Here is a 141,380-nt window from a genome sequence, read left to right on the forward strand (position 1 = left end):
TTGGCTTGGAGTTGTAGTTGTTGGGGCACCCTGGGCACTTCTTGGGCAGTAAGACCTTTCTGTGGTGGCAGCTTTTGTCTGGCAGGAATCTTCATTTGATTCAATTTTTAAAAAGGTCGGACCGGCCATTGCATCGCAAGGCTGAAAATAGGGAACAGCAGCTCTTTCTCCTGGAAAAAAAATCTAGAAAACGTGGTTCGGAGGTGCAGTTCGTGGGGGAGCCTGGGCACTGCTTGGGTAGGAAGAGTTTTCTGTGGTTGCACATTTTGTCTCGCAGGAATCTTCATTTAGATTCAATTTTCCAGGAGGTGGGACCGGCCAGTGAAGCGAAGGGCTGAAAAAAGGGAACAGCAGCTCTTTCCACCAGGAAAAAAAGTCTGGATCCTTTCGCTTCTGCTACAGTTGTTGGGGCAGCTTGGGCACTTCTTGGGCAGCAAGAGTTTTCTGTGCTTGAACCTTTTGTCTTGCAGGAATCTTCATTTCCTGTAAATTTTTCAGAAGGTGGGACAGGCCATTGCAGTGCAGGGCTGAAAAAAGGCAAAAGCAGCTCTTTCCACCAGAAAAAACAGTCTGCAAGCTTTGTCTTTGAGGTGCAGTTGGTGGGGCAGCCTGGGCACTTCTCGGGCAGCAAGACCTTTCTGTGGTGGCACCTTTTCTTTGGCAGGAATCTTCACTTGCATTCAATTTTTAAGGAGGTGGGACCGACTATTCCAGCGCAGGGCTGAAAAAAGGGAACAGCAGTTCTTTCCGTAAGGAAAAAAAGTCTGGAAACTTTGGCTTTGAGGTGCAGTTGTTGGGGCACCCTGGACACTTCTTGGGCAGCAAGACCTTTCCGTGGTGGCACCTTTTGTCTGGCAGCAATCTTATTTGGATTCGATTTTTCAGGAGATGGGACAGGTCATTGCAGAGCAGCGCTGGAAAAAGGGAACAGCAGCTCTTTCCACCAGGAAAAAAAGCCTGGAAGCTTTGGCTTTGAGGTGCAGTTGGTGTAGCAGCCTGGGTATTTCTTGGGCAGGAAGAGCTTTCCGTGGTGGCACCTTTTTTCTGGCAGCAATCTTATTTCGATTTAATTTTTTAAAAGGTGGGTCCGGCCATTGCAGCGCAGGGCTGAAAAAAGGAACAGCAGCTCTTTCCACCCGGAAAAACAGTCTGGAAGCTTTGGCTTCAGGTGCAGTTCTGGGGCAGCCTGGGCACTTCTTGGGCAGTAAAAATCATTCTGTGGTGGCATTTTTAGTCTGGAAGGAATCTTCATTTGGAGTAAATTTTTCAGAAGGTGGGACAGGTCATTGCAGCGCAGGGCAGAAAAAAGGGAACAGCAGGCCTCTCCTAAGGAAAAAAAGTCTGGAAGCTTTAGCTTTGACGTGCAGTTCTTGGGGCAGCCTGGGTATTTTTTGGCCAGCAAAGATCTTTCTGTAGTCGCACCTTTTGTCTGGCAGGAATCTTTATTTGGATTCTAATTTTCAGGAGGTGGGATAGGCCATTGCACCAGAGGGCTGAAAAAAGGGAACAGCAGCCCTTTCCCTAAGGAAAAAAACTCTGGAAGCTTAGGATTTGAGGTGCAGTTGTTGGGGCAGCCTGGGCACTTCTTGGGCATCAAAGAGCTTTCCGTGGTGGCACCTTTTGTCTGGCAGCAATCTTCTTTTGGATTTGATTTTTCAGGAGGTCGGACCGGCCATTGCAGTGAAACAGGAGGCTAGGCCCAAAAGAGTTAACTAAGAAATTTGGGCCTGCTAACAAGCTGCCAACATCCAAAACGATCTGTGCTCATTCTGTTCTACTTACTGGACCAAAGCTTAAGAGCATAGTACAAGAACACGTAATAGACCTAGAAGCAATAAATTAGAGATACAGCAGGATCAGGTAGACATTTGAATAGAAGAAATAGGCTGGGAGCCAGGGCCTTTGCCAAGCTTCAGTGAGCGGGTCAAGAACAATGGAAAAGAAGAAGGGTCAAGCTGAGGAAGATGAGTTAGAGACCCCTGCCCTATGGATGAAGATAGGAATGACCCCTCGAAATGGGGTACCAAGAGAAGCACCGCCCCAAGCTCCGCCGATACTCCGCCTATTTTTTAATATGTATTGATAGATGTTGTAATCGTTTGAATATGCATTTAATCGCATCTGAAAATTCTATAAAAGTGCTGATTTTCTGAGGAGCCGGTGAGCAAGTTTGTCCAGCGCGAGCTGGCTTGCTCCCAACGTTGAATAAACAAATACCTTGCTGCTTAAAGATAAAAAGGTCTCTGAGCAGTTTCTTGGACCGATTTTTTGGATTCATTTGGCGACCGCGGCAGCACACCTTCTCCACCCGGCTGCGGAATCCCCCGGAGGACGGGACCCCCTTGGGCGCCCTCGGGTAAGTCTTTTTACCTGAAGGGGCTCCCTTCTTCGGTGGCTTCTTGCGGGGGCTGGACAAGAACACTGCCTATTGATGAAAGGTATTTGTATCTGGTTTCTGGTTTTGTTTATTCTGGTTCTGGGTACCCGTGAGTCGAGGCGGGACGCCGTCTCGCAGGGAACACGGGAGAGGACGCTCTCCCAGGGGAATATCCCCTCTAGTCTGGTCTGGTCTGGTTTTGTTTGTATTCGGCCAAGTATTGTTATTGTGTACCTGATATATCTTGCTTACCATGAAACATCCAGGAGCACATAGTTAAAGGTATTATCATGCTAAGAGTTGCTATATGAGAGGTAGTGCTGAAGAGTTAACTATAAGCACATCACTTTGGATAAGACCTAGAATTAAGATTTGTCAGTTTTGCAACTGTTAGTTATATGTATGAGCCTTGCGTAACAGATGTAAGGTTTGCCTCCCCGACAGACAAGGCTGGGTCAGAACCAGTGTGCACATTGCAGAAAAGAGGGACACTGGAAGCAAGAATGCCCTGAATTAACAGGTGGAAATACAGGCACAGGAGAGGTTGTTGTTGCTTACAGAGTATTGAGTGAAGGGGGGGGCCGGCAGGCCAGTGCTAGGGGACCTGCTGGTAAAAATTAAGCTAGGGGAAGAAAAAGAAGAATTAGATTTTCTAATTGATACCAGGGCTACATTTTCTGTTTTGAATTAATACCTAAAAGTGATAAATATGTTTAAGTCGTGGGTGCCACTGGCCAATCAGAAAAGCTTTCTTTTGAAACCCCTAAAGTTCAAAATTGGAAAACAAATGGGAGTGCATCAGTTTTTGTATTTACCAAATTTATCCAAACTCATATTGGGCAGAGACCTTCTAGAAAATCTGGGAGCTGTAATAGAATTCAAACAAGGTAAATTTGAACTTAAGGTAAAGGAAGAACAATTAATAGCAGCTCTGAGTTTAGCAATGAGCTATGTGGAGCCAAGCCAGGGTAATTCAAATGTCAATCAAATTTTAGATCAGGTATACCCAGGAGTTTGGGCTACTGAAACACCAGGAAAGTCAAAAGAGCAGCTCCCACTGAAATAGAATTACAGACAGGAGCAAAACCAGTAGTTAGGAAGCAATATGCACTGAAGCTGCAAGATAGAAGAGGGATTGAGCCAATAATAGACAACTTTTTGAAATTAAGGTTTTGTAGAGTGTGAATCAGATTGCAACACCCCAATTTTACCAGTCAAAAGACAAATGGAACACATAGGTTGGCTCAGGATTTAAGAGCAGTAAATAAAATAGCTAAAACATACATGCAGCTGTTGCAAACCTAAATACCTTATTAACAATATTAAAAGAAAGTGTAATTTGGTTCACAGTATTAGACTTAAGAGATGCCTTTTTCTGCCTTCCCTTAACACAGGAAAGTCAAAAGATATTTGCCTTCAAGTGGGAAAATCCCACCACAGGAAGGAAAACTCAGCTCATTTGGACAGTGTTACCTTAAGGGTTCAAAAATATTCCCACAATTTTGGGAATTAATTAGCTAAAGAATTAGAACAATCGCAGTCACCACTGGGAAAGGTCACACTGGTAATGATTGTATTAAGGGAAAAAGGGCATGTTAGCAAGGAAAAGGCAAGTATGGATGTTAAATCTTGGATGGTAAATTATTTCTTCGTAGACTGGTAGAAAAAGCTCTGTGCATTATGGAAGATATGGTGTTCCTTATCACCTCCTATCGGTCCTCATTAATTTCTGGGAAAATGCAAAAGTCAAGGTTAGTTCCAGTTGGCTGAGGTGGAGCCTTCAACATTTCCTTCCTACTTATTGCATGTTAATCTTGAAATTTATTCTTTCACAGTGGGAGACAGACAAGTATGTTAGTGTGTTACCTGTGATTTTTTTTTTTCAAGTCTCTGTATGTTTATTTATCATTTTCCACCTAGGGGAAAAAAAAAAAAGGGGAGGGATTCTGAACTGTTGCAGTCCCAGATTTTTAGGTAGTGCTGTAGGATTGTCTAGAGCAGCTTGGGTCAGAAATAAAAGATACCACAGTTGCTTTTCCCCCTGCTCTTCTCTGTACTCATAGTGTCCTTTATTCCACCCCTGCCACAGCCTCTACAAAAAGCATTGTGGCAGGTCTAAAACCCAGTTTGGTTGTTGGAATATATTACTGAGTTCTGAGCTCAATGAAGATCAGAGATGTGCATAGGGAGAGCACCAGTGCAATACATTATGGGCAGCGTTTTTATTTTCCATTTATTTCCATTACTTCTTTCAAGTAACACTGTTGTGAGGTGAGTGGGTTAAGTGCTCCTTTTTAAATTTTTCTTTAGAGCTACAGTTTTGCTGACTCTGCAAATGGGGCATTTCTAATGCTATTGCAGTCCTCTTATAGTGACGGGAATTGTATTTCTGTCCTGTGAAGTACCACATCTCTGGCTCTATTTGTTATCTTTCACCTTCATGAAAGTGCATTTGAATAACAGAATCTGCAAATACAGTTTAGGAAGAAGAGAAGAAAATATGAATATGAACAGCTCTGAAACAGCCCTTGTAAAATAAATAGGCACTACTAGTCCTACTGTAAAGAAACCAGGAGCCTGATATTATGTGATGTTGAGCACCCTGTACATTGGTGGCAGTCAGCTCCTCTGAATTTTAAGTCCAGAACCACGACCTCATAGAGATTAATGACTCTAACATCATTAGTGGAAACCCCTCAGCAACGACGCCCACAATTAGAGACACCAACCACAGAACTGCACGCGAAAGAGGAACCAAACAGGGAGCAGCTTGTGAAACCCCAACCAATGAACTACTGACATGACTCAGGGGGGTGGTGTCAACCGAGGGTGTAATTGTTACTGTTTCCGTTCCCCATTTTGCTGACTGTGGTGGAGCAAGGGTTTCCCCCGGTTGCCCGGCTAGCCGCTTTTGCTTGTTGGCCTAAATAAACCTTTTTTTCCTTGCAATCAAAATTATAGCCTCGTTTTTATTGATAACAATTGGTGCCGTGACTCGGATGGAGACCCCTGAGTGACAGAAACACTCTTTGGGGGGGGTGCCCCCGTCCCATTTTTCGACGGCCCTGGGAGATTCTGTCATTCAGCCTCTCCATACCGACTAGTTTGTTAAGGCAAACAAGTAAAAGGAAGTAGGTTTCTGCAGATCTCCGTAATTTTCGCATGCGGATCCAGACAACACCTAGCTCAAGGGCAGCTAGGAACTGATGGTGAGCTCTGTTTGAGAGCAGCAGTCGATTACAGGCGAGGCGACTGTGGGTTGTCTGGTTGGGGAAGGGCCGCTCCAGTGCTCTGAGCAGCACTGCCAGAACGAGCGAAGACTCATCCACGGAGAGGTGAGTATAGCGTACCCCTTGGCGGTTGGGAGGGGGTTCTGGAGTGTGCCTGTTTGAGACGTCCTCTGAGGACGAAGCGATTGTGGACCTCTCAGTAGTGCGGTTTCTGTAGCCCGCGAGGGAGCAGACCACGACCAGAGGGAAGCGTTTGTGATTTGAGTGATTGCGTGTGTGAGAGAAGGCACTCCAGAAGATGGGATCGGGGAAGAGCAAGGCTTCCCCGCCCATGGGTGGCTGTACGGTAGAGCAGCCTAGTAGGACCTCTGATGAGGAGCAGCTCCTGAAGTCTGGTGGCTCCCGGGGAGGGAAAGGACTAGGGAGTAAAATCTATTTGGCGAAGAAGTGCCCTCGGGAGAACAGACAGTCTGTACTAGGCAGCTGCAGCTCCCAGAGTGAAAGGAACCGTGTTAGGGATTTACTTACTGAGAAGGGAAGTGATATTGAGAGTAAAACTAAAACAGACTCTCTGGAGGGGAGAAGATTTGAGAGAAGCGGCTTTGAGGCTAGGTCGCTGGGCATTCCATCAAATAGCCCACTAGGAATAGTGTTGAGGAATTGGAATAATAATCCACATGCTCTCGGGAAGTCGAAAAGCAAGATGATCTATTATTGCATTGAAGTGTGGGGAGGTAGGCAGATAGGAAATGGTATATACTGGCCTATTTATGGCACTTTAGAAGGTTGGATTTGTGAGATCTTGAATTACCATGTTAATGATAAAAGACCTTATTGTCTAGAGGAAAGCCAATATGCTGTTATCTGGCTGGGAGCTAGTACACCTACTCGGTTGTTTCCTCTAAAAGAAAAAGGGAAGCAAGTGGACCCTAATAAGAATTCTGAATTGTGGAGTTCACCTCCACCTTATATTCCTCCATATAGTGAGGATAGTAAAGTGATACCTAGTGCTCCAACAGTGTTAGAGTCCGCCATTTTACCTGAGTCAGGGTGGGAACCCACCATTTTGTGTCCAACAGGGCGGGAATCCGCCATTTTATCTGAACAAAGGCGGGAATCCGCCATTTTGTCTGCACAAGGGTGGAAGCCCTCCATTTTGTTGTCCACCTCTACACCCCTATCAGCCGATAGGGCTAGTGAGTCATTTTTAACCACTGACTTGACAAGGACTCACACAAAAACTGAACACCCCCCTCTACAGTCACAGTTATATCCCCTGCGTGAGACAGCGTTAACGGGGAGGCAGGGAGGTATAGGATTTGTATCGGTGCCCCTTAGCTCCGGAGATGTCTGAGCTTTTAAAAAGGAAATGGGGAATCTTTTAGAGGACCCCATAGGGGTTTCCGAAAGGTTTGATCAATTCTTAGGGCCTAACACCTATACTTGGGATGAGATGCAAGCTATATTAGGCATTTTATTTACAGTGGAAGAAAGGGGAATGATTAGGGCAGCTGGCATGAGAAATTGGGATAGAAGGCATCAGCAAGGTCCAGCTGCTGAGACTAAGTGGCCCCTTGAAAAGCCTAATTGGAATAATCAGAGACCCGAAGATAGGGCCCTAATGGATGATCTAAGGAGTATGATCGTTCAGGGAATACGGGAGTCTGTCCCTAGAGGACAAAATATAGATAGAGCATTTAAGGAATATCAAAAGAAGGATGAGTCACCCACAGATTGGTTGGAGAGATTGAGGAAGAGTTTCCAGTTGTATTCAGGGATGGATCCTGAGGATGATGTTATGGGACAAGCAGTACTCAAGCTTAGGTTTGTCCAAGGATCCTGGGAAGATATTAGGAAAAAGTTAGAAAAGAATAGAGACTGGCAAACAAAAGGCTTGGATTTGTTGTTGAGAGAAGCTCAGGAGGTGTATGTTAGGAGAGATGAGGTAAGAGAAGAAGAAAAGCAAAAGGAAAAGGAAGACATGCAGAAGAAACAGACAAGGGTTTTGGTAGCAGCCATCAGAGGAGAGCAAAATAGTAACAGGGAAAAGGAGAGAAAAGAGTCCTTTAGGCTTAATGACAAGGCACAACCAAGTAGAAGTAGGAGGGTAAATTTCAGAGAAGTTGAGTGTCATTATTGTGGCCAGAAGGGACATATTCAGAGAAATTGCAGAAAGAAGCAGAAAGATGAGCAGATCTTTTTAGAAGATTAGAGCGGTCAGGGGCTCTATCTGCTGGGGACCCCGAAGAACACAGAGCCCTTGATAAAATTGAAAGTGGGTCCTCAGCAACAAGTTATAGAGTTCCTTGTGGACTCGGGAGCAGAAAGATCAACTGTACAACAACTACCTCAAGGATGCGTAATATCATCCGACGAAGTCCAAGTGATTGGAGCAAAAGGGGAGCCTTTTAAGGTACCTATGATTAAAGATGTTGAAATAGAAGCTTCTAATAAGTTTGTCTTGGGAACCTTTTTGTTAGTCCCAGAGGCAGAATATAATTTATTAGGAAGAGATTTGATGGTTGAGTTAGGAGTTAACTTAGAGGTCTCAGAGCAACAGTTGAAAGTAAAAATTTATGCCCTTACGGCAGAAGATGAAACCAAAATTAGCCCAGAGGTGTGGTATACTCCTGACACTGTAGGGAAACTAGATATTGAACCATTTGAAATATCTATAAAAGATCCAGATAAACCAATCAGAGTAAAACAGTATCCAATTCCTAATGAAGGGAAAGTGGGCCTTAAGCCTATCATAGAAAGACTGTTGGCAAAAGGACTATTAGAACCTTGTATGTCCCCTCATAACACGCCCATTTTGCCGGTGAAAAAGCCTGATGGGACTTATCGGTTGGTGCAAGACCTAAGGGAAGTGAATAAACAAACAGTGGCAAGATTTCCTGTAGTTGCTAATCCATACACTTTATTAAGTCAAGTATCCCCAGAGTACCAATGGTATAGCGTAATAGATTTGAAAGATGCCTTTTGGACGTGCCCTCTTAAGGAGAAGAGTAGAAATTATTTTGCATTCGAATGGGAGGACCCTGATACACATAGGAAACAGCAGTTGAGAGGGACAGTCTTGCCCCAGGGGTTTACAGAGTCACCAAATTTGTTCGGGCAAGCTCTGGAACAGTTGCTAGAGTCCTTCGATCCGAGAGAGGGTACAGTGTTAGTGCAATATGTTGATGATCTGCTGATAGCGGGGAAAGATGCTGAATCTGTAAGAGATGAAAGCATTAGGCTCCTGAATTTTTTGGGTGATAAGGGCCTAAAGGTGTCTAAATCCAAGTTGCAGTTTACTGAAGAGAGAGTAAAGTACCTGGGACATTGGTTAAGTAAAGGATGTAAAGGGTTAGACCCTGAAAGAGTAGAAGGAATACTGTCCCTATCTGCACCTAAGAGCAAAAGGCAAATCAGACAGATACTAGGACTTTTGGGATACTGTAGGCAATGGATAGAGAACTATAGCAACAAAGTAAAGTTTCTATATGAAAAACTGGCCAAGGAGAAATTAGTAAAGTGGAATGATGAGGATGAGAGTAAGTTAGAAGCATTAAAAGAGGATTTGATAAATTCTCTGGTGCTTAGTCTTCCAGACACTAGGAAGCCCTTTTATCTGTTTGTAAACGTGGAAAATGGATCAGCTTATGGTGTATTAACTCAGAAATGGGCGGAACATAAGAAACCTGTAGGATACTATTCAAAAATCCTGGATCCAGTCAGTAGAGGTTGGCCCACTTGTTTACAAGCTATAGTGGCTACTGCGCTTTTGGTGGAAGAAGCTGTAAAAATTACTTTTGGTGGGGATTTAAAGGTATATACTCCTCACGACATCAGAGGAGTACTGAAACAAAGGGCAGAGAAATGGTTGACTGATAGCAGGTTGTTGAAATATGAGAGTATTTTGTTGAATACTCCTAAGTTGGAACTGGAAGTAACTCATTTACGGAATCCAGCTCAGTTTCTGTATGGTGAACCTCAAGGAAATATAGTACATGATTGCATCCAAGTCATAAGTCTCCAGACAAAAATTAGAGAAGATCTAGAAGAAGAGGAATTAGATACAGGTGAAAAACTTTATATTGATGGTTCGTCTAGAGTAGTAGATGGAAAAAGGAGATCAGGTTATGCTATAGTGGATGGAGTTACCTTTCAAGTCAGGGAATCTGGATCTTTGTGTAGTACTTGGTCAGCTCAAGTATGTGAACTTTATGCTTTGCTAAGATCTCTTCAGCTGTTAGAAGGGAAGGTAGGAACTATATTCACAGATTCAAAATATGCTTTTGGAGTAGTACACACTTTTGGAAAGATATGGGAAGAAAGAGGGCTAGCAAATGCAAAAGGAAAAGGGCTAGTTCATGAGAATCTGATTCGAGAGGTGTTGAGAGCTCTAAGAGGCCCAAAACAGATTGCCGTAGTGCATGTAAAAGGTCATCAGAAGGGATTGAAAGTAACAGCCAGAGGAAACAATCTAGCTGACGCTGAGGCAAAGAAAGCAGCTCTGTTAGTGGTGAGTGAACAAGAGCTAGGAAGTGAACAGATCCCTAAGTCTTTTAGCAATCGAGAAAAGGAAAAATTGTTGCAAGTAGGTGCAAGAGAAGAACAGGGAAAGTGGTTGTTGTCAGATGGGAGAGAAGTAATTCCCAAAGGCCTTGCCTGTAAAATTATGGGTAGACTGCATGAACAGACTCATTGGAGTACCCAGGCCTTGGTAGATCATTTTGAGAATAGATATGGATGTGTCGGAGTGTATGATATAGCTAAGAAAGCCTTGGAAGGATGTCTGACTTGTAAAAAGGTGAAGAGAGGGTATTTGAGAGATAAAGTCAAAGGAGGAAGAGAATTAGCTAAAAGGCCGTTGGAGAGCATTCAAGTTGATTTTACCGAATTGCCAAGAGTGGGAAGGTATCAGTATTTGTTGGTGTTAGTGGATCATCTGACACACTTTGTGGAAGCTTTTCCCACTGCTCGGTGTACAGCTAAAGTGGTATCTAAAATCCTATTAGAAGAGATTGTACCTAGGTATGGTGTTGTCACTACAATAGATTCAGACAGGGGAACTCACTTTACTTCAAAGGTAATTAAAGAAGTAACAGAGCTGCTAGGCATCAAGTGGGAATATCATGCCCCTTGGCACCCTTAGAGTTCGGGAAGAGTAGAACGAATGAATGGGGAAATTAAGAAACATTTAACTAAATTGATGTTAGAGACTAAAATGAATTGGGTAAAGTGTCTTCCTTTGACATTACTATACATCAGAACCCAACCTCGGACAGATACAGGTATTTCACCATTTGAGATGCTATATGGTATGCCTTATGAATTTGGGACCCCAGTAGATCACCCTAAAGTTGAGGACATACGTTTAAGAGAGTATATTATTGAATTAATGAGGAGAAGACAAGAGTTAAGAAAGAAAGGATTGGTAACTCAAAGACCTCCTTTGGACTTAGCTATCCATAAAATTCAACCTGGTGATCAGGTGTTAATTAAAACCTGGAGAGAAACATCACTAACTCCACAGTGGGAGGGGCCATTTGTCGTTCTTCTCACTACAGATACCTCAGTAAGGACAGCTGAGCGAGGGTGGACTCATGCCTCACGAGTGAAAGGACCGATAAAGAATTTGGAGTGGAGGGTGACTTCGAATCCTGGGAACTTACAGATGAAAATAAAGAGAGTGCGGCCCACAGATGAACTTTGAAGAAGAAGGTGTAAGGCCCAGCCTGTATTCTTTTTTTCAGATACCACAAGGACAGACTCTAAGGAGAGCGTATTATGTTCCATGGAATTTAGAAGGAATACCTGAACAAACTGGAGGTTCAGGACTATATAGAATAGTTGGAACTCAAACGGTTTTGCCTTTTTGCTGCGAGGTGGAAACAGACATACCAGGCGGACGCGATCCACATGGAATATCCTGCATAAAACATCCCGGGTCTACTCATTACAGCTGGGTAGGATGTAAGTGTAAGAAGTGCGGCAAACAGTGGCGCTGTGTTTCACTAAGAGGGCAACCTTATTGTATGAGGTGTAGAACAAGTTCTACTGAATCTATAAGCGAACAATTAGCTAAAGCTGAAATAATAAAGGCATTTTGTGGTTGGGAGTGGTTAGTCCCAGAAACTTGGGAAGTGTATGAACATAATTGGAATAGAGTATTAATAGAACTGTGCCGTACTAGATTCTCATGGAAATTGGAAAAAACAAGTCGAAAGAGATATATTGACTTATTGGGGTTACTTGACAAAATTCAAAAACTCGAAATAGAAGAGTCCCAGCCTGAATCAGTGAAAGGCGATAGAGCAATTTAATCAGTATTCCCTGAAGAATACCTCTGCTGCCAAGAAGAGCTAGAACCTCGTTGTTCCCTGCACAGGAACAGACGAAGGAAGGCAGAGAGGTAAGAGTGTGGGAAATAAGAATCACTGATAATACAGGGATGGGACTCAAAAACAACAAAATGGAGCGAAAATTGGCAATAATCATTGGAGTAATAGTTTTTATGAGCTTTCTGGGATATGCCCACCAACCATTTGAATGGACCATAATCAGGTCAAGAGATTCTAAGGTTGTAAGGAAAATGATAACTGCTATAAGTCCTAGGTTCAGTGTAACCGTTTGTGATCTACTAATGGCCAATATACCCCAGGAATGTGGACAGGGAGGAAGGAAGCCCTCAGTGACAGTTAACAAAGGAGTTACATATTGGTGCCCGACCTCTAACCCAGGGAAGTCTTTTTGTAATTACCCAGGACATTATCATTGCGGGTATTGGGGCTGTGAAACAATAGCTACTGCTTGGAGGCCGGAGAAACCAGATAGGTACTTACGGGTGCAGTGGGGACCCCCACATTGTACACCACCTGCTCTTGGAGGACTTGTCCTCCCCAATGAACCATCTAATTGTGAATATTTACAGGTCCAGATTCTCAACCATGAAGATAAGGGATGGTTGACTTGTTGTACAATTGGAAATAAAAATCCAAACATTTGCTCTGATTAATGTCTTAACTTATATTTGGCTAAAGAGTTGTTTTCCTGTTACCTTCTTTAAAAAATAGAATCCATAATTAGAAAGGTGCTCTCCTAAAGTGTTGTAACCTTTTAAGTCCACTTGTTGCCACACAACAATAGCATGCCAATATCACATCCAAAGATACAGAATCTTATAGAGATACACACAAATGTATACCTATACATATCTATGTATGTATATCTATCTACCTATACATATCTATACATATCTATACAAATACACACAAGAAAGTTTGGGGTTCCTGATGAGAGTTCTACACGGGTAATGAACAGAGGACTGGTGTGATGTGTCATACAACTGGGGGGACCAAGAACGTATGTTCTGAGCTTTGATTTACTGTCCTGGTTTGTACCTGCCTGCCTTCCCTTGGGGGGAACACAGGCCTCTATTTTGCACGGTCTGTTTTCTTTTACTTTGCAGTGTAGACTAGGGGCAGAAGAGTTTTTGGAGCCAAACAGCTCGATGCAGATTCAGGTCCTTTAGGGGTGCCTAAAACTCAGGAGCTGGACTCCACGGTGCCGGTGGGACCCTCCCAACTCAGCACCTTCCATGATTCCATCAAGTCAACCGTCAGCCCAGCAACCCCCAAAGCACCAAACCGTGTCAGCCATGGCCAGATGCAGGCGCCTCTGAAACACCTGCCGGGCTGCTGGCTCCGCCTGGGCAACCCATTGCAGTGCCCGAGCCCCCCCGAAAAACACAGCGAGAAACCTTTCTCCAGGAGCTGACCTGAAGCTCCCCTGCCTCAGCCTCGGGCCACGTGCCCCGCTCCTCCCAGCGCAGGCTCCTTTCCAGCAGCCCCCTCGGCAGAAGGCGGCTCAGGGCTCCCCTCTGCCCCCCCGGCCGGCTCCGCTCCGGCCCCGCTCCCGCCACGGCCCCGCTCGGCTCTGCACGGGGAAGGAACGCGCCCAGCCCCGGCCCGACACCCCGCGGGGGCCGCGCACCGGGGATCCCTCCCCGGGGCTCACTCATTGGGGGTCCCTCCCCGGGGCTCACTCACCGGGGCTCACTTGCCGAGGGTCCCTCCCCGGGGGTCACTTGCCAGGGGTTGTTCACCGCGGGTCGCTCACCGGGGTCCCTCCCCAGGGCTCACTTACCGGGGCTTCTTCACCGCGGGTCGCTCACCGGCTGTCATTTACTGGGGGCCGCTCACCAGCGGCCACTCGCCGGGGGCCGCACACGGGGGGTCTCTCCCTCGGGACCGCGCACCGGGGGCCGCTCGCCGGGGGTCTCCCCCGGGGGCCGCTGCCCGGGGGTCGCTCAGCGGCAGCGCTCCCGCTCCCGGCCCCGCCCGCTCCCACCCTCACCCAAACCCCACCAACCGCCCTTCTCGGCCCCGCCCCCGCCCCGCCCAATCCCCGCATCGCCCCGCCCACTCCGCCGCCTCCCATTGGCTGCGCACCTTCGGCCCTGGAGCGAGGAGCGCGCGGGGAGCGTTGCCTGGAAACCGGCCAGGGAATCCCGGGAATCCTCGAGGCGCCGGCGCTGCCCCCCCACTCCTGGAGCAGCGGCCCTGCCCGCGCGGGGAGCGGCCACTCAGCGCCCGGCTGCGGCCGCCGCAACGGCCAGGGAAGCAGGCGCAAGGAAGGTGCGCTTCGGCCCCCGGCCAGCGAGGAGTCCTAAAAAGAACAAAAGTGTTCAAAGAGAGGGAACTCATCGCACCATCACAGAACATGCTCAGTTGGAAGGGACCCACGAGGAGCGTCCAGTGCAAGCCTTTGCCCGGCACAGCACCGACCCCAAGAGTCACACCGTGCGCCTGAACTCTGCCAGCCCTGGTTTGCGACCACTGCCCTGGGGAGCCTGGTCCAGTGCCAACCACCCTCAGAGGGAAGAACCTTTCCCAAATATCCACCCTAAACCCACGTGAAAAAAACCTATTTGCAACCAAAAAAGAAAAGTTTCTATTTTCTTCCTTCCCCTTCTCCTTATTTAGTGTTTACACAACAGTACTGCAGTGCCCTACTGGCTCAAAACTGAACTACTTGAAGTCCTTGCCGTATTAGCTGGATTTTGTCCCTTAGGCAGAGGCTAATCTGTCTGCAGTCCACCAGGACTGCCAGAGCTTGGGGAAGGGATGGAGGCTATCACAGGAAGGAACAGAGATGCGGAGATATTCCCTGATATTCTACTCTAGAAGCGCCTCAAGAGACAGCCCTGGAGTTGGAAACACTTGCCTTCGTCACTGGACGATCTTGTCCAGCACCACAGAAAGGATCTTCTCCTCCGGCAAAGCCGCAGCTTCCCGGGAGCCGTGGATTGAGAACCGGTGTCTTGGGAACAGGAGCTGCTGGGCCACCTGCTCCTGGGAATCTTAGACTGCAATGGCCTGGGCTCCCACTCCTACCTGCAGCCTTTTGCTGCCATGTGCATCCTCGGCGAGGAGCGGGCTCTGCTCTTCCCCGCCCCTCCCCGGCAGCAGGGAGACCTGGCCAGAGGGGCTCCTGTGTGTGACTCCGGCAGGTCTCCCAAAGGCTCTGGGAGGGATGGAGTCTCTTGCCAGAAGTAACTGAGGTGCCGAGATACTCCGTCCCCTGCTCTTCACATACTGGATCGGGGAAGAGCCCTGGAGTCGGGAACACCTGCTTTTGCCATAGGAGACAACGCAGCACGTGTTCCCGCACAGGATCCTGATGTGGCACTGGGAGAGCATCAAGGGACGCAGGGATTGGGCACCTCATATTTGGGATAAAGTGTCGTTTGTCTTCAATTATGGGAGACGAGTGCAGGGTTCTGAAAAGAAACAAACAACAGCCTTTCTCCCAAAAAAGAAAGCCCGTATGCTATCCCTTTGAGGGGCAGTTGGTGGGACAGCCTGGGCACTTCTTGGGCAGCAAGAGCTTCTGTGGTGGCACCTTTTATCTGGTAACAATCTTCATTTGCATTCAATTTTTGGATCGACTTTGGCCATTGCAGTGCAGGCCAGCAAAAAAAAGGAAAAGCAGCCCTTTCCTCCAGGCAAGAAGATCGGGATCCTTTGGCTTCAGGTGCACTTGGTGGGGCAGCCTGGGCACTTCTTGGGCAGCAAGAGATTTCTGTGCTGGCAGCTTTTGTCTGGCACGAATCTTCATTTACTTTCAATTTTTCAAAAGGTAGGACAGGCCATTGAAACGCAGAGCTGAAAAAAGGGAACAGCAGCTCTTTCCACCAGGAAAAAAAGTCTGGAAGTTTTGGCTTTGCGGTGCAGTTGGTGGAGAAGCCTGGGCACTTCTTGGGCAGCAAAGAGCTTTCTGTGGTGGTACTTTTGTCTGGCAGCAATCTTATTTGGATTCAGGTTTTCAGGAAGGTGGGACAGGCAATGGCAGCGCAGGGCTGAAAAAAGGGAACAGCAGCTCTTTCCACCAGGAAAAAAAGTCTGGATGCTTCGGCTTGGAAGTACAGTTGGTGGGGCAGCCTGGACACTTCTTGGGCAACCAGCAGCTTTCTGTGCTGGCACCTTTTGTCTGGCAGGAATCTTCATTTGGATTCTATTTCTCAGGAGGTGGGACAGGCCATTGCAGAACAGAGATGAAAAAAGGGAACAACAGCCCTTTCCCTAAGGAAAAAAAGTCTGAATCCTTTGGCTTCACGTGCAGTTGTTGGGGCAGCCTGAGCACTTCTTGGGCAGCAAGACCTTTCTCTGGTGGCAACTTTTCTCTGGCAGGAATCTTCATTTGGAGTAAATTTTTAAAGACGTGGGACCGGCCATTGCATCGCAGGGCAGCAAAAAGGGAACAGCAGCTCTTTCCACCAGGAAAAACAGTCTGGAAGCTTTGGCTTGGAGGTGCAGTTGTTAGGGCAGCCTGGGAACTTCTCGGGCAGGAAGAGTTTTCTGTTGTTGGCACCTTTTGTCTGGCAGGAATCTTCATTTGGATTCAATTTTTCAGGAGGAGGGACCGGTCATTGCAGCACAGGGCTGAAAAAAGGGAAGAGCAGCTCTTTCCCTAAGGAAAACAAGTCTGGAAGCTTTGACTTGGAGGTGTAGTTGTTGGGGTAGCCTGGGCACTTCTTGGGCAGCAAGACCTTTCTGTGGTGGCACCTTTTGTCTGGCAGCAATCTTATTTGGATTCAATTTTTCAGGAGGCGGGACTGGCCATTGCAGCGCAGGGCTGAAAAAAGGGAACAGCAGCTCTTTCCACCAGGAAAAAAAGTCTGGAACCTTTAGCTTCAGGTAGAGTTGCTGGGGCAGCCTAAGCACTTGTTGGGCAGCAAGACCTTTCTGTGGTGGCACCTTTTGTCTGGCAGCAATCTTCATTTGGATTCTATTTCTCAAGAGGTGGGATCGACCATTGCAGCAGAGGGCTGAAAAAAGGGAACAGCAGCCCTTTCCCTAAGGAAAAAAAGTCTGGAAGCTTTGTCTTTGAAGTGCAGTTGGTGGGCCACCCTGGACACTTCTTGGGCAGCAGAGAGTTTTCTGTGGTGGTACCTTTTGTCTGGCAGCAATCTTCATTTGGATTCTATTTTTCAAAAGGTGGGTCCGGCTATTGCAGCGCAGGGCGGAAAAAAGGGAACAGCAGCTCTTTCCACAAGAAAACAGTCTGGAAGCTTTGGCTTGGAGGTGCAGTTGTTGGGGCAGCCTGGGCACTTCTTGGGCAGCAAGACCTTTCTGTGGTTGCACCTTTTCTCTGGCAGGAATCTTCATTTGCATTCAAATTTCAGGACGTGGGACCGACCATTGCAGCGCAGGGCAGCAAAAAGGGAACAGCAGCTCTTTCCACCAGGAAAATCAGTCTGGAACCTTTGGCTTCAGGTGTAGTTCTTGGGGCAGCCTAAGCACTTGTTGTGCACCAAGACCTTTCTGTGTTGGCACCTTTTGTCTGGCAGGAATCTTCATTTGGATTCTATTTCTGAGGAGGCGAGACCGGTCATTGCAGCAGAGGGCTGAAAAAAGGGAACAGCAGCCCTTTCCCTAAGGGAAAAAAGTCTGAAGCTTTGGCATCACGTGCAGTTGTTGGGGCAGCCCTGGTACTTCTTGAGCAGCAAAGACCTTTCCGTGGTGGCACCTTTTGTCTGACAGGAATCTTCATTTGGATTCTATTTTTCAGGAGGTGGGACTGGCCATTGCAGCGCAGGGCTGAAAAAAGGGAACAGCAGCCCTTTCCACCAGGAAAAATAGTCTGGATCCTTTGGCTTCACGTGCAGTTTTGGGGCAGCCTGAGCACTTCTTGGGCAGCAAAGAGCTTTCTGTGGTGGCACCTTTTGTCAGGCAGGAATCTTCCTTTGCATTGAATTTTCCACGAGGTGGGACTGGTCATTGCAGAGCAGGGTTGAAAAAAGGGAACAGCAGCTCTTTCCACCAGGAAAAAAGTCTGGAAGCTTTGGCTTTGAGGTGCAGTTGGTGGGGAAGCCTGGGCACTTCTTGGGCAGCAAAGACCTTTCTGTGGTGGTGCTTTTGTCTGGCAGCAATCTTCATTTGGATTCTATTTCTCAGGAGGTGGGATCGACCATTGCAGCAGAGGGCTGAAAAAAGGGAACAGCAGCTCTTTCCACCAGGAAAAACAGTTTGGAAGCTTTGGCTTGGAGGTGTAGATGTTGGGGCACCCTGGGCACTTCTTGGGCAGCAAAGAGCTTTCTGTGGTGGCATCTTTTGTCTGGCAGGAATCTTCCTTTGGATTGAATTTTCCAGGAGGTGGGACTGGTCATTGCAGAGCAGGGTTGAAAAAAGGGAACAGCAGGTCTTTTCTCTCAGGAAAAACAGTCTGGAAGCTTTGGCTTTGAGATGCAGTTGTTAGGGCAGCCTGGGAACTTCTCGGGCAGGAAGAGTTTTCTGTTGTTGGCACCTTTTGTCTGGCAGGAATCTTCATTTGGATTCAATTTTTCAGGAGGTGGGACTGGCCATTGCAGCGCAGGGCTGAAAAAAGGGAACAGCAGTTCTTTCCCTAAGGAAAAAAAGTCTGTAAGCTTTGACTTGGAGGTGTAGTTGTTGGGGTAGCCTGGGCACTTCTTGGGCAGCAAGACCTTTCTGTGGTGGCACCTTTTGTTTGGCACGAATCTTCATTTGCATTGAATTTTTCAGGAGGTGGGACGGACCATTGCAGCGCAGGGCTGAAAAAAGGGAAGAGCAGCTCTTTCCACCAGGAAAAAAGTCTGGAAGCTTTGGCTTTGAGGTGCAGTTGGTGGAGAAGCCTGGGCACTTCTTGGGCAGCAAAGACCTTTCTGTGGTGGTACTTTTGTCTGGCAGCAATCTTCATTTGGATTCTATTTCTCAGGAGGTGGGACTGGCCATTGCAGCGCAGGGCAGAAAAAAGGGAACAGCAGCTCTTTCCACCAGAAAAACAGTCTGGAACCTTTGGCTTCAGGTGCAGTTCTTAGGGCAGCGTGGGCACTTGTTGTGCACCAAGAGATTTCTGTGGTGTTACCTTTTGTCTGGCAGCAATCTTCATTTGGATTCTATTTTTCAAAAGGTGGGACCGACTATTGCAGCAGAGGGTAGAAAAAAGGGAACAGTAGCCATTTCCCTGAGGAAAAAAAGTCTGGAAGCTTTGGCTTCAGGTGCAGTCGTTGGGGCAGCCCTGGCATTTCTTGGGCAGCAAAGAGCTTTCTGTGGTGGCACCTTTTGTCTGGCAGGAATCTTCATTTGGATTCTATTTCTCAGGAGGTGGGACTGGCCATTGCAGCGCAGGGCTGAAAAAAGGGAACAGCAGCCCTTTCCACCAGGAAAAATAGTCTGGATCCTTTGGCTTCACGTGCAGTTTTGGGGCAGCCTGAGCACTTCTTGGGCAGCAAGACCTTTCTCTGGTGGCAACTTTTCTCTGGCAGGAATCTTCATTTGGAGTAAATTTTTAAAGACGTGGGACCGGCCATTGCATCGCAGGGCTGAAAAAAGGGAACAGCAGCTCTTTCCACCAGGAAAAACAGTCTGGAAGCTTTGGCTTGGAGGTGCAGTTGTTAGGGCAGCCTGGGAACTTCTCGGGCAGGAAGAGTTTTCTGTTGTTGGCACCTTTTGTCTGGCAGGAATCTTCATTTGGATTCAATTTTTCAGGAGGTGGGACCGGCCATTGCAGCAGAGGGCTGAAAAAAGGGAACAGCAGCTCTTTCCCTAAGGAAAACAAGTCTGGAAGCTTTGACTTGGAGGTGTAGTTGTTGGGGTAGCCTGGGCACTTCTTGGGCAGCAAGACCTTTCTGTGGTGGCACCTTTTGTCTGGCAGCAATCTTATTTGGATTCAATTTTTCAGGAGGTGGGACCGGCCATTGCAGCGCAGGGCTGAAAAAAGGGAACAGCAGCTCTTTCCACCAGGAAAAAAACTCTGGAACCTTTAGCTTCAGGTAGAGTTGTTGGGGCAGCCTAAGCACTTGTTGGGCAGCAAGACCTTCCTCTGGTGGCACCTTTTGTCTGGCAACAATCTTCATTTGGATTCTATTTTTCAAAAGGTGGGTCCGGCTATTGCAGCGCAGGGCGGAAAAAAGGGAACAGCAGCTCTTTCCACCAGGAAAACAGTCTGAAAGCTTTGACTTTGAGGTGCAGTTGTTGGGGCAGCCTGGGCACTTCTTGGGCAGCAAGACCTTTCTGTGGTTGCACCTTTTCTCTGGCAGGAATCTTCATTTGCATTCAAATTTCAGGACGTGGGACCGACCATTGCAGCGCAGGGCAGAAAAAAGGGAACAGCAGCTCTTTCCACCAGGAAAATCAGTCTGGAACCTTTGGCTTCAGGTGTAGTTCTTAGGGCAGCGTGGGCACTTGTTGTGCACCAAGAGATTTCTGTGGTGTTACCTTTTGTCTGGCAGCAATCTTCATTTGGATTCTGTTTTTCAAAAGGTGGGTCCACCTATTGCAGAGCAGGGCGGAAAAAAGGGAACAGCAGCTCTTTCCACCAGGAAAAAAAGTCTGGAAGCTTTGGCTTCAGGTGCAGTCGTTGGGGCAGCCCTGGCATTTCTTGGGCAGCAAAGACCTTTCCGTGGTGGCACCTTTTGTCTGGCAGGAATCTTCATTTGAATTCGATTACTCAGGAGGTGGGACCGGCCATTGCAGCAGAGGGCTGAAAAAAGGGAACAGCAGCTCTTTCCACCAGGAAAAACAGTCTGGAACCTTTGGCTTCAGGTGTAGTTCTTGGGGCAGTGTGGGCACTTGTTGTGCACCAAGACCTTTCTGTGGTGGCACCTTTTGTCTGGCAGGAATCTTCATTTGAATTCGATTACTCAGGAGGTGGGACCGGCCATTGCAGCAGAGGGTTGAAAAAAGGGAACAGCAGCTCTTTCCCTAAGGAAAAAAAGTCTGGAAGCTTTGACTTGGAGGTGTAGTTGTTGGGGTAGCCTGGGCACTTCTTGGGCAGCAAGACCTTTCTTTGAGGGCACCTTTTGTTTGGCACGAATCTTCATTTGCATTCATTTTTTCAGGAGGTGGGACCGGCCATTGCAGCGCAGCACTGAAAAAAGGGAATAGCAGCTCTTTCCACCAGGAAAAAAGTCTGGAAGCTTTGGCTTTGAGGTGCATTTGGTGGAGGAGCCTGGGCACTTCTTCGGCAGCAAAGACCTTTCTGTGGTGGTACTTTTGTCTGGCAGCAATCTTATTTGGATTCAATTTTTCAGGACGTGGAACTGGCCATTGCAGCGCAGGGCTGAAAAAAGGGAACAGCAGCTCTTTCCACCAGGAAAAAAAGTCTGGAACCTTTGGCTTCAGGTGTAGTTCTTGGGGCAGCCTAAGCACTTGTTGGGCAGCAAGACCTTTCTCTGGTGGCACCTTTTGTCTGGCAGCAATCTTCATTTGGATTCTATTTCTCAGGAGGTGGGATCGACCATTGCAGCAGAGGGCTGAAAAAATGGATCAGCAGCCCTTTCCCTAAGGAAAAAAAGTCTGGAAGCTTTGGTTTGGAGGTGCAGTTGGTGGGGCACACTGGGCACTTCTTGGGATGCAAAGAGCTTTCTGTGGTGGCACCTTTTGTCTGGCAGGAATCTTCATTTGGATTCTATTTTTCAAAAGGTGGGTCCGGCTATTGCAGCGCAGGGCGGAAAAAAGGGAACAGCAGCTCTTTCCACCAGAAAAACAGTCTGGAACCTTTGGCTTCAGGTGTAGTTTTTATGGCAGCGTGGGCACTTGTTGGGCACCAAGAGATTTCTGTGGTGTTAGCTTTTGTCTGGCAGCAATCTTCATTTGGATTCTATTCTTCAAAAGGTGGGACCGGCCATTGCAGCAGAGGACTGAAAAAAGGGAACAGCAGCCCTTTCCACCAGGAAAAAAAGTCTGGAAGCTTTGACTTGGAGGTGTAGTTGTTGGGGCAGCCCTGGCATTTCTTGGGCAGCAAAGACCTTTCTGTGGTGGCACCTTTTGTCTGGCAGGAATCTTCATTTGAATTCGATTACTCAGGAGGTGGGACCGGCCATTGCAGCAGAGGGCTGAAAAAAGGGAACAGCAGCTCTTTCCCTAAGGAAAAAAAGTCTGGAAGCTTTGACTTGAAGGTGTAGTTGTTGGGGTAGCCTGGGCACTTCTTGGGCAGCAAGAGCTTTCTTTTGGGGCACCTTTTGTTTGACACTAATCTTCATTTGCATTCATTTTTTCAGGAGGTGGGACCGGCCATTGCAGAGCAGCGCTGAAAAAAGGGAATAGCAGCTCTTTCCACCAGGAAAACAGTCTGGAAGCTTTGGCTTTGAGGTGCAGTTGGTGGAGAAGCCTGGGCACTTCTTGGGCAGCAAGACCTTTCTGTGGTGGTACTTTTGTCTGGCAGCAATCTTATTTGGATTCTTCTTTTCAGGAGGTGGAACTGGCCATTGCAGCGCAGGGCTGAAAAAAGGGAACAGCAGCTCTTTCCACCAGGAAAAAAAGTCTGGAACCTTTGGCTTCAGGTGTAGTTCTTGGGCAGCCTAAGCACTTGTTGGGCAGCAAGACCTTTCTGTGGTGGCAACTTTTGTCTGGCACGAATCTTCATTTGGATTCTATTTCTCAGGAGGTGGGATCGACCATTGCAGCAGAGGGCTGAAAAAAGGGAACTACAGCCCTTTCCCTAAGGAAAAAAAGTCTGGAAGCTTTGGCTTTGAGGTGCAATTGGTGGGGCACCCTGGACACTACTTGGGCAGCAAAGAGCTTTCTGTGGTGGCACCTTTTGTCTGGCAGCAATCTTCATTTGGATTGAATTTTCCAGGAGGTGGGACTGGTCATTTCAGAGCAGGGTTGAAAAAAGGGAACAGCAGGTCTTTTCTCTCAGGAAAAACAGTCTGGAAGCTTTGGCTTTGAGATGCAGTTGTTAGGGCAGCCTGGGAACTTCTCGGGCAGGAAGAGTTTTCTGTTGTTGGCACCTTTTGTCTGGCAGGAATCTTCATTTGGATTCAATTTTTCAGGAGGTGGGACCGGCCATTGAGGCACAGGGCATAAAAAAGGGAAGAGCAGCCCTTTCCCTAAGGAAAAAAAGTCTGAAGCTTTGGCATCACGTGCAGTTGTTGGGGCAGCCCTGGCACTTCTTGGGCAGCAAAGACCTTTCCGTGGTGGCACCTTTTGTCTGGCAGGAATCTTCATTTGGATTCTATTTTTCAGGAGGTGGGACCGGCCATTGCAGCGCAGGGCTGAAAAAAGGGAACAGCAGCCCTTTCCCTAAGGAAAAAAAGTCCGAAGCTTTGGCTTCACGTGCAGTTTTGGGGCAGCCTGAGCACTTCTTGGGCAGCAAGACCTTTCTCTGGTGGCAACTTTTCTCTGGCAGGAATCTTCATTTGGAGCAAATTTTTAAAGACGTGGGACCGGCCATTGCAGCGCAGGGCGGAAAAAAGGGAACAGCAGCTCTTTCCACCAGGAAAAACAGTCTGGAACCTTTGGCTTCAGGTGTAGTTCTTGGGGCAGCCTAAGCACTTGTTGGGCAGCAAGACCTTTCTGTGGTGGCACCTTTTGTCTGGCAGCAATCTTATCTGGATTCAATTTTTCAGGAGGTGGAACCGGCCATTGCAGCGTAGGGCTGAAAAAAGGGAACTACAGCCCTTTCCCTAAGGAAAAAAAGTCTGGAAGCTTTGGTTTTGAGGTGCAGTTGGTGGGGCACCCTGGACACTTCTTGGGCAGCAAAGAGCTTTCTGTGGTGGCACCTTTTGTTTGGCAGGAATCTTGATTTGGATTCTATTTTTCAAAAGGTGGGTCCGGCTATTGCAGCGCAGGGCGGAAAAGAGGGAACAGCAGCCCTTTCCCTAAGGAAAAAAAGTCTGGAACCTTTGGCTTCAGGTGTAGTTCTTGGGGCAGCCTAAGCACTTGTTGGGCAGCAAGACCTTTCTGTGGTGGCACCTTTTGTCTGGCAGCAATCTTCATTTGGATTCTATTTCTCAGGAGGTGGGATCGACCATTGCAGCAGAGGGCTGAAAAAAGGGAACAGCAGCCCTTTCCCTAAGGAAAAAAAGTCTGGAAGCTTTGGCTTTGAGGTGCAGTTGGTGGGGCACCCTGGACACTTCTTGGGCAGCAAAGAGCTTTCTGTGGTGGCACCTTTTGTCTGGCAGGAATCTTCATTTGGATTCTATTTTTCAAAAGGTGGGTCCGGCTATTGCAGCGCAGGGCGGAAAAAAGGGAACAGCAGCCCTTTCCACCAGGAAAACAGTCTGGAACCTTTGACTTTGAGGTGTAGTTCTTAGGGCAGCGTGGGCACTTGTTGTGCACCAAGAGATATCTGTGGTGTTACCTTTTGTCTGGCAGCAATCTTCATTTGGATTCTATTTTTCAAAAGGTGGGACCGGCCATTGCAGCAGAGGGTAGAAAAAAGGGAACAGCAGCCCTTTCCCTAAGGAAAAAAAGTCTGGAAGCTTTGGCTTCAGGTGCAGTCGTTGGGGCAGCCCTGGCATTTCTTGGGCAGCAAAGACCTTTCCGTGGTGGCACCTTTTGTCTGGCAGGAATCTTCATTTGGATTCTATTTTTCAGGAGGTGGGACAGGCCATTGCAGCGCAGGGCTGAAAAAAGGGAACAGCAGCCCTTTCCACCAGGAAAAATAGTCTGGATCCTTTGGCTTCACGTGCAGTTGTTGGGGCAGCCTGAGCACTTCTTGGGCAGCAAGACCTTTCTCTGGTGACAACTTTTCTCTGGCAGGAATCTTCATTTGGAGTAAATTTTTAAAGACGTGGGACCGGCCATTGCATCGCAGGGCTGAAAAAAGGGAACAGCAGCTCTTTCCACCAGGAAAAACAGTCTGGAAGCTTTGGCTTTGAGGTGCAGTTGTTGGGGCAGCCTGGGCACTTGTTGGGCAGCAAGACCTTTCTGTGGTTGCACCTTTTCTCTGGCAGGAATCTTCATTTGCATTCAAATTTCAGGACGTGGGACCGACCATTGCAGCGCAGGGCAGAAAAAAGGGAACAGCAGCTCTTTCCACCAGAAAAACAGTCTGGAACCTTTGGCTTCAGGTGTAGTTCTTAGGGCAGCGTGGGCACTTGTTGTGCACCAAGAGATTTCTGTGGTGTTACCTTTCGTCTGGCAGCAATCTTCATTTGGATTCTGTTTTTCAAAAGGTGGGTCCGGCTATTGCAGCGCAGGGCGGAAAAAAGGGAACAGCAGCTCTTTCCACCAGGAAAACAGTCTGGAAGCTTTGGCTTGGAGGTGCAGTTGTTGGGGCAGCCTGGGCACTTCTTGGGCAGCAAGACCTTTCTGTGGTTGCACCTTTTCTCTGGCAGGAATCTTCATTTGCATTCAAATTTCAGGACGTGGGACTGACCATTGCAGCGCAGGGCAGAAAAAAGGGAACAGCAGCTCTTTCCACCAGGAAAATCAGTCTGGAACCTTTGGCTTCAGGTGTAGTTCTTGGGGCAGCCTAAGCACTTGTTGGGCAGCAAGACCTTTCTGTGGTGGCACCTTTTGTCTGGCAGGAATCTTCATTTGAATTCTATTTCTCAGGAGGTGGGACCGGCCATTGCAGCAGAGGGCTGAAAAAAGGGAACAGCAGCCCTTTCCCTAAGGAAAAAAAGTCTGAAGCTTTGGCATCACGTGCAGTTGGTGGGGCAGCCCTGGCATTTCTTGGGCAGCAAAGACCTTTCCGTGGTGGCACCTTTTGTGTGGCAGGAATCTTCATTTGGATTCTATTTTTCAGGAGGTGGGACAGGCCATTGTAGCGCAGAGCTGAAAAAAGGGAACAGCAGCCCTTTCCACCAGGAAAAATAGTCTGGATCCTTTGGCTTCACGTGCAGTTTTGGGGCAGCCTGAGCACTTCTTGGGCAGCAAGACCTTTCTCTGGTGGCAATTTTCTCTGGCAGGAATGTTCATTTGGAGTAAATTTTTAAAGACGTGGGACCGGCCATTGCATCGCAGGGCTGAAAAAAGGGAACAGCAGCTCTTTCCACCAGGAAAAACAGTCTGGAAGCTTTGGCTTTGAGATGCAGTTGTTAGGGCAGCCTGGGAACTTCTCGGGCAGGAAGAGTTTTCTGTTGTTGGCACCTTTTGTCTGGCAGGAATCTTCATTTGGATTCAATTTTTCAGGAGGTGGGACCGGCCATTGCAGCAGAGGGCTGAAAAAAGGGAAGAACAGCTCTTTCCACCAGGAAAAAAAGTCTGGAAGCTTTGACTTGGAGGTGTAGTTGTTGGGGTAGCCTGGGCACTTCTTGGGCAGCAAGACCTTTCTGTGGTGGCGCCTTTTGTCTGGCAGCAATCTTATTTGGATTCAATTTTTCAGGAGGTGGGACTGGCCATTGCAGCGCAGGGCTGAAAAAAGGGAACAGCAGCTCTTTCCACCAGGAAAAAAAGTATGGAACCTTTAGCTTCAGGTAGAGTTGTTGGGGCAGCCTAAGCACTTGTTGGGCAGCAAGACTTTCCTCTGGTGGCACCTTTTCTCTGGCAGGAATCTTCATTTGGATTCTATTTTTCAAAAGGTGGGTCCGGCTATTGCAGCGCAGGGCGGAAAAAAGGGAACAGCAGCTCTTTCCACCAGGAAAACAGTCTGAAAGCTTTGACTTTGAGGTGCAGTTGTTGGGGCAGCCTGGGCACTTCTTGGGCAGCAAGACCTTTCTGTGGTTGCACCTTTTCTCTGGCAGGAATCTTCATTTGCATTCAAATTTCAGGACGTGGGACCGACCATTGCAGCGCAGGGCAGAAAAAAGGGAACAGCAGCTCTTTCCACCAGGAAAATCAGTCTGGAACCTTTGGCTTCAGGTGTAGTTCTTAGGGCAGCGTGGGCACTTGTTGTGCACCAAGAGATTTCTGTGGTGTTACCTTTTGTCTGGCAGCAATCTTCATTTGGATTCTGTTTTTCAAAAGGTGGGTCCACCTATTGCAGAGCAGGGCGGAAAAAAGGGAACAGCAGCTCTTTCCACCAGGAAAAAAAGTCTGGAAGCTTTGGCTTCAGGTGCAGTCGTTGGGGCAGCCCTGGCATTTCTTGGGCAGCAAAGACCTTTCCGTGGTGGCACCTTTTGTCTGGCAGGAATCTTCATTTGAATTCGATTACTCAGGAGGTGGGACCGACCATTGCAGCAGAGGGCTGAAAAAAGGGAACAGCAGCTCTTTCCCTAAGGAAAAAAAGTCTGGAAGCTTTGACTTGGAGGTGTAGTTGTTGGGGTAGCCTGGGCACTTCTTGGGCAGCAAGACCTTTCTTTGAGGGCACCTTTTGTTTGGCACGAATCTTCATTTGCATTCATTTTTTCAGGAGGTGGGACCGGCCATTGCAGCGCAGCACTGAAAAAAGGGAATAGCAGCTCTTTCCACCAGGAAAAAAGTCTGGAAGCTTTGGCTTTGAGGTGCATTTGGTGGAGGAGCCTGGGCACTTCTTGGGCAGCAAGACCTTTCTGTGGTGGCACCTTTTGTCTGGCAGCAATCTTATTTGGATTCAATTTTTCAGGAGGCGGGACTGGCCATTGCAGCGCAGGGCTGAAAAAAGGGAACAGCAGCTCTTTCCACCAGGAAAAAAAGTCTGGAACCTTTAGCTTCAGGTAGAGTTGCTGGGGCAGCCTAAGCACTTGTTGGGCAGCAAGACCTTTCTGTGGTGGCACCTTTTGTCTGGCAGCAATCTTCATTTGGATTCTATTTCTCAAGAGGTGGGATCGACCATTGCAGCAGAGGGCTGAAAAAAGGGAACAGCAGCCCTTTCCCTAAGGAAAAAAAGTCTGGAAGCTTTGTCTTTGAAGTGCAGTTGGTGGGCCACCCTGGACACTTCTTGGGCAGCAGAGAGTTTTCTGTGGTGGCACCTTTTGTCTGGCAGCAATCTTCATTTGGATTCTATTTTTCAAAAGGTGGGTCCGGCTATTGCAGCGCAGGGCGGAAAAAAGGGAACAGCAGCTCTTTCCACAAGAAAACAGTCTGGAAGCTTTGGCTTGGAGGTGCAGTTGTTGGGGCAGCCTGGGCACTTCTTGGGCAGCAAGACCTTTCTGTGGTTGCACCTTTTCTCTGGCAGGAATCTTCATTTGCATTCAAATTTCAGGACGTGGGACCGACCATTGCAGCGCAGGGCAGCAAAAAGGGAACAGCAGCTCTTTCCACCAGGAAAATCAGTCTGGAACCTTTGGCTTCAGGTGTAGTTCTTGGGGCAGCCTAAGCACTTGTTGTGCACCAAGACCTTTCTGTGTTGGCACCTTTTGTCTGGCAGGAATCTTCATTTGGATTCTATTTCTGAGGAGGCGAGACCGGTCATTGCAGCAGAGGGCTGAAAAAAGGGAACAGCAGCCCTTTCCCTAAGGGAAAAAAGTCTGAAGCTTTGGCATCACGTGCAGTTGTTGGGGCAGCCCTGGTACTTCTTGAGCAGCAAAGACCTTTCCGTGGTGGCACCTTTTGTCTGACAGGAATCTTCATTTGGATTCTATTTTTCAGGAGGTGGGACTGGCCATTGCAGCGCAGGGCTGAAAAAAGGGAACAGCAGCCCTTTCCACCAGGAAAAATAGTCTGGATCCTTTGGCTTCACGTGCAGTTTTGGGGCAGCCTGAGCACTTCTTGGGCAGCAAAGAGCTTTCTGTGGTGGCACCTTTTGTCAGGCAGGAATCTTCCTTTGCATTGAATTTTCCACGAGGTGGGACTGGTCATTGCAGAGCAGGGTTGAAAAAAGGGAACAGCAGCTCTTTCCACCAGGAAAAAAGTCTGGAAGCTTTGGCTTTGAGGTGCAGTTGGTGGGGAAGCCTGGGCACTTCTTGGGCAGCAAAGACCTTTCTGTGGTGGTGCTTTTGTCTGGCAGCAATCTTCATTTGGATTCTATTTCTCAGGAGGTGGGATCGACCATTGCAGCAGAGGGCTGAAAAAAGGGAACAGCAGCTCTTTCCACCAGGAAAAACAGTTTGGAAGCTTTGGCTTGGAGGTGTAGATGTTGGGGCACCCTGGGCACTTCTTGGGCAGCAAAGAGCTTTCTGTGGTGGCATCTTTTGTCTGGCAGGAATCTTCCTTTGGATTGAATTTTCCAGGAGGTGGGACTGGTCATTGCAGAGCAGGGTTGAAAAAAGGGAACAGCAGGTCTTTTCTCTCAGGAAAAACAGTCTGGAAGCTTTGGCTTTGAGATGCAGTTGTTAGGGCAGCCTGGGAACTTCTCGGGCAGGAAGAGTTTTCTGTTGTTGGCACCTTTTGTCTGGCAGGAATCTTCATTTGGATTCAATTTTTCAGGAGGTGGGACTGGCCATTGCAGCGCAGGGCTGAAAAAAGGGAACAGCAGTTCTTTCCCTAAGGAAAAAAAGTCTGTAAGCTTTGACTTGGAGGTGTAGTTGTTGGGGTAGCCTGGGCACTTCTTGGGCAGCAAGACCTTTCTGTGGTGGCACCTTTTGTTTGGCACGAATCTTCATTTGCATTGAATTTTTCAGGAGGTGGGACGGACCATTGCAGCGCAGGGCTGAAAAAAGGGAAGAGCAGCTCTTTCCACCAGGAAAAAAGTCTGGAAGCTTTGGCTTTGAGGTGCAGTTGGTGGAGAAGCCTGGGCACTTCTTGGGCAGCAAAGACCTTTCTGTGGTGGTACTTTTGTCTGGCAGCAATCTTCATTTGGATTCTATTTCTCAGGAGGTGGGACTGGCCATTGCAGCGCAGGGCAGAAAAAAGGGAACAGCAGCTCTTTCCACCAGAAAAACAGTCTGGAACCTTTGGCTTCAGGTGCAGTTCTTAGGGCAGCGTGGGCACTTGTTGTGCACCAAGAGATTTCTGTGGTGTTACCTTTTGTCTGGCAGCAATCTTCATTTGGATTCTATTTTTCAAAAGGTGGGACCGACTATTGCAGCAGAGGGTAGAAAAAAGGGAACAGTAGCCATTTCCCTGAGGAAAAAAAGTCTGGAAGCTTTGGCTTCAGGTGCAGTCGTTGGGGCAGCCCTGGCATTTCTTGGGCAGCAAAGAGCTTTCTGTGGTGGCACCTTTTGTCTGGCAGGAATCTTCATTTGGATTCTATTTCTCAGGAGGTGGGACTGGCCATTGCAGCGCAGGGCTGAAAAAAGGGAACAGCAGCCCTTTCCACCAGGAAAAATAGTCTGGATCCTTTGGCTTCACGTGCAGTTTTGGGGCAGCCTGAGCACTTCTTGGGCAGCAAGACCTTTCTCTGGTGGCAACTTTTCTCTGGCAGGAATCTTCATTTGGAGTAAATTTTTAAAGACGTGGGACCGGCCATTGCATCGCAGAGCTGAAAAAAGGGAACAGCAGCTCTTTCCACCAGGAAAAACAGTCTGGAAGCTTTGGCTTGGAGGTGCAGTTGTTAGGGCAGCCTGGGAACTTCTCGGGCAGGAAGAGTTTTCTGTTGTTGGCACCTTTTGTCTGGCAGGAATCTTCATTTGGATTCAATTTTTCAGGAGGTGGGACCGGCCATTGCAGCAGAGGGCTGAAAAAAGGGAACAGCAGCTCTTTCCACCAGGAAAACAAGTCTGGAAGCTTTGACTTGGAGGTGTAGTTGTTGGGGTAGCCTGGGCACTTCTTGGGCAGCAAGACCTTTCTGTGGTGGCACCTTTTGTCTGGCAGCAATCTTATTTGGATTCAATTTTTCAGGAGGTGGGATCGGCCATTGCAGCGCAGGGCTGAAAAAAGGGAACAGCAGCTCTTTCCACCAGGAAAAAAACTCTGGAACCTTTAGCTTCAGGTAGAGTTGTTGGGGCAGCCTAAGCACTTGTTGGGCAGCAAGACCTTCCTCTGGTGGCACCTTTTGTCTGGCAACAATCTTCATTTGGATTCTATTTTTCAAAAGGTGGGTCCGGCTATTGCAGCGCAGGGCGGAAAAAAGGGAACAGCAGCTCTTTCCACCAGGAAAACAGTCTGAAAGCTTTGACTTTGAGGTGCAGTTGTTGGGGCAGCCTGGGCACTTCTTGGGCAGCAAGACCTTTCTGTGGTTGCACCTTTTCTCTGGCAGGAATCTTCATTTGCATTCAAATTTCAGGACGTGGGACCGACCATTGCAGCGCAGGGCAGAAAAAAGGGAACAGCAGCTCTTTCCACCAGGAAAATCAGTCTGGAACCTTTGGCTTCAGGTGTAGTTCTTAGGGCAGCGTGGGCACTTGTTGTGCACCAAGAGATTTCTGTGGTGTTACCTTTTGTCTGGCAGCAATCTTCATTTGGATTCTGTTTTTCAAAAGGTGGGTCCACCTATTGCAGAGCAGGGCGGAAAAAAGGGAACAGCAGCTCTTTCCACCAGGAAAAAAAGTCTGGAAGCTTTGGCTTCAGGTGCAGTCGTTGGGGCAGCCCTGGCATTTCTTGGGCAGCAAAGACCTTTCCGTGGTGGCACCTTTTGTCTGGCAGGAATCTTCATTTGAATTCGATTACTCAGGAGGTGGGACCGGCCATTGCAGCAGAGGGCTGAAAAAAGGGAACAGCAGCTCTTTCCACCAGGAAAAACAGTCTGGAACCTTTGGCTTCAGGTGTAGTTCTTGGGGCAGTGTGGGCACTTGTTGTGCACCAAGACCTTTCTGTGGTGGCACCTTTTGTCTGGCAGGAATCTTCATTTGAATTCGATTACTCAGGAGGTGGGACCGGCCATTGCAGCAGAGGGTTGAAAAAAGGGAACAGCAGCTCTTTCCCTAAGGAAAAAAAGTCTGGAAGCTTTGACTTGGAGGTGTAGTTGTTGGGGTAGCCTGGGCACTTCTTGGGCAGCAAGACCTTTCTTTGAGGGCACCTTTTGTTTGGCACGAATCTTCATTTGCATTCATTTTTTCAGGAGGTGGGACCGGCCATTGCAGCGCAGCACTGAAAAAAGGGAATAGCAGCTCTTTCCACCAGGAAAAAAGTCTGGAAGCTTTGGCTTTGAGGTGCATTTGGTGGAGGAGCCTGGGCACTTCTTCGGCAGCAAAGACCTTTCTGTGGTGGTACTTTTGTCTGGCAGCAATCTTATTTGGATTCAATTTTTCAGGACGTGGAACTGGCCATTGCAGCGCAGGGCTGAAAAAAGGGAACAGCAGCTCTTTCCACCAGGAAAAAAAGTCTGGAACCTTTGGCTTCAGGTGTAGTTCTTGGGGCAGCCTAAGCACTTGTTGGGCAGCAAGACCTTTCTCTGGTGGCACCTTTTGTCTGGCAGCAATCTTCATTTGGATTCTATTTCTCAGGAGGTGGGATCGACCATTGCAGCAGAGGGCTGAAAAAATGGATCAGCAGCCCTTTCCCTAAGGAAAAAAAGTCTGGAAGCTTTGGTTTGGAGGTGCAGTTGGTGGGGCACACTGGGCACTTCTTGGGATGCAAAGAGCTTTCTGTGGTGGCACCTTTTGTCTGGCAGGAATCTTCATTTGGATTCTATTTTTCAAAAGGTGGGTCCGGCTATTGCAGCGCAGGGCGGAAAAAAGGGAACAGCAGCTCTTTCCACCAGAAAAACAGTCTGGAACCTTTGGCTTCAGGTGTAGTTTTTATGGCAGCGTGGGCACTTGTTGGGCACCAAGAGATTTCTGTGGTGTTAGCTTTTGTCTGGCAGCAATCTTCATTTGGATTCTATTCTTCAAAAGGTGGGACCGGCCATTGCAGCAGAGGACTGAAAAAAGGGAACAGCAGCCCTTTCCACCAGGAAAAAAAGTCTGGAAGCTTTGACTTGGAGGTGTAGTTGTTGGGGCAGCCCTGGCATTTCTTGGGCAGCAAAGACCTTTCTGTGGTGGCACCTTTTGTCTGGCAGGAATCTTCATTTGAATTCGATTACTCAGGAGGTGGGACCGGCCATTGCAGCAGAGGGCTGAAAAAAGGGAACAGCAGCTCTTTCCCTAAGGAAAAAAAGTCTGGAAGCTTTGACTTGAAGGTGTAGTTGTTGGGGTAGCCTGGGCACTTCTTGGGCAGCAAGAGCTTTCTTTTGGGGCACCTTTTGTTTGACACTAATCTTCATTTGCATTCATTTTTTCAGGAGGTGGGACCGGCCATTGCAGAGCAGCGCTGAAAAAAGGGAATAGCAGCTCTTTCCACCAGGAAAACAGTCTGGAAGCTTTGGCTTTGAGGTGCAGTTGGTGGAGAAGCCTGGGCACTTCTTGGGCAGCAAGACCTTTCTGTGGTGGTACTTTTGTCTGGCAGCAATCTTATTTGGATTCTTCTTTTCAGGAGGTGGAACTGGCCATTGCAGCGCAGGGCTGAAAAAAGGGAACAGCAGCTCTTTCCACCAGGAAAAAAAGTCTGGAACCTTTGGCTTCAGGTGTAGTTCTTGGGCAGCCTAAGCACTTGTTGGGCAGCAAGACCTTTCTGTGGTGGCAACTTTTGTCTGGCACGAATCTTCATTTGGATTCTATTTCTCAGGAGGTGGGATCGACCATTGCAGCAGAGGGCTGAAAAAAGGGAACTACAGCCCTTTCCCTAAGGAAAAAAAGTCTGGAAGCTTTGGCTTTGAGGTGCAATTGGTGGGGCACCCTGGACACTACTTGGGCAGCAAAGAGCTTTCTGTGGTGGCACCTTTTGTCTGGCAGCAATCTTCATTTGGATTGAATTTTCCAGGAGGTGGGACTGGTCATTTCAGAGCAGGGTTGAAAAAAGGGAACAGCAGGTCTTTTCTCTCAGGAAAAACAGTCTGGAAGCTTTGGCTTTGAGATGCAGTTGTTAGGGCAGCCTGGGAACTTCTCGGGCAGGAAGAGTTTTCTGTTGTTGGCACCTTTTGTCTGGCAGGAATCTTCATTTGGATTCAATTTTTCAGGAGGTGGGACCGGCCATTGAGGCACAGGGCATAAAAAAGGGAAGAGCAGCCCTTTCCCTAAGGAAAAAAAGTCTGAAGCTTTGGCATCACGTGCAGTTGTTGGGGCAGCCCTGGCACTTCTTGGGCAGCAAAGACCTTTCCGTGGTGGCACCTTTTGTCTGGCAGGAATCTTCATTTGGATTCTATTTTTCAGGAGGTGGGACCGGCCATTGCAGCGCAGGGCTGAAAAAAGGGAACAGCAGCCCTTTCCCTAAGGAAAAAAAGTCCGAAGCTTTGGCTTCACGTGCAGTTTTGGGGCAGCCTGAGCACTTCTTGGGCAGCAAGACCTTTCTCTGGTGGCAACTTTTCTCTGGCAGGAATCTTCATTTGGAGTAAATTTTTAAAGACGTAGGACCGGCCATTGCAGCGCAGGGCGGAAAAAAGGGAACAGCAGCTCTTTCCACCAGGAAAAACAGTCTGGAACCTTTGGCTTCAGGTGTAGTTCTTGGGGCAGCCTAAGCACTTGTTGGGCAGCAAGACCTTTCTGTGGTGGCACCTTTTGTCTGGCAGCAATCTTATCTGGATTCAATTTTTCAGGAGGTGGAACCGGCCATTGCAGCGTAGGGCTGAAAAAAGGGAACTACAGCCCTTTCCCTAAGGAAAAAAAGTCTGGAAGCTTTGGTTTTGAGGTGCAGTTGGTGGGGCACCCTGGACACTTCTTGGGCAGCAAAGAGCTTTCTGTGGTGGCACCTTTTGTTTGGCAGGAATCTTGATTTGGATTCTATTTTTCAAAAGGTGGGTCCGGCTATTGCAGCGCAGGGCGGAAAAGAGGGAACAGCAGCCCTTTCCCTAAGGAAAAAAAGTCTGGAACCTTTGGCTTCAGGTGTAGTTCTTGGGGCAGCCTAAGCACTTGTTGGGCAGCAAGACCTTTCTGTGGTGGCACCTTTTGTCTGGCAGCAATCTTCATTTGGATTCTATTTCTCAGGAGGTGGGATCGACCATTGCAGCAGAGGGCTGAAAAAAGGGAACAGCAGCCCTTTCCCTAAGGAAAAAAAGTCTGGAAGCTTTGGCTTTGAGGTGCAGTTGGTGGGGCACCCTGGACACTTCTTGGGCAGCAAAGAGCTTTCTGTGGTGGCACCTTTTGTCTGGCAGGAATCTTCATTTGGATTCTATTTTTCAAAAGGTGGGTCCGGCTATTGCAGCGCAGGGCGGAAAAAAGGGAACAGCAGCCCTTTCCACCAGGAAAACAGTCTGGAACCTTTGACTTTGAGGTGTAGTTCTTAGGGCAGCGTGGGCACTTGTTGTGCACCAAGAGATATCTGTGGTGTTACCTTTTGTCTGGCAGCAATCTTCATTTGGATTCTATTTTTCAAAAGGTGGGACCGGCCATTGCAGCAGAGGGTAGAAAAAAGGGAACAGCAGCCCTTTCCCTAAGGAAAAAAAGTCTGGAAGCTTTGGCTTCAGGTGCAGTCGTTGGGGCAGCCCTGGCATTTCTTGGGCAGCAAAGACCTTTCCGTGGTGGCACCTTTTGTCTGGCAGGAATCTTCATTTGGATTCTATTTTTCAGGAGGTGGGACAGGCCATTGCAGCGCAGGGCTGAAAAAAGGGAACAGCAGCCCTTTCCACCAGGAAAAATAGTCTGGATCCTTTGGCTTCACGTGCAGTTGTTGGGGCAGCCTGAGCACTTCTTGGGCAGCAAGACCTTTCTCTGGTGACAACTTTTCTCTGGCAGGAATCTTCATTTGGAGTAAATTTTTAAAGACGTGGGACCGGCCATTGCATCGCAGGGCTGAAAAAAGGGAACAGCAGCTCTTTCCACCAGGAAAAACAGTCTGGAAGCTTTGGCTTTGAGGTGCAGTTGTTGGGGCAGCCTGGGCACTTGTTGGGCAGCAAGACCTTTCTGTGGTTGCACCTTTTCTCTGGCAGGAATCTTCATTTGCATTCAAATTTCAGGACGTGGGACCGACCATTGCAGCGCAGGGCAGAAAAAAGGGAACAGCAGCTCTTTCCACCAGGAAAATCAGTCTGGAACCTTTGGCTTCAGGTGTAGTTCTTAGGGCAGCGTGGGCACTTGTTGTGCACCAAGAGATTTCTGTGGTGTTACCTTTCGTCTGGCAGCAATCTTCATTTGGATTCTGTTTTTCAAAAGGTGGGTCCGGCTATTGCAGCGCAGGGCGGAAAAAAGGGAACAGCAGCTCTTTCCACCAGGAAAACAGTCTGGAAGCTTTGGCTTGGAGGTGCAGTTGTTGGGGCAGCCTGGGCACTTCTTGGGCAGCAAGACCTTTCTGTGGTTGCACCTTTTCTCTGGCAGGAATCTTCATTTGCATTCAAATTTCAGGACGTGGGACTGACCATTGCAGCGCAGGGCAGAAAAAAGGGAACAGCAGCTCTTTCCACCAGGAAAATCAGTCTGGAACCTTTGGCTTCAGGTGTAGTTCTTGGGGCAGCCTAAGCACTTGTTGGGCAGCAAGACCTTTCTGTGGTGGCACCTTTTGTCTGGCAGGAATCTTCATTTGAATTCTATTTCTCAGGAGGTGGGACCGGCCATTGCAGCAGAGGGCTGAAAAAAGGGAACAGCAGCCCTTTCCCTAAGGAAAAAAAGTCTGAAGCTTTGGCATCACGTGCAGTTGGTGGGGCAGCCCTGGCATTTCTTGGGCAGCAAAGACCTTTCCGTGGTGGCACCTTTTGTGTGGCAGGAATCTTCATTTGGATTCTATTTTTCAGGAGGTGGGACAGGCCATTGTAGCGCAGAGCTGAAAAAAGGGAACAGCAGCCCTTTCCACCAGGAAAAATAGTCTGGATCCTTTGGCTTCACGTGCAGTTTTGGGGCAGCCTGAGCACTTCTTGGGCAGCAAGACCTTTCTCTGGTGGCAATTTTCTCTGGCAGGAATGTTCATTTGGAGTAAATTTTTAAAGACGTGGGACCGGCCATTGCATCGCAGGGCTGAAAAAAGGGAACAGCAGCTCTTTCCACCAGGAAAAACAGTCTGGAAGCTTTGGCTTTGAGATGCAGTTGTTAGGGCAGCCTGGGAACTTCTCGGGCAGGAAGAGTTTTCTGTTGTTGGCACCTTTTGTCTGGCAGGAATCTTCATTTGGATTCAATTTTTCAGGAGGTGGGACCGGCCATTGCAGCAGAGGGCTGAAAAAAGGGAAGAACAGCTCTTTCCACCAGGAAAAAAAGTCTGGAAGCTTTGACTTGGAGGTGTAGTTGTTGGGGTAGCCTGGGCACTTCTTGGGCAGCAAGACCTTTCTGTGGTGGCGCCTTTTGTCTGGCAGCAATCTTATTTGGATTCAATTTTTCAGGAGGTGGGACTGGCCATTGCAGCGCAGGGCTGAAAAAAGGGAACAGCAGCTCTTTCCACCAGGAAAAAAAGTATGGAACCTTTAGCTTCAGGTAGAGTTGTTGGGGCAGCCTAAGCACTTGTTGGGCAGCAAGACTTTCCTCTGGTGGCACCTTTTCTCTGGCAGGAATCTTCATTTGGATTCTATTTTTCAAAAGGTGGGTCCGGCTATTGCAGCGCAGGGCGGAAAAAAGGGAACAGCAGCTCTTTCCACCAGGAAAACAGTCTGAAAGCTTTGACTTTGAGGTGCAGTTGTTGGGGCAGCCTGGGCACTTCTTGGGCAGCAAGACCTTTCTGTGGTTGCACCTTTTCTCTGGCAGGAATCTTCATTTGCATTCAAATTTCAGGACGTGGGACCGACCATTGCAGCGCAGGGCAGAAAAAAGGGAACAGCAGCTCTTTCCACCAGGAAAATCAGTCTGGAACCTTTGGCTTCAGGTGTAGTTCTTAGGGCAGCGTGGGCACTTGTTGTGCACCAAGAGATTTCTGTGGTGTTACCTTTTGTCTGGCAGCAATCTTCATTTGGATTCTGTTTTTCAAAAGGTGGGTCCACCTATTGCAGAGCAGGGCGGAAAAAAGGGAACAGCAGCTCTTTCCACCAGGAAAAAAAGTCTGGAAGCTTTGGCTTCAGGTGCAGTCGTTGGGGCAGCCCTGGCATTTCTTGGGCAGCAAAGACCTTTCCGTGGTGGCACCTTTTGTCTGGCAGGAATCTTCATTTGAATTCGATTACTCAGGAGGTGGGACCGACCATTGCAGCAGAGGGCTGAAAAAAGGGAACAGCAGCTCTTTCCCTAAGGAAAAAAAGTCTGGAAGCTTTGACTTGGAGGTGTAGTTGTTGGGGTAGCCTGGGCACTTCTTGGGCAGCAAGACCTTTCTTTGAGGGCACCTTTTGTTTGGCACGAATCTTCATTTGCATTCATTTTTTCAGGAGGTGGGACCGGCCATTGCAGCGCAGCACTGAAAAAAGGGAATAGCAGCTCTTTCCACCAGGAAAAAAGTCTGGAAGCTTTGGCTTTGAGGTGCATTTGGTGGAGGAGCCTGGGCACTTCTTCGGCAGCAAAGACCTTTCTGTGGTGGTACTTTTGTCTGGCAGCAATCTTATTTGGATTCAATTTTTCAGGACGTGGAACTGGCCATTGCAGCGCAGGGCTGAAAAAAGGGAACAGCAGCTCTTTCCACCAGGAAAAAAAGTCTGGAACCTTTGGCTTCAGGTGTAGTTCTTGGGGCAGCCTAAGCACTTGTTGGGCAGCAAGACCTTTCTCTGGTGGCACCTTTTGTCTGGCAGCAATCTTCATTTGGATTCTATTTCTCAGGAGGTGGGATCGACCATTGCAGCAGAGGGCTGAAAAAATGGATCAGCAGCCCTTTCCCTAAGGAAAAAAAGTCTGGAAGCTTTGGTTTGGAGGTGCAGTTGGTGGGGCACACTGGGCACTTCTTGGGATGCAAAGAGCTTTCTGTGGTGGCACCTTTTGTCTGGCAGCAATCTTCATTTGGATTCTATTTTTCAAAAGGTGGGTCCGGCTATTGCAGCGCAGGGCGGAAAAAAGGGAACAGCAGCTCTTTCCACCAGAAAAACAGTCTGGAACCTTTGGCTTCAGGTGTAGTTTTTATGGCAGCGTGGGCACTTGTTGGGCACCAAGAGATTTCTGTGGTGTTAGCTTTTGTCTGGCAGCAATCTTCATTTGGATTCTATTCTTCAAAAGGTGGGACCGGCCATTGCAGCAGAGGACTGAAAAAAGGGAACAGCAGCCCTTTCCACCAGGAAAAAAAGTCTGGAAGCTTTGACTTGGAGGTGTAGTTGTTGGGGCAGCCCTGGCATTTCTTGGGCAGCAAAGACCTTTCTGTGGTGGCACCTTTTGTCTGGCAGGAATCTTCATTTGAATTCGATTACTCAGGAGGTGGGACCGGCCATTGCAGCAGAGGGCTGAAAAAAGGGAACAGCAGCCCTTTCCCTAAGGAAAAAAAGTCTAGAAGCTTTGGCTTTGAGGTGCAGTTGGTGGGGCACCCTGGACACTACTTGGGCAGCAAAGAGCTTTCTGTGGTGGCACCTTTTGTCTGGCAGCAATCTTCATTTGGATTGAATTTTCCAGGAGGTGGGACTGGTCATTTCAGAGCAGGGTTGAAAAAAGGGAACAGCAGGTCTTTTCTCTCAGGAAAAACAGTCTGGAAGCTTTGGCTTTGAGATGCAGTTGTTAGGGCAGCCTGGGAACTTCTCGGGCAGGAAGAGTTTTCTGTTGTTGGCACCTTTTGTCTGGCAGGAATCTTCATTTGGATTCAATTTTTCAGGAGGTGGGACCGGCCATTGAGGCACAGGGCATAAAAAAGGGAAGAGCAGCCCTTTCCCTAAGGAAAAAAAGTCTGAAGCTTTGGCATCACGTGCAGTTGTTGGGGCAGCCCTGGCACTTCTTGGGCAGCAAAGACCTTTCCGTGGTGGCACCTTTTGTCTGGTAGGAATCTTCATTTGGATTCTATTTTTCAGGAGGTGGGACCGGCCATTGCAGCGCAGGGCTGAAAAAAGGGAACAGCAGCCCTTTCCCTAAGGAAAAAAAGTCCGAAGCTTTGGCTTCACGTGCAGTTTTGGGGCAGCCTGAGCACTTCTTGGGCAGCAAGACCTTTCTCTGGTGGCAACTTTTCTCTGGCAGGAATCTTCATTTGGAGTAAATTTTTAAAGACGTAGGACCGGCCATTGCAGCGCAGGGCGGAAAAAAGGGAACAGCAGCTCTTTCCACCAGGAAAAACAGTCTGGAACCTTTGGCTTCAGGTGTAGTTCTTGGGGCAGCCTAAGCACTTGTTGGGCAGCAAGACCTTTCTGTGGTGGCACCTTTTGTCTGGCAGCAATCTTATCTGGATTCAATTTTTCAGGAGGTGGAACCGGCCATTGCACCGTAGGGCTGAAAAAAGGGAACTACAGCCCTTTCCCTAAGGAAAAAAAGTCTGGAAGCTTTGGTTTTGAGGTGCAGTTGGTGGGGCACCCTGGACACTTCTTGGGCAGCAAAGAGCTTTCTGTGGTGGCACCTTTTGTTTGGCAGGAATCTTGATTTGGATTCTATTTTTCAAAAGGTGGGTCCGGCTATTGAAGCGCAGGGCGGAAAAGAGGGAACAGCAGCCCTTTCCCTAAGGAAAAAAAGTCTGGAACCTTTGGCTTCAGGTGTAGTTCTTGGGGCAGCCTAAGCACTTGTTGGGCACCAAGAGATTTCTGTGGTGGCACCTTTTGTCTGGCAGCAATCTTCATTTGGATTCTATTTCTCAGGAGGTGGGATCGACCATTGCAGCAGAGGGCTGAAAAAAGGGAACAGCAGCCCTTTCCCTAAGGAAAAAAAGTCTGGAAGCTTTGGCTTTGAGGTGCAGTTGGTGGGGCACCCTGGACACTTCTTGGGCAGCAAAGAGCTTTCTGTGGTGGCACCTTTTGTCTGGCAGGAATCTTCATTTGGATTCTATTTTTCAAAAGGTGGGTCCGGCTATTGCAGCGCAGGGCGGAAAAAAGGGAACAGCAGCCCTTTCCACCAGGAAAACAGTCTGGAAGCTTTGGCTTTGAGGTGCAGTTGTTGGGGCAGCCTGGGCACTTCTTGGGCAGCAAGACCTTTCTGTGGTTGCACCTTTTCTCTGGCAGGAATCTTCAATTGCATTCAAATTTCAGGACGTGGGACCGACCATTGCAGCGCAGGGCAGAAAAAAGGGAACAGCAGCTCTTTCCACCAGGAAAATCAGTCTGGAACCTTTGGCTTCAGGTGTACTTCTTGGGGCAGCTGTGGCACTTGTTGTGCACCAAGACCTTTCTGTGGTGGTACCTTTTGTCTGGCAGGAATGTTCATTTGAATTCTATTTCTCAGGAGGTGGGACCGGCCATTGCAGCAGAGGGCTGAAAAAAGGGAACAGCAGCCCTTTCCCTAAGGAAAAAAAGTCTGAAGCTTTGGCATCACGGGCAGTTGTTGGGGCAGCCCTGGCACTTCTTGGGCAGCAAAGACCTTTCCGTGGTGGCACCTTTTTTCTGGCGGGAATCTTCATTTGGATTCTATTTTTCAGGAGGTGGGACTGGCCATTGCAGCGCAGAGATGAAAAAAGGGAACAGCAGCCCTTTCCACCAGGAAAAATAGTCTGGATCCTTTGGCTTCACGTGCAGTTTTGGGGCAGCCTGAGCACTTCTTGGGCAGCAAGACCTTTCTCTGGTGGCAACTTTTCTCTGGCAGGAATCTTCATTTGGAGTAAATTTTTAAAGACGTGGGACCGGCCATTGCAGCGCAGGGCTGAAAAAAGGGAACAGCAGCTCTTTCCACCAGGAAAAACAGTCTGGAAGCTTTGGCTTGGAGGTGCAGTTGTTGGGGCACCCTGGGCACTTCTTGGGCAGCAAAGAGCTTTCTGTGGTGGCACCTTTTGTCTGGCAGGAATCTTCATTTGCATTGAATTTTCCAGGAGGTGTGACTGGTCATTGCAGAGCAGGGTTGAAAAAAGGGAACAGCAGGTCTTTTCTCTCAGGTAAAACAGTCTGGAAGCTTTGGCTTTGAGATGCAGTTGTTAGGGCAGCCTGGGAACTTCTCGGGCAGGAAGAGTTTTCTGTTGTTGGCACCTTTTGTCTGGCAGGAATCTTCATTTGGATTCAATTTTTCAGGCGGTGGGACCGGCCATTGCAGCATAGGGCGGAAAAAAGGGAAGAGCAGCTCTTTCCCTAAGGAAAAAAAGTCTGGAAGCTTTGACTTGGAGGTGCAGTTGTTGGGGTAGCCTGGGCACTTGTTGGGCAGCAAGACCTTTCTGTGGTGGTACTTTTGTCTGGCAGCAATCTTATCTGGATTCAATTTTTCAGGAGGTGGAACCGGCCATTGCAGCGCAGGGCTGAAAAAAGGGAACTACAGCCCTTTCCCTAAGGAAAAAAAGTCTGGAAGCTTTGGCTTTGAGGTGCAGTTGGTGGGGCACCCTGGACACTTCTTGGGCAGCAAAGAGCTTTCTGTGGTGGCACCTTTTGTCTGGCAGGAATCTTGATTTCGATTCTATTTTTCAAAAGGTGGGTCCGGCTATTGCAGCGCAGGGCGGAAAAAAGGGAACAGCAGCCATTTCCACCAGGAAAAAAAGTCTGGAACCTTTGGCTTCAGGTGTAGTTCTTGGGGCAGCCTAAGCACTTGTTGGGCAGCAAGACCTTTCTCTGGTGGCACCTTTTGTCTGGCAGCAATCTTCATTTGGATTCTATTTCTCAGGAGGTGGGATCGACCATTGCAGCAGAGGGCTGAAAAAAGGGAACAGCAGCCCTTTCCCTAAGGAAAAAAAGTCTGGAAGCTTTGGCTTTGAGGTGCAGTTGGTGGGGCACCCTGGACACTTCTCGGGCAGCAAAGAGCTTTCTGTGGTGGCACCTTTTGTCTGGCAGGAATCTTCATTTGGATTCTATTTTTCAAAAGGTGGGTCCGGCTATTGCAGCGCAGGGCGGAAAAAAGGGAACAGCAGCCCTTTCCCTAAGGAAAACAGTCTGGAAGCTTTGGCTTTGAGGTGCAGTTGTTGGGGCAGCCTGGGCACTTCTTGGGCAGCAAGACCTTTCTGTGGTTGCACCTTTTCTCTGGCAGGAATCTTCATTTGCATTCAAATTTCAGGACGTGGGACCGACCATTGCAGCGCAGGGCAGAAAAAAGGGAACAGCAGCTCTTTCCACCAGGAAAAACAGTCTGGAACCTTTGGCTTCAGGTGTAGTTCTTGGGGCAGCGTGGGCACTTGTTGTGCACCAAGACCTTTCTGTGGTGGTACCTTTTGTCTAGCAGGAATGTTCATTTAAATTCTATTTCTCAGGAGGTGGGACCGGCCATTGCAGCAGAGGGCTGAAAAAAGGGAACAGCAGCCCTTTCCCTAAAAAAAAAAAAGTCTGAAGCTTTGGCATCACGTGCAGTTGTTGGGGCAGCCCTGGCACTTCTTGGGCAGCAAAGACCTTTCCGTGGTGGCACCTTTTTTCTGGCGGGAATCTTCATTTGGATTCTATTTTTCAGGAGGTGGGACAGGCCATTGCAGCGCAGAGATGAAAAAAGGGAACAGCAGCCCTTTCCACCAGGAAAAATAGTCTGGATCCTTTGGCTTCACGTGCAGTTTTGGGGTAGCCTGAGCACTTCTTGGGCAGCAAGACCTTTCTCTGGTGGCAACTTTTCTCTGGCAGGAATCTTCATTTGGAGTAAATTTTTAAAGACGTGGGACCGGCCATTGCATCGCAGGGCTGAAAAAAGGGAACAGCAGCTCTTTCCACCAGGAAAAACAGTCTGGAAGCTTTGGCTTGGAGGTGCAGTTGTTGGGGCACCCTGGGCACTTCTTGGGCAGCAAAGAGCTTTCTGTGGTGGCACCTTTTGTCTGGCAGGAATCTTCATTTGGATTGAATTTTCCAGGAGGTTGGACTGGTCATTGCAGAGCAGGGTTGAAAAAAGGGAACAGCAGGTCTTTTCTCTCAGGAAAAACAGTCTGGAAGCTTTGGCTTTGAGATGCAGTTGTTAGGGCAGCCTGGGAACTTCTCGGGCAGGAAGAGTTTTCTGTTGTTGGCACCTTTTGTCTGGCAGGAATCTTCATTTGGATTCAATTTTTCAGGAGGTGGGACCGGCCATTGCAGCACAGGGCGGAAAAAAGGGAAGAGCAGCTCTTTCCCTAAGGAAAAAAAGTCTGGAAGCTTTGACTTGGAGGTGCAGTTGTTGGGGTAGCCTGGGCACTTCTTGGGCAGCAAGACCTTTCTGTGGTGGTACTTTTGTCTGGCAGCAATCTTATCTGGATTCAATTTTTCAGGAGGTGGAACCGGCCATTGCAGCGTAGGGCTGAAAAAAGGGAACTACAGCCCTTTCCCTAAGGAAAAAAAGTCTGGAAGCTTTGGTTTTGAGGTGCAGTTGGTGGGGCACCCTGGACACTTCTTGGGCAGCAAAGAGCTTTCTGTGGTGGCACCTTTTTTTTGGCAGGAATCTTGATTTGGATTCTATTTTTCAAAAGGTGGGTCCGGCTATTGCAGCGCAGGGCGGAAAAGAGGGAACAGCAGCCCTTTCCCTAAGGAAAAAAAGTCTGGAACCTTTGGCTTCCGGTGTAGTTCTTGGGGCAGCCTAAGCACTTGTTGGGCAGCAAGACCTTTCTGTGGTGGCACCTTTTGTCTGGCAGCAATCTTCATTTGGATTCTATTTCTCAGGAGGTGGGATCGACCATTGCAGCAGAGGGCTGAAAAAAGGGAACAGCAGCCCTTTCCCAAAGGAAAAAAAGTCTGGAAGCTTTGGCTTTGAGGTGTAGTTGGTGGGGCACCCTGGACACTTCTCGGGCAGCAAAGAGCTTTCTGTGGTGGCACCTTTTGTCTGGCAGGAATCTTCATTTGGATTCTATTTTTCAAAAGGTGGGTCCGGCTATTGCAGCGCAGGGCGGAAAAAAGGGAACAGCAGCCCTTTCCACCAGGAAAACAGTCTGGAAGCTTTGGCTTTGTAGTGCAGTTGTTGGGGCAGCCTGGGCACTTCTTGGGCAGCAAGACCTTTCTGTGGTGGCACCTTTTCTCTGGCAGGAATCTTCATTTGCATTCAAATTTCAGGACGTGGGACCGACCATTGCAGCGCAGGGCAGAAAAAAGGGAACAGCAGCTCTTTCCACCAGGAAAATCAGTCTGGAACCTTTGGCTTCAGGTGTACTTCTTGGGGCAGCGTGGGCACTTGTTGTGCACCAAGACCTTTCTGTGGTGACACCTTTTGTCTGGCAGGAATGTTCATTTGAATTCTATTTCTCAGGAGGTGGGACCGGCCATTGCAGCAGAGGGCTGAAAAAAGGGAACAGCAGCCCTTTCCCTAAGGAAAAAAAGTCTGAAGCTTTGGCATCACGGGCAGTTGTTGGGGCAGCCCTGGCACTTCTTGGGCAGCAAAGACCTTTCCGTGGTGGCACCTTTTTTCTGGCGGGAATCTTCATTTGGATTCTATTTTTCAGGAGGTGGGACCGGCCATTGCAGCGCAGAGATGAAAAAAGGGAACAGCAGCCCTTTCCACCAGGAAAAATAGTCTGGATCCTTTGGCTTCACGTGCAGTTTTGGGGCAGCCTGAGCACTTCTTGGGCAGCAAGACCTTTCTCTGGTGGCAACTTTTCTCTGGCAGGAATCTTCATTTGGAGTAAATTTTTAAAGACGTGGGACCGGCCATTGCAGCGCAGGGCTGAAAAAAGGGAACAGCAGCTCTTTCCACCAGGAAAAACAGTCTGGAAGCTTTGGCTTGGAGGTGCAGTTGTTGGGGCACCCTGGGCACTTCTTGGGCAGCAAAGAGCTTTCTGTGGTGGCACCTTTTGTCTGGCAGGAATCTTCATTTGGATTGAATTTTCCAGGAGATGGGACTGGTCATTGCAGAGCAGGGTTGAAAAAAGGGAACAGCAGGTCTTTTCTCTCAGGAAAAACAGTCTGGAAGCTTTGGCTTTAAGATGCAGTTGTTAGGGCAGCCTGGGAACTTCTCGGGCAGGAAGAGTTTTCTGTGGTTGACACCTTTTGTCTGGCAGGAATCTTCATTTGGATTCAATTTTTCAGGAGGTGGGACCGGCCATTGCAGCACAGGGCGGAAAAAAGGGAAGAGCAGCTCTTTCCCTAAGGAAAAAAAGTCTGGAAGCTTTGACTTGGAGGTGTAGTTGTTGGGGTAGCCTGGGCACTTCTTGGGCAGCAAGACCTTTCTGTGGTGGTACTTTTGTCTGGCAGCAATCTTATCTGGATTCAATTTTTCAGGAGGTGGAACCGGCCATTGCAGCGCAGGGCTGAAAAAAGGGAACTACAGCCCTTTCCACCAGGAAAAAAAGTCTGGAAGCTTTGGCTTTGAGGTGCAGTTGGTGGGGCACCCTGGACACTTCTTGGGCAACAAAGAGCTTTCTGTGGTGGCACCTTTTCTCTGGCAGGAATCTTCATTTGGATTCTATTTTTCAAAAGGTGGGTCCGGCTATTGCAGCGCAGGGCGGAAAAAAGGGAACAGCAGCCATTTCCACCAGGAAAAAAAGTCTGGAACCTTTGGCTTCAGGTGTAGTTCTTGGGGCAGCCTAAGCACTTGTTAGGCAGCAAGACCTTTCTCTGGTGGCAACTTTTCTCTGGCAGGAATCTTCATTTGGAGTAAATTTTTAAAGACGTGGGACCGGCCATTGCAGCGCAGGGCTGAAAAAAGGGAACAGCAGCTCTTTCCACCAGGAAAATCAGTCTGTAACCTTTGGCTTCAGGTGTAGTTCTTGGGGCAGCGTGGGCACATGTTGTGCACCAAGACCTTTCTGTGTTGGCACCTTTTGTCTGGCAGGAATCTTCATTTGAATTCTGTTTCTCAGGAGGTGGGACCGGCCATTGCAGCAGAGGGCTGAAAAAAGGGAACAGCAGCCCTTTCCCTAAGGAAAAAAAGTCTGGAAGCTTTGGCTTTGAGGTGCAGTTGGTGGGGCACCCTGGACACTTCTCGGGCAGCAAAGAGCTTTCTGTGGTGGCACCTTTTGTCTGGCAGGAATCTTCATTTGGATTCTATTTTTCAAAAGGTGGGTCCGGTTATTGCAGCGCAGGGCGGAAAAAAGGGAACAGCAGCCCTTTCCACCAGGAAAACAGTCTGGAAGCTTTGGCTTTGAGGTGCAGTTGTTGGGGCAGCCTGGGCACTTCTTGGGCAGCAAGACCTTTCTGTGGTTGCACCTTTTCTCTGGCAGGAATCTTCATTTGCATTCAAATTTCAGGACGTGGGACCGACCATTGCAGCGCAGGGCAGAAAAAAGGGAACAACAGCTCTTTCCACCAGGAAAATCAGTCTGGAACCTTTGGCTTCAGGTGTAGTTCTTGGGGCAGCGTGGGCACTTGTTGTGCACCAAGACCTTTCTGTGGTGGCACCTTTTGTCTGGCAGGAATCTTCATTTGAATTCTGTTTCTCAGGAGGTGGGACCGGCCATTGCAGCAGAGGGCTGAAAAAAGGGAACAGCAGCCCTTTCCCTAAGGAAAAAAAGTCTGAAGCTTTGGCATCACGTGCAGTTGTTGGGGCAGCCCTGGCACTTCTTGGGCAGCAAAGACCTTTCCGTGGTGGCACCTTTTTTCTGGCAGCAATCTTCATTTGGATTCTATTTTTCAGGAGGTGGGACAGGCCATTGCAGCGCAGAGATGAAAAAAGGGAACAGCAGCCCTTTCCACCAGGAAAAATAGTCTGGATCCTTTGGCTTCACGTGCAGTTTTGGGGCAGCCTGAGCACTTCTTGGGCAGCCAGACCTTTCTCTGGTGGCAACTTTTCTCTGGCAGGAATCTTCATTTGGAGTAAATTTTTAAAGACGTGGGACCGGTCATTGCAGCGCAGGGCTGAAAAAAAGGGAACAGCAGTTCTTTCCACCAGGAAAATCAGTCTGTAACCTTTGGCTTCAGGTGTAGTTCTTGGGGCAGTGTGGGCACTTGTTGTGCACCAAGACCTTTCTGTGGTGTTACCTTTTGTCTGGCAGGAATGTTCATTTGAATTCTATTTCTCAGGAGGTGGGACCGCCCATTGCAGCACAGGGCTGAAAAAAGGGAAGAGCAGCTCTTTCCCTAAGGAAAAAAAGTCTGGAAGCTTTGACTTGGAGGTGTAGTTGTTGGGGTAGCCTGGGCACTTCTTGGGCAGCAAGAGCTTTCTTTGGGGGCACCTTTTGTTTGGCACGAATCTTCATTTGCATTCATTTTTTCAGGAGGTGGGACCGGCCATTGCAGCGAAGGGCTGAAAAAAGGGAACAGCAGCCCTTTCCACCAGGAAAAAAGTCTGGAAGCTTTGGCTTTGAGGTGCAGTTGGTGGAGAAGCCTGGGCACTTCTTTGGCAGCAAAGACCTTTCTGTGGTGGTACTTTTGTCTGGCAGCAATCTTATTTGGATTCAATTTTTCAGGAGGTGGAACTGGCCATTGCAGCGCATGGCTGAAAAAAGGGAACAGCAGCACTTTCCACCAGGAAAAAAAGTCTGGAACCTTTGGCTTCAGGTGTAGTTCTTGGGGCAGCGTGGGCACTTGTTGTGCAGCAAGACCTTTCTGTGGTGGTACCTTTTGTCTGGCAGGAATCTTCATTTGAATTCTATTTCTCAGGAGGTGGGACCGGCCATTGCAGCAGAGGGCTGAAAAAAGGGAACAGCAGCCCTTTCCCTAAGGAAAAAAAGTCTGAAGCTTTGGCATCACGTGCAGTTGTTGGGGCAGCCCTGGCACTTCTTGGGCAGCAAAGACCTTTCCGTGGTGGCACCTTTTTTCTGGCAGGAATCTTCATTTGGATTCTATTTTTCAGGAGGTGGGACAGGCCATTGCAGCGCAGGGCTGAAAAAAGGGAACAGCAGCCCTTTCCCTAAGGAAAAATAGTCTGGAAGCTTTGGCTTCACGTGCAGTTTTGGGGCAGCCTGAGCACTTCTTGGGCAGCCAGACCTTTCTCTGGTGGCAACTTTTCTCTGGCAGGAATCTTCATTTGGATTCTATTTTTCAAAAGGTGGGTCCGGCTATTGCAGCGCAGGGCGGAAAAAAGGGAACAGCAGCCCTTTCCACCAGGAAAACAGTCTGGAAGCTTTGGCTTTGAGGTGCAGTTGTTGGGGCAGCCTGGGCACTTCTTGGGCAGCAAGACCTTTCTGTGGTTGCACCTTTTCTCTGGCAGGAATCTTCATTTGCATTCAAATTTCAGGACGTGGGACCGACCATTGCAGCGCAGGGCAGAAAAAAGGGAACAGCAGCTCTTTCCACCAGGAAAATCAGTCTGGAACCTTTGGTTTCAGGTGTAGTTCTTGGGGCAGCGTAAGCACTTGTTGGGCAGCAAGACCTTTCTGTGGTGGCACCTTTTGTCTGGCAGCAATCTTCATTTGGATTCTATTTCTCAGGAGGTGGGATCGACCATTGCAGCAGAGGGCTGAAAAAATGGATCAGCAGCCCTTTCCCTAAGGAAAAAAAGTCTGGAAGCTTTGGCTTTGAAGTGCAGTTGGTGGGGCACCCTGGACACTTCTTGGGTAGCAAAGAGCTTTCTGTGGTGGCACCTTTTGTCTGGCAGGAATCTTCATTTGGATTCTATTTTTCAAAAGGTGGGTCCGGCTATTGCAGCGCAGGGCGGAAAAAAGGGAACAGCAGCTCTTTCCACCAGGAAAACAGTCTGGAAGCTTTGGCTTTGAGGTGCAGTTGGTGGGGCAGCCTGGGCACTTCTTGGGCAGCAAGACCTTTCTGTGGTTGCACCTTTTCTCTGGCAGGAATCTTCATTTGCATTCAAATTTCAGGACGTGGGACCGACCATTGCAGCGCAGGGCAGAAAAAAGGGAATAGCAGCTCTTTCCACCAGGAAAATCAGTCTGGAACCTTTGGCTTCAGGTGTACTTCTTGGGGCAGCGTGGGCACTTGTTGTGCACCAAGACCTTTCTGTGGTGGCACCTTTTGTCTGGCAGGAATGTTCATTTGAATTCTATTTCTCAGGAGGTGGGACCGGCCATTGCAGCAGAGGGCTGAAAAAAGGGAACAGCAGCCCTTTCCCTAAGGAAAAAAAGTCTGAAGCTTTGGCATCACGGGCAGTTGTTGGGGCAGCCCTGGCACTTCTTGGGCAGCAAAGACCTTTCCGTGGTGGCACCTTTTTTCTGGCAGCAATCTTCATTTGGATTCTATTTTTCAGGAGGTGGGACAGGCCATTGCAGCGCAGGGCTGAAAAAAGGGAACAGCAGCCCTTTCCACCAGGAAAAATAGTCTGGATCCTTTGGCTTCACGTGCAGTTTTGGGGCAGCCTGAGCACTTCTTGGGCAGCAAGACCTTTCTCTGGTGGCAACTTTTCTCTGGCAGGAATCTTCATTTGGAGTAAATTTTTAAAGACGTGGGACCGGACATTGCAGCGCAGGGCTGAAAAAAGGGAACAGCAGCTCTTTCCACCAGGAAAATCAGTCTGGAACCTTTGGCTTCAGGTGTAGTTCTTGGGGCAGCATGGGCACATGTTGTGCACCAAGACCTTTCTGTGTTGGCACCTTTTGTCTGGCAGCAATCTTCATTTGGATTCTATTTCTGAGGAGGTGGGATCGACCATTGCAGCAGAGGGATGAAAAAAGGGAACTACAGCCCTTTCCCTAAGGAAAAAAAGTCTGGAAGCTTTGGCTTTGAGGTGCAGTTGGTGGGGCAGCCTGGGCACTTCTTGGGCAGGAAGAGCTTGCCATGGTGGTACCTTTTGTCTGGCAGGACTCTTCATTTGGATTCAATTTTTTAAAAGGTAGGTCCGGCCATTGCAGCGCAGGGTTGAAAAAAGCGAACAGCAGCTCTTTCCCTAAGGAAAAAAAGTCTGGAAGCTTTGACTTGGAGGTGTAGTTGTTGGGGCACCCTGGGCACTTCTTGGGCAGTAAGACCTTTCTGTGGTGGCACCTTTTGTCTGGCAGGAATCTTCATTTGATTCAATTTTTAAAAAGGTCGGACCGGCCAGTGCATCGCAGGGCTGAAAATAGGGAACAGCAGCTCTTTCTCCTGGAAAAAAAATCTAAAAAACGTGGTTCAAAGGTGCAGTTCGTGGGGAGCCTGGGCACTTCTTGGGTAGGAAGAGTTTTCTGTGGTTGCACATTTTGTCTCGCAGGAATCTTAATTTGGATTCTATTTCCAGGAGGTGGGACCGGCCAGTTAAGCGAAGGGCTGAAAAAAGGGAACAGCAGCTCTTTCCACCAGGAAAAAAAGTCTGGATCCTTTCGCTTCTGCTACAGTTGTTGGGGCAGCTTGGGCACTTCTTGGGCAGCAAGAGTTTTCTGTGGTTGAACCTCTTGTCTAGCAGGAATCTTCATTTCCTGTAAATTTTTCAGAAGGTGGGACAGGCCATTGCAGTGCAGGGCTGAAAAATGGCAAAAGCAGCTCTTTCCACCAGAAAAAACAGTCTGCAAGCTTTGTCTTTGAGGTGCAGTTGGTGGGGCAGCCTGGGCACTTCTCGGGCAGGAAGAGTTTTCCGTGGTGGCACCTTTTGTCTGGCAGGAATCTTATTTGGATTCAATTTTTCAGGAGATGGGACAGGTCATTGCAGAGCAGCGCTGGAAAAAGGGAACAGCAGCTCTTTCCACCAGGAAAAAAAGCCTGGAAGCTTTGGCTTTGAGGTGCAGTTGGTGTAGCAGCCTGGGTCTTTCTTGGGCAGGAAGAGCTTTCCGTGGTGGCACCTTTTTTCTGGCAGCAATCTTATTTGGATTCAATTTCTTAAAAGGTGGGTCCGGACATTGTAGCGCAGGGCTGAAAAAAGGAACAGCAGCTCTTTCCACCAGGAAAAACAGTCTGGAAGCTTTGGCTTCAGGTGCAGTTGGTGGGGAACCTGGGCACTTCTTGGGCAGTAAAGATCATTCTGTGGTGGCATTTTTTGTCTGGAAGGAATCTTCATTTGGAGTAAATTTTTCAGAAGGTGGGACAGGTCATTGCAGCGCAGGGCAGAAAAAAGGGAACAGCAGGCCTCTCCTAAGGAAAAAAAGTCTGGAAGCTTTAGCTTTGAGGTGCAGTTCTTGGGGCAGCCTGGGTATTTTTTGGCCAGCAAAGATGTTTCTGTAGTCGCACCTTTTGTCTGGCAGGAATCTTTATTTGGATTCTAATTTTCAGGAGGTGGGATAGGCCATTGCACCAGAGGGCTGAAAAAAGGGAACAGCAGCCCTTTCCCTAAGGAAAAAAACTCTGGAAGCTTAGGATTTGAGGTGCAGTTGTTGGGACAGCCTGGGCACTTCTTGGGCATCAAAGAGCTTTCCGTGGTGGCACCTTTTGTCTGGCAGCAATCTTCTTTTGGATTTGATTTTTCAGGAGGTCGGACCGGCCATTGCAGTGAAACAGGAGGCTAGGCCCAAAAGAGTTAACTAAGAAATTTGGGCCTGCTAACAAGCTGCCAACATCCAAAACGATCTGTGCTCATTCTGTTCTACTTACTGGACCAAAGCTTAAGAGCATAGTACAAGAACATGTAATAGACCTAGAAGCAATAAATTAGAGATACAGTAGGATCAGGTAGACATTTGAATAGAAGAAATAGGCTGGGAGCCAGGGCCTTTGCCAAGCTTCAGTGAGCGGGTCAAGAACAATGGAAAAGAAGAAGGGTCAAGCTGAGGAAGATGAGTTAGAGACCCCTGCCCTATGGATGAAGATAGGAACGACCCCTCGAAATGTGGTACCAAGAGAAGCACCGCCCCAAGCTCCGCCTATACTGCGCCTATTTTTTAATATGTATTGATAGATGTTGTAATCGTTTGAATATGCATTTAATCGCATCTGAAAATTCTATAAAAGTGCTGATTTTCTGAGGAGCCGGTGAGCAAGTTTGTCCAGCGCGAGCTGGCTTGCTCCCAACGTTGAATAAACAAATACCTTGCTGCTTAAAGATAAAAAGGTCTCTGAGCAGTTTCTTGGACCGATTTTTCGGATTCATTTGGCGACCGCGGCAGCACACCTTCTCCACCCGGCTGCGGAATCCCCCGGAGGACGGGACCCCCTTGGGCGCCATCGGGTAAGTCTTTTTACCTGAAGGGGCTCCCTTCTTCGGTGGCTTCTTGCGGGGGCTGGACAAGAACACTGCCTATTGATGAAAGGTATTTGTATCTGGTTTCTGGTTTTGTTTATTCTGGTTCTGGGTACCCGTGAGTCGAGGCGGGACGCCGTCTCGCAGGGAACACGGGAGAGGACGCTCTCCCAGGGGAATATCCCCTCTAGTCTGGTCTGGTCTGGTTTTGTTTGTATTCGGCCAAGTATTGTTATTGTGTACCTGATATATCTTGCTTACCTTGAAACATCCAGGAGCACATAGTTAAAGGTATTATCATGCTAAGAGTTGCTATATGAGAGGTAGTGCTGAAGAGTTAACTATAAGCACATCACTTTGGATAAGACCTAGAATTAAGATTTGTCAGTTTTGCAACTGTTAGTTATATGTATGAGCCTTGTGTAACAGATGTAAGGTTTGCCTCCCCGACAGACAAGGCTGGGTCAGAACCAGTGTGCACATTGCAGAAAAGAGGGACACTGGAAGCAAGAATGCCCTGAATTAACAGGTGGAAATACAGGCACAGGAGAGGTTGTTGTTGCTTACAGAGTATTGAGTGAAGGGGGGGGCCGGCAGGCCAGTGCTAGGGGACCTGCTGGTAAAAATTAAGCTAGGGGAAGAAAAAGAAGAATTAGATTTTCTAATTGATACCAGGGCTACATTTTCTGTTTTGAATTAATACCTAAAAGTGATAAATATGTTTAAGTCGTGGGTGCCACTGGCCAATCAGAAAAGCTTTCTTTTGAAACCACTAAAGTTCAAAATTGGAAAACAAATGGGAGTGCATCAGTTTTTGTATTTAACAAATTTATCCAAACTCGTATTGGGCAGAGACCTTCTAGAAAATCTGGAAGCTGTAATAGAATTCAAACAAGGTAAATTTGAACTTAAGGTAAAGGAAGAACAATTAATAGCAGCTCTGAGTTTAGCAATGAGCTATGTGGAGCCAAGCCAGGGTAATTCAAATGTCAATCAAATTTTAGATCAGGTATACCCAGGAGTTTGGGCTACTGAAACACCAGGAAAGTCAAAAGAGCAGCTCCCACTGAAATAGAATTACAGACAGGAGCAAAACCAGTAGTTAGGAAGCAATATGCACTGAAGCTGGAAGATAGAAGAGGGATTGAGCCAATAATAGACAACTTTTTGAAATTAAGGTTTTGTAGAGTGTGAATCAGATTGCAACACCCCAATTTTACCAGTCAAAAGACAAATGGAACACATAGGTTGGCTCAGGATTTAAGAGCAGTAAATAAAATAGCTAAAACATACATGCAGCTGTTGCAAACCTAAATACCTTATTAACATATTAAAAGAAAGTGTAATTTGGTTCACAGTATTAGACTTAAGAGATGCCTTTTTCTGCCTTCCCTTAACACAGGAAAGTCAAAAGATATTTGCCTTCAAGTGGGAAAATCCCACCACAGGAAGGAAAACTCAGCTCATTTGGACAGTGTTACCTTAAGGGTTCAAAAATATTCCCACAATTTTGGGAATTAATTAGCTAAAGAATTAGAACAATCGCAGTCACCACCGGGAAAGGGTGTACTTTTATAATATGTGAATGATCTATTGATTGTTACTGAAAAACAAGAAGAATGTGTTCAATGGACAGTAAACCTCTTCAACTTTATGGACTTAAATGAGTATCGAGTCTCTCAACAGAAAGCACTTCCAGTGCAGAAACAAGTGGTGTACCTGGATTACAAAGTATCTGAAGGACAATGATCACTGGGGACAACAAGAAAGGAAACTGTCTGCCAGACACCGAAACCACAGATGGTGAGAAACCTTCAAGCCTTTCTAGGAACGACAGGTTGGTGTTGTTTATAGATATATCAGTATGGGCTAATTGCAAAGCCTTTATATGACCTGCTGAAAATGACTAAGAGCAACCTCATCTGGACCCCCGAAGCAAGTGGAGCCTTCAAACAACTGAGATGAGAACTCATAAGGACCCCGGCGTTGGGATTGCCTGACGTAACGAAGCCCTTTTGTTTGTTCTCGCATGAACGACAAGGAATGGCTCTGGGGGTCCTGGCTCAGCAACAAGGGCCATACAAAAGAACAGTAGCCTACTTCTCCAAGCAGTTGGATGAAGTAAGCAAATGATGACCCACCTGCCTAAGGGCAGGAGCAACAATGATCATAGATCTAGAAGAAACCAGGAAATGTACAATGGGACAGAAAATTACTGTGTTAGTGTCCCACACAGTATCTATGGTACTGGAACAGAAAGGAAATCATTGACTGTCACCCTCCCAATTTCTGAAATATCGGGTAATCTTGGCTGAATCAGATGACATAACCATTCAGGTGACTAACACTGTTAACCCAGCTTCATTCCTAGAAGGAAGAATCTCGGCTGCACCTGTTGTGCAGGACTGCCTGGAAACCATTGAAGCAGTGCACTCCAGCTGCCTGGACCTTAAAGAAGAACCACCCCTGGATGCAGAAGACTGGTTTACCGATGGCAGCAGTTTCATAAGACAAGGTGTGAGGATGGCTGGGTATGCTGCGACCACCACTACTGAGGTAATCAAATCAAATCCTTTGCCCGCAGGAACCTCAGTCCAGAAAGCAGAACTGATGGCTCTCATTCGAGCTTTAGGATTGGCAGAAGGAAAATAAATCAACACCTGGACTGACTCCAAATATGCCTTTGGCATAGTTCACACTCATGGGGCAATTTGGAAAAAAGAGGACTTTTAACTCTTCAAGGAAAAGTTGTGGAATATACTGAAGAAACTCTGTGATTATTAGAAGCTGTACAACTCCCCTCTCAGGTGGCAATTATGCACTGCCAAGGACACCTGAAAGGTAACACTGTCCTGGAAATAAGAAACAGAAAAGCTGATGCAGAAGCTGAATTAGCTGCTGCAAGAAGTAAAGAACTATCAGTAGCAGCTTTAGCGCTAGAAGAACTAGACACAGATCAACAGGTAGAATATCAAGAAACAGATTATAAGTGGATACATGAAAATGAAGGTAAGGTGTTAGACAATGGGTGAGGTTAACTAAAAACAGAGTCAGTTAATACTATTAGAAAAATTAGTGTGGCAATTTGTAAAAGTAAAACATGATAAAGCTATTGGGGCTTAGATTCACTCTATTAGCATTTAAGGACTAGAGTAGCAGGACCAAATTTATTTATCACAATAGAGCAAGTCACATCCCAATGTGAACTTTGTTTTTAATACTGGAACAAAATACACCCAAGGGCAATAAGTAAAGGGCATTTCCCAGGTGAAATTTGGCAAATTAATTTCTCTGAGCTCCCAAGAAAAGGGGGGGGGGGTCCTGTTATCTCTTAGTTTTGACTGACACATTTTCTGGATGGCCTGAAGCTTTCCCATGTAGAAAAAAATGAATCAAAAGGAGTGGTTAAAGTCTTGTTGAACGAGATTATACCATGGTTTGGAATGCCTAAGAGCATCTCTTCAGATAGAGGTTCACACTTTTGTACATGAATTGTACAAGCAATAAGTAAAGCACTAAAAATCAATTGGCAACTGCATATGCCCTACAGACTCCAAGTAAATGGGCAAGTAGAAAAGATGAATCTAAAATATGTCAAGAAACAAATTTTCATTGGTATCAAGCTTTACCTATTGCTTTAATCAGGCTAAGGGTCAAGCCAAGATCAAAAGGGGAAACTGAGTCCATTTGAAATTCTATTGGGCAGACCCTACATGATGCAAACTGTGAATAGTGAAGCTGTAGATCAAATCAGTAATCAATATGTGTACGATCATGTTAGGGCTGTAGGAAAACAATTGCAGAAAAATGCTACAGTGGTGTTAGAACACCAACCCAAGCAGCCTGACTGTAAGTTACATCCATTCAACCCTGGTGATCGGGTATATGTTAAGAATCTTTCAGGAGATCCACTATGGGAGAAGTGGGATGGACCCCAGCAGGTGCTGATGACCACCTCCACACGATCTGAGTGAAAGAGAAACCCACGTGGATCCACTGCTCTCGAGTCAAGAGAGTTCCAGAGGAAGCATGGACCTCGGGAGAGGAATCATCTACTATCAAGTCTCCTCAATGCTGATCTTTGGACTGATAAGTACATTGGTGTTAAATCAAACTCTTGCCCAAAATTATTATGGTCTCAGGCCTATAATGGGAATTCTAGTCTACGATTTGCTATAAATACAGATATTCTGAATTCATCTGAACTGAACCAATACAATGCATCTGTTATAGTCCTCCAAGGAACAAGGGTACTGAATAATTGGTAAAGTCCTGGTCCCCCATACAATGCAAGTGTTTTAATAGGCACAGATTAGATGGTCACCCAGAACTGACGTTACTGTGAAATGTAATTAGTGGCTGATCAGTGTTGGCACACCTTCACTCTAGATAAATCAGTTTCTGTGATGTGTCAGTGGACATTCAGGGAAGGAAATATAACCAGGAGATTTCCAACCAGCAAATCTCCTACCACCCCATTGACTAAGACCACCACCAGTTTTACAACTCCTTCTTTAGCCTGTGAGAGTGTCCACAATTTAACTTATGCTGGACACTCAAATGATTAGACACTCAAATGAGCAGAAGCTGTTGTTAGATCCCACATATTCACTGAAGAGGGTTCGAATAAACCTTCAAGTAAACATATCAAACATACAAAAAGATTGTCAGCCCTGTATTTAACAAAGCCTTAAAGGCTGGCATGCATAGATGATGGCCAGATCCCCTCGTACCAGAATTCAAAGAGATGTAACCGGATGGTTTAGTGCAGGATTAGGTGTATTAAACACCATAGATCAAGAAGTATTAGTGAATAAACTAAGTGCTGTCACATCTGATCTAGGAAAATTCAAAGTCCCTTGAAGATCATCTTTGCTCACTTTGGCAGAAACACAATCATTGGCAGTTAAATTGTTAACATTAGTAGCTAAACCACACTGCAAAAGATTTCACCAAAATTATTGACTATGCTGGTGTCATCCATAAAAGGTTTGCACTTGCAATACAATGTCTCCAAACTCAACAGTGGGTGCAATCTGTAGCTGCAGGAATATTAAGAGAAGGAACTTCAGGAATATTACCACAGGAGGTAAGAGAAATAATAGCTAGAAAGAGTTCTACTACACAATTTGAGAAAAATTACCAAGCGTGGTGGCAGTTAGGGAACTTCACTTACAACCCTCAACATGAACAAATTGAAGTTTATGTACTCACTATCAGTGCAGCTAAAGAAAAGACCATCTTTCCTATCCTGACATTAGGAGGTATACACCAAAACGTAATTGTCAGACCCATAGACCATAATGTTTGGGCAAGTTATGATCACACCAAGAAAAAGTGGCAGCCAGTCAGTACTGAGACATGTATTCCTAAAGGACAATTAGGATATATCTGTGAAAATGCTGTAGTAGGAAATGAAGATTTATGCTTAGATGCTGACGATAGTGTGTGTACCTTTGAAATGCTTCCCCATACTAAAACCCATTCACAAGTCTATTATGTAGGAAATGGTTGTGCATGTGTTAGAATCTTTTGTTTTAATTTTACCATAGATATTTGTCAGGAAGTAGTGAGTGGTACTAATTTTTGTTTTACTAAAATAATAGGCTGTGACTTTGATTATATCATTCTAGTGACTACTAGACAACTGATTGAAGCTGATTATAAAATGTATCATGATGTGCCGAAATTGCAGATAGGAATGAACATTAATCTTTTAAAGCAATGCTTAAACATCCTGATATAGAAAAACTGGTCCAAGAAGTAAACAGAACGACTAAACGAATGCTCTGGTAAATGGAACACGACACTGAGAGTATAAAAACTATTTTAACCAAAGTGGAAAAAGTGAGAGAACACCACTAGTGGGACATCTTTACCGGATACTCCCCCACGGCATCACAAGTGTTCCACTATTTGATACATGCAATACTGGTTTTAGGAGCTAGCATGATTACACTGCTGATCCTAACTGTTTAGCTACGGTACAAATCAAGCATCATGGTTAGAGGGATGCAGATAATGTGGGCTGTGATGAATCCATCAAAATCCATTAGAACTTGACAAAAGAATTTGTAAATTCTAAACAAAAAGGGGGGAATGAAACAGGAGGCTAGGTCCAAAAGAGTTAATTAAGGAATTTGGGCCTGCTAACAAGCTACCAACATACAAAATGATCTGTGCTCATTCTGTTCTACTTACTGGACCAAAGCTTAAGAGCATAGTACAAGAACATGTAATAGACCTAGAAGCAATAAATTAGAGATACAGCAGGATCAGGTAGACATTTGAATAGAAGAAATAGGCTGGGAGCCAGGGCCTTTGCCAAGCTTCAGTGAGCGGGTCAAGAACAATGGAAAAGAAGAAGGGTCAAGCTGAGGAAGATGAGTTAGAGACCCCTGCCCTATGGATGAAGATAGGAACGACCCCTCCAAATGGGGTACCAAGAGAAGCACCGCCCCAAGCTCCGCCTATACTGCGCCTATTTTTTAATATGTATTGATAGATGTTGTAATCGTTTGAATATGCATTTAATCGCATCTGAAAATTCTATAAAAGTGCTGATTTTCTGAGGAGCCGGTGAGCAAGTTTGTCCAGCGCGAGCTGGCTTGTTCCCAACGTTGAATAAACAAATACCTTGCTGCTTAAAGATAAAAAGGTCTCTGAGCACTTTCTTGGACCGATTTTTCAGATTCAGCATCACAGGGCTGAAAAAAGGGAAGAGCAGCTCTTTCCACCAGGTAAAAAAGTCTGGATCCTTTGGCTTCAGGTGCACTTGGTGGGGCAGCCTGGGCACTTCTTGGGCAGCAAGACCTTTCTGCGGTGGCACCTTTGGTCTGGTAGGAATCTTCATTTGGATTCAATTTTTCAGGAGGTGGGACCGACCATTGCAGTGCAGGGCTAAAAAAGGGAACAGCAGCTCTTTCCGTAAGGAAAAAAAGTCTAGAAGCTTTGGCTTTGAGGTGTAGTTGTTGGGGAAGACTGGGCACTTCTTGGGTATCAAAGGGCTCTCTTAGGTGGTACCTTTTGTCTGGCAGGAATCTTCATTTGGATTCAATTTTCCAGGAGGTGGGACCGGCCATTGTAGAGCAGGGTTGAAAAAAGGGAACAGCAGCTCTTTCCACCAGGAAAAAAGTCTGGATCCTTTGCCTTCAGGTGCAGTTGTTAGGGTAGTCTGGGTACCTCTTGGGCAGCAAAGATCTTTCTGTTGTTGCACCTTTTCTCTGGCAGCAATCTTCATTTCAATTCAATTTTTTAAAAGATGGGATTGGCCATTCCAACACAGGGGTGAAAAAGGGGAACAGCAGGCCTTTCCCTAGGAAAAAAAGTCTGGAACCTTTGGCTTTGAGGTGTAGTTGGTGGGGCAACCTGGGCACTTCTTTGACAGCAAAGATCTTTCTGTGGTGCCACCTTTTGTCTGGAAGCAATCTTCATTTGGATTCTAATTTTCAGGAGGCAGGACAGGCCATTGCAACAGAGGGCTGAAAAAAAGGGAACAGCAGCTCTTTCCACCAGGAAAAAAAGTCTGGAAGCTTTGGCTTTGAGGGGCAGTTGGTGTAGCAGCCTGGGTATTTCTTGGGCAGGAAGAGTTTTCCATGGTGGCACCTTTTGTCTGGCAGCAATCTTATTTGGATTCTATTTTCCAGGAGGTGGGATTGGCCATTGTAGAGCAGGGTTGAAAAAAGGGAACAGCAGCTCTTTCCCTAAGGAAAAAAGGTCTGGAAGATTGGCTTGGAGGTGCAGGTAGTGGGGCAGTCTGCGCACTTCTTGGGCAGCAAAGAGTTTTCTGTGGTAGCACCTTTTGTCTGGCAGGTATCTTCATTTGGATTCAATTTTCCAGGAGGTGGGACCGGTCATTGTAGCAGAGAGCTGAAAAAAGGGAACAGCAGCTCTTTCCACCAGGAAAAATCTCTGGATCCTTTTGCTTCTGCTACAGTTGGTGGCACAGCCTGGGCAGTTCTTGGGCAGGAAGACCTTTCTGTGGTGCCACCTTTTGTCTGGTAAGAATCTTCATTTGGAGGAAATTTTTCAGAATGTGGGACAGGTCATTGCAGAGCAGGGCAGAAAAAAGGGAACAGCAGTTCTTTCCCTAATGAAAAAAAAGTCTGGAAGGTTTGGCTTTGCGGTGCAGTTGTTGGGGCAGCCTGGGCACTTCTTGGGCAGCAAAGAGCTTTCTGTGGTGGCACCTTTTGTCTGGCAGGAATCTTCATTTGGATTCAATTTTTCAGGACGTGGGACCGACCATTGCAGCGCAGGGCTGAAAAAAAGGAACAGCAGCTCTTTCCACCAGGAAAAAAAGTCTGGAAGCTTTGGCTTCAGGTGTAGTTGTTGGGGCAGCCTGGGAACTTCTTGGGCAGCAAGACCTTTCTGTCGCAGCACCTTTTGTCTGGCAGCAATCTTCATTTGCTTTCAATTTTCCAGAAGGTGGGACCGGCCACTGCAGCCCAGGGCTGAAAAAAGGGAACAGCAGCCCTTTCCCTAAGGAAAAAAAGTCTGGAAGCTTAAGCTTTGAGGTGTAGTTGGTGGGGTAGCCTGGGCACTTCTGTGGCAGCAGGGGCTTTCTGTGGTGGCACCTTTTGTCTGGCAGGAATCTTCAGTTGGATTCAATTTTGGGAGTTAGTTTGGTCATTGTAGCGCAGGGCTGAAAAATGGATGAGCAGCTCTTTTCCACAGGAAAGTAAGTTTGGATCCTTTGGCTTCAGGTGCAGTTGGTGGGGCAGCCTGGGCACTTCTTGGAAAGCAAAAACTTTCTGTGGTGGCACCTCTTTTCTAGGAGGTGTTTGCTCCCTTTTAGCAAGTCCCTTATGGCATCAATCACAGAGCACTGGGACTGCTCACAGGGCATGATGAAGTAAGACACCGGTAGTCCGGAAAGAGGGGCTAGGAAAATAAATTCCTGTATCTAATTGCCTTCCTTAATTACAGAAATCCATACTCTTGTGACATGATCTCTACTGACCCTGCTAAGGATGTACTTTTGCCCTGACCCCTTGCTCCAGATGTGCCAGGTACACCAAAGGAAACAAGAGAGAATCTCAGCGAAGCCAAAAATCAGCTCTTATGGCAGTTGACACTCTATGGGGTTTAGCACTGGAGTTCAATCTCTCTGGGATGTCTGGTCCAGAACAGTGTATTTACTGAATGGTGCTGTTGCTGAACTTCCCTGGGCATGTTGCAATTGGCTACTGAGGCTGAAAGGTTTCCTCAAAGGATTTTTATCTTTTGAAACTACAGGTTGAATTTGAGGGATAAACTCCAGTATTCTGAAAGTGGAAAGTTGATCAAACAGAAAAGACTGTTTCTTCTACAACAGATTTGAAATAGTGCACTTGTAAAAATCACAAAGCTTGAAGCCTACTCAGCAGAGCTGATTCCTCATCTGCACTGTGCCAGGGGTGACAGCGGGTCTGTCAGCACCTTGGCACATACTGACGAAGCAATAGATGTTGACCAGATCAAAGTATACCCCTGAGATGGACTGAAAAGAGAGGACTGAAAACGGAGGCCCTGATCCTGACAACATACTGATGCATCCTGAAGAAGCTGTCCCGTGGGAACAGAGAACACTGTCTCATGAGAACAGGAGCACTGTCTCATGAGAACAAGGACCTGTTTTGAACGAGGGGAGTTGCGAAAAACATCAACATGAGAGAAAAATAAGAGCAGGTGCTCGGGAAAGAACTGGGCTGTTTGGAGAAAAAGCAAAGTTGTTGTGAGAAAGTAGAGTTTAGAAAATGCACCTATTAGCTGTAAGAATTCTGGTGTGAAAGTTTGAACTGTCCTATCCGTGTGCATTACGTGTGTTCAAAAACTGTACTTAAGGGGCTGCGCAGCAGCCCCGGGCGGCTGTCCCTGCTTTTTCCTCGGAATAAACTTTGCTGGAACCTTTTTTCGTGTCGCTTTGGCCGTTTCGACATTACCAGCGACATCTGGTGACCCCGACGTGATTGCAACGTTGAAGATGGATTTATCTCCAATTGTGGAGCTGCCGTGACTTCCCTCCTAGAGGGGGAAAGAGCAGAGGATTTTCTCTCCTAGAGGGAGATTGGACCTGTGGGGCGAGGCACAGGGGGAACGGAGCCCGCTGAAGCTTGAGAGCGGGGCTGGTTCCCGCCAAACGCTCCGGACCTGAACTTTTTGACCCTCATTAGGTAAGCTAACGGGGGTGCCACCGGGGACTATATTTTAACAATGGGACAGCACATAACGAAGGAGGAAAGTGTAGTTCTATCTACATGGAAATCCCTCCTTAACCGAAAGAATGTCAAGGTTGCTGAATTTAATTTACGACGTGTGCTGTTATAGTACTGAAAATAAGGCTTTGAAGCTACTACGTTAAGTTGCATTTCATGTGTTTGCCTAACACTTGCTCCGTGAGACTTTGAAAGATTTAGAAGAGTATGGGAGGCAACGATCTATGCAATAATTCATATAAGAACTAAAACTCTGAAACGCAGTTGCCCAGAAAGATAAGCAGGTTGCTGATGTAACAAATTGTCCTTGAACTACACCTCCAAGCAAAAAATGCAGAAAAATTTAATAATTCACTCCCGGAGACAGAAAAGAAGTCAGGACCCCCCCCCTCCATTGCCACTGCTGCAGAAAAAGCAGTTTTTCCACCAGATAACTCCACCGAGAAAACAACTAAGAAAAGAAATCCAAGGCAAGATTTATAAGCGAATGGAGAGGGACAGAGATAAATTAGAACAATGGGGGCTGGGCAGAAAACAAGACAGCAAAGCCCATCCCTGTAGAAGCCTTCGAACTCAAAAGTCAGCATCTACCTCCTTTTCTTGCTTCTTCGCAGCCTGAGTTACCTATTTTTTGTTCATGTACTAATTGGTTGTTTCAGTCTCACAATGTGTGTAAAATAAAACACAGAAAAATACGCAACAAATCAAGTTTGGTGTCATGGAAGCCTGAAGACAACGATCCCTACTGGGGGGTGGAAAGAAAAGGGGGGACAAAAAACTGCCTTCTGATATTTCTGTTAATTCTTGTGTTAACTGTAGTGTCTGTGGAATGTGTTTTTGTGAGCTCACAATATTAGTGTTACTGTGCATGTGTATGTGAAGAAACAAAGTTCTTTGCCAGGAGAAAAAGGAAAAAGAAAAGTAAAAAGCCTTCCCTTGAAAAGATTCAGCCCTGCCAGGGAAAGAAACAGAGTGTATTTCACATGATAGAGATGGTCGGTTGCTTGCTAACTAAGCAGAAACTTTATTCACTCCCTCAGAGCTGGGAGGACAATCAAAATATCCCGCTTTGTAGAAATTGCAACTTTGTAACCTTCTGATTGGAGAAAGAAATTGTCTTACAATTTCATAACATAGTCTCACTAACTGTTTTCTGAAGTTGTTCATTAAAATAACCAAAATTGTTTCAGAATGCATACATAATGTAAGGGAGAAATAGAGTTTTTAAAGTAACTGCTGACAATTGCCTGGGATAAGAAAATTCCAGTGTGTGGGGGGGAGTGATTCTCCGGCAGAGCTCTAAGCACAGCTGTGCTACCTTCCCTCTCCCCCCCCTGCTCAAACAGCTCTGTAAACATTCTTTTGTTACTTCTGTATTTTACAGATAGGTTTTTTGAGATTGTTGAGGAAGCTTTAAGGTAGACTTTTTTTGGGTGGAATACCTAGCTCAAAAATATCTTATTTGACAGGGGCAGTTTTTGCCAGAGAAAAAAGGGAAAAATAAGTAAACTGTTTCTAGCTGGAAGTTTCCACCTTTGTGGAAAGAGAGAGAAAATCTAAAGATATAATACAGGAAACTGCCTAACAACAGGCAGTGTTTCAAGTTTAAACTGCATCTGTCCTAGTCCCTGTGCTAAGCAGCAGAGGTGTGTCCCTGTTATCAGGTGACAAGCTTAAACCAGAACTGTTGCTGCTTTGCAAGGTGTGCATTCTGGATCCCCTGGTATACTCTTATGAGCAAAACCCTAGTTTAAAGCAGTCCAAGGGAGTTTTACTGTGGCTTTATGTAAATTGCTAAAGTTGAAAGCTACTTTAAGAGTGTTAATTTCTTAAATACATGGATGTAAGTTAAACTGTTACACCTATTTTGTTTAAATAAGATGTTTAAAGTTTTCACGCATATCCCAGAAAAATATATAAATATCAGCAAAAATTCAGAATTGGCTGCTTATAAATCCTAGTTGATCATATCGTTTCAGAGGCTGGATGAGACTGCTTAAGTTTTAAAAGGACATGACTGTTCTCCAGTTTCATTTTTTTATATTCAGAGAGGCAGGAATCTGCCCTAGGAATTTGTGAATCCTGTTCAAATCACAAGCCATGTGTGGCTTGATAATAGAAAAGTAAAAGATACAAAACTATATTTAACCCAATTATGCAACCAAGACCCTTATAAAAATCAGTAATCCCATCCTCTGAAAGATTTCCATATGCTGGGATTTTGAACAGCCAATTGTTTCTTCATAATGAAAGCTGCTCTTTGCTTTTACTGAAGTTACAGTGACCTTCCTGAAATTCAGTGTGTTTTACTTTACAATAGGAGAGAATTGTTCTGCAGTACAACATGATAAAATGATACTCAAAATGAGAGAAACAAAGTAAAAGGAAATACAGAAGTTAGAGACCTAAAAAGATGAGCTAAAACTAAATAGGATTGTTCTAACCAATGTTCTTTGAGAAGCAGGATTGAAGAATGCTCCAGGAAAAAATTCATAAAACCAAGCCATAGAACCTATCTCCTACAGAGAGACTCATACTGCAAAGAATCATCACTAGGCCTTCAGCTTCAAAGAAAAACTGCAAAATTACCCATGATACCCACTTAAAACTGACTGAACTATTAATAACAAATTTGTGAGTTTTTTATTAAAGGTGAAGAACAACTAAAAGAAGCAGATGAACAAGAGCTGAGAGTTAATTACATCCCAGACATCGGAGACAACTTGGACTGACTTCTCACAGAAGACCCTGAATTTCAAGCTGTATTAGCAGACTGTAATAGTGATTTATCTATTCATTTTTCTAGGTACCGACTATAGACAGAAATCATGTGTTGCTGTCTATCACACATTACTCATGTAACTCAGACATTGGTTTAATTCTCCACAATTTAGGAAGTTTTGAAAAACTGTAAGGACAAGTCATGTTGTAATTTGCTGGTTTTCCAGAGCTAAAACAATTATGCAGAGATTCCTAACTCACTTATAGGACAAATTGTTGTCAAGAAAACATTTTACACATCAAATGAACATTTTAAAATATAAAAAGGGGGGAAAGAGACCATGCCGGTGCATAAACAGATGCTAAATCGGAGTAGATCCCATTTAAATTTGTTAGGCCTTATATTCCTTGTATGTATTCCTTTTCAGGCCAGGTACACTTGTTGGACGTGACTGCCAAAGATGACAAACTGAGAAGTACACAGCCAATAACTACTTAAAATGTAAAGTGTGTAATTAAAATGTAAAAGTATAATAGAAATTCCAGCCATGCGTGAGTGAAGTGTGACTGAGGTGGCCACCAAGGAATGACTGGAAAACGATTGTACGAGAGAGAGAAACTGTGTAGATATATATGTGTGTAGACTTAAAAATACTTTACAGGAGTGTCAAGATTTTAAAGGAATGTGTTACATGAATCTGTTGGACCACAGTGAGTCCTTATTCTAGATGGTAGATGAACTCTCTTTTTTCTTGGTGAAGTGTTGTTATCCATCCTCGTTGGGAAATGCTGCATTTCTTCTTAGCTTTGAATCAGGGGTTGTCGATACCGATGCCTTGCTTGATCAGTCTGTTGCAAAGGGCCCTGCAACAGACTGTTAAGGCCATCTTTGTCGCACAAATATAAAAAAGGGGGAATTGTCAGGGGTGACAGCGGGTCTGTCAGCACCTTGGCACATACTGACGAAGCAATAGATGTTGACCAGATCAAAGTATACCCCTGAGATGGACTGAAAAGAGAGGACTGAAAACGGAGGCCCTGATCCTGACAACATACTGATGCATCCTGAAGAAGCTGTCCCGTGGGAACAGAGAACACTGTCTCATGAGAACAGGAGCACTGTCTCATGAGAACAAGGACCTGTTTTGAACGAGGGGAGTTGCGAAAAACATCAACATGAGAGAAAAATAAGAGCAGGTGCTCGGGACTGTTCTGGGAAAGAACTGGGCTGTTTTGAGAAAAAGCAAAGTTGTTGTGAGAAAGTAGAGTTTAGAAAATGCACCTATTAGCTGTAAGAATTCTGGTGTGAAAGTTTGAACTGTCCTATCCATGTGCATTACGTGTGTTCAAAAACTGTACTTAAGGGGCTGCGCAGCAGCCCCGGGCGGCTGTCCCTGCTTTTTCCTTGGAATAAACTTTGATGGAACCTTTCTTCGTGTCGCTTTGGCCGTTCCGACATTATCAGCGACAGCACTGATCATCAGCAACTGGCCTCTCTCCTATTTCAGGGTCTCATCCGTGTACACTGGATTAAGGCCTCCTAACTTCTTAAGAAAAGTAGTGTTATAAGCTCACTTTTCTGGCAAGGTTTCCTTAGCAGATGGGTTGAAAAGCAAAACTTTGGTGCCATGACCAATGAATGCAGAGCGTTGCTAGAGAGCCCAAGGTTATTTGTGGTGCTAGTTTTGCTCCACTCTCTAATAACTTCTGTCCAGATCAGTGCTGGCAACAAGAATTCCAGGTTAACGCTTGTTTCATTTTTCAGGTTTTGCATTTCAAGAATGGAGAGTTGTTATTGGAAACTCTGCCATGGCTGTCAGTAACAGCCTCGGAAAACAGTTTTTCTTATTTCTGAGGGAGAAGTTTCCAACCCAGCTTTGGAGTATGCAAATAGTTGAATGACTTGTTGTACAATTGGAAATAAAAATCCAAACATTTGCTCTGATTAATGTCTTCACTTATATTTGGCTAAAGAGTTGTTTTCCTGTTACCTTCTTTAAAAAATAGAACCCATAATTCGAAAGGTGCTCTCCTAAAGTGTTGTAACCTTTTAAGTCCACTTGTTGCCACACAACAATAGCATGCCAATATCACATCCAAAGATACAGAATCTTATAGAGATACACACAAATGTATACCTATACATATCTATGTATGTATATCTATCTACCTATACATATCTATACATATCTATACAAATACACACAAGAAAGTTTGGGGTTCCTGATGAGAGTTCTACACGGGTAATGAACAGAGGACTGGTTTGATGTGTCATACAACTGGGGGGACCAAGAACGTATGTTCTGAGCTTTGATTTACTGTCCTGGTTTGTACCTGCCTGCCTTCCCTTGGGGGGAACACAGGCCTCTATTTTGCACGGTCTGTTTTCTTTTACTTTGCAGTGTAGACTAGGGGCAGAAGAGTTTTTGGAGCCAAACAGCTCGATGCAGATTCAGGTCCTTTAGTGGTGCCTAAAACTCAGGAGCTGGACTCCACGGTGCCGGTGGGACCCTCCCAACTCAGCACCTTCCATGATTCCATCAAGTCAACCGTCAGCCCAGCACTACCCCAGCAACCCCCAAAGCACCAAACCGTGTCAGCCATGGCCAGATGCAGGCGCCTCTGAAACACCTGCCGGGCTGCTGGCTCCGCCTGGGCAACCCATTGCAGTGCCCGAGCCCCCCCGAAAAACACAGCGAGAAACCTTTCTCCAGGAGCTGACCCGAAGCTCCCCTGCCTCAGCCTCGGGCCACGTGCCCCGCTCCTCCCAGCGCAGGCTCCTTTCCAGCAGCCCCCTCGGCAGAAGGCGGCTCAGGGCTCCCCTCTGCCCCCCCGGCCGGCTCCGCTCCGGCCCCGCTCCCGCCACGGCCCCGCTCGGCTCTGCACGGGGAAGGAACGCGCCCAGCCCCGGCCCGACACCCCGCGGGGGCCGCGCACCGGGGATCCCTCCCCGGGGCTCACTCATTGGGGGTCCCTCCCCGGGGCTCACTCACCGGGGCTCACTTGCCGAGGGTCCCTCCCCGGGGGTCACTTGCCAGGGGTTGTTCACCGCGGGTCGCTCACCGGGGTCCCTCCCCAGGGCTCACTTACCGGGGCTTCTTCACCGCGGGTCGCTCACCGGCTGTCATTTACTGGGGGCCGCTCACCAGCGGCCACTCGCCGGGGGCCGCACACGGGGGGTCTCTCCCTCGGGACCGCGCACCGGGGGCCACTCGCCGGGGGTCTCCCCCGGGGGCCGCTGCCCGGGGGTCGCTCAGCGGCAGCGCTCCCGCTCCCGGCCCCGCCCGCTCCCACCCTCACCCAAACCCCACCAACCGCCCTTCTCGGCCCCGCCCCCGCCCCGCCCAATCCCCACATCGCCCCGCCCACTCCACCGCCTCCCATTGGTTGCGCACCTTCGGCCCTGGAGCGAGGAGCGCGCGGGGAGCGTTGCCTGGAAACCGGCCAGGGAATCCCGGGAATCCTCGAGGCGCCGGCGCTGCCCCCCCACTCCTGGAGCAGCGGCCCTGCCCGCGCGGGGAGCGGCCACTCAGCGCCCGGCTGCGGCCGCCGCAACGGCCAGGGAAGCAGGCGCAAGGAAGGTGCGCTTCGGCCCCCGGCCAGCGAGGAGTCCTAAAAAGAACAAAAGTGTTCAAAGAGAGGGAACTCATCGCACCATCACAGAACATGCTCAGTTGGAAGGGACCCACGAGGAGCGTCCAGTGCAAACCTTTGCCCGGCACAGGACCGACCCCAAGAGTCACACCGTGTGCCTGAACTCTGCCAGCCTTGCTTTGCGACCACTGCCCTGGGGAGCCTGGTCCAGTGCCAACCACCCTCGCAGGGAAGAACCTTTCGCAAATATCCACCCTAAACCCCCGTGAAAAAAACCTGTTTGCAACCAAAAAAAAAAACTTTCTATTTTCTTCCTTCCCCTTCTCCTTATTTAGTGTTTACACAACAGTACTGCAGTGCCCTACTGGCTCAAAACTGAACTACTTGAAGTCCTTGCCGTATAGGCTGGATTTTGTCCCTTAGGCAGAGGCTAATCTGTCTGCAGTCCACCAGGACTGCCAGAGCTTGGGGAAGGGATGGAGGCTATCGCAGGAAGGAACAGAGATGCGGAGATATTCCCTGATATTCTACTCTAGAAGCGGCTCAAGAGACAGCCCTGGAGTTGGAAACACTTGCCTTCGTCACTGGACGATCTTGTCCAGCACCACAGAAAGGATCTTCTCCTCCGGCAAAGCCGCAGCTTCCCGGGAGCCGTGGATTGAGAACCGGTGTCTTGGGAACAGGAGCTGCTGGGCCACCTGCTCCTGGGAATCTTAGACTGCAATGGCCTGGGCTCCCACTCCTACCTGCAGCCTTTTGCTGCCATGTGCATCCTCGGCGAGGAGCGGGCTCTGCTCTTCCCCGCCCCTCCCCGGCAGCAGGGAGACCTGGCCAGAGGGGCTCCTGTGTGTGACTCCGGCAGGTCTCCCAAAGGCTCTGGGAGGGATGGAGTCTCTTGCCAGAAGTAACTGAGGTGCCGAGATACTCCGTCCCCTGCTCTTCACATACTGGATCGGGGAAGAGCCCTGGAGTGGGGAACACCTGCTTTTGCCATAGGAGACAACGCAGCACGTGCTCCCGCACAGGATCCTGATGTGGCACTGGGAGAGCATCAAGGGACGCAGGGATTGGGCATCTCATCTTTGGGATAAAGTGTCGTTTGTCTTCAATTATGGGAGACGAGTGCAGGGTTCCGAAAAGAAACAAACAACAGCCTTTCTCCCAAAAAAGAAAGCCCGTATGCTATCACTTTGAGGGGCAGTTGGTGGGACACCCAGGGCACTTCTTGGGCAGCAAGAGTTTCCGTGGTGGCACCTTTTATCTGGCAACAATCTTCATTTGCATTCAATTTTTGGATCAACTTTGGCCATTGCAGAGCAGGCCAGAAAAAAAAAAGGAAAAACAGCCCTTTCCTCCAGGCAAGAAGATCTGGATCCTTTGGCTTCAGGTGCAGTTGGTGGGGCAGCCTGGGCACTTCTTGGGCAGCAAGAGATTTCTGTGCTGGCAGCTTTTGTCTGTCACGAATCTTCATTTACTTTCAATTTTTAAAAAGGTAGGACAGGCCATTGAAACGCAGAGCTGAAAAAAGGGAACAGCAGCTCTTTCCACAAGGAAAAAAAGTCTGGAAGTTTTGGCTTTGAGGTGCAGTTGGTGGAGAAGCCTGGGCACTTCTTGGGCAGCAAAGACCTTTCTGTGGTGGTACTTTTGTCTGGCAGCAATCTTATTTGGATTCAGTTTTTCAGGAGGTGGGACCGGCAATGGCAGTGCAGGGCTGAAAAAAGGGAACAGCAGCTCTTTCCACCAGGAAAAAAAGTCTGGAAGTTTTGACTTCAGGTGCAGTTGTTGGGGCACCTGAAGCACTTGATGTGCACCAAGACATTTCTGTGGTGTCAACTTTTGTCTGGCAGGAATCATCATTTGAATACTATTTCTCAGGAGGTGGGACCAGCAATTGCAGCGCAGGGCTGAAAAAAGGGAACAGCAGCCCTTTCCACCAGGAAAAACAGTCTGAAAGCTTTGGCTTTGAAGTGCAGATGTAGGGGCACCCTGGGCAGTCCTTGAACAGCAAGTCCTTTCTGTGGTGGTACCTTTCTCAGGCAGGAATCTTCATTTCCATTCACTTCTCCAGAAGTTGAGACCGACAATTGCAGCGCAGGGTTGAAAAAGGGGATCAGCATCTCTTTCCGTAAGGAAAAAAAGTCTGGAAGTTTTCCTTTGAGGTGCAGTTGTTGGGGCAGCCTGGGCACTCCTTGGGCACCAAGAGCTTTCTTTGGTGGCACCTTTTGTCTGGCAGGAATCTTCATTTGCATTCAAATTTCAGGAGGTAGATCCGACCATGGAAGCGCAGGGCTGAAAAAAGGGAACAGCAGCTCTTTCCACCAGCAAAAACAGTCTGGAAGCTTTGGCTTCATTTGGATTCAATTTTTCAGGACGTGGGACCGGCCATTGCAGCACAGGGTTGAAAAAAGGGAAGAGCAGCTCTTTCCCTAAGGAAAAAAAGTCTGGAAGCTTTGACTTGGAGGTGTAGTATTTGGGGCAACCTGGGCACTTCTTGGGCAGCAAGACCTTTCTTTGGTGGCACCTTTTGTTTAGCACAAATCTTCATTTCAATTCTATTTCTCAGGAGGTGGGACCGACCATTGCAGCGCAGGGCAGAAAAAAGGGAACAGCAGCCCTTTCCCTAAGGAAAAAAAGTCTGAAGCTTTGGCATCACGTGCAGTTCTTGGGGCAGCCCTGGCACTTCTTGGGCAGCAAGACCTTTCTGTGGTGGCAACTTTTGTCTGGCAGCAATCTTCATTTGGATTCTATTATTCAGGAGGTGGGACCGGCCATTGCAGTGCAGGGCTGAAAAAAGGGAACAGCAGCTCTTTCCACCAGGAAAAAAGTCTGGAAGCTTTGGCTTTGAGGTGCAGTTGGTGGAGAAGCCTGGGCACTTCTTGGGCAGCAAAGACCTTTCTGTGGTGGTACTTTTGTCTAGCAGCAATCTTCATTTGGATTCAATTCTTCAGGACGTTGGACCGGTCATGGCAGCGCAGGGCTGAAAAAAGGGAACAGCAGCTCTTTCCACCAGCAAAAAAAGTCTGGAAGTTTTGGCTTGGAGGTGTAGTTGTTGGGGCAACCTGGGCACTTCTTCGGCAGCAACAGTTTTCTGTGGTGGCACCTTTTGTCTGGCAGGAATCTTCATTTGGATTCAATTTTTCAAAAGGTGGGACCGGCCATTGCATCAGAGGGCTAAAAAAGGGAAGAGCAGCTCTTTCCACCAGGAAAAACAGTCTGGAAGCTTTGGCTTTGAGGTGCAGTTGGTGGGGCACCCTGGGCACTTCTTGGGCAGCAAGAGTTTTCTGTGGTGGCACCTTTTGTCTGGCAGCAATCTTCATTTGGATTCAATTTTTCAGGACGTGGGACCAGGCATTGCAGCACAGGGTTGAAAAAAGGGAAGAGCAGCTCTTTCCCTAAGGAAAAAAAGTCTGGAAGCTTTGACTTGGAGGTGTAGTTGTTGGGGCAGCCTGGGCACTTCTTGGGCAGCAAGACCTTTCTTTGGTGGAACCTTTTGTTTAGCACAAATCTTCATTTGCATTCAATTTTTCAAAAGGTGGGACGGACCATTGCAGCAGAGGGCGGAAAAAAGGGAACAGCAGCCCTTTCCCTAAGGAAAAAAAGTCTGGATGCTTTGGTTTCAGGTGCAGTTGTTGGGGCAGCCCTGGCATTTCTTGGGCAGCAAGACCTTTCTTTGGGGGCACCTTTTGTTGGGCACGAATCTTCATTTGCATTCATTTTTTCAGGAGGTGGGTCCGGCCATTGCAGCGCAGCGCTGAAAAAAGGGAATAGCAGCTCTTTCCACCAGGAAAAAAGTCTGTAAGCTTGGGCTTTGAGGTGCAGTTGGTGGAGAAGCCTGGGCACTTCTTTGGCAACAAAGACCTTTCTGTGGTGGTACTTTTGTCTGGCAGCAATCTTATTTGGATTCAATTTTTCAGGAGGTGGAATTGGCCATTGCATCGCAGGGCTGAAAAAAGGGAACAGCAGCTCTTTCCACCAGGAAAAAAAGTCTGGAACCTCTGGCTTCACGTGCAGTTTTGGGGCAGCCTGAGCACTTCTTGGGCAGCAAGACCTTTCTCTGGTGGCAACTTTTCTCTGGCAGGAATCTTCATTTGGAGTAAATTTTTAAAGACGTGGGACCGGCCATTGCAGCGCAGGGCTGAAAAAAGGGAACAGCAGTTCTTTCCACCAGGAAAAACAGTTTGGAAGCTTTGGCTTGGAGGTGCAGTTGTTGGGGCACCCTGGGCACTTCTTGGGCAGCAAAGAGCTTCCTGTGGTGGCACCTTTTGTCTGGTAGGAATCTTCCTTTGGATTGAATTTTCCAGGAGGTGGGACTGGTCATTGCAGAGCAGGGTTGAAAAAAGGGAACAGCAGGTCTTTTCTCTCAGGAAAAACAGTCTGGAAGCTTTGGCTTTGAGATGTAGTTGTTAGGGCAGCCTGGGAACTTCTCGGGCAGGAAGAGTTTTCTGTGGTGGCACCTTTTGTCTGGCAGGAATCTTCATTTGGATTCAATTTTTCAGGAGGTGGGACCGGCCATTGCAGCACAGGGCTGAAAAAAGGGAAGAGCAGCTCTTTCCCTAAGGAAAAAAAGTCTGGAAGTTTTGACTTGGAGGTGTAGTTGTTGGGGTAGCCTGGACACTTCTTGGGCAGCAAGACCTTTCTGTGGTGGTACTTTTGTCTGGCCGCAATTTTATTTGGATTCAATTTTTCAGGAGGTGGAACCGGCCATTGCATCGCAGGGCTGAAAAATGGGAACAGCAGCTCTTTCCACCAGGAAAAAAAGTCTGGAACCTTTGGCTTCAGGTAGAGTTGTTGGGGCAGCCGAAGCACTTGTTGGGCAGCAAGACCTCTCTGTGGTGGCACCTTTTGTCTGGCAGCAATCTTCATTTGTATTCTATTTCTCAGGAGGTGGGATCGACCATTGCACCAGAGGGTAGAAAAAAGGGAACAGCAGCCCTTTCCCTAAGGAAAAAAAGTCTGGAAGCTTTGGCTTTGAGGTGCAGTTGGTGGGGCACCCTGGACACTTCTTGGGCAGCAAAGAGCTTTCTGTGGTGGCACCTTTTGTCTGGCAGGAATCTTCATTTGGATTCTATTTTTCAAAAGGTGGGTCTGGCTATTGCAGCGCAGGGCGGAAAAAAGGGAACAGCAGCTCTTTCCACCAGAAAAAAAGTCTGGAACCTTTGGCTTCAGATGTAGTTCTTAGGGTAGCATGGGCACTAATTGTGCACCAAGACCTTTCTGTGGTGGCACCTTTTGTCTGGCAGGAATCTTCATTTGGATTCTACTTTTCAGGAGGTGGGACTGGCCATTGCAGCGCAGGGCTGAAAAAAGGGAACAGCAGCCCTTTCCACCAGGAAAAATAGTCTGGATCCTTTGGCTTCACGTGCAGTTTTGGGGCAGCCTTAGCACTTCTTGGGCAGCAAGACCTTTCTCTGGTGGCAACTTTTCTCTGGCAGGAATCTTCATTTGGAGTAAATTTTTAAAGACGTGGGACTGGCCATTGCATCGCAGGGCTGAAAAAAGGGAACAGCAGCTTTTTCCACGAGGAAAAACAGTCTGGAAGCTTTGGCTTGGAGGTGCAGTTGCTAGGGCAGCCTGGGAACTTCTCGGGCAGGAAGAGTTTTCTGTTGTTGGCACCTTTTGTCTGGCAGGAATCTTCATTTGGATTCAATTTTTCAGGAGGTGGGACCGGCCATTGCAGCACAGGGCTGAAAAAAAGGGAAGAGCAGCTCTTTCCCTAAGGAAAAAAAGTCTGGAAGCTTTGACTTGGAGGTGTAGTTGTTGGGGTAGCCTGGGCACTTCTTGGGCAGCAAGACCTTTCTGTGGTGGCACCTTTTGTCTGGCAGTAATCTTATTTGGATTCAATTTTTCAGGAGGCGGAACCGACCATTGCAGCGCAGGGCTGAAAAAAGGGAACAGCAGCTCTTTCCACCAGGAAAAAAAGTCTGGAACCTTTAACTTCAGGTAGAGTTGTTGGGGCAGCCTAAGCACTTGTTGGGCAGCAAGACCTTTCTGTGGTGGCACCTTTTGTCTGGCAGCAATCTTCATTTGGATTCTATTTCTCAGGAGGTGGGATCGACCATTGCAGCAGACGGCTGAAAAAAGGGAACTACAACCCTTTCCCTCAGGAAAAAAAGTCTGGAACCTTTAGCTTCAGGTAGAGTTGTTTGGGCAGCCTAAGCACTTGTTGGGCAGCAAGACCTTTCTGTGGTGGCACGTTTTGTCTGGCAGCAATCTTCATTTGGATTCTATTTTTCAAAAGGTGGGTCCGGCTATTGCAGCGCAGGGCGGAAAAAAGGGAACAGCAGCTCTTTCCACCAGGAAAACAGTCTGGAAGCTTTGGCTGTGAGGTGCAGTTGTTGGGGCAGCCTGTGCACTTTTTGGGCAGCAAGACCTTTCTGTGGTGGCACCTTTTGTCTGGCAGGAATCTTCATTTGCATTCAAATTTCCGGACGTGGGACCGACCATTGCAGCGCAGGGCTGAAAAAAGGGAACAGCAGCTCTTTCCACCAGGAAAATCAGTCTGGAACCTTTGCCTTCAGGTGTAGTTCTTGGGGCAGCGTGGGCACTTCTTGTGCACCAAGACCTTTCTGTGGTGGCACCTTTTGTCTGGCAGGAATCTTCATCTGAATCCTATTTCTCAGGAGGTGGGACCGGCCATGGCAGCAGAGGGCTGAAAAAAGGGAACAGCAGCCCTTTCCCTAAGGAAAAAAAGTCTGAAGCTTTGGCATCACGTGCAGTTGTTGGGGCAGCCCTGGCACTTCTTGGGCAGAAAAGAGTTTTCCGTGGTGGCACCTTTTGTCTGGCAAGAATCTTCATTTGGATTCTATTTTTAAGGAGGTGGGACTGGCCATTGCAGCGCAGGGCTGAAAAAAGGGAACAGCAGCCCTTTCCACCAGGAAAAATAGTCTGGATCCTTTGGCTTCACGTGCAGTTGTTGGGGCAGCCTGAGCACTTCTTGGGCAGCAAGACCTTTCTCTGGTGGCAACTTTTCTCTGGCAGGAATCTTCATTTGGAGTAAATTTTTAAAGACGTGGGACCGGCCATTGCATCGCAGGGCTGAAAAAAGGGAACAGCAGCTCTTTCCACCAGGAAAAACAGTCTGGAAGCTTTGGCTTGGAGGTGCAGTTGTTGGGGCACCCTGGGCATTCTTGGGCAGCAAGACCTTTCTCTGGTGGCAACTTTTCTCTGGCAGGAATCTTCATTTGGATTGAATTTTCCAGGAGGTGGGACTGGTCATTGCAGAGCAGGGTTGAAAAAATGGAACAGCAGGTCTTTTCTCTCAGGAAAAAAAGTCTGGAAGCTTTGGTTTTGAGATGCAGTTGTTAGGGTAGCCTGGGAACTTCTCGGGCAGGAAGAGTTTTCTGTTGTTGGCACCTTTTGTCTGGCAGGAATCTTCATTTGGATTCAATTTTTCAGGAGGTGGGACCGGCCATTGCAGCGCAGGGCTGAAAAAAGGGAAGAGCAGCTCTTTCTACCAGGAAAAAAAGTCTGGAACCTTTAGCTTCAGGTAGAGTTGTTGGTGCAGCCTAAGCACTTGTTGGGCAGCAAGACCTTTCTGTGGTGGCACCTTTTGTCTGGCAGGAATCTTCATTTGGATTCTATTTTTTAAAAGGTGGGTCCGGCTATTGCAGCGCAGGGCGGAGAAAAGGGAACAGCAGCTCTTTCCACCAGGAATGAAAAGTCTGGAAGATTTGGCTTTGAGGTGCAGTTGTTGGGGCACCCTGGGCACTTCTTGGGCAGCAAAGAGCTTTCTGTGGTAGCACCTTTTGTCTGGCAGGAATCTTCCTTTGGACTGAATTTTCCAGGAGGTGGGACTGGTCATTGCAGAGCAGGGTTGAAAAAAGGGAACAGCAGGTCTTTTCTCTCAGGAAAAACAGTCTGGAAGCTTTGGCTTTGAGATGCAGTTGTTAGGGCAGCCTGGGAACTTCTCGGGCAGGAAGAGTTTTCTGTTGTTGGCACCTTTTGTCTGGCAGGAATCTTCATTTGGATTCAATTTTTCAGGAGGTGGGACCGGCCATTGCAGCAGAGGGATGAAAAAAGGGAAGAGCAGCTCTTTCCCTAAGGAAAAAAAGTCTGGAAGCTTTGACTTGGAGGTGTAGTTGTTGGGCAGCCTGGGCACTTCTTGGGCAGCAAGACCTTTCTGTGGTGGCACCTTTTGTTTGGCACGAATCTTCATTTCCATTGAATTTTTCAGGAGGTGGGACCGGTCTTTGCAGCGCATGGCGGAAAAAAGGGAACTACAGCCCTTTCCCTAAGGAAAAAAAGTCTGGAAGCTTTGGCTTTGAGGTGCAGTTGGTGGGGCACCCTGGACACTTCTTGGGCAGCAAAGAGCTTTCTGTGGTGGCACCTTTTGTCTGGCAGGAATCTTCATTTGCATTCAAATTTCAGGACGTGGGACCGACCATTGCAGCGCAGGGCAGCAAAAAGGGAACAGCAGCTCTTTCCACCAGGAAAATCAGTCTGGAACCTTTGCCTTCAGGTGTAGTTCTTGGGGCAGCCTAAGCACTTGTTGGGCAGCAAGACCTTTCTGTGTTTGTACCTTTTCTCTGGCAGGAATCTTCATTTGCATTCAAATTTCAGGACGTGGGACCGACCATTGCAACGCAGGGCAGAAAAGAGGGAACAGCAGCTCTTTCCACCAGGAAAAACAGTCTGGAAGCTTTGGCTTGGAGGTGCAGTTGTTGGGGCACCCTGGACACTTCTTGGGCAGCAAAGAGCTTTCTGTGGTGGCACCTTTTGCCTGGCAGCAATCTTCCTTTGGATTGAATTTTCCATGATGTGGGACTGTCCATTGCAGAGCAGGGTTGAAAAAAGGAAACAGCAGCCCTTTCCCTGAGGAAAAACAGTCTGGAAGCTTTGGCTTTGAGGTGCAGTTGTTGGGGCAGACTGGGAACTTCTCGGGCAGGAAGAGTTGTCTGTGGTGGCACCTTTTGTCTGGCAGCAATCTTCATTTGGATTAAATTTTCCAGGAGGTGGAACCGACCACTGCAGAAAAGGGGTGAAAAAAGGGAAGAGCAGCTCTTTCCACCAGGAATGAAAAGTCTGGAAGATTTGGATTTGAGGAGCAGTTGTTGGGGCAGCCTGGGCACTTCTTGGGCAGCAAGACCTTTCTGTGGTGGCACCTTTTGTCTGGCAGGAATCTTCATTTGGATTCTATTTCTCAGGAGGTGGGATCGACCATTGCAGCGCAGGGCTGAAAAATAGGAACAGGGGCTCTTTCCACCAGGAAAAAAAGTCTGGATCCTTTGCCTTCACGTGCACTTAATGGGGTAGCCTTGGCACTTCTTGGGCAGCAAGACCTTTCTCTGGTGGCACCTTCGGTCTGGCAGGAATCTTCATTTGGATTCTATTTCTCAGGAGGTGGGACCGGCCATTGCAGCGCAGGGTTGAAAATAGGGAACAGCAGCTCTTTCCCTAAGGAAAAAAAGTCTGGAAGCTTTGACTTGGAGGTGTAGTTGTTGGGGCACCCTGGGCACTTCTTGGGCAGCAAGACCTTTCTGTGGTGGCAACTTTTGTCTGGAAGCAATCTTCATTTGCATTAAAATTTCTGGAGGTGGGACAGGCCATTGCAGCGCAGGGCTGAAAAAAGAGAACAGCAGCTCTTTCCACCAGGAAAATCAGTCTGGAAGCTTTGGCTTTGAGGTGCAGTTGGTGGGGCAGTCTGGGCACTTGTTGTGCACCAAGACCTTTTCGTGGTGGCACCTTTTTCTGGCACAAATCTTCATTTGGAGTAAATTTTTCAGGAGGTAAGACAGACCATTTCAGCGCAGGGCTGAAAAAACGGAACAGCAGCTCTTTCCACCAGGAAAAAAAGTCTGGAAGCTTTGGCTTTGAGGTGCAGTTGGTGGGGCACCCTGGGCACTTCTTGGGCAGGAAGAGCTTGCCATGGTGGTACCTTTTGTCTGGCAGGACTCTTCATTTGGATTCAATTTTTTAAAAGGTAGGTCCGGTCATTGCAGCGCAGGGTTGAAAAAAGCGAACAGCAGGTCTTTCCCTAAGGAAAAAAGTCTGGAAGCTTTGGCTTGGAGGTGTAGTTGTTGGGGCACCCTGGGCACTTCTTGGGCAGTAAGACCTTTCTGTGGTGGCACCTTTTGTCTGGCAGGAATCTTCATTTGATTCAATTTTTAAAAAGGTCGGACCGGCCAGTGCATCGCAAAGCTGAAAATAGGGAACAGCAGCTCTTTCTCCTGGAAAAAAAACCTAGAAAACATGGTTCGGAGGTGCAGTTCGTGGGGGAGCCTGGGCACTTCTTGGGCAGCAAGACCTTTCTGTGGTGGTACTTTTGTCTGGCAGCAATCTTATTTGGATTCAATTTTTCAGGAGGCGGAACCGGCCAGTGAAGCGCAGGGCTGAAAAAAGGGAACAGCAGCTCTTTCCACCAGGAAAAAAGTCTGGATCCTTTCGCTTCTGCTACAGTTGTTGGGGCAGCTTGGGCACTTCTTGGGCAGCAAGAGTTTTCTGTGGTTGAACCTTTTGTCTAGCAGGAATCTTAATTTCCTGTAAATTTTTCAGAAGGTGGGACAGGCCATTGCAGTGCAGGGCTGAAAAAAGGCAAAAGCAGCTCTTTCCACCAGAAAAAACAGTCTGCAAGCTTTGTCTTTGAGGTGCAGTTGGTGGGGCAGCCTGGGCACTTCTTGGGCAGTATAGATCATTCTGTGGTGGCATTTTTTGTCTGGAAGGAATCTTCATTTGGAGTAAATTTTTCAGAAGGTGGGACAGGTCATTGCAGCGCAGGGCAGAAAAAAGGGAACAGCAGGCCTCTGCTAAGGAAAAAAAGTCTGGAAGCTTTAGCTTTTAGGTGCAGTTCTTGGGGCAGCCTGGGTATTTTTTGGCCAGCAAAGATCTTTCTGTAGTCGCACCTTTTGTCTGGCAGGAATCTTTATTTGGATTCTAATTTTCAGGAGGTGGGACAGGCCATTGCAGCAGAGGGCTGATAAAAGGGAACAGCAGCCCTTTCCCTAAGGAAAAAAACTCTGGAAGCTTAGGATTTGAGGTGCAGTTGTTGGGACAGCCTGGGCACTTCTTGGGCATCAAAGAGCTTTCCGTGGTGGCACCTTTTGTCTGGCAGCAATCTTCTTTTGGATTTGATTTTTCAGGAGGTCGGACCGGCCATTGCAGTGAAACAGGAGGCTAGGCCCAAAAGAGTTAACTAAGAAATTTGGGCCTGCTAACAAGCTGCCAACATCCAAAACGATCTGTGCTCATTCTGTTCTACTTACTGGACCAAAGCTTAAGAGCATAGTACAAGAACATGTAATAGACCTAGAAGCAATAAATTAGAGATACAGCAGGATCAGGTAGACATTTGAATAGAAGAAATAGGCTGGGAGCCAGGGCCTTTGCCAAGCTTCAGTGAGCGGGTCAAGAACAATGGAAAAGAAGAAGGGTCAAGCTGAGGAAGATGAGTTAGAGACCCCTGCCCTATGGATGAAGATAGGAACGACCCCTCCAAATGGGGTACCAAGAGAAGCACCGCCCCAAGCTCTGCCTATACTCCGCCTATTTTTTAATATGTATTGATAGATGTTGTAATCGTTTGAATATGCATTTAATCGCATCTGAAAATTCTATAAAAGTGCTGATTTTCTGAGGAGCCGGTGAGCAAGTTTGTCCAGCGCGAGCTGGCTTGCTCCCAACGTTGAATAAACAAATACCTTGCTGCTTAAAGATAAAAAGGTCTCTGAGCAGTTTCTTGGACCGATTTTTCGGATTCATTTGGCGACCGCGGCAGCACACCTTCTCCACCCGGCTGCGGAATCCCCCGGAGGACGGGACCCCCTTGGGCGCCATCGGGTAAGTCTTTTTACCTGAAGGGGCTCCCTTCTTCGGTGGCTTCTTGCGGGGGCTGGACAAGAATACTGCCTATTGATAAAAGGTATTTGTATCTGGTTTCTGGTTTTGTTTATTCTGGTTCTGGGTACCCGTGAGTCGAGGCGGGACGCCGTCTCGCAGGGAACACGGGAGAGGACGCTCTCCCAGGGGAATATCCCCTCTAGTCTGGTCTGGTCTGGTTTTGTTTGTATTCGGCCAAGTATTGTTATTGTGTACCTGATATATCTTGCTTACCTTGAAACATCCAGGAGCACATAGTTAAAGGTATTATCACGCTAAGAGTTGCTATATGAGAGGTAGTGCTGAAGAGTTAACTATAAGCACATCACTTTGGATAAGACCTAGAATTAAGATTTGTCAGTTTTGCAACTGTTAGTTATATGTATGAGCCTTTTGTAACAGATGTAAGGTTTGCCTCCCCGACAGACAAAGCTGGGTCAGAACCAGTGTGCACATTGCAGAAAAGAGGGACACTGGAAGCAAGAATGCCCTGAATTAACAGGTGGAAATACAGGCACGGGAGAGGTTGTTGTTGCTTACAGAGTATTGAGTGAAGGGGGGGGCCGGCAGGCCAGTCCTAGGGGACTTGCTGGTAAAAATTAAGCTAGGGGAAGAAAAAGAAGAATTAGATTTTCTAATTGATACCAGGGCTACATTTTCTGTTTTGAATTAATACCTAAAAGTGATAAATATGTTTAAGTCGTGGGTGCCACTGGCCAATCAGAAAAGCTTTCTTTTGAAACCACTAAAGTTCAAAATTGGAAAACAAATGGGAGTGCATCAGTTTTTGTATTTAACAAATTTATCCAAACTCATATTGGGCAGAGACCTTCTAGAAAATCTGGGAGCTGTAATAGAATTCAAACAAGGTAAATTTGAACTTAAGGTAAAGGAAGAACAATTAATAGCAGCTCTGAGTTTAGCAATGAGCTATGTGGAGCCAAGCCAGGGTAATTCAAATGTCAATCAAATTTTAGATCAGGTATACCCAGGAGTTTGGGCTACTGAAACACCAGGAAAGTCAAAAGAGCAGCTCCCACTGAAATAGAATTACAGACAGGAGCAAAACCAGTAGTTAGGAAGCAATATGCACTGAAGCTGCAAGATAGAAGAGGGATTGAGCCAATAATAGACAACTTTTTGAAATTAAGGTTTTGTAGAGTGTGAATCAGATTGCAACACCCCAATTTTACCAGTCAAAAGACAAATGGAACACATAGGTTGGCTCAGGATTTAAGAGCAGTAAATAAAATAGCTAAAACATACATGCAGCTGTTGCAAACCTAAATACCTTATTAACAATATTAAAAGAAAGTGTAATTTGGTTCACAGTATTAGACTTAAGAGATGCCTTTTTCTGCCTTCCCTTAACACAGGAAAGTCAAAAGATATTTGCCTTCAAGTGGGAAAATCCCACCACAGGAAGGAAAACTCAGCTCATTTGGACAGTGTTACCTTAAGGGTTCAAAAATATTCCCACAATTTTGGGAATTAATTAGCTAAAGAATTAGAACAATCGCAGTCACCACTGGGAAAGGTCACACTGGTAATGATTGTATTAAGGGAAAAAGGGCATGTTAGCAAGGAAAAGGCAAGTATGGATGTTAAATCTTGGATGGTAAATTATTTCTTCGTAGACTGGTAGAAAAAGCTCTGTGCATTATGGAAGATATGGTGTTCCTTATCACCTCCTATCGGTCCTCATTAATTTCTGGGAAAATGCAAAAGTCAAGGTTAGTTCCAGTTGGCTGAGGTGGAGCCTTCAACATTTCCTTCCTACTTATTGCATGTTAATCTTGAAATTTATTCTTTCACAGTGGGAGACAGACAAGTATGTTAGTGTGTTACCTGTGATTTTTTTTTTTTCAAGTCTCTGTATGTTTATTTATCATTTTCCACCTAGGGGAAAAAAAAAAAAGGGGAGGGATTCTGAACTGTTGCAGTCCCAGATTTTTAGGTAGTGCTGTAGGATTGTCTAGAGCAGCTTGGGTCAGAAATAAAAGATACCACAGTTGCTTTTCCCCCTGCTCTTCTCTGTACTCATAGTGTCCTTTATTCCACCCCTGCCACAGCCTCTACAAAAAGCATTGTGGCAGGTCTAAAACCCAGTTTGGTTGTTGGAATATATTACTGAGTTCTGAGCTCAATGAAGATCAGAGATGTGCATAGGGAGAGCACCAGTGCAATACATTATGGGCAGCGTTTTTATTTTCCATTTATTTCCATTACTTCTGTCAAGTAACACTGTTGTGAGGTGAGTGGGTTAAGTGCTCCTTTTTAAATTTTTCTTTAGAGCTACAGTTTTGCTGACTCTGCAAATGGGGCATTTCTAATGCTATTGCAGTCCTCTTATAGTGAGGGGAATTGTATTTCTGTCCTGTGAAGTACCACATGTCTGGCTCTATTTGTTATCTTTCACCTTCATGAAAGTGCATTTGAATAACAGAATCTGCAAATACAGTTTAGGAAGAAGAGAAGAAAATATGAATATGAACAGCTCTGAAACAGCCCTTGTAAAATAAATAGGCACTACTAGTCCTACTGTAAAGAAACCAGGAGCCTGATATTATGTGATGTTGAGCACCCTGTACATTGGTGGCAGTCAGCTCCTCTGAATTTTAAGTCCAGAACCACGACCTCATAGAGATTAATGACTCTAACATCATTAGTGGAAACCCCTCAGCAACGACGCCCACAATTAGAGACACCAACCACAGAACTGCACGCGAAAGAGGAACCAAACAGGGAGCAGCTTGTGAAACCCCAACCAATGAACTACTGACATGACTCAGGGGGGTGGTGTCAACCGAGGGTGTAATTGTTACTGTTTCCGTTCCCCATTTTGCTGACTGTGGTGGAGCAAGGGTTTCCCCCGGTTGCCCGGCTAGCCGCTTTTGCTTGTTAGCCTAAATAAACCTTTTTTTCCTTGCAATCAAAATTATAGCCTCGTTTTTATTGATAACAATTGGTGCCGTGACTCGGATGGAGACCCCTGAGTGACAGAAACACTCTTTGGGGGGGGTGCCCCCGTCCCATTTTTCGACGGCCCTGGGAGATTCTGTCATTCAGCCTCTCCATACCGACTAGTTTCCTAAGGCAAACAAGTAAAAGGAAGTAGGTTTCTGCAGATCTCCGTAATTTTCGCATGCGGATCCAGACAACACCTAGCTCAAGGGCAGCTAGGAACTGATGGTGAGCTCTGTTTGAGAGCAGCAGTCGATTACAGGCGAGGCGACTGTGGGTTGTCTGGTTGGGGAAGGGCCGCTCCAGTGCTCTGAGCAGCACTGCCAGAACGAGCAAAGACTCATCCACGGAGAGGGGAGTATAGCGTACCCCTTGGCGGTTGGGAGGGGGTTCTGGAGTGTGCCTGTTTGAGACGTCCTCTGAGGACGAAGCGATTGTGGACCTCTCAGTAGTGCGGTTTCTGTAGCCCGCGAGGGAGCAGACCACGACCAGAGGGAAGCGTTTGTGATTTGAGTGATTGCGTGTGTGAGAGAAGGCACTCCAGAAGATGGGATCGGGGAAGAGCAAGGCTTCCCCGCCCATGGGTGGCTGTACGGTAGAGCAGCCTAGTAGGACCTCTGATGAGGAGCAGCTCCTGAAGTCTGGTGGCTCCCGGGGAGGGAAAGGACTAGGGAGTAAAATCTATTTGGCGAAGAAGTGCCCTCGGGAGAACAGACAGTCTGTACTAGGCAGCTGCAGCTCCCAGAGTGAAAGGAACCGTGTTAGGCATTTACTTACTGAGAAGGGAAGTGATATTGAGAGTAAAACTAAAACAGACTCTCTGGAGGGGAGAAGATTTGAGAGAAGCGGCTTTGAGGCTAGGTCGCTGGGCATTCCATCAAATAGCCCACTAGGAATAGTGTTGAGGAATTGGAATAATAATCCACATGCTCTCGGGAAGTCGAAAAGCAAGATGATCTATTATTGCATTGAAGTGTGGGGAGGTAGGCAGACAGGAAATGGTATATACTGGCCTATTTATGGTACTTTAGAAGGTTGGATTTGTGAGATCTTGAATTACCATGTTAATGATAAAAGACCTTATTGTCTAGAGGAAAGCCAATATGCTGTTATCTGGCTGGGAGCTAGTACACCTACTCGGTTGTTTCCTCTAAAAGAAAAAGGGAAGCAAGTGGACCCTAATAAGAATTCTGAATTGTGGAGTTCACCTCCACCTTATATTCCTCCATATAGTGAGGATAGTAAAGTGATACCTAGTGCTCCAACAGTGTTAGAGTCCGCCATTTTACCTGAGTCAGGGCGGGAACCCACCATTTTGTGTCCAACAGGGCGGGAATCCGCCATTTTATCTGAACAAAGGCGGGAATCCGCCATTTTGTCTGCACAAGGGCGGAAGCCCTCCATTTTGTTGTCCACCTCTACACCCCTATCAGCCGATAGGGCTAGTGAGTCATTTTTAACCACTGACTTGACAAGGACTCACACAAAAACTGAACACCCCCCTCTACAGTCACAGTTATATCCCCTGCGTGAGACAGCGTTAACGGGGAGGCAGGGAGGTATAGGATTTGTATCGGTGCCCCTTAGCTCCGGAGATGTCCGAGCTTTTAAAAAGGAAATGGGGAATCTTTTAGAGGACCCCATAGGGGTTTCCGAAAGGTTTGATCAATTCTTAGGGCCTAACACCTATACTTGGGATGAGATGCAAGCTATATTAGGCATTTTATTTACAGTGGAAGAAAGGGGAATGATTAGGGCAGCTGGCATGAGAAATTGGGATAGAAGGCATCAGCAAGGTCCAGCTGCTGAGACTAAGTGGCCCCTTGAAAAGCCTAATTGGAATAATCAGAGACCCGAAGATAGGGCCCTAATGGATGATCTAAGGAGTATGATCGTTCAGGGAATACGGGAGTCTGTCCCTAGAGGACAAAATATAGATAGAGCATTTAAGGAATATCAAAAGAAGGATGAGTCACCCACAGATTGGTTGGAGAGATTGAGGAAGAGTTTCCAATTGTATTCAGGGATGGATCCTGAGGATGATGTTATGGGACAAGCAGTACTCAAGCTTAGGTTTGTCCAAGGATCCTGGGAAGATATTAGGAAAAAGTTAGAAAAGAATAGAGACTGGCAAACAAAAGGCTTGGATTTGTTGTTGAGAGAAGCTCAGGAGGTGTATGTTAGGAGAGATGAGGTAAGAGAAGAAGAAAAGCAAAAGGAAAAGGAAGACATGCAGAAGAAACAGACAAGGGTTTTGGTAGCAGCCATCAGAGGAGAGCAAAATAGTAACAGGGAAAAGGAGAGAAAAGAGTCCTTTAGGCTTAATGACAAGGCACAACCAAGTAGAAGTAGGAGGGTAAATTTCAGAGAAGTTGAGTGTCATTATTGTGGCCAGAAGGGACATATTCAGAGAAATTGCAGAAAGAAGCAGAAAGATGAGCAGATCTTTTTAGAAGATTAGAGCGGTCAGGGGCTCTATCTGCTGGGGACCCCGAAGAACACAGAGCCCTTGATAAAATTGAAAGTGGGTCCTCAGCAACAAGTTATAGAGTTCCTTGTGGACTCGGGAGCAGAAAGATCAACTGTACAACAACTACCTCAAGGATGCGTAATATCATCCGACGAAGTCCAAGTGATTGGAGCAAAAGGGGAGCCTTTTAAGGTACCTATGATTAAAGATGTTGAAATAGAAGCTTCTAATAAGTTTGTCTTGGGAACCTTTTTGTTAGTCCCAGAGGCAGAATATAATTTATTAGGAAGAGATTTGATGGTTGAGTTAGGAGTTAACTTAGAGGTCTCAGAGCAACAGTTGAAAGTAAAAATTTATGCCCTTACGGCAGAAGATGAAACCAAAATTAGCCCAGAGGTGTGGTATACTCCTGACACTGTAGGGAAACTAGATATTGAACCATTTGAAATATCTATAAAAGATCCAGATAAACCAATCAGAGTAAAACAGTATCCAATTCCTAATGAAGGGAAAGTGGGCCTTAAGCCTATCATAGAAAGACTGTTGGCAAAAGGACTATTAGAACCTTGTATGTCCCCTCATAACACGCCCATTTTGCCGGTGAAAAAGCCTGATGGGACTTATCGGTTGGTGCAAGACCTAAGGGAAGTGAATAAACAAACAGTGGCAAGATTTCCTGTAGTTGCTAATCCATACACTTTATTAAGTCAAGTATCCCCAGAGTACCAATGGTATAGCGTAATAGATTTGAAAGATGCCTTTTGGACGTGCCCTCTTAAGGAGAAGAGTAGAAATTATTTTGCATTCGAATGGGAGGACCCTGATACACATAGGAAACAGCAGTTGAGAGGGACAGTCTTGCCCCAGGGGTTTACAGAGTCGCCAAATTTGTTCGGGCAAGCTCTGGAACAGTTGCTAGAGTCCTTCGATCCGAGAGAGGGTACAGTGTTAGTGCAATATGTTGATGATCTGCTGATAGCGGGGAAAGATGCTGAATCTGTAAGAGATGAAAGCATTAGGCTCCTGAATTTTTTGGGTGATAAGGGCCTAAAGGTGTCTAAATCCAAGTTGCAGTTTACTGAAGAGAGAGTAAAGTACCTGGGACATTGGTTAAGTAAAGGATGTAAAGGGTTAGACCCTGAAAGAGTAGAAGGAATACTGTCCCTATCTGCACCTAAGAGCAAAAGGCAAATCAGACAGATACTAGGACTTTTGGGATACTGTAGGCAATGGATAGAGAACTATAGCAACAAAGTAAAGTTTCTATATGAAAAACTGGCCAAGGAGAAATTAGTAAAGTGGAATGATGAGGATGAGAGTAAGTTAGAAGCATTAAAAGAGGATTTGATAAATTCTCCGGTGCTTAGTCTTCCAGACACTAGGAAGCCCTTTTATCTGTTTGTAAACGTGGAAAATGGATCAGCTTATGGTGTATTAACTCAGAAATGGGCGGAACATAAGAAACCTGTAGGATACTATTCAAAAATCCTGGATCCAGTCAGTAGAGGTTGGCCCACTTGTTTACAAGCTATAGTGGCTACTGCGCTTTTGGTGGAAGAAGCTGTAAAAATTACTTTTGGTGGGGATTTAAAGGTATATACTCCTCACGACATCAGAGGAGTACTGAAACAAAGGGCAGAGAAATGGTTGACTGATAGCAGGTTGTTGAAATATGAGAGTATTTTGTTGAATACTCCTAAGTTGGAACTGGAAGTAACTCATTTACAGAATCCAGCTCAGTTTCTGTATGGTGAACCTCAAGGAAATATAGTACATGATTGCATCCAAGTCATAAGTCTCCAGACAAAAATTAGAGAAGATCTAGAAGAAGAGGAATTAGATACAGGTGAAAAACTTTATATTGATGGTTCGTCTGGAGTAGTAGATGGAAAAAGGAGATCAGGCTATGCTATAGTGGATGGAGTTACCTTTCAAGTCAGGGAATCTGGATCTTTGTGTAGTACTTGGTCAGCTCAAGTATGTGAACTTTATGCTTTGCTAAGATCTCTTCAGCTGTTAGAAGGGAAGGTAGGAACTATATTCACAGATTCAAAATATACTTTTGGAGTAGTACACACTTTTGGAAAGATATGGGAAGAAAGAGGGCTAGCAAATGCAAAAGGAAAAGGGCTAGTTCATGAGAATCTGATTCGAGAGGTGTTGAGAGCTCTAAGAGGCCCGAAACAGATTGCCGTAGTGCATGTAAAAGGTCATCAGAAGGGATTGAAAGTAACAGCCAGAGGAAACAATCTAGCTGACGCTGAGGCAAAGAAAGCAGCTCTGTTAGTGGTGAGTGAACAAGAGCTAGGAAGTGAACAGATCCCTAAGTCTTTTAGCAATCGAGAAAAGGAAAAATTGTTGCAAGTAGGTGCAAGAGAAGAACAGGGAAAGTGGTTGTTGTCAGATGGGAGAGAAGTAATTCCCAAAGGCCTTGCCTGTAAAATTATGGGTAGACTGCATGAACAGACTCATTGGAGTACCCAGGCCTTGGTAGATCATTTTGAGAATAGATATGGATGTGTCGGAGTGTATGATATAGCTAAGAAAGCCTTGGAAGGATGTCTGACTTGTAAAAAGGTGAAGAGAGGGTATTTGAGAGATAAAGTCAAAGGAGGAAGAGAATTAGCTAAAAGGCCGTTGGAGAGCATTCAAGTTGATTTTACCGAATTGCCAAGAGTGGGAAGGTATCAGTATTTGTTGGTGTTAGTGGATCATCTGACACACTTTGTGGAAGCTTTTCCCACTGCTCGGTGTACAGCTAAAGTGGTATCTAAAATCCTATTAGAAGAGATTGTACCTAGGTATGGTGTTGTCACTACAATAGATTCAGACAGGGGAACTCACTTTACTTCAAAGGTAATTAAAGAAGTAACAGAGCTGCTAGGCATCAAGTGGGAATATCATGCCCCTTGGCACCCTTAGAGTTCGGGAAGAGTAGAACGAATGAATGGGGAAATTAAGAAACATTTAACTAAATTGATGTTAGAGACTAAAATGAATTGGGTAAAGTGTCTTCCTTTGACATTACTATACATCAGAACCCAACCTCGGACAGATACAGGTATTTCACCATTTGAGATGCTATATGGTATGCCTTATGAATTTGGGACCCCAGTAGATCACCCTAAAGTTGAGGACATACGTTTAAGAGAGTATATTATTGAATTAATGAGGAGAAGACAAGAGTTAAGAAAGAAAGGATTGGTAACTCAAAGACCTCCTTTGGACTTAGCTATCCATAAAATTCAACCTGGTGATCAGGTGCTAATTAAAACCTGGAGAGAAACATCACTAACTCCACAGTGGGAGGGGCCATTTGTCGTTCTTCTCACTACAGATACCTCAGTAAGGACAGCTGAGCGAGGGTGGACTCATGCCTCACGAGTGAAAGGACCGATAAAGAATTTGGAGTGGAGGGTGACTTCGAATCCTGGGAACTTACAGATGAAAATAAAGAGAGTGCGGCCCACAGATGAACTTTGAAGAAGAAGGTGTAAGGCCCAGCCTGTATTCTTTTTTTCAGATACCACAAGGACAGACTCTAAGGAGAGCGTATTATGTTCCATGGAATTTAGAAGGAATACCTGAACAAACTGGAGGTTCAGGACTATATAGAATAGTTGGAACTCAAACGGTTTTGCCTTTTTGCTGCGAGGTGGAAACAGACATACCAGGCGGACGCGATCCACATGGAATATCCTGCATAAAACATCCCGGGTCTACTCATTACAGCTGGGTAGGATGTAAGTGTAAGAAGTGCGGCAAACAGTGGCGCTGTGTTTCACTAAGAGGGCAACCTTATTGTATGAGGTGTAGAACAAGTTCTACTGAATCTATAAGCGAACAATTAGCTAAAGCTGAAATAATAAAGGCATTTTGTGGTTGGGAGTGGTTAGTCCCAGAAACTTGGGAAGTGTATGAACATAATTGGAATAGAGTATTAATAGAACTGTGCCGTACTAGATTCTCATGGAAATTGGAAAAACCAAGTCGAAAGAGATATATTGACTTATTGGGGTTACTTGACAAAATTCAAAAACTCAAATTAGAAGAGTCCCAGCCTGAATCAGTGAAAGGCGATAGAGCAATTTAATCAGTATTCCCTGAAGAATACCTCTGCTGCCAAGAAGAGCTAGAACCTCGTTGTTCCCTGCACAGGAACAGACGAAGGAAGGCAGAGAGGTAAGAGTGTGGGAAATAAGAATCACTGATAATACAGGGATGGGACTCAAAAACAACAAAATGGAGCGAAAATTGGCAATAATCATTGGAGTAATAGTTTTTATGAGCTTTCTGGGATATGCCCACCAACCATTTGAATGGACCATAATCAGGTCAAGAGATTCTAAGGTTGTAAGGAAAATGATAACTGCTATAAGTCCTAGGTTCAGTGTAACCGTTTGTGATCTACTAATGGCCAATATACCCCAGGAATGTGGACAGGGAGGAAGGAAGCCCTCAGTGACAGTTAACAAAGGAGCTACATATTGGTGCCCGACCTCTAACCCAGGGAAGTCTTTTTGTAATTACCCAGGACATTATCATTGCGGGTATTGGGGCTGTGAAACAATAGCTACTGCTTGGAGGCCGGAGAAACCAGATAGGTACTTACGGGTGCAGTGGGGACCCCCACATTGTACACCACCTGCTCTTGGAGGACTTGTCCTCCCCAATGAACCATCTAATTGTGAATATTTACAGGTCCAGATTCTCAACCATGAAGATAAGGGATGGTTGACTTGTTGTACAATTGGAAATAAAAATCCAAACATTTGCTCTGATTAATGTCTTAACTTATATTTGGCTAAAGAGTTGTTTTCCTGTTACCTTCTTTAAAAAATAGAATCCATAATTAGAAAGGTGCTCTCCTAAAGTGTTGTAACCTTTTAAGTCCACTTGTTGCCACACAACAATAGCATGCCAATATCACATCCAAAGATACAGAATCTTATAGAGATACACACAAATGTATACCTATACATATCTATGTATGTATATCTATCTACCTATACATATCTATACATATCTATACATATCTCTACAAATACACACAAGAAAGTTTGGGGTTCCTGATGAGAGTTCTACACAGGTAATGAACAGAGGACTGGTGTGATGTGTCATACAACTGGGGGGACCAAGAACGTATGTTCTGAGCTTTGATTTACTGTCCTGGTTTGTACCTGCCTGCCTTCCCTTGGGGGGAACACAGGCCTCTATTTTGCACGGTCTGTTTTCTTTTACTTTGCAGTGTAGACTAGGGGCAGAAGAGTTTTTGGAGCCAAACAGCTCAATGCAGATTCGGTTCCTTTTAGGGGTGCCTAAAACTCAGGAGCTGGACTCCACGGTGCCGGTGGGACCCTCCCAACTCAGCACCTTCCATGATTCCATCAAGTCAACCGTCAGCCCAGCACTGCCCCAGCAACCCCCAAAGCACCAAACCGTGTCAGCCATGGCCAGATGCAGGCGCCTCTGAAACACCTGCCGGGCTGCTGGCTCCGCCTGGGCAACCCATTGCAGTGCCCGAGCCCCCCCGAAAAACACAGCGAGAAACCTTTCTCCAGGAGCTGACCTGAAGCTCCCCTGCCTCAGCCTCGGGCCACGTGCCCCGCTCCTCCCAGCGCAGGCTCCTTTCCAGCAGCCCCCTCGGCAGAAGGCGGCTCAGGGCTCCCCTCTGCCCCCCCGGCCGGCTCCGCTCCGGCCCCGCTCCCGCCACGGCCCCGCTCGGCTCTGCACGGGGAAGGAACGCGCCCAGCCCCGGCCCGACACCCCGCGGGGGCCGCGCACCGGGGATCCCTCCCCGGGGCTCACTCATTGGGGGTCCCTCCCCGGGGCTCACTCACCGGGGCTCACTTGCCGAGGGTCCCTCCCCGGGGGTCACTTGCCAGGGGTTGTTCACCGCGGGTCGCTCACCGGGGTCCCTCCCCAGGGCTCACTTACCGGGGCTTCTTCACCGCGGGTCGCTCACCGGCTGTCATTTACTGGGGGCCGCTCACCAGCGGCCACTCGCCGGGGGCCGCACACGGGGGGTCTCTCCCTCGGGACCGCGCACCGGGGGCCACTCGCCGGGGGTCTCCCCCGGGGGCCGCTGCCCGGGGGTCGCTCAGCGGCAGCGCTCCCGCTCCCGGCCCCGCCCGCTCCCACCCTCACCCAAACCCCACCAACCGCCCTTCTCGGCCCCGCCCCCGCCCCGCCCAATCCCCGCATCGCCCCGCCCACTCCGCCGCCTCCCATTGGCTGCGCACCTTCGGCCCTGGAGCGAGGAGCGCGCGGGGAGCGTTGCCTGGAAACCGGCCAGGGAATCCCGGGAATCCTCGAGGCGCCGGCGCTGCCCCCCCACTCCTGGAGCAGCGGCCCTGCCCGCGCGGGGAGCGGCCACTCAGCGCCCGGCTGCGGCCGCCGCAACGGCCAGGGAAGCAGGCGCAAGGAAGGTGCGCTTCGGCCCCCGGCCAGCGAGGAGTCCTAAAAAGAACAAAAGTGTTCAAAGAGAGGGAACTCATCGCACCATCACAGAACATGCTCAGTTGGAAGGGACCCACGAGGAGCGCCCAGTGCAAACCTTTGCCCGGCACAGGACCGACCCCAAGAGTCACACCGTGTGCCTGAACTCTGCCAGCCTTGCTTTGCGACCACTGCCCTGGGGAGCCTGGTCCAGTGCCAACCACCCTCGCAGGGAAGAACCTTTCGCAAATATCCACCCTAAACCCTCGTGAAAAAAACCTATTTGCAACCAAAAAAAAAAAGTTTCTATTTTCTTCCTTCCCCTTCTCCTTAATTAGTGTTTACACAACAGAACTGCAGTGCCCTACTGGCTCAAAACTGAACTACTTGAAGTCCTTGCCGTATAGGCTGGATTTTGTCCCTTAGGCAGAGGCTAATCTGTCTGCAGTCCACCAGGACTGCCAGAGCTTGGGGAAGGGATGGAGGCTATCGCAGGAAGGAACAGAGATGCGGAGATATTCCCTGATATTCTACTCTAGAAGCGGCTCAAGAGACAGCCCTGGAGTTGGAAACACTTGCCTTCGTCACTGGACGATCTTGTCCAGCACCACAAAAAGGATCTTCTCCTCCGGCAAAACCGCAGCTTCCCGGGAGCCGTGGATTGAGAACCGGTGTCTTGGGAACAGGAGCTGCTGGGCCACCTGCTCCTGGGAATCTTAGACTGCAATGGCCTGGGCTCCCACTCCTACCTGCAGCCTTTTGCTGCCATGTGCATCCTCGGTGAGGAGCGGGCTCTGCTCTTCCCCGCCCCTCCCCGGCAGCAGGGAGACCTGGCCAGAGGGGCTCCTGTGTGTGACTCCGGCAGGTCTCCCAAAGGCTCTGGGAGGGATGGAGTCTCTTGCCAGAAGTAACTGAGGTGCCGAGATACTCCGTCCCCTGCTCTTCACATACTGGATCGGGGAAGAGCCCTGGAGTGGGGAACACCTGCTTTTGCCATAGGAGACAACGCAGCACGTGTTCCCGCACAGGATCCTGATGTGGCACTGGGAGAGCATCAAGGGACGCAGGGATTGGGCACCTCATATTTGGGATAAAGTGTCATTTGTCTTCAATTATGGGAGACGAGTGCAGGGTTCCAAAAAGAAACAAACAACAGCCTTTATCCCAAAAAAGAAAGCCTGTATGCTATCCCTTTGAGGGGCAGTAGTGGGACAGCCTGGGCACTTCTTGGGCAGCAAGAGCTTCCGTGGTGGCACCTTTTATCTGGCAACAATCTTCATTTGCAATGAATTTTTGGATCTACTTTGGCCATTGCAGAGCAGGCCAGAAAAAAAAGGAAAAGCAACCCTTACCTCCAGGCAATAAGATCTGGATCCTTTGGCTTCAGGTGCAGTTGGTGGGGCAGCCTGGGCACTTCTTGGGCAGCAAGACCTTTCTGTGGTGGCAGCTTTGTCTGGCATGAATCTTCATTTACTTTCAATTTTTAAAAAGGTGGGACCGGCCATTGCAATGCAGGGTTGAAAAAAGGGAACAGCAGCTATTTCCACCAGGAAAAACAGTCTGGAACATTTGGCTTGGAGGTGCAGTTGTTGGGGCAGCCTGGGTATCTCTTGGGCAGCCAGGAGCTTTCTCTGCTGGCACATTTTGTCTGTCAGCAATCTTCATTTGCATTCAACTTTCAGGATGTGGGACCGCCATTGCAGCGCAGGGCTGAAAAAAGGGAACAGCAGCTCTTTCCACCAGGAAAAAAAGTCTGGAAGCTTTGGATTGGAGGTGTAGCTGTTGGGGCAGCCTGGTCACATCTTGGGCAGCAAAGACCCTTCTCTGGTGGCACCTTTTGTCTGGCAGGAATCTTCATTTGAATTCTATTTTTAAGGAGGTGGGACTGGTCATTGCAGAGCAGGGTTGAAAAAAGGGAACAGCAGGTCTTTTCTCTCAGGAAAAACAGTCTGGAAGCTTTGACTTGGAGGTGTAGTTGTTGGGTTAGCCTGGGCACTTCTTGGGAAGGAAGACCTTTCTGTGGTGACACCTTTTGTTTGGCACAAATCCTCATTTGCATTGAATTTTACAGGAGGTGGGACTGGTCATTGCAGCGCAGGGCTGAAAAAAGGGAACTACAGCCCTTTCCCTAAGGAAAAAAAGTCTGGAAGCTTTGGTTTTGCGGTGCAGTTGGTGGAGAAGCCTGGGCACTTCTTGGGCAGCAAAGAGCTTTCTGTGGTGGCACCTTTTGTCTGGCAGCAATCTTCATTTGGATTCTATTTTTCAAAAGGTGGGTCCGGCTATTGCAGCGCAGGGCGGAAAAAAGGGAACAGCAGGTCTTTTCTCTCAGGAAAAACAGTCTGGAAGCTTTGGCTTTGAGATGCAGTTGTTAGGGCAGTCTGGGAACTTCTCGGGCAGGAAGAGTTTTCTGTTGTTGGCACGTTTTGTCTGGCAGGAATCTTCATTTGGATTCAATTTTTCAGGAGGTGGGACCGGCCATTGCAGCACAGGGCTGAAAAAAGGGAAGAGCAGCTCTTTCCCCAAGGAAAAAAAGTCTGGAAGCTTTGACTTGGAGGTGTAGTTGTTGGGGTAGCCTGGGCACTTCTTGGGCAGCAAGACCTTTCTCTGGTGGCAACTTTTCTCTGGCAGGAATCTTCATTTGGAGTAAATTTTTAAAGACGTGGGACCGGCCATTGCAGCGCAGGGCTGAAAAAAGGGAACAGCAGCTCTTTCCACCAGGAAAAACAGTCTGGAAGCTTTGGCTTGGAGGTGCAGTTGTTGGGGCACCCTGGGCACTTCTTGGGCAGCAAAGAGCTTTCTGTGGTGGCACCTTTTGTCTGGCAGGAATCTTCATTTGCATCGAATTTTCCAGGAGGTGGGACTGGTCATTGCAGAGCAGGGTTGAAAAAAGGGAACAGCAGGTCTTTTCTCTCAGGAAAAACAGTCTGGAAGCTTTGGTTTTGAGATGCAGTTGTTAGGGCAGCCTGGGAACTTCTCGGGCAGGAAGAGTTTTCTGTTGTTGGCACCTTTTGTCTGGCAGGAATCTTCATTTGGATTCAATTTTTCAGGAGGTGGGACCGGCCATTGCAGCACAGGGCTGAAAAAAGTGAACAGCAGCTCTTTCCACCACGAAAAACAAGTCTGGAAGCTTTGACTTGGAGGTGTAGTTGTTGGGGTAGCCTGGGCACTTGTTGGGCAGCAAGACCTTTCTGTGGTGGTACTTTTGTCTGGTAGCAATCTTATTTGGATTCAATTTTTCAGGAGGTGGAACCGGCCATTGCAGCGCAGGGCTCAAAAAAGGGAACAGCAGCTCTTTCCACCAGGAAAAACAGTCTGGAAGCTTTGGCTTCAGGTGTAGTTCTTGGGGCAGCCTAAGCACTTGTTGGGCAGCAAGACCTTTCTGTGGTGGCACCTTTTGTCTGGCAGCAATCTTCATTTGGATTCAATTTCTCAGGAGGTGGGATTGACCATTGCAGCAGAGGGCTGAAAAAAGGGAACAGCAGCCCTTTCCCTAAGGAAAAAAAGTCTGGAACCTTTGGCTTTGAGGTGCAGTTGGTGGGGCACCCTGGACACTTCTTGGGCAGCAAAGAGCTTTCTGTGGTGGCACCTTTTGTCTGGCAGGAATCTTCATTTGGATTCTATTTTTCAAAAGGTGGGTCCGGCTATTGCAGCACAGGGCGGAAAAAAGGGAACAGCAGCTCTTTCCACCAGGAAAACAGTCTGGAAGCTTTGGCTTTAAGGTGCAGTTGGTGGGGCAGCCTGGGCACTTCTTGGGCAGCAAGACCTTTCTGTGGTTGCACCTTTTCTCTGGCAGGAATCTTCATGTGCATTCAAATTTCAGGACGTGGGACCGACCATTGCAGCGCAGGGCAGAAAAAGGGAACAGCAGCTCTTTCCACCAGGAAAATCAGTCTGGAACCTTTGGCTTCAGGTGTAGTTCTTGGGGCAGCGTGGGCACTTGTTGTGCACCAAGACCTTTCTGTGGTGGCACCTTTTGTCTGGCAGGAATCTTCATTTGAATTCTATTTCTCAGGAGGTGGGACCGGCCATTGCAGCAGAGGGCTGAAAAAAGGGAACAGCAGCCCTTTCCCTAAGGAAAAAAAGTCTGAAGCTTTGGCATCACGTGCAGTTGTTGGGGCAACCCTGGCACTTCTTGGGCAGCAAAGACCTTTCCGTGGTGGCACCTTTTGTCTGGCAGGAATCTTCATTTGGATTCTATTTTTCAGGAGGTGGGACCGGCCATTGCAGCAGAGGGCTGAAAAAAGGGAACAGCAACCCTTTCCACCAGGAAAAAAAGTCTGGATCCTTTGGCTTCACGTGCAGTTTTGGGGCAGCCTGAGCACTTCTTGGGCAGCAAGACCTTTCTCTGGTGGCAACTTTTGTCTGGCAGGAATCTTCATTTGGAGTCAATTTTTAAAGACGTGGGACCGGCCATTGCAGCGCAGGGCTGAAAAAAGGTAACAGCAGCTCTTTCCACCAGGAAAAAAAGTCTGGATCCTTTGGCTTCAGGTGCATTTAATGGGGCAGCCTTGGCACTTCTTGGCCAGCAAGACCTTTCTGTGGTGGCAACTTTTCTCTGGCAGGAATCTTCATTTGGATTCTATTTTTCAGGAGGTGGGACTGGCCATTGCAACGCAGGGTTGAAAATAGGGGACAGCAGCTCTTTCCCTAAGGAAAAAAAGTCTGGAAGCTTTGACTTGGAGGTGTAGTTTTTGGGGCACCCTGGGCACTTCTTGGGCAGCAAGACCTTTCTTTGGTGGCACCTTTTGTCTGGCAGGAATCCTCATTTGTATTCTATTTCTCAGGAGGTGGGACAGGCCATTGTAGCGCAGGGCTGAAAAAAGAGAACAGCAGCTCTTTCCACCAGGAAAATCAGTCTGGAAGCTTTGGCTTTGAGGTGCAGTTCGTGGGGCAGTCTGGGCACTTGTTGTGCACCAAGACCTTTTCGTGGTGGCACCTTTTTCTGGCACGAATCTTCATTTGGAGTAAATTTTTCAGGAGGTAAGACACACCATTTCAGCGCAGGGCTGAAAAAAAGGGAACAGCAGCTCTTTCCCTAAGGAAAAAAAGTCTGGAAGCTTTGGCTTTGAGGTGCAGTTGGTGGGGCACCCTGGGCACTTCTTGGGCAGTAAGACCATTCTGTGGTGGCACCTTTTGTCTGGCAGGAATCTTCATTTGATTCAATTTTTAAAAAGTTCGGACCGACCAGTGCATCGCAAGGCTGAAAATAGGGGACAGCAGTTCTTTCTCCTGGAAAAAAAATCTAGAAAACGTGGTTCGGAGGTGCAGTTCGTGGGGGAGCCTGGGCACTTCTTGGGCAGGAAGAGTTTTCTGTGGTTGCACATTTTGTCTCGCCGGAATCTTAATTTGGATTCAATTTTCCAGGAGGTGGGACCGGCCAGTGAAGCGAAGGGCTGAAGAAAGGGAACAGCAGCTCTTTCCACCAGGAAAAAAAGTCTGGATCCTTTCGCTTCTGCTACAGTTGTTGGGGCAGGTTGGGCACTTCTTGGGCAGCAAGAGTTTTCTGTGGTTGAACCTTTTGTCTAGCAGGAATCTTCATTTCCTGTAAATTTTTCAGAAGGTGGGACAGGCCTTTGCAGAGCAGGGTTGAAAAAAGGGAACAGCAGATCTTTCCACCAGAAAAAACAGTCTGCAAGCTTTGTCTTTGGGGTGCAGTTGGTGGGGCAGCCTGGGCACTTCTCGGGCAGGAAGAGTTTTCTGTGGTGGCAGTTTTTCTTTGGCAGGAATCTTCACTTGCATTCAATTTTTAAGGAGGTGGGACCGACCATTCCAGTGCAAGGCTGAAAAAAGGGAACAGCAGTTCTTTCCCTAAGGAAAAAAAGTCTGGAAGCTTTGGCTTTGAGGTGCAGTTGTTGGGGCACCCTGGGCACTTCTTGGGCAGCAAAGACCTTTCCGTGGTGGCACCTTTTGTTTGGCAGCAATCTTATTTGGATTCTATTTTTCAGGAGATGGGACAGGTCATTGCAGAGCAGCGCTGGAAAAAGGGAACAGCAGCTCTTTCCACCAGGAAAAAAAGCCTGGAAGCTTTGGCTTTGAGGTGCAGTTGGTGTAGCAGCCTGGGTATTTCTTGGGCAGGAAGAGCTTTCCGTGGTGGCACCTTTTTTCTGGCAGCAATCTTATTTGGATTCTATTTTTCAGGAGATGGGACAGGCCATTGCAGATCAGGGCTGAAAAAAGGGAACAGCAGCTCTTTCCACCAGGAAAAAAAGTCTGGATCCTTTGGCTTCACGTGCAGTTTTGGGGCAGCCTGAGCACTTCTTGGGCAGCAAAACCTTTCTCGGGTGGCAACTTTTCTCTGGCAGGAATCTTCATTTGGAGTAAATTTTTAAAGACGTGGGACCGGCCATTGCATCGCAGGACTGAAAAAAGGGAACAGCAGCTCTTTCCACCAGGAAAAAGAGTCTGGAAGCTTTGGCTTCAGGTGCAGTTGCTGGGGCAGCCTGGGCACTTCTTGGGCAGTAAAGATCATTCTGTGGTGGCATTTTTTGTCTGGCAAGAACCTTCATTTGGAGTACATTTTTCAGAAGGTGGGACAGGTCATTGCAGCGCAGGGCAGAAAAAAGGGAACAGCAGGCCTCTCCTAAGGAAAAAAAGTCTGGAAACTTTAGCTTTGAGGCGCAGTTCTTGGGGCAGCCTGGGTATTTTTTGGCCAGCAAAGATCTTTCTGTAGTCGCACCTTTTGTCTGGCAGGAATCTTTATTTGGATTCTAATTTTCAGGAGGTGGGACAGGCCATTGCAGCAGAGGGCTGAAAAAAGGGAACAGCAGCCCTTTCCCTAAGGAAAAAAAGTCTGGAAGCTTAGGATTTGAGGTGCAGTTGTTGGGGCAGCCTGGGCACTTCTTGGGCATCAAAGAGCTTTCCGTGGTGGCACCTTTTGTCTGGCAGCAATCTTCTTTTGGATTTGATTTTTCAGGAGGTCGGACCGGCCATTGCAGTGAAACAGGAGGCTAGGCCCAAAAGAGTTAACTAAGAAATTTGGGCCTGCTAACAAGCTGCCAACATACAAAACGATCTGTGCTCATTCTGTTCTACTTACTGGACCAAAGCTTAAGAGCATAGTACAAGAACATGTAATAGACCTAGAAGCAATAAATTAGAGATACAGCAGGATCAGGTAGACATTTGAATAGAAGAAATAGGCTGGGAGCCAGGGCCTTTGCCAAGCTTCAGTGAGCGGGTCAAGAACAATGGAAAAGAAGAAGGGTCAAGCTGAGGAAGATGAGTTAGAGACCCCTGCCCTATGGATGAAGATAGGAACGACCCCTCGAAATGGGGTACCAAGAGAAGCACCGCCCCAAGCTCTGCCTATACTCCGCCTATTTTTTAATATGTATTGATAGATGTTGTAATCGTTTGAATATGCATTTAATCGCATCTGAAAATTCTATAAAAGTGTTGATTTTCTGAGGAGCCGGTGAGCAAGTTTGTCCAGCGCGAGCTGGCTTGCTCCCAACGTTGAATAAACAAATACCTTACTGCTTAAAGATAAAAAGGTCTCTGAGCAGTTTCTTGGACCGATTTTTCGGATTCATTTGGCGACCGCGGCAGCACACCTTCTCCACCCGGCTGCGGAATCCCCCGGAGGACGGGACCCCCTTGGGCGCCCTCGGGTAAGTCTTTTTACCTGAAGGGGCTCCCTTCTTCGGTGGCTTCTTGCGGGGGCTGGACAAGAACACTGCCTATTGATAAAAGGTATTTGTATCTGGTTTCTGGTTTTGTTTATTCTGGTTCTGGGTACCCGTGAGTCGAGGCGGGACGCCGTCTCGCAGGGAACACGGGAGAGGACGCTCTCCCAGGGGAATATCCCCTCTAGTCTGGTCTGGTCTGGTTTTGTTTGTATTCGGCCAAGTATTGTTATTGTGTACCTGATATATCTTGCTTACCTTGAAACATCCAGGAGCACATAGTTAAAGGTATTATCATGCTAAGAGTTGCTATATGAGAGGTAGTGCTGAAGAGTTAACTATAAGCACATCACTTTGGATAAGACCTAGAATTAAGATTTGTCAGTTTTGCAACTGTTAGTTATATGTATGAGCCTTGTGTAACAGATGTAAGGTTTGCCTCCCCGACAGACAAGGCTGGGTCAGAACCAGTGTGCACATTGCAGAAAAGAGGGACACTGGAAGCAAGAATGCCCTGAATTAACAGGTGGAAATACAGGCACAGGAGAGGTTGTTGTTGCTTACAGAGTATTGAGTGAAGGGGGGGGCCGGCAGGCCAGTGCTAGGGGACCTGCTGGTAAAAATTAAGCTAGGGGAAGAAAAAGAAGAATTAGATTTTCTAATTGATACCAGGGCTACATTTTCTGTTTTGAATTAATACCTAAAAGTGATAAATATGTTTAAGTCGTGGGTGCCACTGGCCAATCAGAAAAGCTTTCTTTTGAAACCACTAAAGTTCAAAATTGGAAAACAAATGGGAGTGCATCAGTTTTTGTATTTAACAAATTTATCCAAACTCGTATTGGGCAGAGACCTTCTAGAAAATCTGGAAGCTGTAATAGAATTCAAACAAGGTAAATTTGAACTTAAGGTAAAGGAAGAACAATTAATAGCAGCTCTGAGTTTAGCAATGAGCTATGTGGAGCCAAGCCAGGGTAATTCAAATGTCAATCAAATTTTAGATCAGGTATACCCAGGAGTTTGGGCTACTGAAACACCAGGAAAGTCAAAAGAGCAGCTCCCACTGAAATAGAATTACAGACAGGAGCAAACCCAGTAGTTAGGAAGCAATATGCACTGAAGCTGGAAGATAGAAGAGGGATTGAGCCAATAATAGACAACTTTTTGAAATTAAGGTTTTGTAGAGTGTGAATCAGATTGCAACACCCCAATTTTACCAGTCAAAAGACAAATGGAACACATAGGTTGGCTCAGGATTTAAGAGCAGTAAATAAAATAGCTAAAACATACATGCAGCTGTTGCAAACCTAAATACCTTATTAACAATATTAAAAGAAAGTGTAATTTGGTTCACAGTATTAGACTTAAGAGATGCCTTTTTCTGCCTTCCCTTAACACAGGAAAGTCAAAAGATATTTGCCTTCAAGTGGGAAAATCCCACCACAGGAAGGAAAACTCAGCTCATTTGGACAGTGTTACCTTAAGGGTTCAAAAATATTCCCACAATTTTGGGAATTAATTAGCTAAAGAATTAGAACAATCGCAGTCACCACCGGGAAAGGGTGTACTTTTATAATATGTGAATGATCTATTGATTGTTACTGAAAAACAAGAAGAATGTGTTCAATGGACAGTAAACCTCTTCAACTTTATGGACTTAAATGAGTATCGAGTCTCTCAACAGAAAGCACTTCCAGTGCAGAAACAAGTGGTGTACCTGGATTACAAAGTATCTGAAGGACAATGATCACTGGGGACAACAAGAAAGGAAACTGTCTGCCAGACACCGAAACCACAGATGGTGAGAAACCTTCAAGCCTTTCTAGGAACGACAGGTTGGTGTTGTTTATAGATATATCAGTATGGGCTAATTGCAAAGCCTTTATATGACCTGCTGAAAATGACTAAGAGCAACCTCATCTGGACCCCCGAAGCAAGTGGAGCCTTCAAACAACTGAGATGAGAACTCATAAGGACCCCGGCGTTGGGATTGCCTGACGTAACGAAGCCCTTTTGTTTGTTCTCGCATGAACGACAAGGAATGGCTCTGGGGGTCCTGGCTCAGCAACAAGGGCCATACAAAAGAACAGTAGCCTACTTCTCCAAGCAGTTGGATGAAGTAAGCAAATGATGACCCACCTGCCTAAGGGCAGGAGCAACAATGATCATAGATCTAGAAGAAACCAGGAAATGTACAATGGGACAGAAAATTACTGTGTTAGTGTCCCACACAGTATCTATGGTACTGGAACAGAAAGGAAATCATTGACTGTCACCCTCCCAATTTCTGAAATATCGGGTAATCTTGGCTGAATCAGATGACATAACCATTCAGGTGACTAACACTGTTAACCCAGCTTCATTCCTAGAAGGAAGAATCTCGGCTGCACCTGTTGTGCAGGACTGCCTGGAAACCATTGAAGCAGTGCACTCCAGCTGCCTGGACCTTAAAGAAGAACCACCCCTGGATGCAGAAGACTGGTTTACCGATGGCAGCAGTTTCATAAGACAAGGTGTGAGGATGGCTGGGTATGCTGCGACCACCACTACTGAGGTAATCAAATCAAATCCTTTGCCCGCAGGAACCTCAGTCCAGAAAGCAGAACTGATGGCTCTCATTCGAGCTTTAGGATTGGCAGAAGGAAAATAAATCAACACCTGGACTGACTCCAAATATGCCTTTGGCATAGTTCACACTCATGGGGCAATTTGGAAAAAAGAGGACTTTTAACTCTTCAAGGAAAAGTTGTGGAATATACTGAAGAAACTCTGTGATTATTAGAAGCTGTACAACTCCCCTCTCAGGTGGCAATTATGCACTGCCAAGGACACCTGAAAGGTAACACTGTCCTGGAAATAAGAAACAGAAAAGCTGATGCAGAAGCTGAATTAGCTGCTGCAAGAAGTAAAGAACTATCAGTAGCAGCTTTAGCGCTAGAAGAACTAGACACAGATCAACAGGTAGAATATCAAGAAACAGATTATAAGTGGATACATGAAAATGAAGGTAAGGTGTTAGACAATGGGTGAGGTTAACTAAAAACAGAGTCAGTTAATACTATTAGAAAAATTAGTGTGGCAATTTGTAAAAGTAAAACATGATAAAGCTATTGGGGCTTAGATTCACTCTATTAGCATTTAAGGACTAGAGTAGCAGGACCAAATTTATTTATCACAATAGAGCAAGTCACATCCCAATGTGAACTTTGTTTTTAATACTGGAACAAAATACACCCAAGGGCAATAAGTAAAGGGCATTTCCCAGGTGAAATTTGGCAAATTAATTTCTCTGAGCTCCCAAGAAAAGGGGGGGGGGTCCTGTTATCTCTTAGTTTTGACTGACACATTTTCTGGATGGCCTGAAGCTTTCCCATGTAGAAAAAAATGAATCAAAAGGAGTGGTTAAAGTCTTGTTGAACGAGATTATACCATGGTTTGGAGTGCCTAAGAGCATCTCTTCAGATAGAGGTTCACACTTTTGTACATGAATTGTACAAGCAATAAGTAAAGCACTAAAAATCAATTGGCAACTGCATATGCCCTACAGACTCCAAGTAAATGGGCAAGTAGAAAAGATGAATCTAAAATATGTCAAGAAACAAATTTTCATTGGTATCAAGCTTTACCTATTGCTTTAATCAGGCTAAGGGTCAAGCCAAGATCAAAAGGGGAAACTGAGTCCATTTGAAATTCTATTGGGCAGACCCTACATGATGCAAACTGTGAATAGTGAAGCTGTAGATCAAATCAGTAATCAATATGTGTACGATCATGTTAGGGCTGTAGGAAAACAATTGCAGAAAAATGCTACAGTGGTGTTAGAACACCAACCCAAGCAGCCTGACTGTAAGTTACATCCATTCAACCCTGGTGATCGGGTATATGTTAAGAATCTTTCAGGAGATACACTATGGGAGAAGTGGGATGGACCCCAGCAGGTGCTGATGACCACCTCCACACGATCTGAGTGAAAGAGAAACCCACGTGGATCCACTACTCTCGAGTCAAGAGAGTTCCAGAGGAAGCATGGACCTCGGGAGAGGAATCATCTACTATCAAGTCTCCTCAATGCTGATCTTTGGACTGATAAGTACATTAGTGTTAAATCAAACTCTTGCCCAAAATTATTATGGTCTCAGGCCTATAATGGGAATTCTAGTCTACGATTTGCTATAAATACAGATATTCTGAATTCATCTGAACTGAACCAATACAATGCATCTGTTATAGTCCTCCAAGGAACAAGGGTACTGAATAATTGGTAAAGTCCTGGTCCCCCATACAATGCAAGTGTTTTAATAGGCACAGATTAGATGGTCACCCAGAACTGACGTTACTGTGAAATGTAATTAGTGGCTGATCAGTGTTGGCACACCTTCACTCTAGATAAATCAGTTTCTGTGATGTGTCAGTGGACATTCAGGGAAGGAAATATAACCAGGAGATTTCCAACCAGCAAATCTCCTACCACCCCATTGACTAAGACCACCACCAGTTTTACAACTCCTTCTTTAGCCTGTGAGAGTGTCCACAATTTAACTTATGCTGGACACTCAAATGATTAGACACTCAAATGAGCAGAAGCTGTTGTTAGATCCCACATATTCACTGAAGAGGGTTCGAATAAACCTTCAAGTAAACATATCAAACATACAAAAAGATTGTCAGCCCTGTATTTAACAAAGCCTTAAAGGCTGGCATGCATAGATGATGGCCAGATCCCCTCGTACCAGAATTCAAAGAGATGTAACCGGATGGTTTAGTGCAGGATTAGGTGTATTAAACACCATAGATCAAGAAGTATTAGTGAATAAACTAAGTGCTGTCACATCTGATCTAGGAAAATTCAAAGTCCCTTGAAGATCATCTTTGCTCACTTTGGCAGAAACACAACCATTGGCAGTTAAATTGTTAACATTAGTAGCTAACCACACTGCAAAAGATTTCACCAAAATTATTGACTTATGCTGGTGTCATCCATAAAAGGTTTGCACTTGCAATACAATGTCTCCAAACTCAACAGTGGGTGCAATCTGTAGCTGCAGGAATATTAAGAGAAGGAACTTCAGGAATATTACCACAGGAGGTAAGAGAAATAACAGCTAGAAAGAGTTCTACTACACAATTTGAGAAAAATTACCAAGCGTGGTGGCAGTTAGGGAACTTCACTTGCAATCCTCAACATGAACAAATTGAAGTTTATGTACTCACTATCAGTGCAGCTAAAGAAAAGACCATCTTTCCTATCCTGACATTAGGAGGTATACACCAAAACGTAATTGTCAGACCCATAGACCATAATGTTTGGGCAAGTTATGATCACACCAAGAAAAACTGGCAGCCAGTCAGTACTGAGACATGTATTCCTAAAGGACAATTAGGATATATCTGTGAAAATGCTGTAGTAGGAAATGAAGATTTATGCTTAGATGCTGACGATAGTGTGTGTACCTTTGAAATGCTTCCCCATACTAAAACCCATTCACAAGTCTATTATGTAGGAAATGGTTGTGCATGTGTTAGAATCTTCTGTTTTAATTTTACCATAAATATTTGTCATGAAGTAGTGAGTGGTACTAATTTTTGTTTTACTAAAATAATAGGCTCTGACTTTGATTATATCATTCTAGTGACTACTAGACAACTGATTGAAGCTGATTATAAAATGTATCATGATGTGCCGAAATTGCAGATAGGAATGAACATTAATCTTTTTAAAGCAATGCTTAAACACCCTGATATAGAAAAACTGGTCCAAGAAGTAAACAGAACGACTAAACGAATGATCTGGCAAATGGAACACGACACTGAGAGTATAAAAACTGTTTTAACCAAAGTGGAAAAAGTGGGAGAACACCACTAGTGGGACATCTTTACCGGATACTCCCCTACGGCATCACAAGTGTTCCACTATTTGATACATGCAATACTGGTTTTAGGAGCTAGCATGATTATACTGCTGATCCTAACTGTTTAGCTACGGTACAAATCAAGCATCATGGTTAGAGGGATGCAGATAATGTGGGCTGTGATGAATCCATAAAAATCCATTAGAACTTGACAAAAGAATTTGTAAATTCTAAACAAAAAGGGGGGAATGAAACAGGAGGCTAGGTCCAAAAGAGTTAATTAAGGAATTTGGGCCTGCTAACAAGCTGCCAACATACAAAACGATCTATGCTCATTCTGTTCTACTTACTGGACCAAAGCTTAAGAGCATAGTACAAGAACATGTAATAGACCTAGAAGCAATAAATTAGAGATACAGTAGGATCAGGTAGACATTTGAATAGAAGAAATAGGCTGGGAGCCAGGGCCTTTGCCAAGCTTCAGTGAGCGGGTCAAGAACAATGGAAAAGAAGAAGGGTCAAGCTGAGGAAGATGAGTTAGAGACCCCTGCCCTATGGATGAAGATAGGAACGACCCCTCCAAATGGGGTACCAAGAGAAGCACCGCCCCAAGCTCTGCCTATACTCCGCCTATTTTTTAATATGTATTGATAGATGTTGTAATCGTTTGAATATGCATTTAATCGCATCTGAAAATTCTATAAAAGTGCTGATTTTCTGAGGAGCCGGTGAGCAAGTTTGTCCAGCGCGAGCTGGCTTGCTCCCAACGTTGAATAAACAAATACCTTGCTGCTTAAAGATAAAAAGGTCTCTGAGCAGTTTCTTGGACCGATTTTTCGGATTCATTTGGCGACCGCGGCAGCACACCTTCTCCACCCGGCTGCGGAATCCCCCGGAGGACGGGACCCCCTTGGGCGCCCTCGGGTAAGTCTTTTTACCTGAAGGGGCTCCCTTCTTCGGTGGCTTCTTGCGGGGGCTGGACAAGAACACTGCCTATTGATGAAAGGTATTTGTATCTGGTTTCTGGTTTTGTTTATTCTGGTTCTGGGTACCCGTGAGTCGAGGCGGGACGCCGTCTCGCAGGGAACACGGGAGAGGACGCTCTCCCAGGGGAATATCCCCTCTAGTCTGGTCTGGTCTGGTTTTGTTTGTATTCGGCCAAGTATTGTTATTGTGTACCTGATATATCTTGCTTACCTTGAAACATCCAGGAGCACATAGTTAAAGGTATTATCATGCTAAGAGTTGCTATATGAGAGGTAGTGCTGAAGAGTTAACTATAAGCACATCACTTTGGATAAGACCTAGAATTAAGATTTGTCAGTTTTGCAACTGTTAGTTATATGTATGAGCCTTGCGTAACAGATGTAAGGTTTGCCTCCCCGACAGACAAGGCTGGGTCAGAACCAGTGTGCACATTGCAGAAAAGAGGGACACTGGAAGCAAGAATGCCCTGAATTAACAGGTGGAAATACAGGCACAGGAGAGGTTGTTGTTGCTTACAGAGTATTGAGTGAAGGGGGGGGTCGGCAGGCCAGTCCTAGGGGACCTGCTGGTAAAAATTAAGCTAGGGGAAGAAAAAGAAGAATTAGATTTTCTAATTGATACCAGGGCTACATTTTCTGTTTTGAATTAATACCTAAAAGTGATAAATATGTTTAAGTCGTGGGTGCCACTGGCCAATCAGAAAAGCTTTCTTTTGAAACCCCTAAAGTTCAAAATTGGAAAACAAATGGGAGTGCATCAGTTTTTGTATTTAACAAATTTATCCAAACTCATATTGGGCAGAGACCTTCTAGAAAATCTGGGAGCTGTAATAGAATTCAAACAAGGTAAATTTGAACTTAAGGTAAAGGAAGAACAATTAATAGCAGCTCTGAGTTTAGCAATGAGCTATGTGGAGCCAAGCCAGGGTAATTCAAATGTCAATCAAATTTTAGATCAGGTATACCCAGGAGTTTGGGCTACTGAAACACCAGGAAAGTCAAAAGAGCAGCTCCCACTGAAATAGAATTACAGACAGGAGCAAACCCAGTAGTTAGGAAGCAATATGCACTGAAGCTGGAAGATAGAAGAGGGATTGAGCCAATAATAGACAACTTTTTGAAATTAAGGTTTTGTAGAGTGTGAATCAGACTGCAACACCCCAATTTTACCAGTCAAAAGACAAATGGAACACATAGGTTGGCTCAGGATTTAAGAGCAGTAAATAAAATAGCTAAAACATACATGCAGCTGTTGCAAACCTAAATACCTTTTTAACAATATTAAAAGAAAGTGTAATTTGGTTCACAGTATTAGACTTAAGAGATGCCTTTTTCTGCCTTCCCTTAACACAGGAAAGTCAAAAGATATTTGCCTTCAAGTGGGAAAATCCCACCACAGGAAGGAAAACTCAGCTCATTTGGACAGTGTTACCTTAAGGGTTCAAAAATATTCCCACAATTTTGGGAATTAATTAGCTAAAGAATTAGAACAATCGCAGTCACCACTGGGAAAGGTCACACTGGTAATGATTGTATTAAGGGAAAAAGGGCATGTTAGCAAGGAAAAGGCAAGTATGGATGTTAAATCTTGGATGGTAAATTATTTCTTCGTAGACTGGTAGAAAAAGCTCTGTGCATTATGGAAGATATGGTGTTCCTTATCACCTCCTATCGGTCCTCATTAATTTCTGGGAAAATGCAAAAGTCAAGGTTAGTTCCAGTTGGCTGAGGTGGAGCCTTCAACATTTCCTTCCTACTTATTGCATGTTAATCTTGAAATTTATTCTTTCACAGTGGGAGACAGACAAGTATGTTAGTGTGTTACCTGTGATTTTTTTTTTTTTCAAGTCTCTGTATGTTTATTTATCATTTTCCACCTAGGGGAAAAAAAAAAAGGGGAGGGATTCTGAACTGTTGCAGTCCCAGATTTTTAGGTAGTGCTGTAGGATTGTCTAGAGCAGCTTGGGTCAGAAATAAAAGATACCACAGTTGCTTTTCCCCCTGCTCTTCTCTGTACTCATAGTGTCCTTTATTCCACCCCTGCCACAGCCTCTACAAAAAGCATTGTGGCAGGTCTAAAACCCAGTTTGGTTGTTGAAATATATTACTGAGTTCTGAGCTCAATGAAGATCAGAGATGTGCATAGGGAGAGCACCAGTGCAATACATTATGGGCAGCGTTTTTATTTTCCATTTATTTCCATTACTTCTGTCAAGTAACACTGTTGTGAGGTGAGTGGGTTAAGTGCTCCTTTTTAAATTTTTCTTTAGAGCTACAGTTTTGCTGACTCTGCAAATGGGGCATTTCTAATGCTATTGCAGTCCTCTTATAGTGAGGGGAATTGTATTTCTGTCCTGTGAAGTACCACATGTCTGGCTCTATTTGTTATCTTTCACCTTCATGAAAGTGCATTTGAATAACAGAATCTGCAAATACAGTTTAGGAAGAAGAGAAGAAAATATGAATATGAACAGCTCTGAAACAGCCCTTGTAAAATAAATAGGCACTACTAGTCCTACTGTAAAGAAACCAGGAGCCTGATATTATGTGATGTTGAGCACCCTGTACATTGGTGGCAGTCAGCTCCTCTGAATTTTAAGTCCAGAACCACGACCTCATAGAGATTAATGACTCTAACATCATTAGTGGAAACCCCTCAGCAACGACGCCCACAATTAGAGACACCAACCACAGAACTGCACGCGAAAGAGGAACCAAACAGGGAGCAGCTTGTGAAACCCCAACCAGTGAACTACTGACATGACTCAGGGGGGTGGTGTCAACCGAGGGTGTAATTGTTACTGTTTCCGTTCCCCATTTTGCTGACTGTGGTGGAGCAAGGGTTTCCCCCGGTTGCCCGGCTAGCCGCTTTTGCTTGTTAGCCTAAATAAACCTTTTTTTCCTTGCAATCAAAATTATAGCCTCGTTTTTATTGATAACAATTGGTGCCGTGACTCGGATGGAGACCCCTGAGTGACAGAAACACTCTTTGGGGGGGGTGCCCCCGTCCCATTTTTCGACGGCCCTGGGAGATTCTGTCATTCAGCCTCTCCATACCGACTAGTTTCTTAAGGCAAACAAGTAAAAGGAAGTAGGTTTCTGCAGATCTCCGTAATTTTCGCATGCGGATCCAGACAACACCTAGCTCAAGGGCAGCTAGGAACTGATGGTGAGCTCTGTTTGAGAGCAGCAGTCGATTACAGGCGAGGCGACTGTGGGTTGTCTGGTTGGGGAAGGGCCGCTCCAGTGCTCTGAGCAGCACTGCCAGAACGAGCGAAGACTCATCCACGGAGAGGTGAGTATAGCGTACCCCTTGGCGGTTGGGAGGGGGTTCTGGAGTGTGCCTGTTTGAGACGTCCTCTGAGGACGAAGTGATTGTGGACCTCTCAGTAGTGCGGTTTCTGTAGCCCGCGAGGGAGCAGACCACGACCAGAGGGAAGCGTTTGTGATTTGAGTGATTGCGTGTGTGAGAGAAGGCACTCCAGAAGATGGGATCGGGGAAGAGCAAGGCTTCCCCGCCCATGGGTGGCTGTACGGTAGAGCAGCCTAGTAGGACCTCTGATGAGGAGCAGCTCCTGAAGTCTGGTGGCTCCCGGGGAGGGAAAGGACTAGGGAGTAAAATCTATTTGGCGAAGAAGTGCCCTCGGGAGAATAGACAGTCTGTACTAGGCAGCTGCAGCTCCCAGAGTGAAAGGAACCGTGTTAGGGATTTACTTACTGAGAAGGGAAGTGATATTGAGAGTAAAACTAAAACAGACTCTCTGGAGGGGAGAAGATTTGAGAGAAGCGGCTTTGAGGCTAGGTCGCTGGGCATTCCATCAAATAGCCCACTAGGAATAGTGTTGAGGAATTGGAATAATAATCCACATGCTCTCGGGAAGTCGAAAAGCAAGATGATCTATTATTGCATTGAAGTGTGGGGAGGTAGGCAGATAGGAAATGGTATATACTGGCCTATTTATGGCACTTTAGAAGGTTGGATTTGTGAGATCTTGAATTACCATGTTAATGATAAAAGACCTTATTGTCTAGAGGAAAGCCAATATGCTGTTATCTGGCTGGGAGTTAGTACACCTACTCGGTTGTTTCCTCTAAAAGAAAAAGGGAAGCAAGTGGACCCTAATAAGAATTCTGAATTGTGGAGTTCACCTCCACCTTATATTCCTCCATATAGTGAGGATAGTAAAGTGATACCTAGTGCTCCAACAGTGTTAGAGTCCGCCATTTTACCTGAGTCAGGGCGGGAACCCACCATTTTGTGTCCAACAGGGCGGGAATCCGCCATTTTATCTGAACAAAGGCGGGAATCCGCCATTTTGTCTGCACAAGGGCGGAAGCCCTCCATTTTGTTGTCCACCTCTACACCCCTATCAGCCGATAGGGCTAGTGAGTCATTTTTAACCACTGACTTGACAAGGACTCACACAAAAACTGAACACCCCCCTCTACAGTCACAGTTATATCCCCTGCGTGAGACAGCGTTAACGGGGAGGCAGGGAGGTATAGGATTTGTATCGGTGCCCCTTAGCTCCGGAGATGTCCGAGCTTTTAAAAAGGAAATGGGGAATCTTTTAGAGGACCCCATAGGGGTTTCCGAAAGGTTTGATCAATTCTTAGGGCCTAACACCTATACTTGGGATGAGATGCAAGCTATATTAGGCATTTTATTTACAGTGGAAGAAAGGGGAATGATTAGGGCAGCTGGCATGAGAAATTGGGATAGAAGGCATCAGCAAGGTCCAGCTGCTGAGACTAAGTGGCCCCTTGAAAAGCCTAATTGGAATAATCAGAGACCCGAAGATAGGGCCCTAATGGATGATCTAAGGAGTATGATCGTTCAGGGAATACGGGAGTCTGTCCCTAGAGGACAAAATATAGATAGAGCATTTAAGGAATATCAAAAGAAGGATGAGTCACCCACAGATTGATTGGAGAGATTGAGGAAGAGTTTCCAATTGTATTCAGGGATGGATCCTGAGGATGATGTTATGGGACAAGCAGTACTCAAGCTTAGGTTTGTCCAAGGATCCTGGGAAGATATTAGGAAAAAGTTAGAAAAGAATAGAGACTGGCAAACAAAAGGCTTGGATTTGTTGTTGAGAGAAGCTCAGGAGGTGTATGTTAGGAGAGATGAGGTAAGAGAAGAAGAAAAGCAAAAGGAAAAGGAAGACATGCAGAAGAAACAGACAAGGGTTTTGGTAGCAGCCATCAGAGGAGAGCAAAATAGTAACAGGGAAAAGGAGAGAAAAGAGTCCTTTAGGCTTAATGACAAGGCACAACCAAGTAGAAGTAGGAGGGTAAATTTCAGAGAAGTTGAGTGTCATTATTGTGGCCAGAAGGGACATATTCAGAGAAATTGCAGAAAGAAGCAGAAAGATGAGCAGATCTTTTTAGAAGATTAGAGCGGTCAGGGGCTCTATCTGCTGGGGACCCCGAAGAACACAGAGCCCTTGATAAAATTGAAAGTGGGTCCTCAGCAACAAGTTATAGAGTTCCTTGTGGACTCGGGAGCAGAAAGATCAACTGTACAACAACTACCTCAAGGATGCGTAATATCATCCGACGAAGTCCAAGTGATTGGAGCAAAAGGGGAGCCTTTTAAGGTACCTATGATTAAAGATGTTGAAATAGAAGCTTCTAATAAGTTTGTCTTGGGAACCTTTTTGTTAGTCCCAGAGGCAGAATATAATTTATTAGGAAGAGATTTGATGGTTGAGTTAGGAGTTAACTTAGAGGTCTCAGAGCAACAGTTGAAAGTAAAAATTTATGCCCTTACGGCAGAAGATGAAACCAAAATTAGCCCAGAGGTGTGGTATACTCCTGACACTGTAGGGAAACTAGATATTGAACCATTTGAAATATCTATAAAAGATCCAGATAAACCAATCAGAGTAAAACAGTATCCAATTCCTAATGAAGGGAAAGTGGGCCTTAAGCCTATCATAGAAAGACTGTTGGCAAAAGGACTATTAGAACCTTGTATGTCCCCTCATAACACGCCCATTTTGCCGGTGAAAAAGCCTGATGGGACTTATCGGTTGGTGCAAGACCTAAGGGAAGTGAATAAACAAACAGTGGCAAGATTTCCTGTAGTTGCTAATCCATACACTTTATTAAGTCAAGTATCCCCAGAGTACCAATGGTATAGCGTAATAGATTTGAAAGATGCCTTTTGGACGTGCCCTCTTAAGGAGGAGAGTAGAAATTATTTTGCATTCGAATGGGAGGACCCTGATACACATAGGAAACAGCAGTTGAGAGGGACAGTCTTGCCCCAGGGGTTTACAGAGTCGCCAAATTTGTTCGGGCAAGCTCTGGAACAGTTGCTAGAGTCCTTCGATCCGAGAGAGGGTACAGTGTTAGTGCAATATGTTGATGATCTGCTGATAGCGGGGAAAGATGCTGAATCTGTAAGAGATGAAAGCATTAGGCTCCTGAATTTTTTGGGTGATAAGGGCCTAAAGGTGTCTAAATCCAAGTTGCAGTTTACTGAAGAGAGAGTAAAGTACCTGGGACATTGGTTAAGTAAAGGATGTAAAGGGTTAGACCCTGAAAGAGTAGAAGGAATACTGTCCCTATCTGCACCTAAGAGCAAAAGGCAAATCAGACAGATACTAGGACTTTTGGGATACTGTAGGCAATGGATAGAGAACTATAGCAACAAAGTAAAGTTTCTATATGAAAAACTGGCCAAGGAGAAATTAGTAAAGTGGAATGATGAGGATGAGAGTAAGTTAGAAGCATTAAAAGAGGATTTGATAAATTCTCTGGTGCTTAGTCTTCCAGACACTAGGAAGCCCTTTTATCTGTTTGTAAACGTGGAAAATGGATCAGCTTATGGTGTATTAACTCAGAAATGGGCGGAACATAAGAAACCTGTAGGATACTATTCAAAAATCCTGGATCCAGTCAGTAGAGGTTGGCCCACTTGTTTACAAGCTATAGTGGCTACTGCGCTTTTGGTGGAAGAAGCTGTAAAAATTACTTTTGGTGGGGATTTAAAGGTATATACTCCTCACGACATCAGAGGAGTACTGAAACAAAGGGCAGAGAAATGGTTGACTGATAGCAGGTTGTTGAAATATGAGAGTATTTTGTTGAATACTCCTAAGTTGGAACTGGAAGTAACTCATTTACAGAATCCAGCTCAGTTTCTGTATGGTGAACCTCAAGGAAATATAGTACATGATTGCATCCAAGTCATAAGTCTCCAGACAAAAATTAGAGGAGATCTAGAAGAAGAGGAATTAGATACAGGTGAAAAACTTTATATTGATGGTTCGTCTGGAGTAGTAGATGGAAAAAGGAGATCAGGCTATGCTATAGTGGATGGAGTTACCTTTCAAGTCAGGGAATCTGGATCTTTGTGTAGTACTTGGTCAGCTCAAGTATGTGAACTTTATGCTTTGCTAAGATCTCTTCAGCTGTTAGAAGGGAAGGTAGGAACTATATTCACAGATTCAAAATATGCTTTTGGAGTAGTACACACTTTTGGAAAGATATGGGAAGAAAGAGGGCTAGCAAATGCAAAAGGAAAAGGGCTAGTTCATGAGAATCTGATTCGAGAGGTGTTGAGAGCTCTAAGAGGCCCGAAACAGATTGCCGTAGTGCATGTAAAAGGTCATCAGAAGGGATTGAAAGTAACAGCCAGAGGAAACAATCTAGCTGACGCTGAGGCAAAGAAAGCAGCTCTGTTAGTGGTGAGTGAACAAGAGCTAGGAAGTGAACAGATCCCTAAGTCTTTTAGCAATCGAGAAAAGGAAAAATTGTTGCAAGTAGGTGCAAGAGAAGAACAGGGAAAGTGGTTGTTGTCAGATGGGAGAGAAGTAATTCCCAAAGGCCTTGCCTGTAAAATTATGGGTAGACTGCATGAACAGACTCATTGGAGTACCCAGGCCTTGGTAGATCATTTTGAGAATAGATATGTATGTGTCGGAGTGTATGATATAGCTAAGAAAGCCTTGGAAGGATGTCTGACTTGTAAAAAGGTGAAGAGAGGGTATTTGAGAGATAAAGTCAAAGGAGGAAGAGAATTAGCTAAAAGGCCGTTGGAGAGCATTCAAGTTGATTTTACCGAATTGCCAAGAGTGGGAAGGTATCAGTATTTGTTGGTGTTAGTGGATCATCTGACACACTTTGTGGAAGCTTTTCCCACTGCTCGGTGTACAGCTAAAGTGGTATCTAAAATCCTATTAGAAGAGATTGTACCTAGGTATGGTGTTGTCACTACAATAGATTCAGACAGGGGAACTCACTTTACTTCAAAGGTAATTAAAGAAGTAACAGAGCTGCTAGGCATCAAGTGGGAATATCATGCCCCTTGGCACCCTTAGAGTTCGGGAAGAGTAGAACGAATGAATGGGGAAATTAAGAAACATTTAACTAAATTGATGTTAGAGACTAAAATGAATTGGGTAAAGTGTCTTCCTTTGACATTACTATACATCAGAACCCAACCTCGGACAGATACAGGTATTTCACCATTTGAGATGCTATATGGTATGCCTTATGAATTTGGGACCCCAGTAGATCACCCTAAAGTTGAGGACATACGTTTAAGAGAGTATATTATTGAATTAATGAGGAGAAGACAAGAGTTAAGAAAGAAAGGATTGGTAACTCAAAGACCTCCTTTGGACTTAGCTATCCATAAAATTCAACCTGGTGATCAGGTGTTAATTAAAACCTGGAGAGAAACATCACTAACTCCACAGTGGGAGGGGCCATTTGCCGTACTTCTCACTACAGATACCTCAGTAAGGACAGCTGAGCGAGGGTGGACTCATGCCTCACGAGTGAAAGGACCGATAAAGAATTTGGAGTGGAGGGTGACTTCGAATCCTGGGAACTTACAGATGAAAATAAAGAGAGTGCGGCCCACAGATGAACTTTGAAGAAGAAGGTGTAAGGCCCAGCCTGTATTCTTTTTTTCAGATACCACAAGGACAGACTCTAAGGAGAGCGTATTATGTTCCATGGAATTTAGAAGGAATACCTGAACAAACTGGAGGTTCAGGACTATATAGAATAGTTGGAACTCAAACGGTTTTGCCTTTTTGCTGCGAGGTGGAAACAGACATACCAGGCGGACGCGATCCACATGGAATATCCTGCATAAAACATCCCGGGTCTACTCATTACAGCTGGGTAGGATGTAAGTGTAAGAAGTGCGGCAAACAGTGGCGCTGTGTTTCACTAAGAGGGCAACCTTATTGTATGAGGTGTAGAACAAGTTCTACTGAATCTATAAGCGAACAATTAGCTAAAGCTGAAATAATAAAGGCATTTTGTGGTTGGGAGTGGTTAGTCCCAGAAACTTGGGAAGTGTATGAACATAATTGGAATAGAGTATTAATAGAACTGTGCCGTACTAGATTCTCATGGAAATTGGAAAAACCAAGTCGAAAGAGATATATTGACTTATTGGGGTTACTTGACAAAATTCAAAAACTCAAATTAGAAGAGTCCCAGCCTGAATCAGTGAAAGGCGATAGAGCAATTTAATCAGTATTCCCTGAAGAATACCTCTGCTGCCAAGAAGAGCTAGAACCTCGTTGTTCCCTGCACAGGAACAGACGAAGGAAGGCAGAGAGGTAAGAGTGTGGGAAATAAGAATCACTGATAATACAGGGATGGGACTCAAAAACAACAAAATGGAGCGAAAATTGGCAATAATCATTGGAGTAATAGTTTTTATGAGCTTTCTGGGATATGCCCACCAACCATTTGAATGGACCATAATCAGGTCAAGAGATTCTAAGGTTGTAAGGAAAATGATAACTGCTATAAGTCCTAGGTTCAATGTAACCGTTTGTGATCTACTAATGGCCAATATACCCCAGGAATGTGGACAGGGAGGAAGGAAGCCCTCAGTGACAGTTAACAAAGGAGCTACATATTGGTGCCCGACCTCTAACCCAGGGAAGTCTTTTTGTAATTACCCAGGACATTATCATTGCGGGTATTGGGGCTGTGAAACAATAGCTACTGCTTGGAGGCCGGAGAAACCAGATAGGTACTTACGGGTGCAGTGGGGACCCCCACATTGTACACCATCTGCTCTTGGAGGACTTGTCCTCCCCAATGAACCATCTAATTGTGAATATTTACAGGTCCAGATTCTCAACCATGAAGATAAGGGATGGTTGACTTGTTGTACAATTGGAAATAAAAATCCAAACATTTGCTCTGATTAATGTCTTAACTTATATTTGGCTAAAGAGTTGTTTTCCTGTTACCTTCTTTAAAAAATAGAATCCATAATTAGAAAGGTGCTCTCCTAAAGTGTTGTAACCTTTTAAGTCCACTTGTTGCCACACAACAATAGCATGCCAATATCACATCCAAAGATACAGAATCTTATAGAGATACACACAAATGTATACCTATACATATCTATGTATGTATATCTATCTACCTATACATATCTATACATATCTATACATATCTCTACAAATACACACAAGAAAGTTTGGGGTTCCTGATGAGAGTTCTACACAGGTAATGAACAGAGGACTGGTGTGATGTGTCATACAACTGGGGGGACCAAGAACGTATGTTCTGAGCTTTGATTTACTGTCCTGGTTTGTACCTGCCTGCCTTCCCTTGGGGGGAACACAGGCCTCTATTTTGCACGGTCTGTTTTCTTTTACTTTGCACTGTAGACTAGGGGCAGAAGAGTTTTTGGAGCCAAACAGCTCAATGCAGATTCGGTTCCTTTTAGGGGTGCCTAAAACTCAGGAGCTGGACTCCACGGTGCCGGTGGGACCCTCCCAACTCAGCACCTTCCATGATTCCTTCAAGTCAACCGTCAGCCCAGCACTACCCCAGCAACCCCCAAAGCACCAAACCGTGTCAGCCATGGCCAGATGCAGGCGCCTCTGAAACACCTGCCGGGCTGCTGGCTCCGCCTGGGCAACCCATTGCAGTGCCCGAGCCCCCCCGAAAAACACAGCGAGAAACCTTTCTCCAGGAGCTGACCTGAAGCTCCCCTGCCTCAGCCTCGGGCCACGTGCCCCGCTCCTCCCAGCGCAGGCTCCTTTCCAGCAGCCCCCTCGGCAGAAGGCGGCTCGGGGCTCCCCTCTGCCCCCCCGGCCGGCTCCGCTCCGGCCCCGCTCCCGCCACGGCCCCGCTCGGCTCTGCACGGGGAAGGAACGCGCCCAGCCCCGGCCCGACACCCCGCGGGGGCCGCGCACCGGGGATCCCTCCCCGGGGCTCACTCATTGGGGGTCCCTCCCCGGGGCTCACTCCCCGGGGCTCACTTGCCGAGGGTCCCTCCCCGGGGGTCACTTGCCAGGGGTTGTTCACCGCGGGTCGCTCACCGGGGTCCCTCCCCAGGGCTCACTTACCGGGGCTTCTTCACCGCGGGTCGCTCACTGGCTGTCATTTACTGGGGGCCGCTCACCAGCGGCCACTCGCCGGGGGCCGCACACGGGGGGTCTCTCCCTCGGGACCGCGCACCGGGGGCCACTCGCCGGGGGTCTCCCCCGGGGGCCGCTGCCCGGGGGTCGCTCAGCGGCAGCGCTCCCGCTCCCGGCCCCGCCCGCTCCCACCCTCACCCAAACCCCACCAACCGCCCTTCTCGGCCCCGCCCCCGCCCCGCCCAATCCCCGCATCGCCCCGCCCACTCCACCGCCTCCCATTGGCTGCGCACCTTCGGCCCTGGAGCGAGGAGCGCGCGGGGAGCGTTGCCTGGAAACCGGCCAGGGAATCCCGGGAATCCTCGAGGCGCCGGCGCTGCCCCCCCACTCCTGGAGCAGCGGCCCTGCCCGCGCGGGGAGCGGCCACTCAGCGCCCGGCTGCGGCCGCCGCAACGGCCAGGGAAGCAGGCGCAAGGAAGGTGCGCTTCGGCCCCCGGCCAGCGAGGAGTCCTAAAAAGAACAAAAGTGTTCAAAGAGAGGGAACTCATCGCACCATCACAGAACATGCTCAGTTGGAAGGGACCCACGAGGAGCGTCCAGTGCAAGCCTTTGCCCGGCACAGGACCGACCCCAAGAGTCACACCGTGCGCCTGAACTCTGCCAGCCTTGCTTTGCGACCACTGCCCTGGGGAGCCTGGTCCAGTGCCAACCACCCTCAGAGGGAAGAACCTTTCCCAAATATCCACCCTAAACCCACATGAAAAAAACCTGTTTGCAACCAAAAAAAAAAACTTTCTATTTTCTTCCTTCCCCTTCTCCTTATTTAGTGTTTACACAACAGTCCTGCAGTGCCCTACTGGCTCAAAACTGAACTACTTAAAGTCCTTGCCGTATAGGCTGGATTTTGTCCTTTAGGCAGAGGCTAATCTGTCTGCAGTCCACCAGGACTGCCAGAGCTCGGGGAAGGGATGGAGGCTATCGCAGGAAGGAACAGAGATGCGGAGATATTCCCTGATATTCTACTCTAGAAGCGGCTCAAGAGACAGCCCTGGAGTTGGAAACACTTGCCTTCGTCACTGGACGATCTTGTCCAGCACCACAGAAAGGATCTTCTCCTCCGGCAAAGCCGCAGCTTCCCGGGAGCCGTGGATTGAGAACCGGTGTCTTGGGAACAGGAGCTGCTGGGCCACCTGCTCCTGGGAATCTTAGACTGCAATGGCCTGGGCTCCCACTCCTACCTGCAGCCTTTTGCTGCCATGTGCATCCTCGGCGAGGAGCGGGCTCTGCTCTTCCCCGCCCCTCCCCGGCAGCAGGGAGACCTGGCCAGAGGGGCTCCTGTGTGTGACTCCGGCAGGTCTCCCAAAGGCTCTGGGAGGGATGGAGTCTCTTGCCAGAAGTAACTGAGGTGCCGAGATACTCCGTCCCCTGCTCTTCACATACTGGATCGGGGAAGAGCCCTGGAGTCGGGAACACCTGCTTTTGCCATAGGAGACAACGCAGCACGTGCTCCCGCACAGGATCCTGATGTGGCACTGGGAGAGCATCAAGGGACGCAGGGATTGGGCACCTCATATTTGGGATAAAGTGTCATTTGTCTTCAATTATGGGAGACGAGTGCAGGGTTCCGAAAAGAAACAAACAACAGCCTTTCTCCCAAAAAAGAAAGCCCGTATGCTATCACTTTGAGGGGCAGTTGGTGGGACACCCAGGGCACTTCTTGGGCAGCAAGAGCTTCTGTGGTGGCACCTTTTATCTGGCAACAATCTTCATTTGCATTCAATTTTTGGATCTCCTTTGGCCATTGTAGAGCAGGCCAGAAAAACAAAAGGAAAAACAGCCCTTTCCTCCAGGCAAGAACATCTGGATCCTTTGGCTTCAGGTGCAGTTGGTGGGGCAGCCTGGGTACTTCTTGGGCAGCAAGAGATTTCTGTGCTGGCAGCTTTTGTCTGTCACGAATCTTCATTTATTTTCAATTTTTAAAAAGGTAGGACAGGCCATTGAAACGCAGAGCTGAAAAAAGGGAACAGCAGCTCTTTCCACCAGGAAAAACAGTCTGGAAGTTTTGGTTTCAGGTGCAGTTGTTGGGGCACCTGAAGCACTTGATGTGCACCAAGACATTTCTGTGGTGGCAACTTTTGTCTGGCAGGAATCATCATTTGAATTCTATTTCTCAGGAGGTGGGACCAGCAATTGCAGCGCAGGGCTGAAAAAAGGGAACAGCAGCCCTTTCCACCAGGAAAAACAGTCTGAAAGCTTTGGCTTTGAAGTGCAGATGTAGGGACACCCTGGGCAGTCCTTGAACAGCAAGTCCTTTCTGTGGTGGTACCTTTCTCAGGCAGGAATCTTCATTTCCATTCACTTCTCCAGAAGTTGAGACCGACAATTGCAGCGCAGGGTTGAAAAAGGGGATCAGCATCTCTTTCCGTAAGGAAAAAAAGTCTGGAAGTTTTCCTTTGAGGTGCAGTTGTAGGGGCAGCCTGGGCACTCCTTGGGCAGCAAGAGCTTTCTTTGGTGGCACCTTTTCTCTGGCAGGAATCTTCATTTGCATTCAAATTTCAGGAGGTAGATCCGACCATGGAAGCGCAGGGCTGAAAAAAGGGAACAGCAGCTCTTTCCACCAGCAAAAACAGTCTGGAAGCTTTGGCTTCATTTGGATTCAATTTTTCAGGAGGTGGGACCGGCCATTGCAGCACAGGGCTGAAAAAAGGGAACAGCAGCTCTTTCCACCAGGAAAAAAAGTCTTGAACCTTTGGCTTCAGGTGTAGTTCTTGGGGCAGCCTAAGCACTTGTTGGGCAGAAAGACCTTTCTGTGGTGGCACCTTTTGTCTGGCAGCAATCTTCATTTGGATTCTATTTCTCAGGAGGTGGGATCGACCATTGCAGCAGAGGGCTGAAAAAAGGGAACTACAGCCCTTTCCCTAAGGAAAAAAAGTCTGGAAGCTTTGGCTTTGAGGTGCAGTTGGTGGGGCACCCTGGACACTTCTTGGGCACCAAAGAGCTTTCTGTGGTGGCACCTTTTGTCTGGCAGCAATCTTCATTTGGATTCTATTTTTCAAAAGGTAGGTCCGGCTATTGCAGCGCAGGGCGGAAAAAAGGGAACAGCAGCTCTTTCCACCAGGAAAACAGTCTGGAAGCTTTGGCTTTGAGGTGCAGTTGTTGGGGCAGCCTGGGCACTTCTTGGGCAGCAAGACCTTTCTGTGGTTGCACCTTTTCTCTGGCAGGAATCTTCATTTGCATTCAAATTTCAGGACGTGGGACACCATTGCAGCGCAGGGCAGAAAAAAGGAACAGCAGCTCTTTCCACCAGGAAAAAAAATCTGGATCCTTTGGCTTCACGTGCAGTTTTGGGGCAGCCTGAACACTTCTTGGGCAGCAAGACCTTTCTCTGGTGGCAACTTTTCTCTGGCAGGAATCTTCATTTGGAGTAAATTTTTAAAGACGTGGGACCGGTCACTGCAGCGCAGGGCTGAAAAAAGGGAACAGCAGCTCTTTCCCTAAGGAAAAAAAGTCTGGAAGCTTTGACTCGGAGGTGTAGTTGTTGGGGTAACCTGGGCACTTCTTGGGCAGCAAGACCTTTCTGTGGTGGCACCTTTTGTTTGGCACGAATCTTCATTTGCATTGAATTTTTCAGGAGGTGGGACCGGCCATTGCAGCGCATGGCTGAAAAAAGGGAACAGCAGCTCTTTTCACCAGGAAAAAAGTCTGGAAGCTTTGGCTTTGAGGTGCAGTTGGTGGAGAAGCCTGGGCACTTCTTGGGCAGCAAAGACCTTTCCGTGGTGGTACTTTTGTCTGGCAACAATCTTCATTTGGATTCTATTTCTCAGGAGGTGGGATCGACCATTGCAGCAGAGGGCTGAAAAAAGGGAACTACAGCCCTTTCCCTAAGGAAAAAAAGTCTGGAAGTTTTGGATTTGAGGTGCAGTTGGTGGGGCACCCTGGACACTTCTTGGGCAGCAAAGAGCTTTCTGTGGTGGCAACTTTGGTCTGGCAGCAATCTTCATTTAGATTCTATTTTTCAAAAGGTGGGTCCGGACATTGCAGCGCAGGGCGGAAAAAAGGGAACAGCAGCTCTTTCCACCAGAAAAACAGTCTGGAACCTTTGGCTTCAGGTGTAGTTCTTAGGGCAGCCTGGGCACTTGTTGTGCACCAAGAGATTTCTGTGGTGTTACCTTTTGTCTGGCAGCAATCTTCATTTGGATTCTATTTTTCAAAAGGTGGGTCCGGCTATTGCAGCACAGGGCTGAAAAAAGGGAAGAGCAGTTCATTCCCTAAGGAAAAAAAGTCTGGAAGCTTTGACTTGGAGGTGTAGTTGTTGGGGTCGCCTGGGAACTTCTTGGGCATCAAGAGATTTCTGTGGTGTTACCTTTTGTCTGGCAGCAATCTTATTTGGATTCAATTTTTCAGGAGGTGGAACCGGCCGTTGCAGCGCAGGGCTGAAAAAAGGGAAGAGCAGCTCTTTCCCTAAGGAAAAAAAGTCTGGAACCTTTGGCTTCAGGTGTAGTTCTTGGGGCAGCGTAAGCACTTGTTGGGCAGCAAGACCTTTCTGTGGTGGCACCTTTTGTCTGGCAGGAATCTTCATTTGAATTCTATTTCTCAGGAGGTGGGACCGGTCATTGCAGCAGAGGGGTGAAAAAAGGGAACAGCAGCCCTTTCCACCAGGAAAAAAAGTCTGAAGCTTTGGCATCACGTGCAGTTGTTGGGGCAGCCCTGGCACTTCTTGGGCAGCAAAGACCTTTCTGTGGTGGTACCTTTTGTCTGGCAGGAATCTTCATTTGGATTCTATTTTTCAGGAGGTGGGACTGGCCATTGCAGCGCAGGGCTGAAAAAAGGGAACAGCAGCCCTTTCCACCAGGAAAAATAGTCTGGATCATTTGGCTTCACGTGCAGTTTTGGGACAGCCTGAGCACTTTTTGGGCAGCAAGACCTTTCTCTGGTGGCAACTTTTCTCTGGCAGGAATCTTCATTTGGAGTAAATTTTGAAAGACGTGGGACCGAACATTGCAGCGCAGGGCTGAAAAAAGGGAACAGCAGCTCTTTCCACCAGGAAAAACAGTCTGGAACCTTTGGTTTGGAGGTGCAGTTGTTGGGGCACCCTGGGCACTTCTTGGGCAGCAAAGAGCTTTCTGTGGTGGCACCTTTTGTCTGGCAGGAATCTTCATTTGCATTGAATTTTCCAGGAGGTGGGACTGGTCATTGCAGAGCAGGGTTGAAAAAAGGGAACAGCAGGTCTTTTCTCTCAGGAAAAACTGTCTGGAAGCTTTGGTTTTGAGATGCAGTTGTTAGGGTAGCCTGGGAACTTCTCGGGCAGGAAGAGTTTTCTGTTGTTGGCACCTTTTGTCTGGCAGGAATCTTCATTTGGATTCAATTTTTCAGGAGGTGGGACCGGCCATTGCAGCACAGGGCTGAAAAAAGGGAAGAGCAGCTCTTTCCCTAAGGAAAAAAAGTCTGGAAGCTTTGACTTGGAGGTGTAGTTGTTGGGGTAGCCTGGGCACTTCTTGGGCAACAAGACCTTTCTGTGGTGGTACTTTTGTCTGGCAGCAATCTTCATTTGGATTCTATTTCTCAGGAGGTGGGATCGACCATTGCAGCAGAGGGCTGAAAAAAGGGAACAGCAGCCCTTTCCCTAAGGAAAAAAAGTCTGGAAACTTTGGCTTTGAGGTGCAGTTGGTGGGGCACCCTGGACACTTCTTGGGCAGCAAAGAGCTTTCTGTGGTGGCACCTTTTGTCTGGCAGCAATCTTCATTTGGATTCTATTTTTCAAAAGGTGGGTCCGGCCATTGCAGCACAGGGCGGAAAAAAGGGAACAGCAGCTCTTTCCACCAGGAAAACAGTCTGGAAGCTTTGACTTTGAGGTGCAGTTGTTGGGGCAGCCTGAGCACTTCTTGGGCAGCAAGACCTTTCTGTGGTTGCACCTTTTCTCTAGCAGGAATCTTCATTTGCATTCAAATTTCAGGACGTGGGACCGACCATTGCAGCGCAGGGCAGAAAAAAGGGAACAGCAGCTCTTTCCACCAGGAAAATCAGTCTGGAACCATTGCCTTCAGGTGTAGTTCTTGGGGCAGCGTGGGCACTTGTTGTGCACCAAGACCTTTCTGTGGTGGCACCTTTTGTCTGGCAGCAATCTTCATTTGGATTCTATTTTTCAAAAGGTGGGTCCGGCTATTGCAGAGCAGGGCCGAAAAAAGGGAACAGCAGCTCTTTCCACCAGGAAAACAGTCTGCAAGCTTTGGCTTTGAGGTGCAGTTGTTGGGGCAGCCTGGGCACTTCTTGGGCAGCAAGACCTTTCTGTGGTTGCACCTTTTCTCTGGCAGGAATCTTCATTTGCATTCAAATTTCAGGAGGTGGGACCGACCATTGCAGCACAGGGCAGAAAAAAGGGAACAGCAGCTCTTTCCACCAGGAAAATCAGTCTGGAACCTTTGGCTTCAGGTGTAGCTCTTGGGGCAGCGTGGGCACTTGTTGTGCACCAAGACCTTTCTGTGGTGGCACCTTTTGTCTGGCAGCAATCTTCATTTGAATTCTATTTCTCAGGAGGTGGGACCGGCCATTGCAGCAGAGGGCTGAAAAAAGGGAACAGCAGCCCTTTCCCTAAGGAAAAAAAGTCTGAAGCTTTCGCATCACGTGCAGTTGTTGGGGCAGCCCTGGCACTTCTTGGGCAGCAAAGACCTTTCTGTGGTGGCACCTTTTGTCTGGCAGGAATCTTCATTTGGATTCTATTTTTCAGGAGGTGGGACTGGCCATTGCAGCGCAGGGCTGAAAAAAGGGAACAGCAACCCTTTCCACCAGGAAAAATAGTCTGGATCCTTTGGCTTCACGTGCAGTTTTTGGACAGCCTGAGCACTTTTTGGGCAGCAAGACCTTTCTCTGGTGGCAACTTTTCTCTGGCAGGAATCTTCATTTGGAGTAAATTTTGAAAGACGTGGGACCGAACATTGCAGCGCAGGGCTGAAAAAAGGGAACAGCAGCTCTTTCCACCAGGAAAAACAGTCTGGAACCTTTGGTTTGGAGGTGCAGTTGTTGGGGCACCCTGGGTACTTCTTGGGCAGCAAAGAGCTTTCTGTGGTGGCACCTTTTGTCTGGCAGGAATCTTCATTTGCATTGAATTTTCCAGGAGGTGGGACTGGTCATTGCAGAACAGGGTTGAAAAAAGGGAACAGCAGGTCTTTTCTCTCAGGAAAAACTGTCTGGAAGCTTTGGTATTGAGATGCAGTTGTTAGGGTAGCCTGGGAACTTCTCGGGCAGGAAGAGTTTTCTGTTGTTGGCACCTTTTGTCTGGCAGGAATCTTCATTTGGATTCAATTTTTCAGGAGGTGGGACCGGCCATTGCAGCACAGGGCTGAAAAAAGGGAAGAGCAGCTCTTTCCCTAAGGAAAAAAAGTCTGGAAGCTTTGACTTGGAGGTGTAGTTGTTGGGGTAGCCTGGGCACTTCTTGGGCAACAAGACCTTTCTGTGGTGGTACTTTTGTCTGGCAGCAATCTTCATTTGGATTCTATTTCTCAGGAGGTGGGATCGACCATTGCAGCAGAGGGCTGAAAAAAGGGAACAGCAGCCCTTTCCCTAAGGAAAAAAAGTCTGGAAGCTTTGGCTTTGAGGTGCAGTTGGTGGGGCACCCTGGACACTTCTTGGGCAGCAAAGAGCTTTCTGTGGTGGCACCTTTTGTCTGGCAGCAATCTTCATTTGGATTCTATTTTTCAAAAGGTGGGTCCGGCCATTGCAGCACAGGGCGGAAAAAAGGGAACAGCAGCTCTTTCCACCAGGAAAACAGTCTGGAAGCTTTGACTTTGAGGTGCAGTTGTTGGGGCAGCCTGAGCACTTCTTGGGCAGCAAGACCTTTCTGTGGTTGCACCTTTTCTCTGGCAGGAATCTTCATTTGCATTCAAATTTCAGGACGTGGGACCGACCATTGCAGCGCAGGGCAGAAAAAAGGGAACAGCAGCTCTTTCCACCAGGAAAATCAGTCTGGAACCATTGCCTTCAGGTGTAGTTCTTGGGGCAGCGTGGGCACTTGTTGTGCACCAAGACCTTTCTGTGGTGGCACCTTTTGTCTGGCAGCAATCTTCATTTGGATTCTATTTTTCAAAAGGTGGGTCCGGCTATTGCAGAGCAGGGCCGAAAAAAGGGAACAGCAGCTCTTTCCACCAGGAAAACAGTCTGCAAGCTTTGGCTTTGAGGTGCAGTTGTTGGGGCAGCCTGGGCACTTCTTGGGCAGCAAGACCTTTCTGTGGTTGCACCTTTTCTCTGGCAGGAATCTTCATTTGCATTCAAATTTCAGGACGTGGGACCGACCATTGCAGCGCAGGGCAGAAAAAGGAACACCAGCTCTTTCCACCAGGAAAATCAGTCTGGAACCTTTGGCTTCAGGTGTAGCTCTTGGGGCAGCGTGGGCACTTGTTGTGCACCAAGACCTTTCTGTGGTGGCACCTTTTGTCTGGCAGCAATCTTCATTTGAATTCTATTTCTCAGGAGGTGGGACCGGCCATTGCAGCAGAGGGCTGAAAAAAGGGAACAGCAGCCCTTTCCCTAAGGAAAAAAAGTCTGAAGCTTTGGCATCACGTGCAGTTGTTGGGGCAGCCCTGGCACTTCTTGGGCAGCAAAGACCTTTCTGTGGTGGCACCTTTTGTCTGGCAGGAATCTTCATTTGGATTCTATTTTTCAGGAGGTGGGACTGGCCATTGCAGCGCAGGGCTGAAAAAAGGGAACAGCAGCCCTTTCCACCAGGAAAAATAGTCTGGATCCTTTGGCTTCACGTGCAGTTTTGGGACAGCCTGAGCACTTTTTGGGCAGCAAGACATTTTTCTGGTGGCAACTTTTCTCTGGCAGGAATCTTCATTTGGAGTAAATTTTTAAAGACGTGGGACCGGCCATTGCAGCGCAGGGCTGAAAAAAGGGAACAGCAGCTCTTTCCACCAGGAAAAAAAGTCTGGAACCTTTGGTTTGGAGGTGCAGTTGTTGGGGCACCCTGGGTACTTCTTGGGCAGCAAAGAGCTTTCTGTGGTAGCACCTTTTGTCTGGCAGGAATCTTCATTTGCATTGAATTTTCCAGGAGGTGGGACTGGTCATTGCAGAGCAGGGTTGAAAAAAGGGAACAGCAGGTCTTTTCTCTCAGGAAAAATAGTCTGGAAGCTTTGGCTTTGAGATGCAGTTGTTAGGGTAACCTGGGAACTTCTCGGGCAGGAAGAGTTTTCTGTTGTTGGCACCTTTTGTCTGGCAGGAATCTTCATTTGGATTCAATTTTTCAGGAGGTGGGACCGGCCATTGCAGCACAGTGCTGAAAAAAGGGAAGAGCAGCTCTTTCCCTAAGGAAAAAAAGTCTGGAAGCTTTGACTTGGAGGTGTAGTTGTTGGGGTAGCCTGGGCACTTCTTGGGCAACAAGACCTTTCTGTGGTGGTACTTTTGTCCGGCAGCAATCTTCATTTGGATTCTATTTCTCAGGAGGTGGGATCGACCATTGCAGCAGAGGGCTGAAAAAAGGGAACAGCAGCCCTTTCCCTAAGGAAAAAAAGTCTGGAAGCTTTGGCTTTGAGGTGCAGTTGGTGGGGCACCCTGGACACTTCTTGGGCAGCAAAGAGCTTTCTGTGGTGGCACCTTTTGTCTGGCAGCAATCTTCATTTGGATTCTATTTTTCAAAAGGTGGGTCCGGCTATTGCAGCGCAGGGCCGAAAAAAGGGAACAGCAGCTCTTTCCACCAGGAAAACAGTCTGCAAGCTTTGGCTTTGAGGTGCAGTTGTTGGGGCAGCCTGGGCACTTCTTGGGCAGCAAGACCTTTCTGTGGTTGCACCTTTTCTCTGGCAGGAATCTTCATTTGCATTCAAATTTCAGGAGGTGGGACCGACCATTGCAGCACAGGGCAGAAAAAAGGGAACAGCAGCTCTTTCCACCAGGAAAAAAAGTCTGGAACCTTTGGCTTCAGGTGTAGTTCTTGGGGCAGCGTGGGCACTTGTTGTGCACCAAGACCTTTCTGTGGTGGCACCTTTTGTCTGGCAGCAATCTTCATTTGAATTCTATTTCTCAGGAGGTGGGACCGGCCATTGCAGCAGAGGACTGAAAAAAGGGCACAGCAGCCCTTTCCCTAAGGAAAAAAAGTCTGAAACTTTGGCATCACGTGCAGTTGTTGGGGCAGCCCTGGCACTTCTTGGGCAGCAAAGACCTTTCCGTGGTGGCACCTTTTGTCTGGCAGGAATCTTCATATGGATTCTATTTTTCAGGAGGTGGGACTGGCCATTGCAGCGCAGGGCTGAAAAAAGGGAACAGCAGCCCTTTCCACCAGGAAAAATAGTCTGGATCCTTTGGCTTCACGTGCAGTTTTGGGACAGCCTGAGCACTTCTTGGGCAGCAAGACCTTTCTCTGGTGGCAACTTTTCTCTGGCAGGAATCTTCATTTGGAGTAAATTTTTAAAGACGTGGGACCGGCCATTGCAGCGCAGGGCTGAAAAAAGGGAACAGCAGCTCTTTCCACCAGGAAAAACAGTCTGGAAGCTTTGACTTGGAGGTGCAGTTGTTGGGGCACCCTGGGCACTTCTTGGGCAGCAAAGAGCTTTCTGTGGTGGCACCTTTTGTCTGGCAGGAATCTTCATTTGCATTGAATTTTCCAGGAGGTGGGACTGGTCATTGCAGAGCAGGGTTGAAAAAAGGGAACAGCAGGTCTTTTCTCTCAGGAAAAACTGTCTGGAAGCTTTGGTTTTGAGATGCAGTTGTTAGGGTAGCCTGGGAACTTCTCGGGCAGGAAGAGTTTTCTGTTGTTGGCACCTTTTGTCTGGCAGGAATCTTCATTTGGATTCAATTTTTCAGGAGGTGGGACCGGCCATTGCAGCACAGGGCTGAAAAAAGGGAAGAGCAGCTCTTTCCCTAAGGAAAAAAAGTCTGGAAGCTTTGACTTGGAGGTGTAGTTGTTGGGGTAGCCTGGGCACTTCTTGGGCAACAAGACCTTTCTGTGGTGGTACTTTTGTCTGGCAGCAATCTTCATTTGGATTCTATTTCTCAGGAGGTGGGATCGACCATTGCAGCAGAGGGCTGAAAAAAGGGAACAGCAGCCCTTTCCCTAAGGAAAAAAAGTCTGGAAGCTTTGGCTTTGAGGTGCAGTTGGTGGGGCACCCTGGACACTTCTTGGGCAGCAAAGAGCTTTCTGTGGTGGCACCTTTTGTCTGGCAGCAATCTTCATTTGGATTCTATTTTTCAAAAGGTGGGTCCGGCCATTGCAGCACAGGGCGGAAAAAAGGGAACAGCAGCTCTTTCCACCAGGAAAACAGTCTGGAAGCTTTGACTTTGAGGTGCAGTTGTTGGGGCAGCCTGAGCACTTCTTGGGCAGCAAGACCTTTCTGTGGTTGCACCTTTTCTCTAGCAGGAATCTTCATTTGCATTCAAATTTCAGGACGTGGGACCGACCATTGCAGCGCAGGGCAGAAAAAAGGGAACAGCAGCTCTTTCCACCAGGAAAATCAGTCTGGAACCATTGCCTTCAGGTGTAGTTCTTGGGGCAGCGTGGGCACTTGTTGTGCACCAAGACCTTTCTGTGGTGGCACCTTTTGTCTGGCAGCAATCTTCATTTGGATTCTATTTTTCAAAAGGTGGGTCCGGCTATTGCAGAGCAGGGCCGAAAAAAGGGAACAGCAGCTCTTTCCACCAGGAAAACAGTCTGCAAGCTTTGGCTTTGAGGTGCAGTTGTTGGGGCAGCCTGGGCACTTCTTGGGCAGCAAGACCTTTCTGTGGTTGCACCTTTTCTCTGGCAGGAATCTTCATTTGCATTCAAATTTCAGGAGGTGGGACCGACCATTGCAGCACAGGGCAGAAAAAAGGGAACAGCAGCTCTTTCCACCAGGAAAATCAGTCTGGAACCTTTGGCTTCAGGTGTAGCTCTTGGGGCAGCGTGGGCACTTGTTGTGCACCAAGACCTTTCTGTGGTGGCACCTTTTGTCTGGCAGCAATCTTCATTTGAATTCTATTTCTCAGGAGGTGGGACCGGCCATTGCAGCAGAGGGCTGAAAAAAGGGAACAGCAGCCCTTTCCCTAAGGAAAAAAAGTCTGAAGCTTTGGCATCACGTGCAGTTGTTGGGGCAGCCCTGGCACTTCTTGGGCAGCAAAGACCTTTCTGTGGTGGCACCTTTTGTCTGGCAGGAATCTTCATTTGGATTCTATTTTTCAGGAGGTGGGACTGGCCATTGCAGCGCAGGGCTGAAAAAAGGGAACAGCAACCCTTTCCACCAGGAAAAATAGTCTGGATCCTTTGGCTTCACGTGCAGTTTTGGGACAGCCTGAGCACTTTTTGGGCAGCAAGACCTTTCTCTGGTGGCAACTTTTCTCTGGCAGGAATCTTCATTTGGAGTAAATTTTTAAAGACGTGGGACCGAACATTGCAGCGCAGGGCTGAAAAAAGGGAACAGCAGCTCTTTCCACCAGGAAAAACAGTCTGGAACCTTTGGTTTGGAGGTGCAGTTGTTGGGGCACCCTGGGCACTTCTTGGGCAGCAAAGAGCTTTCTGTGGTGGCACCTTTTGTCTGGCAGGAATCTTCATTTGCATTGAATTTTCCAGGAGGTGGGACTGGTCATTGCAGAACAGGGTTGAAAAAAGGGAACAGCAGGTCTTTTCTCTCAGGAAAAACTGTCTGGAAGCTTTGGTTTTGAGATGCAGTTGTTAGGGTAGCCTGGGAACTTCTCGGGCAGGAAGAGTTTTCTGTTGTTGGCACCTTTTGTCTGGCAGGAATCTTCATTTGGATTCAATTTTTCAGGAGGTGGGACCGGCCATTGCAGCACAGGGCTGAAAAAAGGGAAGAGCAGCTCTTTCCCTAAGGAAAAAAAGTCTGGAAGCTTTGACTTGGAGGTGTAGTTGTTGGGGTAGCCTGGGCACTTCTTGGGCAACAAGACCTTTCTGTGGTGGTACTTTTGTCTGGCAGCAATCTTCATTTGGATTCTATTTCTCAGGAGGTGGGATCGACCATTGCAGCAGAGGGCTGAAAAAAGGGAACAGCAGCCCTTTCCCTAAGGAAAAAAAGTCTGGAAGCTTTGGCTTTGAGGTGCAGTTGGTGGGGCACCCTGGACACTTCTTGGGCAGCAAAGAGCTTTCTGTGGTGGCACCTTTTGTCTGGCAGCAATCTTCATTTGGATTCTATTTTTCAAAAGGTGGGTCCGGCCATTGCAGCACAGGGCGGAAAAAAGGGAACAGCAGCTCTTTCCACCAGGAAAACAGTCTGGAAGCTTTGACTTTGAGGTGCAGTTGTTGGGGCAGCCTGAGCACTTCTTGGGCAGCAAGACCTTTCTGTGGTTGCACCTTTTCTCTGGCAGGAATCTTCATTTGCATTCAAATTTCAGGAGGTGGGACCGACCATTGCAGCACAGGGCAGAAAAAAGGGAACAGCAGCTCTTTCCACCAGGAAAATCAGTCTGGAACCTTTGGCTTCAGGTGTAGCTCTTGGGGCAGCGTGGGCACTTGTTGTGCACCAAGACCTTTCTGTGGTGGCACCTTTTGTCTGGCAGCAATCTTCATTTGAATTCTATTTCTCAGGAGGTGGGACCGGCCATTGCAGCAGAGGGCTGAAAAAAGGGAACAGCAGCCCTTTCCCTAAGGAAAAAAAGTCTGAAGCTTTGGCATCACGTGCAGTTGTTGGGGCAGCCCTGGCACTTCTTGGGCAGCAAAGACCTTTCTGTGGTGGCACCTTTTGTCTGGCAGGAATCTTCATTTGGATTCTATTTTTCAGGAGGTGGGACTGGCCATTGCAGCGCAGGGCTGAAAAAAGGGAACAGCAACCCTTTCCACCAGGAAAAATAGTCTGGATCCTTTGGCTTCACGTGCAGTTTTGGGACAGCCTGAGCACTTTTTGGGCAGCAAGACCTTTCTCTGGTGGCAACTTTTCTCTGGCAGGAATCTTTATTTGGAGTAAATTTTTAAAGACGTGGGACCGAACATTGCAGCGCAGGGCTGAAAAAAGGGAACAGCAGCTCTTTCCACCAGGAAAAACAGTCTGGAACCTTTGGTTTGGAGGTGCAGTTGTTGGGGCACCCTGGGCACTTCTTGGGCAGCAAAGAGCTTTCTGTGGTGGCACCTTTTGTCTGGCAGGAATCTTCATTTGCATTGAATTTTCCAGGAGGTGGGACTGGTCATTGCAGAACAGGGTTGAAAAAAGGGAACAGCAGGTCTTTTCTCTCAGGAAAAACTGTCTGGAAGCTTTGGTTTTGAGATGCAGTTGTTAGGGTAGCCTGGGAACTTCTCGGGCAGGAAGAGTTTTCTGTTGTTGGCACCTTTTGTCTGGCAGGAATCTTCATTTGGATTCAATTTTTCAGGAGGTGGGACCGGCCATTGCAGCACAGGGCTGAAAAAAGGGAAGAGCAGCTCTTTCCCTAAGGAAAAAAAGTCTGGAAGCTTTGACTTGGAGGTGTAGTTGTTGGGGTAGCCTGGGCACTTCTTGGGCAACAAGACCTTTCTGTGGTGGTACTTTTGTCTGGCAGCAATCTTCATTTGGATTCTATTTCTCAGGAGGTGGGATCGACCATTGCAGCAGAGGGCTGAAAAAAGGGAACAGCAGCCCTTTCCCTAAGGAAAAAAAGTCTGGAAGCTTTGGCTTTGAGGTGCAGTTGGTGGGGCACCCTGGACACTTCTTGGGCAGCAAGAGCTTTCTGTGGTGGCACCTTTTGTCTGGCAGCAATCTTCATTTGGATTCTATTTTTCAAAAGGTGGGTCCGGCCATTGCAGCACAGGGCGGAAAAAAGGGAACAGCAGCTCTTTCCACCAGGAAAACAGTCTGGAAGCTTTGACTTTGAGGTGCAGTTGTTGGGGCAGCCTGAGCACTTCTTGGGCAGCAAGACCTTTCTGTGGTTGCACCTTTTCTCTAGCAGGAATCTTCATTTGCATTCAAATTTCAGGACGTGGGACCGACCATTGCAGCGCAGGGCAGAAAAAAGGGAACAGCAGCTCTTTCCACCAGGAAAATCAGTCTGGAACCATTGCCTTCAGGTGTAGTTCTTGGGGCAGCGTGGGCACTTGTTGTGCACCAAGACCTTTCTGTGGTGGCACCTTTTGTCTGGCAGCAATCTTCATTTGGATTCTATTTTTCAAAAGGTGGGTCCGGCTATTGCAGAGCAGGGCCGAAAAAAGGGAACAGCAGCTCTTTCCACCAGGAAAACAGTCTGCAAGCTTTGGCTTTGAGGTGCAGTTGTTGGGGCAGCCTGGGCACTTCTTGGGCAGCAAGACCTTTCTGTGGTTGCACCTTTTCTCTGGCAGGAATCTTCATTTGCATTCAAATTTCAGGAGGTGGGACCGACCATTGCAGCACAGGGCAGAAAAAAGGGAACAGCAGCTCTTTCCACCAGGAAAATCAGTCTGGAACCTTTGGCTTCAGGTGTAGCTCTTGGGGCAGCGTGGGCACTTGTTGTGCACCAAGACCTTTCTGTGGTGGCACCTTTTGTCTGGCAGCAATCTTCATTTGAATTCTATTTCTCAGGAGGTGGGACCGGCCATTGCAGCAGAGGGCTGAAAAAAGGGAACAGCAGCCCTTTCCCTAAGGAAAAAAAGTCTGAAGCTTTGGCATCACGTGCAGTTGTTGGGGCAGCCCTGGCACTTCTTGGGCAGCAAAGACCTTTCTGTGGTGGCACCTTTTGTCTGGCAGGAATCTTCATTTGGATTCTATTTTTCAGGAGGTGGGACTGGCCATTGCAGCGCAGGGCTGAAAAAAGGGAACAGCAACCCTTTCCACCAGGAAAAATAGTCTGGATCCTTTGGCTTCACGTGCAGTTTTGGGACAGCCTGAGCACTTTTTGGGCAGCAAGACCTTTCTCTGGTGGCAACTTTTCTCTGGCAGGAATCTTCATTTGGAGTAAATTTTTAAAGACGTGGGACCGAACATTGCAGCGCAGGGCTGAAAAAAGGGAACAGCAGCTCTTTCCACCAGGAAAAACAGTCTGGAACCTTTGGTTTGGAGGTGCAGTTGTTGGGGCACCCTGGGCACTTCTTGGGCAGCAAAGAGCTTTCTGTGGTGGCACCTTTTGTCTGGCAGGAATCTTCATTTGCATTGAATTTTCCAGGAGGTGGGACTGGTCATTGCAGAACAGGGTTGAAAAAAGGGAACAGCAGGTCTTTTCTCTCAGGAAAAACTGTCTGGAAGCTTTGGTTTTGAGATGCAGTTGTTAGGGTAGCCTGGGAACTTCTCGGGCAGGAAGAGTTTTCTGTTGTTGGCACCTTTTGTCTGGCAGGAATCTTCATTTGGATTCAATTTTTCAGGAGGTGGGACCGGCCATTGCAGCACAGGGCTGAAAAAAGGGAAGAGCAGCTCTTTCCCTAAGGAAAAAAAGTCTGGAAGCTTTGACTTGGAGGTGTAGTTGTTGGGGTAGCCTGGGCACTTCTTGGGCAACAAGACCTTTCTGTGGTGGTACTTTTGTCTGGCAGCAATCTTCATTTGGATTCTATTTCTCAGGAGGTGGGATCGACCATTGCAGCAGAGGGCTGAAAAAAGGGAACAGCAGCCCTTTCCCTAAGGAAAAAAAGTCTGGAAGCTTTGGCTTTGAGGTGCAGTTGGTGGGGCACCCTGGACACTTCTTGGGCAGCAAAGAGCTTTCTGTGGTGGCACCTTTTGTCTGGCAGCAATCTTCATTTGGATTCTATTTTTCAAAAGGTGGGTCCGGCCATTGCAGCACAGGGCGGAAAAAAGGGAACAGCAGCTCTTTCCACCAGGAAAACAGTCTGGAAGCTTTGACTTTGAGGTGCAGTTGTTGGGGCAGCCTGAGCACTTCTTGGGCAGCAAGACCTTTCTGTGGTTGCACCTTTTCTCTAGCAGGAATCTTCATTTGCATTCAAATTTCAGGACGTGGGACCGACCATTGCAGCGCAGGGCAGAAAAAAGGGAACAGCAGCTCTTTCCACCAGGAAAATCAGTCTGGAACCATTGCCTTCAGGTGTAGTTCTTGGGGCAGCGTGGGCACTTGTTGTGCACCAAGACCTTTCTGTGGTGGCACCTTTTGTCTGGCAGCAATCTTCATTTGGATTCTATTTTTCAAAAGGTGGGTCCGGCTATTGCAGAGCAGGGCCGAAAAAAGGGAACAGCAGCTCTTTCCACCAGGAAAACAGTCTGCAAGCTTTGGCTTTGAGGTGCAGTTGTTGGGGCAGCCTGGGCACTTCTTGGGCAGCAAGACCTTTCTGTGGTTGCACCTTTTCTCTGGCAGGAATCTTCATTTGCATTCAAATTTCAGGAGGTGGGACCGACCATTGCAGCGCAGGGCAGAAAAAGGGAACAGCAGCTCTTTCCACCAGGAAAATCAGTCGGGAACCTTTGGCTTCAGGTGTAGTTCTTGGGACAGCGTGGGCACTTGTTGTGCACCAAGACCTTTCTGTGGTGGCACCTTTTGTCTGGCAGCAATCTTCATTTGAATTCTATTTCTCAGGAGGTGGGACCGGCCATTGCAGCAGAGGGCTGAAAAAAGGGAACAGCAGCCCTTTCCCTAAGGAAAAAAAGTCTGAAGCTTTGGCATCACGTGCAGTTGTTGGGGCAGCCCTGGCACTTCTTGGGCAGCAAAGACCTTTCTGTGGTGGCACCTTTTGTCTGGCAGGAATCTTCATTTGGATTCTATTTTTCAGGAGGTGGGACTGGCCATTGCAGCGCAGGGCTGAAAAAAGGGAACAGCAGCCCTTTCCACCAGGAAAAATAGTCTGGATCCTTTGGCTTCACGTGCAGTTTTGGGACAGCCTGAGCACTTTTTGGGCAGCAAGACATTTTTCTGGTGGCAACTTTTCTCTGGCAGGAATCTTCATTTGGAGTAAATTTTTAAAGACGTGGGACCGGCCATTGCAGCGCAGGGCTGAAAAAAGGGAACAGCAGCTCTTTCCACCAGGAAAAAAAGTCTGGAACCTTTGGTTTGGAGGTGCAGTTGTTGGGGCACCCTGGGTACTTCTTGGACAGCAAAGAGCTTTCTGTGGTGGCACCTTTTGTCTGGCAGGAATCTTCATTTGCATTGAATTTTCCAGGAGGTGGGACTGGTCATTGCAGAGCAGGGTTGAAAAAAGGGAACAGCAGGTCTTTTCTCTCAGGAAAAATAGTCTGGAAGCTTTGGCTTTGAGATGCAGTTGTTAGGGTAACCTGGGAACTTCTCGGGCAGGAAGAGTTTTCTGTTGTTGGCACCTTTTGTCTGGCAGGAATCTTCATTTGGATTCAATTTTTCAGGAGGTGGGACCGGCCATTGCAGCACAGTGCTGAAAAAAGGGAAGAGCAGCTCTTTCCCTAAGGAAAAAAAGTCTGGAAGCTTTGACTTGGAGGTGTAGTTGTTGGGGTAGCCTGGGCACTTCTTGGGCAACAAGACCTTTCTGTGGTGGTACTTTTGTCTGGCAGCAATCTTCATTTGGATTCTATTTCTCAGGAGGTGGGATCGACCATTGCAGCAGAGGGCTGAAAAAAGGGAACAGCAGCCCTTTCCCTAAGGAAAAAAAGTCTGGAAGCTTTGGCTTTGAGGTGCAGTTGGTGGGGCAGCCTGGACACTTCTTGGGCAGCAAAGAGCTTTCTGTGGTGGCACCTTTTGTCTGGCAGCAATCTTCATTTGGATTCTATTTTTCAAAAGGTGGGTCCGGCCATTGCAGCGCAGGGTGGAAAAAAGGGAACAGCAGCTCTTTCCACCAGGAAAACAGTCTGCAAGCTTTGACTTTGAGGTGCAGTTGTTGGGGCAGCCTGAGCACTTCTTGGGCAGCAAGACCTTTCTGTGGTTGCACCTTTTCTCTAGCAGGAATCTTCATTTGCATTCAAATTTCAGGACGTGGGACCGACCATTGCAGCGCAGGGCAGAAAAAAGGGAACAGCAGCTCTTTCCACCAGGAAAATCAGTCTGGAACCATTGCCTTCAGGTGTAGTTCTTGGGGCAGCGTGGGCACTTGTTGTGCACCAAGACCTTTCTGTGGTGGCACCTTTTGTCTGGCAGCAATCTTCATTTGGATTCTATTTTTCAAAAGGTGGGTCCGGCTATTGCAGAGCAGGGCCGAAAAAAGGGAACAGCAGCTCTTTCCACCAGGAAAACAGTCTGCAAGCTTTGGCTTTGAGGTGCAGTTGTTGGGGCAGCCTGGGCACTTCTTGGGCAGCAAGACCTTTCTGTGGTTGCACCTTTTCTCTGGCAGGAATCTTCATTTGCATTCAAATTTCAGGAGGTGGGACCGACCATTGCAGCGCAGGGCAGAAAAAGGGAACAGCAGCTCTTTCCACCAGGAAAATCAGTCGGGAACCTTTGGCTTCAGGTGTAGTTCTTGGGACAGCGTGGGCACTTGTTGTGCACCAAGACCTTTCTGTGGTGGCACCTTTTGTCTGGCAGCAATCTTCATTTGAATTCTATTTCTCAGGAGGTGGGACCGGCCATTGCAGCGCAGGGCAGAAAAAAGGGAACAGCAGCCCTTTCCACCAGGAAAAATAGTCTGGATCCTTTGGCTTCACGTGCAGTTTTGGGACAGCCTGAGCACTTTTTGGGCAGCAAGACCTTTCTCTGGTGGCAACTTTTCTCTGGCAGGAATCTTCATTTGGAGTAAATTTTTAAAGACGTGGGACCGGCCATTGCAGCGCAGGGCTGAAAAAAGGGAACAGAAGCTCTTTCCACCAGAAAAAACAGTCTGGAACCTTTGGTTTGGAGGTGCAGTTGTTGGGGTACCCTGGGCACTTCTTGGACAGCAAAGAGCTTTCTGTGGTGGCACCTTTTGTCTGGCAGGAATCTTCATTTGCATTGAATTTTCCAGGAGGTGGGACTGGTCATTGCAGAGCAGGGTTGAAAAAAGGGAACAGCAGGTCTTTTCTCTCAGGAAAAATAGTCTGGAAGCTTTGGCTTTGAGATGCAGTTGTTAGGGCAACCTGGGAACTTCTCGGGCAGGAAGAGTTTTCTGTTGTTGGCACCTTTTGTCTGGCAGGAATCTTCATTTGGATTCAATTTTTCAGGAGGTGGGACCGGCCATTGCAGCACAGGGCTGAAAAAAGGGAAGAGCAGCTCTTTCCCTAAGGAAAAAAAGTCTGGAAGCTTTGACTTGGAGGTGTAGTTGTTGGGGTAGCCTGGGCACTTCTTGGGCAACAAGACCTTTCTGTGGTGGCACCTTTTGTCTGGCAGGAATCTTCCTTTGCATTGAATTTTTCAGGAGGTGGGACCGACCATTGCAGCGCAGGGCAGAAAAAAGGGAACAGTAGCTCTTTCCACCAGGAAAATCAGTCTGGAACCTTTGCCTTCAGGTGTAGTTCTTGGGGCAGCGTGGGCACTTGTTGTGCACCAAGACCTTTCTGTGGTGGCACCTTTTGTCTGGCAGCAATCTTCATTTGGATTCTATTTTTCAAAAGGTGGATCCGGCAATTGCAGCACAGGGCGGAAAAAAGGGAACAGCAGCTCTTTCCACCAGAAAAACAGTCTGGAACCTTTGGTTTCAGGTGTAGTTCTTAGGGCAGCGTGGGCACTTGTTGTGCACCAAGAGATTTCTGTGGTGTTACCTTTTGTCTGGCAGCAATCTTCATTTGGATTCCATTTTTCTAAAGGTGGGACCGGCCATTGCAGCAGAGCGTAGAAAAAAGGGAACAGCACCCTTTTCCCTAAGGAAAAAAAGTCTGGAAGCTTTGGCTTCAGGTGCAGTCGTTGGGGCAGCCCTGGCATTTCTTGGGCAGGAAAGACCTTTCCGTGGTGGCACCTTTTGTCTGGCAGGAATCTTCATTTGGATTCAATTTTTCAAAAGGTGGGTCCGGCTATTGCAGCGAACGGTTGAAAAAAGGGAACAGCAGGTCTTTCCACCACGAAAACAGTCTGGAAGCTTTGACTTTGAGGTGCAGTTGTTGGGGTAGCCTGAGCACTTCTTGGGCAGCAAGACCTTTCTGTGGTTGCACCTTTTCTCTGGCAGGAATCTTCAATTGCATTCAAATTTCAGGACGTGGGACCGACCATTGCAGCGCAGGGTAGAAAAAAGGGAACAGCAGCTCTTTCCACCAGGAAAAACAGTCTTGAACCTTTGGCTTCACGTGCAGTTCTTGGGGCAGCGTGGGCACTTGTTGTGCACCAAGACCTTTCTGTGGTGGCACCTTTTGTCTGGCAGGAATCTTCATTTGAATTCTATTTCTCAGGAGGTGGGATCGACCATTGCAGCAGAGGGCTGAAAAAAGGGAACAGCAGCCCTTTCCCTAAGGAAAAGAAGTCTGAAGCTTTGGCATCACGTGCAGTTGTTGGGGCAGCCCTGGCACTTCTTGGGCAGCAAAGACCTTTCCGTGGTGGCACCTTTTGTCTGGCAGGAATCTTCATTTGGATTCTATTTTTCAGGAGGTGGGACCGGCCATTGCAGAGCAATGTTAAAAAAAGGGAACAGCAGCCCTTTCCACCAGGAAAAATAGTCTGGATCCTTTGGCTTCACGTGCAGTTTTGGGGCAGCCTGAGCACTTCTTGGGCAGCAAGACCTTTCTCTGGTGGCAACTTTTCTCTGGCAGGAATCTTCATTTGGAGTAAATTTTCAAAGACGTGGGACCGACCATTGCATCGCAGGGCTGAAAAAAGGGAACAGCAGCTCTTTCCACCAGGAAAAACAGTCTGGAAGCTTTGGCTTTGAGATGCAGTGGTTAGGGCAGCCTGGGAACTTCTTGGGCAGGAAGAGTTTTCTGTTGTTGGCACCTTTTGTCTGGCAGGAATCTTCATTTGGATTCAATTTTTCAGGAGGTGGGACCGGCCATTGCAGCACAGGGCTGAAAAAAGGGAAGAGCAGCTCTTTCCCTAAGGAAAAAAAGTCTAGAAACTTTGACTTGGAGGTGTAGTTGTTGGGGTAGCCTGGGCACTTCTTGGGCAGCAAGACCTTTCTGTGGTGGTACTTTTGTCTGGCAGCAATCTTATTTGGATTCAATTTTTCAGGAGGTGGAAGAGGCCATTGCAGCGCAGGGCTGAAGAAATGGAACAGCAGTTCTTTCCCCCAGGAAAAAAAGTCTGGAACCTTTGGCTTCAGGTGTAGTTCTTGGGGCAGCGTGGGCACTTGTTGTGCACCAAGACCTTTCTGTGGTGGCACCTTTTGTCTGGCAGCAATCTTCATTTGAATTCTATTTCTCAGGAGGTGGGACCGGCCATTGCAGCAGAGGGCTGAAAAAAGGGCACAGCAGCCCTTTCCCTAAGGAAAAAAAGTCTGAAACTTTGGCATCACGTGCAGTTGTTGGGGCAGCCCTGGCACTTCTTGGGCAGCAAAGACCTTTCCGTGGTGGCACCTTTTGTCTGGCAGGAATCTTCATATGGATTCTATTTTTCAGGAGGTGGGACTGGCCATTGCAGCGCAGGGCTGAAAAAAGGGAACAGCAGCCCTTTCCACCAGGAAAAATAGTCTGGATCCTTTGGCTTCACGTGCAGTTTTGGGACAGCCTGAGCACTTCTTGGGCAGCAAGACCTTTCTCTGGTGGCAACTTTTCTCTGGCAGGAATCTTCATTTGGAGTAAATTTTTAAAGACGTGGGACCGGCCATTGCAGCGCAGGGCTGAAAAAAGGGAACAGCAGCTCTTTCCACCAGGAAAAACAGTCTGGAAGCTTTGACTTGGAGGTGCAGTTGTTGGGGCACCCTGGGCACTTCTTGGGCAGCAAAAAGCTTTCTGTGGAGGCACCTTTTGTCTGGCAGGAATCTTCATTTGCATTGAATTTTCCAGGAGGTGGGACTGGTCATTGCAGAGCAGGGTTGAAAAAAGGGAACAGCAGGTCTTTTCTCTCAGGAAAAATAGTCTGGAAGCATTGGCTTTGAGATGCAGTTGTTAGGGCAGCCTGGGAACTTCTCGGGCAGGAAGAGTTTTCTGTTGTTGGCACCTTTTGTCTGGCAGGAATCTTCATTTGGATTCAATTTTTCAGGAGGTGGGACCGGCCATTGCAGCACAGCGCTGAAAAAAGGGAACAGCAGCTCTTCCCCTAAGGAAAAAAAGTCTGGAAGCTTTGACTTGGAGGTGTAGTTGTTGGGGTAGCCTGGGCACTTCTTGGGCAACAAGACCTTTCTGTGGTGGCACCTTTTGTCTGGCAGGAATCTTCCTTTGCATTGAATTTTTCAGGAGGTGGGACCGACCACTGCAGTGCAGGGCAGAAGAAAGGGAACAGCAGCTCTTTCCACCAGGAAAAAAGTCTGGAAGCTTTGGCTTTGAGGTGCAGTTGGTGGAGAAGCCTGGGCACTTCTTGGGCAGCAAAGACCTTTCCGTGGTGGTACTTTTGTCTGGCAGCAATCTTCATTTGGATTCTATTTCTCA

At 47.4% G+C, this 141,380-nt stretch overlaps 1 long non-coding RNA gene across 1 annotated transcript; it reads left to right on the plus strand.

Moving 5' to 3' along the window:
- Positions 1 to 53,086: 53,086 nt before the first annotated feature.
- LOC127463751 (uncharacterized) lies at positions 53,087 to 104,582 on the plus strand. The gene is made up of 3 exons (XR_007900923.1): positions 53,087 to 53,195; positions 53,431 to 55,256; positions 103,072 to 104,582. It is a non-coding gene; the product is annotated as an uncharacterized LOC127463751 (long non-coding RNA).
- Positions 104,583 to 141,380: the final 36,798 nt, after the last annotated feature.

The sequence above is a fragment of the Manacus candei genome, unplaced genomic scaffold (assembly GCF_025592945.1).
Source record: "Manacus candei isolate 608988 ecotype Guabito, Panama unplaced genomic scaffold, ASM2559294v1 h1tg000172l, whole genome shotgun sequence".
Classification (NCBI taxonomy): domain Eukaryota; kingdom Metazoa; phylum Chordata; class Aves; order Passeriformes; family Pipridae; genus Manacus; species Manacus candei.